At 48.6% G+C, this 113,066-nt stretch overlaps 3 protein-coding genes across 5 annotated transcripts; 2 read left to right on the top strand and 1 right to left on the bottom strand.

The window, feature by feature from the left end:
* The first annotated feature begins 8,704 nt into the window (after window positions 1–8,704).
* Window positions 8,705–85,161, top strand: Glb1 (galactosidase beta 1). Its single transcript, XM_028892981.2, has 16 exons — window positions 8,705–8,878; window positions 25,297–25,466; window positions 28,806–28,956; window positions 30,243–30,307; window positions 31,890–31,983; window positions 38,066–38,246; window positions 42,040–42,098; window positions 45,165–45,286; window positions 45,366–45,406; window positions 48,928–49,040; window positions 55,695–55,769; window positions 59,406–59,495; window positions 62,830–62,946; window positions 65,858–65,989; window positions 70,416–70,670; window positions 84,616–85,161. The coding sequence occupies exons 1-16, from the start codon at window positions 8,768–8,770 to the stop codon at window positions 84,877–84,879; spliced, it is 2,040 nt and encodes a 679-aa protein (XP_028748814.1). The 5' UTR covers window positions 8,705–8,767; the 3' UTR covers window positions 84,880–85,161.
* Window positions 8,791–13,164, top strand: Tmppe (transmembrane protein with metallophosphoesterase domain). Of its 3 annotated transcripts, none has more exons than XM_028892978.2 (2): window positions 8,791–8,878; window positions 11,536–13,164. In XM_028892978.2, exon 2 carries the CDS (start codon window positions 11,647–11,649, stop codon window positions 12,988–12,990), a length of 1,344 nt encoding a protein of 447 aa, XP_028748811.1. In that variant the 5' UTR covers window positions 8,791–8,878; window positions 11,536–11,646; the 3' UTR covers window positions 12,991–13,164. The 3 variants fall into 3 exon arrangements, with proteins under 3 accessions (XP_028748811.1, XP_028748813.1, XP_028748812.1); XM_028892980.2 differs by lacking the exon at window positions 8,791–8,878 and adding an exon at window positions 9,081–9,164; XM_028892979.2 differs by lacking the exon at window positions 8,791–8,878 and adding an exon at window positions 9,583–9,670.
* Window positions 85,162–100,044: 14,883 nt separating the features above from the next.
* Window positions 100,045–104,946, bottom strand: Ccr4 (C-C motif chemokine receptor 4). Its single transcript, XM_028892945.2, is given in 4 exon segments — window positions 100,045–101,119; window positions 101,122–101,367; window positions 101,370–102,052; window positions 104,825–104,946. Coding segments are annotated over 3 exon segments (1,068 nt in total). The 5' UTR covers window positions 101,992–102,052; window positions 104,825–104,946; the 3' UTR covers window positions 100,045–100,919.
* Between the last annotated feature and the right edge of the window lie 8,120 nt (window positions 104,947–113,066).

The raw sequence follows: 113,066 nt of genomic DNA on the forward strand, positions 1-113,066 counted from the left end.
CTAAGGGTAGAATCCTGAGGCCCACTCTTTGTTCAAGCAAGTATGAAGTGCACTTGGGATCTAGTAGCTGAAAGGATTCTTGGGCAATTGCTTTTTCTCAGTTTTTGGGCCAAATTGATAATCATTTCCCAGCTGATCAATTGTTGCAATTCACCCAAATGCATTCCTTTATATTTCCTAAGATTGTGATGAAAGATCCTGTAAGAGATGCTTTGCTGGTTTTTGCTGATGGTTCCTCCAACAGGAGAGCTGCTTCTGTTATCAATGGTAAAGGTTACATAGTACCAACAACTCCAGCTCCAGCTCAGATAGTAGAATTGAGAGCTGTGACTATGGTTTTCCAGCTTCTTGTAAATAGTGCATTTAATTTTTATACATATGGATGGTCATTATATTTATAGAGCTCTTTAAGTTATAGAAACTGTTCCCTGCATTGGGACTAGTAATGGTCAGGTTAAGATGCTGATTCAGCAAATTCAAGATGCCATTCATCAAAGAAAGTTACCGTGCTTTGTGGGTCATATTAGAGCTCTTTCCAATCTTCCTGGCCTTTAGCTAACAGTAATGGATCAGCTGATAAATTAACACGGACGATCACCTTATCCCAGGTAGAATTACCTCAACAGTCACATGCCCTTCATCATCAGAATACCAGGAGTTTAAAAACCAATTTGGCCTTACCAAGGAAGTTGCTCATCAGATCATTAAACAATATTTGCCTGTGCCTTACTTTGGAGTAAATCCTCCAGGCTTTCTTCCTAATCATTTATGGCAAATAGATGTTACTCATATTGTGAAATTTGGTAAATTAAAATATGTGCACGTGACAATAGATACTTATTTGTAACTCAAATGATAGATGATCTTTTAATAAAACCCAGAGCCTGATATTGGGATAAAAGCTGAAAGATTAGAGAAGCAGAGCAAACCACAACCACCACCTCTTACCTCTCCAACTCCTCAGCTTGAAAGAGCCTCTAGCTGAGAGGGATGCTTCTGCTGAAAAGTCTTTAGTTCCCGTCTCCTCATGCCTTATATACCTTTCTCCACCGAGCCATCACTTCTTGGGATTAAAATCATGTGTGCTTCTCAGTACTAGGATTAAAGGTGTGTGCCACCACTGACTGACCTCTATGTTTAATCTAGTGGCTTGTTCTGTTCTCTGATCTTCAGGCACTTTTTATTAGGGTACACAGTATATCGCCACACTTATTCAGGATTTTTGATGGTCAGTGCACAATCTGGAGAAGCCACTAACCATGTAATTGCTCATTGCCTGAAATGTTTCTCCTACATGGGGATACCAAAGTTATTAAAACTGATAATGGATCTAGATATCTTAGTAAAGCATTTCAGCAAATTTGTTCCCAGTGGAAACTTGAGCATAAAACAGCCATTCCTTATAATACTCCAGGAAAAGGCATCATTGAGTGAGCCCATGGCAGTCTCAAGATGCAGCTTCAAAAAATTAAGAGGGGAGAGTTATACCCTCAATCACCACATAATACATTGATCATGCCCTCTTCATTTTGAATTTTTTGAATGTGGATGCCTGTGAGCAATCTGCCACAGATAGACTTTGGCATGACGGCACTTGAGCAACTTTTGCTCATATGAAATTAAAAGATCCTTGCTCTGGATTATGGAAGGGTCCCAACATTGTTTCATATGGGGTCGAGGGCATGTTTATGTTTTTTCACAGGAAGAAAATGAAGCTTGATGGCTGCCTGAGTGCTTGGTGAAGTATGTGGATCAGAGGAATGCTGTCCCTGATGACACTGTGGCTGCTGACACCCCCAGAGGAACTGGAGTGAGATTTGCTGAACCTGTGTTCCCGATCCTCTGATGTTACATCCTGCAGTTTGGGATAGACCTGCTGCACAAATGTCCCAGACCTGTGGAGTTCCATTATTCTGAATCCGACCGAGGAATGCCTATCTGTTTGTGACTGGCTGCTTGGCCATTTAGCCACACCACATCTTGGGACACAGAGGTCACCTTTGCCAGTATAGTGTTCATCTGCTGATTGCCTAGAAGGCCTGGAGAACAGCTGCCTCAGAGTTTTCCCTCTGTGGGAAAGAGGCTCATTGGAGCAATCAAACACTATTATAGAGGCAGTGTGCTAGACTGGTTGAGAAATCAAATTGGAGGTACTGAAGAGGCCTCCCAGACTGATGAAGAGGAACTGAAACAAAAGTTTTGCTGCTATTTGGTACTCTGGACTGGACAGCTCAAATGTGTCTTTGGAAGTTGGTGGCAGCGATGCATTGGACTTTAGGAGAGGGAAGAGAAAAGGTTCAGAATTATGAGGTTACTCAGATCTCACCCACCACAAAAACATTTTCTTGTCCCTTGATTTGGATTAAAGTCTTTGAGAATTGTAATCTAACCAATTGTTTGTCCATTGCTAAATTCATATTAGAATTATGTTAACCTGTTAATGTTAAGATATTGTTGTGAAAATGAGGCATAAGCTGAATGCTTTATTTGAAGTTGTACAATTATTAAAGATAAGAGCTCATTTGAAATGTCAGTCTAAATTTAACTGGATGTGTGTAACCTCTTCTGTTTACAATGAAAGTATTACTGGAAGGAAAAAGGTTAGAGCTCATCTGAGAAGAATTTGGTATGATGCTAAAGGAGTCCTTAGATTTGATGTGGTTGTATCAGGAGTTTACTGTTTTAAAAAAGGCAAAGTTGGATTTTGATGCAGCTAAAATTGCTGTGAACATCCTGGACCATTTAAAAAGGCCATTCTATCTTGATCATCCTCTACTCCTTTAATAGGAGGTATAGCAGCCATAAGGAGCATGTGTATTGCTATGATTATTCCAGCTACTAGCAAGCTCTTAGTGGAAAGCTGATTCAGACAGAGTTGCATAGAGTTAAGCTCTGCACCCTCCTTTGCCAGAGGCTGGTAGTCAGAGATGGGTAAATCCTTCTTACCACCTGTCAACCTAAGACAGGCACCTTGGTGGCAAGTGTGTTTAAAGATGGGTAAGACTGGATGGTTGAAGAAGGTGACCTAAGACAGGCACAGTCATCTGAAGGGTCCAAGAAAAGGGGAATATGTGGGGGCCCACAGAGACCCCAGCTTGTGGTTTGTTTTCGTCTTGACTCAAAGTCAGAGAGTCTGAGCTTATTTCCCCCTGCAAGGTTGCATAATAGGATGTTTTGACCAAAGGCATGGTTATCAGGTATCTTATACTTCAAGGCCTATTTACAGGATGCTTTGCCATAAGACATGGTCCCAGATGTCTTGAGTACTAAGGAGATGTTTACACTCAACTGTACTTTGTACCTTGAACTGTGATGTCCTTGAAAGGGGGAGGTCTTTTTGCCCCCCTTGCCTTGGGTATATAAAGGCTGTGAGTAATAAACGCAGGTGTCTGTGGTATTGACCCAGAGCCCTCCTGAAGCTATCCTGTGTCTCTGTCTTTTTCTTCATCTACATCTATATCTCATAGCTGTCATTTCCCAATTCCGCACTCCTCCCTTTAGAACCGTTCACAGGTTGAACGGGACACAACAGCCACTCCTGTCTCCTCTCTATCCAGGGGCAGTCCTTTGTCATCTGGGACAAATATCCCTGCTGCTTCTCCCTGTTCCCTTCCCCTTCTTCCTCTGCCGCTATCTCCTGTCTTTGTCCCTTATCCCTGCCCTCTGTTCCTCTGGGGCAAATAAATCTCCTTTGTGCTAAGAACTTGGTCTGTGAATTTGGTCTTGGAGATCCTGAGCTGATATTTTTCCTTTCAGTGGGGCCAGAAAGATGGCTCACTAGGTAAAGTCACCCTGACAATGTGAGTTTGATCCCTGTGACCTACATGGTAGAAGAGAACTCACTACTGCAAGCTGTCCTCTGACCTCCACATGTTCATTTTGGCATGTATGCACTCCCCACATACACACATGAATGCATAAATATAATACTGTGGGGGTTTTTTGAGAAAAGGGGACTGGAGAGAGCTCAATGTGGGGGACCAGCCCCCACATTTTTTTTTTTTTACCCCAGGGACTCTTGAGGAATGAGGAATAAGAAACTTAGTTAGAAACAAAGAGGGGCCGGGCGGTGGTGGCGCACGCCTTTAATCCCAGCACTCGGGAGGCAGAGCCAGGCGGATCTCTGTGAGTTCGAGGCCAGCCTGGGCTACCAAGTGAGTTCCAGGAAAGGCACAAAGCTACACAGAGAAACCCTGTCTCGAAAAACAAAAAAAAAAAAAAAAAAGAAACAAAGAGGGGAGAGAAACAGAGAGAAAACACAGGATAGACTAGAGTGGACCTGGATCCTTATCCACCAGTCCAGAACGTCATTCCAAAGGACTATTTATAGCAATGCCAAGGGGTGGAGCAAAAGACCTCCCCCTTGCTAGTTACAGTCAAGTGTAGACCCTTAAAACACCTGGTACCCAGGCCCATGGTCCAGTCAGCCTCTTATGCAGTCCTGCTGGGTACAGCCACTAGGAAACCTAGTGGGTTATAACACCTCAGCATTTGAAAGCTCTGGCTACCCGTTGCCACTGTTGCACACCAGAACAGGATGACAAATCCTTATTGCCCAAACACTATACCCTCTAGTTGCAGGGCACAGAGACTGGGGCAGAGCTGGAGGCCTCCTTCCTGATGGCTGGCATACGTAGTACTGCTGTGGGATGTTCTGTATGTCCTGTGGGAGCCCGTTCTTGGGTTCCTTGTGGCTTTACCCAGCAGGTCCACATAGAGGATGATTAGGACCATGGACCTGAGTGCAGGTGTCTGAGATGGTCTGCACTTGGCTGTGCTGGGGGATGGTCTGTATGTCAAGCTGCTCTGATTGGTCAATAAATAAAACACTGATTGGCCCGTGGCTAGCAGGAAGTATAGGCGGGACTAACAGAGAGGAGAAATAAAAGAACAGGAAGGCAGAAGGAATCACTGCCAGCCGCCACCCTGAGAAGCAGAATGAAAAGATGCTGATAAGCCACGAGCTTCGTGGCAAGGCATAGATTTGTGGAAATGGATTAATTTAAGCTATAAGAACAGTTAGCAAGAAGCCTGCCACGGCCATACAGTTTGTAAGCAATATAAGTCTCTGTGTTTACTTGGTTGGGTCTGAGCGGCTATGGGACTGGCGGGTGACAAAGATTTGTCCTGACTGTGGGCAAGGCAGGAAAACTCTAGCTACCAGAAGGAATGATGCAGACTGCCCAGAAAGAATTGCTGCTGTCAGTCCTGCTCAGCTCTGGACCCCACTTAGCACATTACCAACACGTGAGCAAGGTATTTATTCTACTTGCAGTAGTGTCCTGACAGTTATAGGTACAACCAACTACTTTCTGGCTGAATTTGAGACTCCACCCACTCCAGAGGTGAAAACTCAAGTTTGGTACTATATGTACCAAACCCTGTGGCTGGCTAGATGTAGGCACCAGGGGGAGGCTAAGGTTTTTTTTTTTTTTTTTTGTAAGTAGATGCATGTTTGTGTTTACATCCGTATAGGACTTTTCAGCTGAGGTCCAGGAAATCTCTTTTCTGGTATGGGTGGAGGTAACCGTGGAGAGGTGACCACAGAGATTGATAACCAGTCAAGCTGGTGGGAATAAGCAGGCAGCTGTTGTTTTGGTATAATGTCCCAGTGCTTAGAAAAGAATCCTATCTACATCACTCCTTCAAAGACTGAACATGGCTGAAGAGGCGGTAGAAAGAATTTAAGAGCCGGAGGAAGGGGTGGAGGGTTGTAGTGTCACTGTTTCCTTCTCAAATGATGTGACTGTCGTCAGGAAGCAGAAGTTGCAGAGGGGACCCAACAATACTTGGGTCTTGCAGCCATGGAACAAAATAAGGAAAGCAATGACAGCCAGCTGTAATGTGGTAGTCATGGGTCTGGAGACAGGGTCACCAGACCCTCACCTGGGATTCCTGCCACCATTCCTCCCTGCACCCATCTGCTGATGACCTTGGGGAACGCTGGGTGTACAAGAAGAGGAAGGTTGAGGGGTCAAGACCTCGTGACACATGCCTCAACCATGTGTGGGTGACATGTTTCTCTAATGCAACTGCTTTTGAGTCACCCAGGCTCCTGTAATTAACCCCAGTAAAATCAACGATCTACCACGCTGGACTTACTTGGATGGAACCATTTCTTTCCACAGGTCATCAGGCTTTCACAGCCTTAACCTGCTGCACCATCCCCCGAACCCAAGAAAAGTTTATTCTTGCACATTAAAATTTGAAGGAAGAAGCTGGGTGGTGGCAGAGGCACATGCCTTTAATCCCAGCACTCTGGAGGCAGAGCCAGGCAGACCTCTGAGTTCGAGACCAGCCTGGTCTACAGGGTGAGTTCTAGGACAGCCAGGGCTACACAGAGAAACCCTGTTGTGAAAGAAAAAAGAAATGAAGACTTTCAATCTATCTGGGCCCTAATAGAGCATACAATTATGAGCATGCAGCCAGTGTGCAAGTGAGGCGCTTAGAGACATCAGCTCTAGGGATGTCTGTTTAAAGTGACAGGTAACCCAAACTAGCCTCTTATTTGTGGCAATCCTCCTGCCTCAGTCCCTGGAGCGTTATGAGCCACCCCAGTACCCCCAGTATAGAACTAACTGTAATGGTCAAACTGGAGGTCCAGGTGAGAAAATGGCATGAGGACTTTAAAGTCTCATATGTCACTTACATAATTTAATGACACATTTATTTATCAAAATAGAATGTGAAAGTGGACACGGTGGTACACACCTTTAATCTTAGCATTTGGGAGGCAGAAGCAGGCAGATCTCTGTAATTCAAGACTATGGTGATATTTTGTATATGCTTTAACAAATAAAGCTTGTCTGAAGATCAGAGAGCAGAGCTAGCCACAGCGTTAGCCATAGAGGCCAGGCAGTGGTGGCATACACCTTTAATCCCAGCACTCAGGAGGCAGAGGCAGATGGATCTCTGTGAGTTCAGGCCACCCTGGACTACACAAGATTAATCCAGTCTAAAAGAGAAACAGAGCCAGGCGGTGATGGCTCACACTTTAATCCCAGCACTAGAAAGGTTGAGACAGGAAGTGATATGGCTGGGCAGAGAAAGGAATATAAGGCCAGAGGAGACAGGAGATCAGGAGATGGGGGGGGGGGGGCTCTTTAGGCTGAGGGATCAGGGTCATTCAGTCTAAGTATTCATGGAGACAGGATCTTCCCCTTTTGGCTGAGGAGCTGGTGAGGTGAGAAATGGCTATGGCTTGTTTCCTCTCATCTTTCAGCATTTACCCCATATCCAACTCCAGGTTTTTATTATAAGACCAATTAGTATTCGTACAACACAAGACCAATCTGTTCTACATAGAGAGTTCCGGGGCAGCCAGAGCTACATAGTGAGACCCTGTCTTATAAAGCCAAAACAACAACAAAACTGTTGTAAGTTTGAGTACAGTCTGTACTACTTGAGATCCTGTTTTTTAAAGCTTAAATTAGGGGCTGGAGAGATGGCTCAGAGATTAAGAGCACTGGCTGCTCTTCCAGAGGACCTGGATTCAATTCCCAGCAGCCACATGGCAGCTCACAACTGTCTGTAACTACAGTTCCTAACACTCTTACACAGGCATACATATGCAGGCAAAACACCAATCCACTTAAAAAGTAAATGAATAAATATTCTAAAAAAGGGTTGTGGTGGCACATGGCTCTAATTCCAGAACTCGGGAGGCAGAGGCAGGTGGATCTCTGTGAGTTTGAGGCCAGCCTGGGCTACAGAGTGAGTTCCAGGATAGCCAGGGTTGTTTCACAGAGAAACCCTGTCTCACTCCCCCTGCAAAAGAACAGTTTTGTTTATTTATTCTTATATGACATGTATATAGTGTATATTTGTGTGTATATGTAGAGGTCAGAGGATAGTGAGAAGCTGTCTCAGAAAAATAGATAAATAAATAAGAAAAAACAAATAAAGAAATGAACAAAATAGGGACTTAGGGGTATGGTCCAATAGTAGAATACTTGCTTGGTATTAATGAGGACCTGTGCACTGCAAAAATAAATAAAATAGATAAATAAAAATGAAACAATGCCTGAAATAAATGAATATTGTTATAAACGGCAACCCATTAAAGCTGGAAAACCTTGAGTATGTCTATTTAAATCAGCCTCACTTAAACCAGAGGTGGTGGCACATGACTGTAATTCCAGCACTCACGAGGCAGTAGACCAGAAGTTAACAGTGGGAAGTGCCGCTGTTCTTTCTCACCACTAAAATTCGAGGCAGCCTGGGGCTGGCAGTTCAAAATAACTTCCCCATAGCCGAGTCACACTTAGAATCCCTCAATAACCTAGCGCAGCGCTTCTCCAACTTTAGCATGCACTGAAACTCAGAGCTGGGTCCTGTCCTAGAGTCTGTGTTTCGAGGACCCGTTTCCCAAATTTGAGTGGCCTGGCCTGTGGACCACACCTTGTCAGACCACGTGCTAGGGAGGGTTTACGGGGCTAGGCTTCCACTGCTGGGGGCAGTGGGGACTGGCTGTTTCCCGGCTCCGTTCTTTCTTGGTAGCCGAGACAGCCTGAGGGCCCCGGTGGATGACCAGCCCCTGCGCTCAATCAAGGCTGATTTAGGGGAACCGCCATTCGGAGGGACGCGCAGATGCGGGCAATGATTAAACAACAGCTGCTCCGGAGTCACGTGGCCGGGAGAGGCTGGGTCTGCGCTCGGAGCCCAGAGCCGCGGGGTGGGGCGGGGCGGGCGGGAGGCGGGTCCTGCTGGGGCGGGTCCTGGCTGAGGGTCCTCAGGCCCGGAGCCGGAGCGGCTGGCCAGAGTGCCCATGGCCGAGTGGAGCGATTCCACCCGATCGCCGTCATGGCTCCGGGTCCCGCTGTGCACGCTGCTCCTGCTACTGGCGCCGCTCCTGCTGGGCGCTGCGCAAGGCGTCCATGTAAGTCTTCGATGCCACCGCGCGGGGACGCTCCGGTGCTGGGAAGCGGCCAGAGGCCCAGGGAAGCCGCGGCTCTGCAAAGCGGGAATCCGGGGGACCCTCAGTCACCCCTCGGAGCAGGCGGGCCGCCGAGGCGCAGGCAGTGGCCAGGCCTCCCTTAGGGGGCGGGCCGGCCGGCGGGGCGCGCGTCCTTCCTGGTTGCTGGCGCGCGTGGGTTCCGCTGCGGCGGTGCCTTGCGCGCGGACTTGCTTCCCCGTTTGTGCAACGCGATTGGGGGTTAGCTGAGGTGCGCCCGCATCTTTCCAGCTTCGGGTTCTGGGGAGAGGGGCTCCAGGCTGCGCGGGGTTGCGGGAGGGCTCCTCGGGCCGTGGCGTGGAGCACGATCCTTGCGGAGTTCGGGCTTCACGGAGCGCTCCGGAAGGAGAAAAATGGGGTCAGGAGAGGTTCCTGCAGTGGGATCACAGGAATATTTGTATTAGGGGACATCGCCCTTCTCAAACATCTTGTCAGCTTCTTGCTAGCCACCTGCTGGCTGCTTTTAGTTTGGGGTGTTCATTGCCTTTCTGGAAGCCTTTCCTCTTTTAAAGTTGAGGGTGGGAAGAGGCAAACTGCCCCAGGCGAGATCTCTGGGGGCAGGGCGGGGGGAAAGAGGGGCTGAGGCGCGTTGGACACGGCAGCTGGGGAGGTTCTCACCGAACCTGTGAAGGGGACAGTGCGTGGTGGAACACAGCTGCTGCTACTTTGCATTTTGAACGAATCAGCTTGGGGCCGTCCAGATGGACTGAGTCGGGGGTAAGTTAACGTACAAGTTAGTAGACTTTAAGCCTTACAACTTGCCAGAATTACGCTCTTGGAAATGGCACACGTTTATCTAAAACCAGAGTTGAAACTTCTAAGTTTTGAAAAAGAGTTGCTGAGAATGCTTTCATTTAAGGAAAGGGTTATTGCAAATTGAGTGCCTGCTGCTCCGTCTGAGCTTGCCATCCTTGAGAACCAATGGGCAGAGGCTCATGGGAACAGGTAGGGTAGAGGGCAGAAAGGAACCCATAATTCCTTCAGTATCAGTATGGACAGGAAGAGGTAAGAGTTTACGGAGGTCATCGGCCTGGTGTAATTCGTTAGGTAAGAAGTGGGAGAGGCCCTGGGAGAGGCCTCTGCAGAGGTTGCTGTCTCATGGAGAATCGAGGTACCATCTTGAGCCCTTAGACTCGCGTCAAAGAGAGATACCAATCGAATATAGCTTTCCATTGTTTTTTTGTTTGCATCTGCAACATTAACTCTCAAACTTTAGTCCTAGATAAAAAGTTAAAATGCGTGCTTTCTTTTTTTTTTTTGTTTTTTCAAGACAGGGTTTCTCTGTATAGCCCTGACTGTCCTGGAACTCACTCTGTAGACCAGGCTGGCCTCAAACTCAGAGATCTGCCTGGCTCCACCTCCCAGAGTGCTGGAATTAAAGAGGGCAACACCAGCAGCCAGCCATAATAAACTGGGCTGGAGAGATGGCCCAACGGTTAAGAGCACTGGCTGCTCTTCCAAAGGACCCATTCCTAGCACCCACATGGCAGCTCACAACTGTAATTCTAGTTCCAGGGGATTTGACACCTCCACACCAATGCATATAAAATAAAGTTTAAAAAAAGAGAAGAAAAAGAAAAAAAAAGTCATAAACCAATTGCACAAAATACATTGTATGAAAAAGAAATGTCTCAGAATTTTCAGACAGTTGTAGTTACGTTAAGTCTGTTCTTTTGTTTTTAATGACAAGGTCTCATGAAGCCCAAGGTGACCTCTAACTTGGTATGTAGTCAAACATAGCCTTGAACTTCTGACTCTCCTGCCTTTCCCTCTCAGGTGCCTGTTTATGTAGTGCGGAGGGTGGAACCCAGGCCTTTATTCAAGCTAAGCACTCTACCAACTCAGCTATGCCCCAGGCCCAGAAGTCAGCTTTTTATGTTGACTTTTGCAGTCTGCAGTGAACTCACGTGTTGGTGGTCTTTGAAAAACTCTATTGTGCACTCACAGAAAGAGTGAGAATGGAAAGGCAGTGATGTTTAATACTGTTACGAAAAGAGTTTTGACTTAGGGAGAGATTTTCCCTAGACTTCATGCTGAGAGCTGATAATTTAGAGTGTTTTTCCTATTATTTAAAAAAGGAACAATTCATACCTATTGAGGGGAACCTTTAAACATATGAAACACTGTTAGGACGATGAGCACTGAGGCTTGAGATGTGGCCTGCCTGGTAGAGTGCCTGCCTAGCATGCATGAAGCCTGGGATTCCATCCTCAGAACCACATAAACCAACCACCCATGGCAGAGCACACCTATAATCCCAGCACTTGTTAGGTGGAGGCAGGAAGATTGGCAATTCAAGATATACTTAGCTATGCTGTGAATTCAAGGCCAACTTGGCCTATGTGAGACCTGTCATAAAAAAGAAAAAAAAGAAGGAAAGAACAAAATAAAACTATCCATCACGCATCACGCCGTGATTGCGGTGTCTTTTAATAATAAAGCATAGCAACCAACTCATATTTTAGTGGCTTGGATTTGAGGCAGGTTGGAGCTGTGTAAGTGGTCTGTGGGCTTTTATTGGATGGGGACGAGGATGCTTTAATAATCTATCCCACAAAGCTGATGCCAGTTCCTGGTTGCAGGCGGAGCTCATCTGGAAGTCTCTCACTGGCCACTGTCCTTTCTAAAGAAGTCACTTGCCTTCCCGAGTCCGCCTGCCCTGGGCTGCTGGGGACTCTCTGGGAGCTGAGAGAATGGTACTCTTCAGGCAGCTGTCCCTGGGTTCCAAGGCTGCCCTGGCTGCAGCCACTGTCTTCGTGTCCATGATCCTCTCCCGCTCCTTTCTGGCTGAGACTCTCGAGCTCCGGGCCTGGCGCTGGCTGTTCCGCCTGCAGCTGGCCCTGTTTGTCAACTCCCTCATGCTCATTGGTTCCTTGTACATCTGGCGGAGCACGGTGAGCAGCCTCAGCCAATCCCCTGCCGTGGAATCCACCTGTTTCCAGCTTTGGAAGCTGGTTGTCGTGGCATTTCTGGCCCTGGCACATTCCAGTTTCTTCACCATGCTCTTCCTGGTGGCCGAGGAACCCTATGTGTTTTCCTTAGCAGCCTACTCCTGCCTGGGTGCTTACATTATTATGGTTTTCTTCCTTTGTATCTTGAACGCCATGGAGCAGGCCTACCAGTTCTTAGCCTGGCGCACCGGTAGGGTGGTGGGCAGCCTTGACAAGACAAGGCACCTGGTGCTCAGGCCTGCCCTGGCGGTGGCAGTGACAGCCGTACTCAGTACCATTGGCCTTCTGAATGCTGCCCAGCCCCCAGTGGTGAAAACCGTGGAGGTGCCCATCCATCAGCTACCCGCCTCTATGAATAACCTCAAGATTGTGCTCCTTTCGGACATTCACTTGGGGCCCACGGTGGGCAGAACCAAGATGGAGATGTTTGTGAGGATGGTGAACAGGCTAGAGCCCGACATCACCGTGATCGTGGGTGACCTCTCCGATTCGGAGGCCTCCACCCTGCGGACGGCAGTTGCTCCTTTGGGCCAGCTCCGTGCCCGTCTGGGCACCTACTTCGTCACGGGGAATCACGAATACTACACGTCGGATGTCAGCAACTGGTTCGCACTGCTAGAATCCTTGCATGTCCGACCTCTGCATAACGAGAACGTGAAGATTTCTGCCCCCAGGGACCAGGACGGTGGTGGGGCTGATAAAGAGTGGGTCTGCCTGGCGGGCGTGGATGACATAGAAGCGGACATCCTTCACTACGCCGGCCACGGCATGGACCTTGACAAAGCTCTGGAGGGCTGCAGCCCAGACAGCGCCACCATCTTGCTGGCTCACCAGCCTCTGGCTGCCAAGAGAGCCCTCCAGGCTCGGCCAGATATAAACTTAATTCTTTCTGGGCACACTCACGCCGGGCAGATCTTCCCCTGGAATGTCGCAGCCTATCTCCTGAACCCTTTCTTTGCTGGACTCTACCAAGTAGGCCAGGCTACATTTGTGTATGTCAGTCCAGGCACAGCCTACTATGGGATACCCATGAGGTTGGGGAGCAGGGCGGAAATCACAGAACTCATCCTGTGGCGGGCTCCCTAAGCCTGCCTCAGTGGTCCTGCCCTGTCTTGTCCTTACCCAACACCTTTGTCCATCTCCTGCTCCAGTCTAGCCCTGCCAGAACCCTTCGGCCACAGCCTGCTGGGAACAGCGACTTGCAAGGGAACCACCCGGCTGCCTGACAAGTTCAGGCTGATTAAACTCTTCAGATAATCAGTTGCTTTTTGGTAGTACACCTGTGGGTCCACTCGGCCACATCCATGCGAACACACGTTTGTTTTCCAGCCTGCTGTAGAGAAGAGGTCCTTTTGTAGAGGGAAGAGTGGTTGGAAAGGACACCTTAGTTCAAACTCAGGGAGAGGCAGGAACACTTGTCTCCTGTGGGGTTAACCCTGGGTAGGACTTGGGTGGGTTCTGAAATGTCTTGATCTGGAGACAGTTGGTCTGGGCATGGACCAGTTGAGAGGTCAGTTGAGATGGGCGCCATCCCTCTGCTTGCTGGAGGACTGTATCCCTTTCCCCCTTGGTTCAGTCAAGGTCACCTTTATTGAGGACATCAGTAGAACCCATGAGAGCATGGGGCCCTTCCTGTCTTGACCTTGAGAGGTGCTGATTGCTGGGCTTGGTGGCTGGAGAAGAAATCATGGGAATCGTGGTAGGTGACGGCTCTAGTCTCTTCCTATCTTGGCGGCTCTGAATCCTGGTTCTGTGTCGTCTTTGGATGTTTTCTGTGTTCAGGGGTGAGGGAAGGACTCTGATGTGAAGAGGTGGGTCTCAAGGCTGAGTGTGGTGCAGGGACAGAGCACTTGCCTAGAAGGTGCCCGACTCTGAGTTCCAACCCAGCATCACAAAACAAAACTGTAAGGTGGAGAGAGAGAGTGTGGTGTGTGTGTGTGTGTGTGTGTGTGTGTGTGTGTGTGTGTGTACGTACGTACATACATGTGAAGGGATGCCACGTCCTTCTGAAAGGTCATTCTATGGCCTGATGGTTAAGTAGCTTTACTGGTCATGGTGAGTGTGGGATTCTTAGTACAGATAAACATTAAACAAGGCCTTAGAAACCCATGCTCCCTTCAAAGTGGCTTTGCTTGTTTGAGGCCGGCTTCAGTTCACTCATAGCCAGATGGAGTGAGGCCTCTAAGAGTTGCTAATGGCAGGAGGCCATCTGTCACCGTTGGATGACTCAGGAGGTTAGAGCCCCCTCCCCATCACCCCAGGTTTGCGTCTGAGCTTTTGGTGAGAGGCTGAGGTTTCTTGTCTACCCATAGGAAAGCTGAAGTTGATATGACTGTGATCTACCTCTGCCCCTGCCCGTTCCCCCAGGCCCTGGCTCTGGAATGACAGGACTGGTTTACCTGCCTGGGGGGTGGGGGTGGGGCGGCAGGAGACGATGGACACGGATGGACTCTAATCCATCTACCTTGGCCGCAGGCAACAGAAGCATAGGGCCATCCCTAGGGCTTCTAGACCCACAAGAAAAACAAAGGGGGGCTGGAGAGATGGCTCAAGGGTTAAGAGCACTGTCTGCTCTTAAAGAGGACCCGAGTTCAATTCCCAGCAACCACATGATGGTTCACAACCATCTGTAGTGAGATCTGGTGTCCTCTTCTGGAGTGCAGGCAGAACACTGTATACATAATAAATAAATCTTAAAAAAGGAAAGAAAGAAAGAAAAACAAAAGGAGCTATCTCGTGCAATGTCTGCAGATTGTTGGTCTAGCCTTTGCCAGGGGTGAGAGAGACTTTGCCCTTTTTATATCAGAAAGCTTCTCTTAGGAAAAGGCCTCATTGAGATGTGTTGAGGAACATCTGAGTAGCTTAGACTCAGGGCCTGGCGTTCTCTGGAGGGAGGCACAGGTGCCCTCTGCCTGGAGAGGGGCTTCCTGCTGCTTATGAGGGGGGCTGATGTCTGGCAGTGACTTGTCCTCCTTAGATCCCTGGCTTCCATCAGCCCCAAAATGGGTGTAATTCCTGTATCTACCTCAAGGCTGCTTTGGCTGGGAAAATGTGGCGACTGTACCCATAGTCGGCACTTAGTGTTATGTTCATACCATGCTAATCAGAGACCTGCTAAGGAATGTGCCTGGAGAGTCTCTGGAGCAGCCAGGCCTGGGGACTGTCAGTGAGTGGCATGATGCCCTCCAGCAGAGCCCAGATGTCCATGTGATACCTGCTGAGAGCCTCCTTCCTGTCGTGTGCCCGAGTTTCCTATGCGTACTCTGCTTTGTAGATGGGGGTTCTTCATCTTCTTGTCCTTCTGGTGTGATGGAGTCTGGGGGATGCAGGAAGCTACTCACACACTCTTGTTTCCCAGTAGATAAGGTATTGGCAGAGGGCCATCCAGTTTAAAAACAAATGCACACCTGTCATCCCCAGCACTCAGCGGGTGGAGACAGGACATTGGGAGTTCAGAGCTACTGGTGAGTTAGTGAGTTTGAGGCCATCCTGGGCTACATGAGACCCTAAGAGAGAGAGAGAGAGAGAGAGAGAGAGAGAGAGAGAGAGAGAGAGAGAGAGAGAGAGAGAGAGAGAGAGAGAGAGAGAGAGAGAGAGAGAGAGAGAGAGCGCTTTGTCTTGAAACTTACTTTGTTCAGGATTTCAGTGAACTGGGAGAGACTTTGTAGAAACCACGATTTATTGATGGGATCTGGGAGAGACACTACTCAGCCCCTAGCTCTCCCATACCCTCCTGGGCACCTCTCCCACCTGCCACCCTCCAGACGAAGGTCACTTTCTCCAGTGTTCCCCATTTCTGGTTTCTCAACCCCTTTCAGGGTCCTGACTGGCCTTCCTGTTCTGCTTTGCTTTGGGTCTCCCCAGACCAAGCTGACATCTTTTCACTCCTGATGCCACGGGGAGCCCTTGGACTCCGGATCCCTGCCTCTCTGGTTATGTTTACTGGTTCCTTGACCTCTGGATCTGTCTCTTCAGGGCCCTGGGCTTGATGAAGTTGGCTTTGGCGTCCTGGGTCTCTCGTGTTTGATACTGTATCTTGTCATCCATGTGCATGGCATTCATCCTATTTTATTTGTTTTTATTTTTGAGACGGGGTCTTGCTGTGTGTACCAGTTGGCCTTCAGCTTACAGTCATCCTCCTGCCTCTGCCTCCCAAGAGCTGGATGCCAGGCGTGTGTCACCACACCTGGCTCCTTCATCCTCTCTGACCTCTGTTTTACCAAATGCTTTCCTATTAACGGGTGTGGGTTGGGTTACAACTCAGTGGTAGAGAACTTGCCTTGCAAGTGTGAGGCCCTAGGCTCAGTCTCAGGACCATGACAGAAAGGAAAAATAGTGATCAGAGCCAGGGAGGTGGCTCAGCAGCTGACAGCCAGCCCCAGGCCAGGGAGGTGGCTCTGGATGACATCCCCACCAAACCTGACTCCAGTTCTGTTCCTGGAACCCATGGTGGAAGGAGAGAACCCACTCCACAGAGCTGTCCTCCCACCTCCCCCTGTATGCGGCACCAAGTGTGTGCCCACACTCACACACAGATCATATAGCACACACGCAGCCATACAAACAGAATAATCTCTGAAGAGACGAGGCTGCCTGCTTTTCTGAAGATCGTGTATAGAAGGGAAACAGCTGTTCTGTTCTCGGCTGTCTCCTACTTTGGTCTTAGTAGAGCATTCGGATAACGCCTCCGGGTTATCCAGCCCGTTGGCATGGAGGTGTTCGTGGATTCCCTTCTCCTCCTTCCCTCCCTGACTGGGTCTCACTAAGGAGCCAGCTGCTCTGGAAGTCATGTTCTTCCTGCCTCAGCCCCCGACTCGGGATTGCAGACATGTGCCTCCACGTCCATTCCCTCACAGTCACCTTTATTTCTGTGGTACCGGTTGTAGTGTCCGCTCCTTCCTTTCTGAATTCAGTCGTTGGAGTGTAGCTGAGGGTCAGTCGATCGTGCTGTTGCCAAATATCTATTTTGCTTATTCTTTGTGCTGTTTTTTTTTCTGGCTCCTGTTTCATTGATCTCTGTTCTTTTGTTTTGGTTTTGTTGTTGTGATTGTTGTTTTTTGTTTGTGTGTTTTGGAGACAGGGTCTCAATATGTAGCCCTGGCTGGCCTGAAACTCACTGCATAGACCAGGCTAGCCTGGAACTCAGGGAGAGCCTTCTGCCTCTGCCTCCCGAGTGCCGGGATCAAAGGTGTGCGTGCCCAGTTCCTTCTCTAATTTCTTAAGGAACTGTCTTTTTACAGTTTTCTTTGGTTTGAATCCAAGTCTGATAAAGTTCCGTATATCCTGCATGCTGTGTCTAAGTGTGTGACATTCCCCGTACACATGCATGCACAAAGAAGTAAGTGAAAATAATTGAGGACATCTTTAGTTAATGTGTATTTTAAAATTAACTTGTGTGTGTGTGTGTGTGTGTGTGTGTGTGTGTGTGTGTGTGTAGTGCTAATAGAGAGGTCAGAGGTCAGCTTGCAGGAGCTAGTTCTCTCCCACCATGTGGGTCTCTGGGATCGAACTCACATTGTACAGCTTGGTGCCAAGTGCCTTTACTCAGCAATTTTTTTTTTTTAGATTTATTTTTATGTTTAATCATGTGTAGTTCTTTGTGTCTTACATGTGGGTGTGTGCACATGCGTGCAGGTGCCTCAGGAAGCCAAAGGCCTGGAGCTAGAGTTAGAGATGGTTGTGAGTTGCTTGACTTGGGTCTTCTGAACCACTGAGCCGTCTCTCCAGCTTCCTAGTTTTATTTTATTTTGGGTTTTTCGAGACAGGGTTTCTCTGTGTAGCCCTGGCTGTCCTGGAACTCACTTTGTAGACCAGGCTGGCTCGAACTCACAGAGATCCACCTGCCTCTGCCTCCCCAGTGCTGGGATTAAAGACGTGCACCACCACCGCCTGGCTTATTTTTTTTTTTTTTTTTTAAAAACTGTACATTTGTCTTTATTTTTCCCTGAGATAAAGGGACAGAATCAAGCTGATTACTGGTCAGGAGTGCAGGAGGCTGAGGATCCAGACCCAAAGTGCTCACTGCTCTCTGTGTTCTCTGCTCGCCTGTGCCTGTCCCATGGCAGTGCCCTCTTTTTAGCCAGACCTTTGAAATGTGAAGAAGAAAAAAAAATTTTAACACAAGACATCTATGAATAAACAAAATTAATAAGCAGAGGTGTGGGGCAGAGCAAGTATCCGTAAACCTGTCCCTGGGGTATTACTGTCACCGTGGACCTCAGCTGTCCAGGCTGTACTGGCCACAGCAGCCTCTGGATTTCTGGTCATCAGGAATCGCCCTTGGCTTTCTCTGTGACATGTGACCGTAGGGACTGTCGAGGCCTTGGCTGTGCAGAGCCCTCCCCTCCTCCTCCCCCTCTTTCCAGAGCCCTGGGTTGCTAGTGGACAGCTGGGGTTTTCCACCCTGGAGCTGGGGGGAGCTGACAGGGCTTGTGGGGACCCATTGGATAGGAATTCCCTAGCTTTCTCCAAAAGTTCATAATGACCCTTAGCCTGTGACGTCACCACGCTGCTTTTACTCTTTGTTCAAGTCCAGGAATGTGCATAAGGGATGCAGATATATTTATTTTTAGCACTGAGGACTAGAACTCTTGGGGGAGATGTTCAAGTTACCCATTGACGCCTTTACTGTTACAGTTAATGTTTTATTTTTTTTTATTTTTTTTTTTTTTTTTTTTTTTTTTTTTTTTTTTTTGGACGGTTTTCTGTGTGCTTTTTTTTGGAATCACTTGTACCAGCTGCTCGACTCACAGAGATCGCCTGTCTGCTCCAGTGCTATTAAGCGTGCGCCACCCGCAACGTTTTATTTTTTAAAGATGCTTAGAGCTGAAAAAAAAAATCACACTGGTCAGCATTAGACTCTTGAGAAGTACTTGGTCGAAGGGTATTTTGTGCGTACTGCCTTTTTTTTTTTAACCTCCAATATTATGCGCAGTATGTGTATAGTGGGGTGGGGACCGGAGGGGCCCTGAACATCCAGTACGGTTGCTTGGAATTAATGTTTTCTGTTCCTATGGCTACATACTTTGTAAACACTGACGCCACTACCCTGCAGTGTGAAATAAAAATGTATCGATTATGATGCCATTTCAGTGTCCATTCATTCAGAAGGAGTTGAACTGTACACTGGGCAAGTCTGAAGGGTTTGTTAATCACCAGAAGCTAGCTTCCTGTCTTTCCTTTTCCTCTTTTGCTTCTTCCTCCTCTCCTGCTCCTCCCTCCCCTTCCTCCCTCCTTGTCCCCTCTCCCCTTCTGCCTCCTCTTTTTAAAAGAATTTTATTATTTATTTATTTGCGTGTGCTGTGCGTGTGCCTGTGTGAGTTCATGTGCACCTTGTGTGCAGGAGGCTGGAAGAAGGCGTCGGCTCCTCTAGAGCCGGAGTTCCAGTTGTGAGCTGTGTGATGTGGGTGCTGGGGACTGAACTGGGGCCTCTGGGTGAGCGGAAGTGCTCTCTTTACCCCAGAACCACCTCCCCAGCCTCCTGCCATTTTCTGGTAACCTCGTGGGTGTCAGGAAGTCCAGAGGGAGCTGGCTGCCAGGGGCATTGCTTTGGAACCACAAGTGGGTTTTCTTTTCCTTGTCAGGGAAGGTTAGAAATGACTGTCTGGAGGCTGGCCAGTGGTGGTGCGTGCCTCTAATCCCAGCACAAAAAGACAAAGAAAAGAAACGACTGTCTGTCCTTTGGGTTCCCCACCTCTGCTATGGCCTTACTGCTCCTCTGAGACCCTTCTTGGACCCCTTCCCCGGGTCTGAGTAACATGATGTTGTTCATGTATTGGAAATTACTACAGTTTTTGTATGTGTATGCATGTATGTGCGTGTGCACGTGCTACACACGTGGAGCTCACAGGACAACTTTGAGGAGTTCTTTGCACCCTGTGAGTCCTGGGAATCAAACTCAGGTTGTCAGGCATGGTGGCCAGGTGTCCGCCCTCTGTGCCATCTCCCTGGTGCTGTCCTGGCTAACGGTTGAAGGAGATGCAGTCCATCCTGGTGGGGGAGGCATGGTGAGGTATGGTAAGGCTGTGTAAGCAATCAGGAAGTAGGGTTGACCTACAAAACCTCAAGACATGCCCTCAGTGGCCGGCTTTCTCCAGCAAGGGTCTAAATGTTCCACAACCTTCTAAAACAGGATCGTTGTCTGGAGGCCAGATGTTTGGACTCTGTGCCCACGGGTGACATTTTACATTCAAATCGCAACAGGTGTCCTAACAGTCATGCTCGCAGGTGACACAGAGCTGGGCAGTGACTGTAGCCTGTGGCAGGAGAGGGTGAACAATACTTCCTGTCCGCTCCCACAGGCTGCTTTTCTGCCTCTTGAGGGACAGGGTTTGAAAAGATCCCCACAGGGGCAGCATGCCAAGTGCTGGAGGCATGGTCTCTGTTCTGCCATACCCCACACCTGGGATACCCGCTCTCGGAGCCATGCTTAGGTATAAATAGTCCACTGCTGTCCCCGCGATGCTTCTGCTGTTAGCTGGGCCCCACAGGTGGGTCAGGTGGAATTCCATGGTCGAGCACTATGTAGTTGTTCCAGGTTTATTGTAAGGAAGATTAAAAGTTCTAGACCTTTCACTGGATCCATAAAAGCCCTTGTACATGGTGAGGGCTCGCTGGATGTTGATAGGGAAAACCATTCCAGTTTGGTCCCAGTTTGTATTCCAGCAAGAGAAATAACAGTAGAATGCTCTCTCTACTCCTGGGATCCACTGGGAGTGAGTGACAAGAGAGAATGATGGTGTGTCACAGTTCCTAGTATAAATGTTGGCTTAAACTGCGCTGACAGTATCCTAAGGCCTGGACACACCTCTTTCCTGAGGACACAGGTAGGTACCCTAAGTCCCATTGTTGAGGGCTTGGGAATACTGCTTGTGCTGGCGGTCACACTGTAGGGTCCTTCCTTCAGGGGATCCATTCACCTCTCCCTTTAACCACTGTCCCAGGAAACTGACTCAAAGCTGAGAACTGGAAACAGGCTTCTCAGTTTTCTAGTGGAAGACATTAGCCATTGCGTATCTGTCTCACCATACGGGGATGCTGTGATTTCCAAGACACTGCCTATCTCACCACACGGGGATATGGTGGTTTTCAAGACACTGCCCGGGATCACTACTGGAAATTGTGTCCCTCGGCTTTTGATGTCTACAGGGTCCCCTGGTAATGCTGGGATCCTGTCATCCCCAGCGATAGAGGGGCAGTGTCATAGCCGTACCTTTGGTCACCACTCCTAAGGACACTGTCATGGAGAGGCTAAGGCTACCAAGCCCTCCTCACTGATGCCCTCACTGAAGGTCCATCTCTGGGCCTGCTGAGGCCTATGGTTTATATAGTCGGACAGTAGGCTCTCTCAGGTCCGTCTTTACCTTGCCCCTCCCCCCCAGCCATCGCTTCCTCAGGGTCATAGGCACTCCTGGCATCGTCCCTTCCTGCAGACTGCTGTCACGTTTGTGTCCAAGAAACCATTCCATGAGTTTAGGGATCAGAGCCAGCACCAAGGTGACACTTATGGGTCATGGCAGACACCCCACTCCAGGGTCCTCTCCCAGGACACTGTGTGCTCTGCCCCTCTAGATTCATTCCACTGTTCCACCATGGTTAGACCCTCCACCATGCTCTCCTGGTAGGAGATGAGGGTCTCTGCAGTCAACATCACAGAAGCGTGTACCACTCAAAGACTGCCCCGAACTCGTCAGTCTCTCTTCAGAGCTTCCAAACCTGCTAGTCAAGCCAGCCAGCCTTGCCATCTGTCCAGCTCCCGATAAACCAAACGAGCTAAGGCACGTGCCGACTCCCGCGTGAGGAGATTCTTCAGCGGGTAGAGCACTTGCTGTGCAAGCCTGATGATCTGGGTTCAGTCCCACAACGTGCAGGAAAGAGGAGGGAGGGAACTGACTCCACAGTTGTCTGATCGCCTTGTGCGTGCTGTGGCACGTACACACACACACACACACACACACACACACACACACACAGTCACATGCCAAATCCTGCCCCCCTTTACCTCTTCTGTCTAGCATAGGTGAGGAGCACAGCGTTCATTTTGGGGTATCCTTGCTCACCCACTAAACACTAGCTGTAAGGTCTGGTTGCTAGTCGACACCTCCCCCAACTCCAGATGCTGACCCACAACCCATGTTTGGGTGTTTATTACAGCTCCCATGGCTCTGACAGAAGAAACCTAAGGGTTTATTTTTGCTCACGGTGTGAGTGTGCAGTCCACCATGATGGGGAAGGCATGATGGCAGAAGTGTGAAGCGGCTGGGCACATTGTGTCCACAGTGGAAAGCAAGAAATGAATTTTGGTACTCAGCTCAATTTCTCTTTTTTTCTTCAGCCAGGAACCCCAGTCCATGGCGTAGTGCCTCCCACAATCTGAGTGGGTCTCCCAAACCCAGTTAAAACTTCCTGGAAACTCTCTCACAGACATGCTGCGAAGAGACACCATGACTAAGGCAACTCATAAAAGCAAGCATTTAATTGGGGGCTTGCTTAGAGTTCCAGAGGGTTAAAGTTCATGACCATGGCAGGAGCGTGGCAACAGGTAGACAGATCTGGTGCCAGAGCAGTAGCTGAGAGCTGACATCTGATCCACAAACAGAGATAACTGGGAAGGCTCGGCTTTAGACGCCTCAAAGACCACTCATAGTGACACATCTCCTTCAACAAGGCCACACCTTTTCCTAGGGACACACCTCCTCTAAACAAGACCACACCTCACAATCCTTTCTAAACAATTCTACCCGGAGGGTGGTGGTGGTGTACAGCTTTGATCCCAGCACTTGGGAGGCAGAGGCAGTTGGATCTCAGTGCATTAGAGGCCAGCCTGGTCTACAGAGTGAGTTCCAGGACAGCCAGGGCTTACACAGAGAAACCTTGTCTAGAGAAACCAAAAAAGAAAAGAAAAGAAACAATTCTACCATTTGGGGACCAAGCACTCAAATATATGAGGCCATGAGGACCATTCTTATCCAAAATACCACACTTACCCTGGAGGTTCCTCTTGGTGATTCTAAATTCCATTAAGCTGACAGTCAGGGTTACCCTTCTCATGAGGCGATTCCTGGTACCACTTGTCTTAATCTGGGTTCCTCTGAAAACTGAACCTGAAACAAGGGTTTGGGGGCAGGTAGCTTGAGAATCCAGACAAGAGCACAGGAATGAGGGGCAGGAGAAGAAGGGAAGCCCTGTGAATATTTTCTAGCCCAAATTATGGAGGTCAGCCAACCCACCTGCTGCTTAGGACCACGCTTCTATAAGTCCTCAGTTAACTCTGCAGTCCTGGGTCCATCCACCTTTTTCTTCAGCCTCATGGAGCTTGTGACTAGGTCCTATACACCAGGGATGAGCTTTTCCAGAACAAGTGCCTCCTGCTCCATTTCAACCTCAGTAGCGGTAAAGCACTCGGGCTGCGTCTAGCTCCGTCTCATACTATGGTTCAACATGAAGTGCGCAGTCCCAGCGAGAAAGTGGTCCTAAGCGGTCATTGGTGGGGACATTTAGAGTCCAGCGATCCAACTGACAAACAATGGAGCCCTGGACTCCCTAGGCAGCTACCAGGCCACAGGTGATCCAGGACTCGACGTTCTCACGTTTGCTTCCAGATGTTTCCACGTGGCTTCCAAAGCTGCCATAGGCTATGATGCTAGTGAATCCTGGCATTTTGTTTTTTGAAAGCTGAAAGGTGCTTGTGGCAGCTTCTCAGTACTCGGGGATAGTAGGCTGCTGGTTTCTGGTGGCCCTGGCTGCAGGCAGGGGTGGGGGGATTGCGGGGATGGGGGAGGGGGTCCGTTCCGGTTGCCTCTCGCTACTGTCTTTGTCCACCAGGGTGCAGTGTTCCACTTTGCCTAACAGCTCCTGAAGTGAACCCCAAACTGGTTTCCTTGAAACGTTGACTCCTTATTTGACATCACAGCCAGTGAAGGTGTATGTGTGACTCCACACGGTGTAACAGGCATTTCAGAGGGAATGCAGTGGATACTGTGGGCAGTGCCCTGTTTTCTGTTCTTGTGAAAAGGCACTGATTGACTCCACCCACCTCCACCACCACCCCCCATTCACTTCAACTCATCAACTGGATTGGGCCCTACAGCTTTAAAAATCTTGATTTAAAGTTCCTGTCCTCTGCTACCCTGGTAGTTATGGCTAAGATGTAGAGTTGGAGCGGACACTTGCCCAGGCCACTCAGAGACTCAGAGCGGCAGCTAGGAGGGGCCTTCATGGATCTGTTGCTTTGATTGAGACAGGGTCTCGTGTAGCCCAGGCTGGCCTCAAATTCTGGATGTAGCACCTGGAGATGTTGGTGTGTGTGTATGTGTATGTGTGTGTGTGTGTGTGTGTGTGTGTGTGTGTGTGTTTTAAGATTTATTTATTTATTATGTAAACAGTGTTCTGCCTGCGTGCCAGATCTCATTACAGATGGTTGTGAGCCATCCTGTGATTGCTGGGAATTGAACTCGGGACCTCTGGAAGAGCAGCCAGTGCTCTTTAACCACTGAGCCATCTCTCCAGCCCTGCCCTGTGCTTTATTCTTAGACTTTTCTGAATGGGTCTTGGTGATCCCAGCGATTTGGCTGTTTAGCTGATGTGTGTAGCATGAATCTTAAAGAGTCTTATTAATAAAAACAAACCCAGAGCCAGGTATTGGGGTGAACGCTGGAAGATCAGAGAAGCAGACAAGCCACAGCCACCTCGCCTTGCCAATTCCTCAGCTGATCCTGTTTCCTCAGGTTGGAAGCCTCTGAGTCCTTATCTAAATGGATCTCAGCTGAATGTGCTGCTAAAAGCCTAAAAGCTTAACCAACCAGGCTAAAAGCTTAACCAGCCTAGTTCCTGGTTTTCACACCTTATATACCTTTCTGCTTTCTGCCATCACTTCTGGGATTAAAGGCGTGAGTCACCATGCCTGGTTGTTTCCAGTGTAGCTTTGAACTCACAGAGATCCGGTGGATCTCTGCCTCCCAAGTGATAGGATTAAAGGCGTGTGTGCCACCATTTTCTGGCCTCTATGTCTGTCTAGTGGCTGTTCTGTCCTCTGACCCCAGATAAGTTTATTAGGATGCACAATATATTGGGGGACACAATGTCACCACAGATGTGTGCCCTTGTCTCCATGCCTCACCAACAGCACAGTGGATATATAGTCTCAGTTCCTAAGCATCTATGGGCTCCAGATTTTGGGAGCAGAGCCAAAGTAGTAGATGGCTTCCTCAATGACTCTGTTAGCCAAGTCACCCTGTGTGCTGGGCTGAGCGGTAACTTGTTTGATACTCCAGAGCCTGATGAAGTCTACTGATATATTATGTGACTTACACAGAAAATCACCAGCCCCTACCCACAGCTCCACTTCTGAAGTAAAGGTCCACATTGTCACAGGGTCCCTTCCTCTCCCTCCAGAATGTCTCCCGGAGGACATTTGAGCTGGACTACAGCCAGGACCGCTTCCTCAAGGATGGGCTGCCATTCCGATACATCTCAGGAAGCATTCACTATTTCCGGATACCCCGCTTCTACTGGGAGGACCGGCTGCTGAAGATGAAGATGGCTGGGCTGAATGCCATCCAGATGTAAGGAAGGGCACCTGGCTGAGACCCCCTCCCCATACTCACACCTAGCTTTATTGCTCCAATATCAGCTATTCCATTCCTCAGAAGTAGGAGAGAGCCCTGTGTGGATTTCTGAGGGGCTTGTCACAGGCTTGACTGGCCTTTCTTCAGGTAATGAACCACTTCTCACTTGAACTTTGGCATCAGAAATCATAAAATAGAAATCAACTTGAAAAGGCAACAGTGGGGGCCAGTGAACGACTCAGTTTGCTGCTGCCAGACTTGACAGCTGGGTTCGATCCTGGGGACCTACATGGTGGAAGAGAAGAACACACGAACACACACACACACACACACACACACACACACACACACACACACACACATACCAATAAAAGAAGGCAGGATATAGTGAACTCTTGGAACGTACAGGTTACTTTGGACAGAGTGGTTCTACCTGTCGGAGATAGACATCATGTTCCTGTTTATAGCTCATAAAACTTAAATTTCTGCCAAACGTGAGGGAGTTTGGAGGGAGCTGTAGCTGCTGGGGGGTGGGGGGGAGGAGCCTTATGTAGCTGCTTTGGTAGGGGGAGCCTTGTGCTTAGGTCTTTGGAATCCAGCTTGCCTTACTGGGTCAACTTTGAGCCTGGGCAGTGGGTTCCCACCCACGGGCAAGTCCGCATCCCCTCTGACACTGTGAGCTGACTAACTGGGAGGGAAGCTGAGGCAGCTGACCACTCTGGTTTTTCTAGAGCTGATGTGGATTACTGATAGTGTCTTAAAAGATGAAGGATGAGAAAGCCTTAATTTCGTTAGTAGCTAGCTAGGGGGAGTCCCACTTATTATTCTGTTTCTGTGGCCCCTGGCAGAGTGGTAGATACACTGAGTTCTGTAGCCGAGTTTCAATGCGGTCTTATTAAATAAAAGCACACAGCCAAATGTAGGGGTGAAATTCTAAAACCGTGGGGCTACAGGGATGCAAGTGGACTCACCAACAACGGTTGTGTGCTGAGAATGAATGGCTCACCTGCAAATGTGTGTCTCCACCAGAATTGGGGGAGCTGGTTAAGTTTGGTTCATTTCATTTCCTGGCCCGGTATACCTGACAAAAATCCTTTGTCTTCTTGAAGTGATTGGAGAGTTTCCTGTGGTTCGGTTTCCAGTGCTGAGAGCCGAATTCAGGCTTTGCACATGCTGAGCACTTTACCGCTGGGCTACATAGGTCTCCAGACGGGGTGGTTTTCTTGTGTTGTTTTATTTGCTTGGTATGGATGTTTTGGATGCATATATAGCTGTTACGTGTGCATGCAGTGCCCACAGAGGCCAGAAGAGGGCGTCAGATCCCCTGGAACTGTAGTTACAGATGGTTGTGGGAGGCCATGTGGGTGGGAACCAAGCCCAGATCCTCTGAAAGAGCAGGGAATGCTCTTAACCATTGAGCCATCTCACCACCCCCCCCACACACACACACTCCCTCTTTTAAAGATAGGATCTCTCTATGTAGCTCAGGATAATCTAGAACTCAAAATCTGCCTCAACTTCCTGAGTACTAAGATTACAACAGGTAAGTACTAACCCACCAAGCCTGACGCTTTTTTTTTTTTTCCACTTTATTTGCATTGGTGCATTATCTGCATGTATGTCTATGTGAGGGTGTCAGATCTTGGAGTTACAGACAATTGTGAGCTGCCATGTGTTGCTGGGAATTGAACCCAGGTCCTTTGGAAGAGCAGTCAGTGCTCTTAACCACTGAGCCATCTCTCCAGCCCCAACCTGACTTATTTTTACTTTTATTAAAGTGTTTTTGTTTGTTTTGAGACAGGGTCTCTATGTAGTCCTGACTGTCCTGCAACTTTCTATGATGGCTGGCCTTGAACTCACAGATATCCACCTGCCTGTGCCTCCTGGATCCTTGGGATTTAAAGGACAGTGCTGTTTCTTTGTTTTTCAAGTAGAGTCTCATGTAGCCCAGGATACTCTCAAATTTACTGTGTACCTCAGGCTGGCCTTTAACCCCTTATTCTTTTGCCTCCGCTTCCCAAATCCACTGTGCTCCACTCAACATTTATTTATACATATATATATGAGACAGGGTTTCTCCGTGTAGTGTGTATATATGTGTGTGTGTGTGTGTGTGTGTGTGTGTGTGTATGTATGTGTATGTATGTATATGTATATATGTGTATATGTATGTATACATATATATATACATATACATTTTTTTTTCCGAGACAGGGTTTCTCTGTGTAGGTTTTGGAGCCTTTCCTGGAGAACTCACACTGTAGACCAGGCTGGCTTCGAACTCACAGAGATTTGCCTGCCTCTGCCTCCTGAGTGCTGGGATTAAAGGCGTATGCCACTATCACCCGGCCTTAACCTTTATGTTTTAAATAAATATATCTCATATTACTTTAGCATAATAATTAGGGTTCATGTATTTTTTTTTCTTGTTGAATTTTCCAGTGTGCTGGAAGATCTTTCTGTGATAGTTTTCTACAGATTGTTCTAGAGGGCTGGGTTGGGGCTCCATGTTAGAGCGTGTGCCTGGCATGCTTGAGGGTTGTGTTCAATCCTGGGGGTGATAAACTAACTAGCCAGGTATAAAGTGAATTTAAGGGAGAATCTGATGAAGAGAGGTGTACAGAGCTGGCCAAGAAAGCCACCTGAAATAAATCTGTCTGGGCAGGTAAAGGTGGTAAATATCATTCATGTCCCTCGGAGCAGTTGTCTCTGTGAAGATCATCATTTGTAACCCTACCAGATCACCAACCAACAAAAATCTACAAATTAATCTCTATTTTCACGATCTTCTCTGATCACCAGTCAGTAAGCAAAAGAGAATTGAAGAGTCAGGAGTGGTCCTGGACCATCTCCAGCGCTGGGCAGAGGGCATGCACCTGCCTCCTTCGAGTCTAGTTATTTGTCTCCCATCCAAGGACTAACCTGGCTTGGCTCTGCTTAGCTCCAAGATTAGTGTGTTATTGCCACACACTGGGTATTAGTTCTCAACAACACTCCCACTCCTCTTTTAAAAGGTTTTTCTTTATTACACCTTACTTTGTGTGTGTGTGTGTGTGTGTGTGTGTGTGTGTGTATACCTGTGCAAGTGTGTGCTGCAGCATGCATATGGAAGACAGGATAAAGTGTAGAAGCTGACACTCTCCTTACATCATGCAGGTTCCAGGATTGAACTCCTGGGGTCAGGCTTGGCGGCAACACCTTTACCCATGAGCCTTTGCACTGGCCGGTGTTCCACCCTTGGCCTGTGTTTTCAAGTGGTCTTAGAGCCTGAGTTCCCTTCTCTTCCCTCCCGCTCACTACCGTCTGTGAGGATTTTGGCTGTGTGTGTCTTCATAGGTACGTGCCCTGGAACTTTCATGAACCCCAGCCAGGACAGTATGAGTTTTCTGGGGACCATGATGTGGAGTATTTCATTCACCTGGCTCACGAGCTGGGGCTCCTGGTGATCCTGAGGCCTGGGCCCTACATCTGTGCAGAGTGGGACATGGTGAGTGTGTTAACACAGGCCTCTGGTGCCTGGTGGGTGTGAGTTGGGGCAGGAGTGGTGGACAGCGATGGGTGTGGTGTCTGGGCAAAGCAGCTTAAAGCGATCTACGACTCAAAGTCTAGAGCATGTGGTGCTGTGCCTCCATGGGTGTCTGTTCCTTTATCGAGGAGCCGGGCAGAGAGGAGCAGGCTTGAGCCAGAGCACCGGGGCTTCCTCTTGGCCATTCACATACGCACAAAGCCACACAGCAATCCAAACCACAGCAAGAATACTAAAGTAGAAGGAAAGAAAGGGGGCGGGGGGGGGGGAGAAAAAGAGGCTGGAGAGATGGCTGTAGATGTAACCAATCGTCTTATTAAAATAAGAAACACAGAGCCAATGTAAAAGAGAAAGCCGAGAGGTCAGAGCTCAGAGATAAAATCTTACCTCCTGCAGTGCTCCTAACTTCCCCGAGAGAGAGCTTCTTCCTGTTTGTCTGTCTTTAAATAGTCTTTCTGTTCTGCCTTCTCATTGGTTGTAAACCCAACCACATGACTGCCTTGTCACTGCCTGTAAGTACCGCCCTCCAGGTCTTAAAGGCGTATGTCTCCAATACTGGCTGTATCCCTGAACACACAGAAATCTACCTAGCTCTTCTAACCACCACGCTCTTGCTATGGCTCTAATAGCTCTGACCCAGGGCAACTTCATTTATTAACATAAAATTAAAATCACATTTCAGTACAAATAAAATATCACCATAGATGGCTCAGCAGGTAAGAGCACTATCTACTCTTCCAGAGGACCTGGGTTCGATTCCCAGCACCCACATGGTGACTCACAACCATCTTTGATTCTCATTCCAAGGGATACAACGCCCTCTTCTGGCTTCTGAGGGCACTGCATGCACATGGTGCACAGACACACAGGCAGAACACCCATACACATAAAAAGTGAATAAATAAATACATTTTTAAAGAGGGAGAGAAGGGGGAATTTTGCTGCGATGTGGTGGTCATGCCTGTAACAAGCCCTTAAGAGGTGAAGGCTGGAAGATCAAAACTCTCGATGCCAGCCTGTGCCATATAGGGGTTCCAGCTTGAGGCTTAGCTACATAGCGAGATTATCTCAGAACTAAAGGGGGGTGGGTGTTGATTCTCAGAACAAGACCAATAGAGTGATATTAATTTTCCTGTCTTCCAGAAGCCGAGGTCATTTTCCCGTCTCTTTCCCTCCTTGCTGACAAGACTCTCTCATCTGTTTTCATGAAGTGGACAGGGTAACAGCTGCTGTTTTCTGTCTTGTAGGGAGGCTTGCCCGCTTGGCTACTAGAGAAAGAATCTATTGTTCTTCGATCTTCTGACCCAGGTGAGTTACTGACGCCCTTAAAGGATTCTAGCAGATTGGGCGGTTTATATCATTTAAAGATAGGGCTCCTATGTGTAAATACTGGTCAGTAGGGTATCCGTCACCCCTCACCGGATGGTGAGCATTCAGGAGACGCTGCCTCTCGTGGGCTTGAACGGATCTCTCTGATAAGTGGGTCACTCTGCATTCACAACCTGGTTAGCCAAGTTTTCTCTTCCTACACACTGAGTCGGTGACACAGTCGGCTAGTCAGAAGGGCAGGCCTGGTTCTGCAGTGACGTCACTCGGTTTCCTGGAGCCGCGTGTCCTCTGTGTCTTGGCATTTTTGGAATGATTTGTAAATGACAGCTTTTTGTCTTATCTTTTTAAACCACGAGAGATTGTTTCAGCTGTAAAACCCTAAACAGTCATTCAGTTGCATCTGTGTGTGTGTGTGTGTGTGTGTGTTTCCCTCATACCATATGAGCTTATCTTTCCTACTCTGGCCATATTATTCTTGTTCTGACATGTGTTGTCTCCTGAGTCCTCATGACACCTTTATGAAGCATGTGCTTTTGTCTGTCTCTTGAGTTTGTAAATATATGGTTTATTAGATGTTAATTTTGTCTGGATGTAGAGGCACACACAAGTGTAATCCTAACACTTGGAAAGTGGAGGTAGGAGAATCAGGATTTCAAGGTCATCCTCAGCTACATATCAGGTTTTATTTAGTCTAGCCTGAGCTATATGGGACTTTGTCTCAAAAAAAAAAAAAAAAAAAAAAAAAACCTTTAACTTATTTATTTGTTTTGTTTTGTTTTTGAGACAGGGTTTCTCTGTGTAGCCCTGGATGTTCTGGAACTCACTCTGTAGACCAGGCTGGCCTTGAACTCGGAGGTCCTCCTGCCTCTACCTCCCAAGTGCTGGGAACATATATCACCATGCCTTTTTTTAAAAAATGTATATGGGTGCATATATGTTTATGCCCTGTCAGAAGAGGGTGTTGGATGCTCTGGAACTGGAGTTAAAGACAGGCAATATGTGGGTGCTGGGGGTTCAACCTTACACTCTCTATAGTTGTGGATGATCCTGAAGTTCTCATCCTCCTGCCTCCCAAGTGTTGGGATTAGAGGTGTGTGCTTCCATTCCTGGTATACGCAGTGCTGGGGATCGGAAGCCAGGGCCTGGTGCATGCTAGGCAGGTACTCCACCAACTGAGAGAACTTGCTCTTCAGCACCTCTCTGTGCCTCTCGTACCTTGCCTGGTAGGCCTGGCTTCTGACTTTGAGCCCTACAGTGCAGGGTAAGTTGCCAGGTGAACTTGGATAACAGTACTCCTAGCTTGTAGGACCATGTCCAGCTGACTACGGCTGCCTCATTTTCCAAGAGAGCTGCTGAAGGCACGGGATGCACTGGTATCTCCGGGCTTTAAAAGTCAGCCAAGATAGCTTAGCTGACTTAATCCACGAAGCCATCTCTGAGACTTGCACTCATGCACACTCACACAGAAGCATGCACACACACACACACACACACACACACACACACACACGAATAAACTAGTTGACAAAGGTGTGTAACAGTGGCCATACCATCTTGTTTTGTAGATTACTTGTAGCTGTGGATAAATGGCTGACAGTCCTTCTGCCCAAGATGAAGCCTCTGCTCTACCAGAACGGAGGGCCGATTATAACCGTGCAGGTACCTGGGGCTGAGCCTGGACAGGGGAGAAGGGGGAAGGGGGAGCAGCTGTCCGTCAACATTATGTAATGATGCCAGTGATAGCAGGATGTGGTGCTAAAAACGACACTTTAATTGAGATTGAACTTGGGGCAAGTGTTGACCTGTTTCTTCTCTTCGTCTCTTCCTCTCTCGTCTCTTTCTCTCTCTGTCTCTCTCTGTCTCTCTCTCTCTCTCTCTCTCTCTCTCTGTGTGTGTGTGTGTGTGTGTGTGTGTGTGTGTGTGTGTGTGTGTGTGTCTCAGACAGGGTCTTGTCTATCTCAGACTGATTTCAAACTGTGTACCTGAAGATGAACTTGAACTTCTGGTCCTTATGCCTCACCTCTAAGTGCTAACAATACAGGCATGCACCACCACACCATTTTATGTGCTGCTGGGGATCAAACCCAAGACCTTGAGCAGGCAAGCATTCTACCAGCTGAGCTACATCCACAGCCCAGGATCTGCCTTCCAGTATCAAGTACATTTTACGTACTTAAGCCACCACCAAAATAAAAAAATTCCACGACAGAATTAGAACTAGCAAAACAATCAACTTTTAAGTTTTTTATTTGATTGTTTTATTTTAAATTTTTAGATTATCATTTTCCTGTTACATGTATGAATGTTTTTCCTGCAGTATGTATGCATACTACCTGTGCACCCAATGCCTGTGGAGGTCAGAAGTTGGTGTACCATGAATCTTAAAGAGTCTTACTAATAAAATCAAACCTGAGCCAGGTATTGGGGTGAACTGGAAGATTAGAGAACCAGAACAAACCACAGCTAACCTCACCTGGCCAACTTCTCAGCTGGTCTTGTTTCCTCAGACTGGAAGCTTCTGTGTTCTCATCCCAATAGCTCTCAGCTGAACTGCTGCTCAAAGCCTAAAAGCTTAACCAGCCAAATGCTTAACCAGCCAAATGCTTCTAGTTCCTGGTCTTCATGCCTTATAACCTTTCTGCTTTCTACCATCACTCCCTGGGAGTAAAGGCATGTGTCACCATGCCTGGCTGTTTCTAATGTGGCCTTGAACTCACAGAGATCCCAGATGGATTTCTGCCTCTGGAGTGCTCGGATTAAAGGTGTGAGTACCACCATTTTCTGGCCTTTGTATCTAGTGGCTATTCTGTCTCTGACACCAGATAAGTTTATTAGGGTACACAATATTTTAGGGAACACAATACCACCACAAGTTGGCACTGATTGTAGGCAGGGTTTTCCTGTCCTGAGCGCCTGCTTCCAAATAATCCACAGCTGCTTCCCAAATAACTGACTTGGAGACTTAATATAAATTATAAATGCTCAGCTGATAGCTCAGGCTTGTTACTAGCCGACTCTTACACATAAATTAACCCATATTTCTTATCTATGCTTTGCCACGTGGCTTGATACCTTTTCTCAGTACGGCATGCCCATCTTGCTCTCTCTGCGCCTGCCAGCGACTCCTCTGACTCCAGTGACTGCCCTTCTTCCTCCCAGCATCCTCCTAGTCTGGTTTTCCTGCCTAACCTCCTCCTGCCCAGCTATAGGCCAGTGAGCTCTTTATTAGTCAATGCGAGTAATACATATTCATAGTGTACAGGATTATTCCACAAAACTGGATCCCCTGGAACTGGTGATGAATGGTTGTCAGTTGCCATTGTGGGTGCTGGGAACTGAACCTCGGTCCTCTGCAAGAGCAACAAGTGATCTGAACTACTGAGACATCTCTCTTTCATCAATTTTTTAAAACTTTATGTGTATGTGTGTGTACTTATATGAGTTTATGTAAACCACATGCCTTTGGGAATCTGCAGAGTCTAGAAGAATGTGTCAGATCCCCTGGAACAAGTTATAGATGGTTGTGAGCTGCAACACATGGGTGCTGGGAATCAAACCAAGGTCCTCTGGAAAGGGCAGCCAAACAAAGTGTTCTTTGTTTAGGTGGGAGCTCCACCTCAACCCCTGGATGCACCCTGGCATCCCTATACCCAAAGAGTCTGGAATGTTCTGGTAGAAGATCTACCTCAACTCCACTCCCCCATCTCTTTCCCTAAACCCACCCCTTCAAAGTCCACCAAGCACAGCTCCTCCCCCAGAGAGGCTCAAGACCATTCATTCTCACAGGGTATATAAGCTGCATCCCGGAAAACAGACACATGGTTTTCCGGTCTCATCCCCGTCTCCTCTCTGGGAGGCCAGAGAATCACCCAGGAATGCTTTACCCATTAAACCAAGGCTTTTTCTAATTCAGTCTGATTTGGATTGCTGCGTCGGCAGAGGCCTATCGGGGTGCAAAAACCTTTCACTCTTGACTACTGAGCCATCTCTCTCTCTGACTCCTCATGCTACTTTTTTTTTTTTCCCCTTCTCAAATATGGTTTCTCTACATAGCCCTGTCTGTCCTGGCATTCACCATATAGATAGACCTGGCTGGCCTCAAGCTCACAGAGGTCTTCTGCCTCTGCCTCCCAAGTGCTGTGATCAAAGGCATTTGCCACCACCATACCTGGCTCATGTTACTACTTTGTTAATGCCCATGAGTATCTGCTCTGTCCTGAGTGTCCTGCCAATGCTGTTCAGTTCTTCCAGACATCTCCTTTTAAATGTAGAAGTTCAAAAAGAAAGCTGGAGGGATGTTCAGCAGTCAGGAGCACTGGCTGCTCTTCAGAGGACCTGGTTTGAGTCTCAGCACCCACACGGTGTCTGATAGCCATCTGTAACTTCAGTTGCAGGGGATCTAATGCCCTCTTGTGACTTCTGTAGGCACTGCACACACATGGTACACATACATGCATGCAGGCAAAGCACCATACACATAAAATAATAATAAAAAAAAGATCCAAAAAGTGAAGTGACTTGGCCAAGGTTGCCTAGCTGCCAGAATTGCCACAGCACACTTTGTCTGCTGACCCCACAGTGCCTGTTGCAGTCTCTTTCCACCTGCTCCAGGCCCCACAAAGACGCATGGCTGTGGGTGCTACAGCTCCACCTGTTCATCCTCACAAGCAAAAACACGTGTGTCTGTCACTCAGCGCTCAGGAGCCAGAAGCAAAGTTTGTCACATGCCGGGTGTCTTCTGGAAGACATTCCGTCCCTTTCCTCTTCCTTTGTGCAGTTTATGTGATGTGACCGTTTCCTGTGTGGCCTCTTCACGTCGTTCACATGTCCAAGGCCTCTTTCACATCTGCAGTTCTCTGCACATACTTGGGTGTTTCCCTGCTTGTCTTTTAGGTGTTTTGTTTTGTTTGAGGCATAAGTTACCCTGTGTAGCCCAGACTGGCCTCAGACCCAATGATCCTCCTGCCTCAACCTCCTTGGCACTAGGATTATGAGTGTGGTTCCCTATGCCTGGTCCCACCAGCCTCTAACTCACAGTAGCTGAGACTGATCTTGAACTCCTGATGCCCCTGTCTGCCTCCAAATGTTGAGGTTTCAGGTGCACACCTGGCCTGGTTTCTGCGAGGTTGGGAATCCACACCAGGGCTCTTGTACCTACAAAAGCACTCTACCAACTGAACTACATCCAAGTCCCATTCCATTTACTTTTTTTTTTTTTTTTTTTTTTTTTTCAAGACAGGGTTTCTTTGTAGCTTTGGAGCCTTTCCTGGAGCTCACTCTGTAGACCAGGCTGGCCTTGAACTCAGAGATCCGCCTGCCTCTGCCTCCCGGGTGCTGGGATTAAAGGCGTGTACCACCACCGCCCGGCTACTTTTTGTTTTGTTTTGTTTTGTTTTTCAAGGTAGGGTTTCTCTCAGTAGCCCTGGGTGGCCTGGAACTAATTTTGTAGACCAGGCTGGTCTCAAATTTACAGAGATCTGCCTGCCTCTGCCTCCCAAGTGCTGGGATTAAATGCACCACCACCACCTGGCTCCCATTTACTTTTTAAAGATAGGCTCTCACTGGGGCTTGAGAGATGGCTCAGCAGTTAAGAGCACTGATTGCTCTTCCCAAATGGACCTGGGTTCAATTCCCAGCACCCACATGGCAGCTTACAACTGTCTGTAATTGCATTTCCAGGGATCAGCATTCTCATACATACATGCAGGCAAAGCACCAATGCACATAAAATAAAAATAAATAAAGTTTAAACAAAACAAAAGATAGGCTCTCACTGGTCCCAGAGCTTGCAGAGTGACTAGGCTGGCCACCCAGTGAGCCCTGGAGTCTACCTGTCTCCTCATTGCAGCACTGTGGCTACAGACAGGTGCCACTGTGGTTCAGGGAATCCCAACTTGGGTCTTCATGCATTTAATCTTAACCAAGAGGATGAGGCTCATTCAGGTCCTCACTAAGGCATGTCCCCATCCCCTGTTACTGTGCTGTGACAAAGGGTTTTGTATGTTGACTGCGCTAGCCTTGGACCTAACAGTGGCCCCCCTGCCTCTGCCCCTCGGGCCGGCTGGGGTCTCAGGCTCGCACCGCTCCACCCAGCTGTGACGGTTGTTTTGTCTCCTCCAAGTCAAGAGATAGTGAAGGCTTCACCCAGAACGTGACATTGGGGCTTCCCAGGGGAGCCCAGGGAGGTTGAGGGGGGCACTGCAGGAAAGGAGAGGCTGTGTCTGTAACCAGGGTGAAATGGGCCATGCCGAAGCCTCCGTCCTCTGCCCAAGGACATGCAGGCTTTTCCACCTTCGGCCTTCCAGATTCAGGACACCGAATTGGCCCCATGTAATTGTTTATTTTCAGGAGAGGTAAGCCCGGCCGGGGCCACCTAGCATGGGTTTCACATGGAGTGTTAATCTTAGTTTTTACCTAAAATGAGTGAAGCCAAAATCAGGTGTGCTGGTTCATGCCTATAATCCCAGGACCCAGAAGGCTGATAAAGGAGGACTGCTGTGCGTTCAAGGCCAGCCTGGGCTACATAGTGAGTCCTGCACTGAGCCACTGTGTGAAACACTGTCTCAAAACAATAACAAATGAATTTGGCAGTACTCATTTGCTTTTGGGGGGGGTCACTTTCTGGACTGAGGGCTCCCAGGTTCCTTGTGTCTTTTCCAGAAACCTAAGAACCACACAGTGACAGACAGCAGAGTGACCTCAAGGTCAACACAGAATCAGAGCCATCGCACGGAGCCGTTGCTGCGAGAGAGCTTTGGCTCCTGAAGTTAGAACAGTGGTTCTCCACCCGGGGGTCACAAGGGTCACATATCAGATATCCTGCCTATCAGATATTTACATCACAATTCCTAACAGTAAAATTACAGTTATGAAGTAGCAATGAAAATAATTTTTTGGTTGGGGGTCACCACCACATGAACTGTATTAAAGGGTCCCAGCATCAGGAAGGTTGAGAACCGCTGAATTAGAGTAAAACTCGCTAGTGTCTGGGGCCTCGGTCTCAGCTGGGGTTACTGTTGCTGTGATGAAACACCATGACCAAAAAACGTGGGGAGGAAAGGTTTGTTCAGTTTATGCTTTCACATCACTGTTCATCACTGGAGGAAGTCAGGGCAGGAACTCAAACAGGGCAGGAACCTGGAGGTGTGTGTGTGGTGTGTGTGTGTGTGTGTGTGTCCGCGGGCGCCACTGCACACATGTGGAGGTCAGAGGGCAAGGTCCAGGATTGGCTTCACTGTATACTCCAGGTTAGTTGGTTCAGGAGCCTCTGAGTGAGTCCCTTGTCTCTGCCCACCCCCATGCTATCCCCCTACCCCCATCCTGCCAGATTATTGATGCTCGCCATCCACCATGTCCAGCTTTTCCCATGCGTTCTGGTATTGACCTTGGGTTGTTCGGCTTGTCAAGCTAGCTCCTTTACCCACCAAGCCGTCTTCCCACCTGTTTTGATTGACAGGCTTGGGATATGGATGTCTTTTCCCACAATGCACCTGGTATGTACAATGCATATGTACATCCAATTAGACATAGGTATAAGATTGCAAATAGGGGATTCTTCCTAAAAAGCTCACACAGAGGACAGTGCACATGCACTCCAAACCAGTTCAGCCTGGATCTGCCCCTGCCTCCCTTCCCGGATATGGGGTATGTTTTGGGTGTATGATGTGAACTTGAGTTTCCAGGGATTGCTAAGGCTGCATTGGCATCTGGTGATTTCTCAGTCTTCTTTCTAAATACCCAGGTTGAGAATGAATATGGCTCCTACTTCACCTGTGATTATGACTACCTGCGTTTCCTGGCACACCGCTTCCGTTACCATCTGGGTAATGACGTCCTTCTCTTTACCACCGATGGGGCGAATGAAAAATACCTGCAATGTGGGACCCTGCAGGGCCTGTATGCCACTGTGGATTTTGGAGCAGGTTAGTATTTGTGGCAACTAGGAAATGCTGCTTAAAGTTGGTTTTCACTCACTGACTGTCGGCACAGCTGTTGCTTAAGCGGCTTGAGCAGATAGAATGAGGGGTCTCAGCATTTCCTTTACCATGTGAGCTAGTCGGCTGTGCGTTACTGTGGCAAGATGCCTGAAGCCATCAACTTATAAAGAGGGGAAGTTCAATCCACAGTCTGTTTGTCCTGTAACAAGAGAGAGTCCTTCGGGGAGCATATGATAAAGGAGACCATTCACCTCAGGACCTGAAATCTCAAGAACCAGAGAAGACACTGCCACAGTCTTTCAGGAACATGTCCCCAGTGACCTAAAACCTAAGCCCTCCTCTTGACAGGGTCTCTCATAGCTAGGCTGGCTTCTCACTCATGGTCTAGCCAAGGATAGCCTTGAGCTTCTGACCCCCTTCCTTCCATCTCCCAGGAGCTGGGGTTCTAGATGTGTGCTACCACTGCCCTCAGCCTTTTCCTACTGTTCATCCACCTCTGTACAAGATTCAAGTGATGGGCCAGCAGGATGGCTCAGTGGTTAAGGGTGATTGCTGTCAAGTGGGATGACCTGAGATTGATTCCTGGGACCCACATGGTGGAAGGAGAGACCTAACACCTACAGGTTATCCTCTGACCACCAAGCATTCCATGGCATGTATGCACTCATGCATGTATACACGGACACACACACAAAGCAACTAAATAAAAATGTGATAAAGAACAGATTCAAATGGAGATTAGAGGTTTTAAAACAGGGCTGGAGAGACTGTGTAGTCGGACTTTTTTTTCCTGCCAGCCAGTTCCCAGAAAACCACAAAGAATTATTAATTATAAAGGCTCAGCCAATTGCTCAGGCTTGTTACTAGCTAACTCTTACATTTTAAATTAACCCATATTTCTTTATCTAACAGCTTTCTGGACTACTTGTAGCAGGCTGGCTCGAATCACAGAGATCCGCTTCTGTCTTGGATTAAAGCGTGCACAAGCTTATTTTTATCTACACTCTGCACGTACTCTTTTCATCAAGTTATTCTCAAGATTCTGAGACTCCTCCCCTTCTTCCTTATGCTCTCTTTTTGGCTGCAAATCCCGCCTAACCTCTATCTGTCCAGCTGTTGGCCAGTCAGCTTCTTTATTAACCCAGTCACAGTGACACATATTCATACAGTGTAAAGGAATATTCCACAAGACGGTACAGCAGTTAAGAGTTCTTGTTGCTCTTTCAAAGAACCAGGGTTTGATTCTCAGCACCACATGACATCATACATCAAACAGACAAAACACTTTTTATAATAGAAACTTTAAAACAGGCTGGAGGTATGTCTCAGTAAATAAGAGCGTTGGCTGCTCTTCTAGAGGACCTAGGCTTGATTTCCAGCACCTACATGAAGGTTCACAATCATCTATGACTCCAGTTCGGGGGTGATACAGTGCCTTCTTCTGAACTCCATGGGCACCTACATGCAAGTACACAAACACATAAATAAAAATATTTTTTTAAAATGTGAGTTCAAGGCTAGTCTTGACTATGTAGCAAGTTCAAGGCCAGTCTAAGCTATATGAGACCCTGACTTTAAAAAAACAAAACAACAACAACAACAAAAAAAAACCTTTTCAGGGCATAGTGTGCATAACTGTAGTTCTGGTATTCTGGACATGGGGCAGGAGGCAGGAGGATTGCTTTAACTTAGAGGCCAGCCTGGACTACAATACACAATATAATAAGTTCTAGGCTAGAAAGACCACATATTAAGACCCTGTTTTAAAAAGATTCACACAACGCCGGGTGATGGTGGCGCAAGCCTTTAATCCCAGCACTCGGGAGGCAGAGGCAGGCAGATCTCTGTGAGTTCGAGGCCAGCCTGGTCTCCAAAGTGAGTTCCAGGACAGGCGCAAAGCTATACAGAGAAACCCTGTCTCGAAAAACCAAAAAAAAAAAAAAAAAAAAGATTCACACACAAGGGGACTGGCTCAGAGGTTAAGAGTATTTGCTGTTCTTGCAGAGGACCTGAGTTCAGTTCCCAGCACCTACAGGCTCGCAACCATAGTCCCAGGGGATCCAACACCCTCTTATAGCCTTGGCGGGCACTGCATGCATGTGGTACTCAGGCACACACTCAAGCACACACATGTACACATAAAATAATAAATAAGTGGCTGGAGAGATGGTTCAGTGGTTAAGAGCCCCTACTGGTCTTCCAGAGACTCGGGTTCAATTCCCAGCACCCACATGGCAGCTAACAACTGTCTATAACTCCAAACTCTGACATCCTCACACTTAGGTACATGCAGGCAAAATGCCAACTCACATAAAATATAAATATAAATAAATAAATAAATTCTTTTTATAAAGAAGATACACACATAAAATGAGAAGCAGAGAAGGGAGGGGGAGGAAAGGAGTGGGGAGGACAGGGAAGTGGAGGGGAGGGCAGGAAATAAGTAGTTTGAATGGCTGAGGCATACAGATAGTCTTCATTCACCACAGAATAACACAGAGTGGCCTCTTCTCCTTGAACCTGCTAATTAGCTGGTAGATACCTGTGGCTCTCTTGTGTGGACAGAGCTGTGGAGTCACAAGGACGGTGTCTAGAGCAGGCCCACCCTGGAAGGGAGCAGCTGGGTCAGTGGCTGGCAAAAGGCAGGCATGCGTAGGGAAAGGGGGTGCAGTTTTAAAGGCAGACCTGTGGGCCTGTGTTCCGGCAAAGCCATGGAGGCCTGCTGAGGGAGACGGCTGTGGTGTGTGGTCCCCACACACCCTCACATGGGTGGCCTGGGCTCTTCTAGAGCCAGTTTACAGAGATTCCATGGCTCTTTCGGCCTTGAACCTCCTGTGGATTAGGAGAATGCCTATGATGTTCATGTCTGGAAATTACAAAGGAACAGAAGAGGCGTGGGGAAGGCAGGGGACTGTCTCACTCAGTTTACCTTGACCTCTGGTATGCTTGCTGCACCCCCTCCCCAGTGCTGGGGTCACACAGGCACGCATCACTCCCCCAGTTCATGTGCACTGGAGCCCGAGCCCAGCCTTGTGCTCCACTCCAGCCCAGTTTGGATTATTACAACAAATGAATAAGTCAGGTGTAATGGTACACTCCTGTTCTCTCTCTCCAAAGACTGAAGCAAGGAGATCATTTTGAGTTGGAGATCAGTCTGTGTTGCATGGTGAATTCCATGCCAGACTGAGCTTCACAGTGAGACCTTGTCTCAGGAAAAATTAAAAGAAATAAACAAAAAATTACTGTATTGTTCACAGTTCTGGGCACTGCAAGGCCCAAGATCAGGGCTCCCAGGGGTGCTGTGCTGAGTGAGGCTCTCCTTCTGCTTCACATATCAGCTTGTTGAATCCTTACATGGTAGAAAGGGGTGAGGGGTCCCCTCAATTATAAAACATTAAATGTCATTCATTCATAATGGAAAGGGGAGGGACTGGCTAAGTCACTTCCTGGAAACTCCACATCTATAAGACAAACATTTTTCATGTGTTTATTTTTATTGAGGGGATGTTCAAGAGCTATGGAGCATGTGTAGAGGTTGGGATAGCTGTGGGACTCATTTCTCTCTTTGTATTGTGTGGGTCCTGGGGATTGAACTCGGGTCATCAGCCTTGGTGGCAAGCACCTTTTTCCTTTGAGCCCTCTTGCTGGCCCTCCACTTCCTATACATTTTATATGGGATTAGAGTCCAACTTGTGAATTCTATACCAGTGACCATAGCAGGCTGGCTCAACTTCTTATGCCTATGACTGACTTTTCTTCTCCCTCTTGAAATTTCCAGTCAAGAATGTCACAGAAGCTTTCCTAATCCAGAGGAAGTTTGAACCCAAAGGACCTTTGGTAAGAACTGGGTGTGTGGTATAGACTGTGGGCTTGTGCCAACTCATCACAACTGCTCCCAGAGGAGGTGACAGGCTGCAGAAGAGAACATGTGCATCTTGGGTGTTATTTTTTATTTATGGCTCTGGGATGAGCAGCTGATGGGTCTTGGGGGTAGGGGATATAGCCCTTCTGGACTCCTGAGTGATAACTGGGGCAGATAGACTGAGTCTGGGGTAGTTCCGGGCTCAGAACTCAGTGTGTAACTGAGGCTGACTGTGAACTCCTGAGCCTCCTGCTTCCTCCTTCCAGACACTGGGAATAATCGTGCACTGCCTTGCCCAGCTTTACGTGGTGAATCAGACCCAGGGCTTCCTGCATACAAAGGATGGCGTTCTACGAACATCCACAGGGAACACGCCAGTGGCTCTGATTTGAGGGGCCTAGGAGTGCCTGGGCCAGGATCTGGTTCACATGTGTATTTTTTTAAGATTTATTTTATGTCTGTGTAGAATCCCCCTGGAGCTGCCTGATGTGGGGTCCCGGGAACTGAACTCCAGTTCTCTGGAGGAACCACGGTTGCTCTTATCCTCCAAGCCGTCTCTAGCTGAGAGACTTGTGTCTTAACTCTCTGAGCTTCTCCACCTCACTTGAGGATCCGGTCGAAATGCAGAATTCGTTCTGCTGGGCCTGGGTGGACCCGATGGTCTGAAGAAGCACCAAGGATGTAGTTTTGCTGAGCAGTTCTGGGGCTGCTGGGAGTTGTGAGGCGGTGGATGGGCCGTCATCAGCCCCAGACTCTCCGCTCTAACCTCCTGGCTGTTGCAGCAGCTGGTGTTGGCTGTACACCGAGCACAACAAGCTTTGTTTGCAGAAGAGCTCTGCTGGAGCTCTTCGGGTGGAGCTATTTCCTGGAACCTCTCCAGGTTTCCTTTTTCATTTCTGATGTTTGAGCTGATGTTAAGTTGCTTGTGGACAGATCGTCCTCATGTTAGCTGGTGAGTCTCAAGATCAGTATTCAGACAAAAAGAGTGAATTGTGTGTGAAGACTGAATTTGGAGCTGGTTTTTTGTTTTTAATTAAGGTGTTATGGGGAGCCCACCAGAGATGACCGCTCAGACACAGCTTATAGCCAGTTGAAAGTCTTTGGGGCTACGCTCAAGCACTGAGGACCTTGGTGTGACTCCTACCATTTGAACCCTCTTATCTAGCTCAAGAGCAGCAGGGAGGGAGATTTGCTCAAGCATGAAGTTTAGCAGAAACTATGATAAGCTGTTAGTTGCAGGGGGATATTTGCTCAAGCAAGCAGTTTAACAGAAGCTGAGATAAGCAGTTATCTTAGGGGCTCTCTGTACAAGCAGGCAGTTTAACAGAAGCCAAGATAAGTTAGCTGGGGCATCTTGGCCTCAGGGCCTAGAGCAGAGCTGGATAATTTTCCACTGGATTGTCTGTCAAGGAGCTCAAGTTCTAGGTAATCCTGAAATGAACTCAGCAAAAATACAAGATGGAGGAACCTCTACACTGTCTTGCCCTGTCACACAGGGATTGAATGCAGGGCTTACACATGTAAGCAATTTCTCTACTGACAAGATAGATCCCCAGCCCTTGGGTTTTTGTGTTTTCATTTCCAATAGTCTTGCTAGGTGGTCTGCAGTTGGTTTCAGATTGATTAACTATGTAACCCAGGCTGATTTTGAACTCATAATCCTCCTGCCTCAGCTCACCAAGTGCTTGGGTTATGTTTATGCACCACCATGCCTGACTGTATTAATTATTTATGAAAATATCGTGTTGGACTAAATGTTTTGGCGTTGGGAGAAGGGGACATGGAACGTTGGGGCAGCTAACAAAACTGATGTAAGTAAAAAAAGGATCAGTTGTCCCCGGCCTGGAGAGATGCTCAGTAGTTAAGAGCACTGACTGTTTTTCCAGTGGACCTGAGTTCAATTCCCAGCACCCACAGGATGACTCAGTTGATTTTTTATTTTATAATTTATTTTTATTTTATGTTCATTGGTGTTTTGGCTGCATATATATCTGTGTGAAGGTGTCAGAAGCCCTGGAAATGGAGTTACAGACAGGTATGAGCTGCCATGTGGGTGCTGGGAATTAAACCCACATCCTCTGAAAAAGCACAGTGCCCTTAACTACTGAGCCATCTCTCCAGCCCCAGCTTTGTTGATTTTTAAGGTAGTGGTGGCACACACCTTTCATTCCAGCAATCCCAGTGCCCAGGGAGGCAAAGGCAGGTGGATTGCTATTGAGTTCAAGGTCAACCTGGTCTACAGAGTAAGTTCCAGGGAAGCTGAGGCTATCCAGAGAAACCCTGTCTCAAAAAAAGAAAAGAAAAGAAAAGACAAAAGAAAGAAAGAGAGAAAGAAAAGAAAAAGAATCAGCTGGGCGGTGGTAGCGCATGCCTTTAATCCCAGGATTTAGGAGGAAGAGCCAGGTGGATCTCTGTGAGTTCAAGGCCAGCCTTGTCTACAGAGTGAGATCCAGGACAGGCACCAAAACTACACAGAGAAACCCTGTCTCAAAGAAAAAAGAATCAGTTGTCCCAAAATATTCATGGGGGATTGGATATTGGACGTAAGATTCTGAACCCTCGGATACTGGAATCAGTGGCTGCTCAGATCCCTTCCATAAAATGGTGCAGTTCTTGTAGGCTTATATTGTATATCCTATCCTAGGCTTAAATCCTTTCAAGGTTGCTTAAACCTGATGTAGCACAGATGCTGTGTGGATATTTTACTTTATTATTTAGGTAATAATGAATGCTAGGGATGGAACCTAGGGCTTCATTCATGCTGGACAAGCATTCTCCCGATGCAGCTGCATTCCCAGATGTTTCTGACTGGCAGTGGGTTGGCTCTATAATGCAGAGCTTGTATTGAGCAAGATGAGATGTCCCAGTTGGCTGACACTCATGGACAGGGTGTTGACCCCTCCCCAGCTCTAGGTTAAGCATGCACATCAATCTCCCTTACCACCTGTTCCTTGGAGAAGTGGACAGGACATTACAGGAACACCTCAGCATTATTTGAAGGTCAAAGCATCTCTTAAGTGCCGCCCCCTTTCCCTCTTCAGATCAATTCTGAGTTCTATACTGGCTGGCTAGACCACTGGGGTGAACCCCATTCCACAGTGAAGACTGAACTAGTGGCTGCCTCCCTCTATGACCTGCTTGCCCGTGGGGCCAGTGTGAACTTGTGAGTATCCAGTGCTGGGAGAGGGAGTCCTTTAGCTGTGCTCACAGTGAAGTCCATGTATTCTCTTGTTTCTCTGTAGGTACATGTTTATAGGTGGGACCAATTTTGCCTATTGGAATGGTAAGATTCACTTAACATCCATTAGTAAAAGCTTGTTCTGTTTCTGATGCGTGATTTGGGAGATGGTACCTGTGGCCAGTTTCCATTTTCTGTTTCCGTTTGTCTTCTAAATTTTCTAACACATAAGAATTATTTTAGTGTGTAAAAAAAAAAAAAACCTTAGGGGACATAATTTGATTGTTAAAGGTCTTATTTTCAGCCAGGTGTCTCTGGCAGTCTAGTATGGCTGTGTGTGTTTGTTTACATGTTCTGCTTTGGGGGGTGTGTGTGTGTTTATATGTTGTGCAGGTGCATGTGTACATGTGTATCTGTGGATACCCATGTATGTGGAGGCCAGGAACAACCTCAGGTGTCCGTCCTCAGGCCCCAGCTATCTTTTTTTTTTTTTTTTTTTTTATAAAAAGGTCTCTCATTGATCTGGAACTTACCAAGTATAGTCTACCAGCCCTTGAGCCAAGGGATCCTCTTGTCTCCATGGCTCTGCCTCCCCTGATATTTCTCTCTCATTTTTCTGTCATTTTCTTGCTTCAAATCCCCACACACATGTGCCTTAAGCACGCACCGCTCCCCTGTGGTGCTAATAACTTGCCATGTAAGACAGGGTCTTGATTGAGTTCGAGCCCACATTAAGAAAAGCTGGGCAAGCCAGGAGTGGTAGTACGCCCCTTTAATCCCAGCACTCCGGAGGCAGAGCATGTTGAAACCAGCCTAGCCGATAGAACAAGTCTCAGGACAGCTAGAGCTATACAGAGAAAACCTTTTCTCCAAAACAAAATGAAAGGAAAAGAAAAACCAGGCATGGTGAGGTGAACTTCTATAATCTTAGTGCCAGGGAGGGGAGGCAGGCAGACTCCTGGGCTTGCTAGCCAGCCAGTGTAACTGAATTGGGAGCTCCAGGCCGATGGGATACCCTGCCTCCCAAACCAGATTAAGGGCCAGGGAGATGGTGCAGTGGCTACTGCCAGGCCTAATAACCTGAGTTTGATCCTCAGGACCTACGTGGTGGAAGGGGAAAAAAAGGGAAGAAAAGTGACCCCGGAAACTGACCTCCACATAAATGCCATGGTACATATACAAACAAAATTAATTTTAACTTAGTTTTTTCACCCATTTAAGACAAGATGGGTAGCTTCTAGCTTATATATGCATATGTCCACCTGTGCATGCCCACACATGTATGCCCACCTGCACATACAATGCACCTGTGTGCACATGCATGCACTCTCACACACATAAAGAACTAGGAAAAAGTCTCCAGTTGACCCATTAGTCCCCTGTTCATTTCACTCAGGCTGTTGCATTTGTGTCTGGAAGTTACACTTGTTGCATTCAACTGCACACTACACACTACACACTGATCTCCCCGCCCCCATGCCAGGCTCAGGCTGAGGACTCGAGGGTCAGCGTGGCCTGGTCTGCATGTAAGGTGTATAAAGCTTAGTGCAGGTGGAATCAAATAAGAACCCCCCCTCGGAAGAGGAGCCACACAGAAGGTGAACTCCCTAGCTGAGGATGTGGTTTATAATCTCTGGGTCTCATGGGGAGGGATGTCTCTGAACCCGTGCTGCCCCTGGGGCAGGCAGACCTGATGGAGAGCTGTCTCTGAGAAGCAGGAAGTAGAGGAAATCAATCCACCAATCTGTTGACCGAGTGGTCCAGGTCTTCCAAAGTGAGATTCTGTGCGGAGAATTAGTGAGAAAGCGAAGGCTAACCTGACCCCCTCCGACAGTGGGTCCTCAGGCCCATCATTTGTGAACTTATCACTAAGGATTAGCAAACTGTCATATTTTGTGCCTCATTTACTTACAAATTAAGCTCTTGAAAAGAGCCATCGCGAAATCACTTCGTTCGGACACGCCTGCGTGCCAGAGTGCCATCTGGGCTAGCAGACACGGGCCTTGCTGGTTCACGGCCGGCTGCAGCGGCGTTGCCTGTTAGAAACACAGTCTCAAGGGCTGCAGACATCCCTTGCATGGTAGAGTGCCAGCCCAGCCTGCAGGGGGCTTTGGTGATTCACACCTGTGATCCCAGCCTTTGAGAGGTAAGGGTCATCCTTGGCTACATAGTAGTTTGAAGCTAACCTGGACCTTGTCTAAAAAAAAAAAAAAAAAAAAAGAACAGGGCAGACAGCCTCTGCCCCACCCCCACAGGAACCAGGCTCTCATTTGCGGGGCTCAAACACTGTTTCTGCAGACTCGCCATGTGTCTTTTATGCATGGGTACATTTTCAGAGGACTGGCCAGGATGACAGGGAGCCTAGACCTGTGAGCATCATCTTTGACAATCTTGGGAGTTTCTAGTCTAGACTCTGTGCCTTGGACAATAATATTTCTGGTCATTGTGTGTCCCCAGCCCCAGCTCTCCTCATTGGCCTTCGTCACAGGTTGAGCTCCAGGGAAGTTGTATTGATTATATTTTCTATCGCTGTGACGAGACACCCACGGCAAACTTGAGGAACTGGGCAGGGGCTTCAGGTGACCACATCACACCCCAAGTCAGGAAGCAGTGAGAGATGAGTTCTGGCGCTCCGCTGGCTTGGGCCTTAGTGTAGGACGCCAGCCTATAGAATGGGAGCAGCTTCCATATTTAGGGTGGATCCCCTCACCTCAGTTAACCGAGTCTGGAAACTCCCTCACAGACACCGCAGGGGTTTGTCTTCTAAGTCCCCTAGAGTCAGTAATATCAGCCCTCACGGGAGCAGGGCCCAAGACAGCCAGACAAGCCGATCCCTGGGTGTGTTCTCAGGAGCAACACCTGTCCCACAGAGAAATGACTGGGTGTAGAAGGTGGGGGGGGGGGGGGGGGGGGGGGGGGTGATGTAACTCTGTGAGTGGCTTCAGCCTGTCCTGAGGAACTCTGGAGCAAGGAAGGTGGTTTGTATGTCCCCAGCCTGATTGGTTGGTAGATAAGGTCTTTCCCTGGAGGGATGTGAAGTGAGGAAAAGCAGGTCAGAGAAACAGCTGCTCTTCCAGAGGACCTGGGTTTGATTCCCAGAATCCACATGGTTTCTCACGTCTGTCATCTCCACCACCTGTCACTCCAGTCCCAGGACATCTGACACCCCCTTCTGGCCTCTTTGGATCAAGCATGGCATATATGCTGGAAAAACACATATACACATAAAATTACAATGAGAAAAGAGATGACCTTGAACTTATGATCTTCCTGCCCTACCTCCCAAATGCCACCACATCTGGTGTGCTGTGCTGGGGAAGCGCTTGACCAGCTGTGTCCCAGCTCTGATGATTTGGGTGTTTATGTCTCTGTTTGTTTATTGTTTGTTTTTTGGTTTTTGTGACAGGGTTTCCCAGTGTAGCCCTGGCTGTCCTGGAACTTGTTCTGTAGACCAGGCTGGCCTTGAATTCAGAGATCTGCCTGCCTCTGCCTCCCAAGTGCTAGGATTAAAGGTTTGCGCCACCACCACCTGGCTCCTTTAATGTGTCTTCAATTTTCCTCACCCTAACCTCAGACCCTAAGCAAAACCTTCATTAGTGACCAGTGACATATTTCTTGTCCTCTAGGTGCCAACACACCGTATGCAGCTCAGCCCACCAGCTATGACTACGATGCCCCACTGAGCGAGGCTGGGGACCTCACTGAGAAGTACTTTGCTCTTCGAAATGTCATCCAGAAGGTGGGTCCTTTGAACCCGTGGCAAGCTGGACTGGTGGGGAGCCTGCCATGAACTCCTTATGGCTCTGGAGCTGACTTCCTGCCTGGAACCTCATTGGCAGAGTGGATGAAGGGAGGCATGGGTTTGGGGTGCAGCCGCACCCGATGAAGACTTCATGAGTTTATCAGGGATGCTGTAGGCTCTGTGCCTTTCATGCGTAAGAGTGGGGTTAGAGTACCTAGTCATGCTGTGGGGAGAGCAAAGGACATGGGTGCGCCATCCTCGATGGTCTCTGACATAGTATACCCAGCAAGTAGAAGCCAGAAGCTCGAGCATGTCGGGAGGGTAAGTGACAGACGACCTCAGTGTGCAGGGCTGCTGTGCACTGTGCTGAGAGATGCTGCTCTATCTGGGACAAGTGACTGCTGTTTCCTCTAGCTGGCCCTGGAACCTGCTGGCCCTGCCAGCAGCCAGCCTTTGAAGCAGTTCAGGTTCTCAGGTGGGGTTTCCTGTCTCTGCGGTGAGTTAAAAAAAAACCCACAGTTTTTCTGCTCAGTCACCTGAGTTTTGAAGTTTAAAAAAACATAGGTTTTCTGTCTATAAGTGGTAGGAATTAAGTATCGTGTAATTTCAATTTTAAGCATGTATTAAGATTTGTGTTAGGAAATACTTTCTTTTGTTTTTTGGAGGGATTTTTTTTTGTTTGTGTTTTGAGACAGGGTCTCTCTATATAGATGAGGTTGGTACTTTGAGCTCACAGAGATCCGCCTGCCTCTGCCTCTGCCTCTTGAGAGCTGGGATTAAAGGTGGGCACCACCATAGCTGGCATGTTATGGAAAAAGCATGCAATAAACCAGGTGTAGTACACACCTGTAATCTGGAGGTGGAGGAAGAGGATCAGGAGTTAAATCATTCTCAGTTGTATAGTTCAAGGCCAACCTAGGCTACATAAGACCCTGCCGCTGCCCCACCCACCCCGCCAAAAAAAGAGAGTGGGGGGGAGAGAGGGAGAGGGAGAGAGAGAAAGAGAGAAAGGGAAAAATATATTCTCACCTAAAATTTTTTACCTTTTAAAAGTTTTTATTTTTTTAAGGTGTGTGTGTGTGTGTGTGTGTGTATGTGTATGTGTGTGGTATGTGTGGGGGGGGTACCTGAGGATGCCAGAAAAGGGCACTGAACCCCTGGAGCTGGAGTTACAGTTAGTTGTAAGCTCCCCGGAGTGGGTGTTTGTACTGTGAACTGCACTAAAAGAGCAGCAGCAAGCACCTTAACCACTGGAACATGAGCCCGCTGCACCGTAACTCTCCCTGCGTACCGACTGGTTCTGTTTGTATGTGTGCATGCCTATGTTTGTACCTATGTGTCTTCCTTGCTCGTTCCTCATCTTGTTCTTGAGGCAGGGTCTCTCACTGACCCTGGAGTTCACTGGTTGAGTTGGGCTGGCTGGCTGGTGAGCAAGCCCTAGGAATCCTCCCATGGCCACCCCCATCTCTGGGATCACAGGCTTTTTGTGGGGCTGGGGGTTGAACTCAACCGCTCCTGCTGTGTGGCAAGTGCTTCAGTTGGCATCAGAGCCGCCTCTGCAGCCACGCAGAGATCAAGTTCAGCTGATTGTGTGTGTGTGTGTAATTTCTTCATGTTCTCCCTTTTCTTCTCCTTATTACTTTCTCTTTGCCTTGTTTGAGGATGTTTTTGTGTTCTTGTTTCCCCTTCTTCTGGTTGGGAAGGTTTTTGGTGTATTTTTGTTTTCTTACCCATTCAAGTGTGTTATCTGTGCCCCTAGAAGAACCGGGTTCCCAAGGCTACTGTATATGCAAAGTGAATAGAACGCAGCGACCAACGCCCAGTGGGAGCCTCCCTGGTGCCCCGTCCTCACCCTCAGCACCCACCCACCTGCTCTAAGCTGACCACTGCCCTAACTTCCGTTGCCACTTATTAACTGTACTTGTTTTGACCTTGATATAAGCGGATTCATACAACATGCACACCTCCATGTCTGCTATCAGGTAGCTCCACGCTCAGTTACGGTTTAGAGTGGCAAAGAAGTCGGTTGATAGAGCACTCGGCTGGCCTGCAAGGAGCCCTGTATTTGATTCCTAGCACTGTGTAAAGGGTGTGGTGGTGACACCTGTGATCCCAACATTCGGGAGCTGGAAGCAGGAGGATCCAGAGATTCAAAGTCATCCTTGGCTACACAGTAAATCTGAGGCCATCCTGGACTACAGGAGACCCTACCTGAAAAAATAATTTTAAAATATAATAAGGAGCTGGGCGGTGGTGGCACACACCTTTAATCCTAGCACTCGGAGGCAGAGCCAGGCTGATCTCTGTGAATTCAAGGCCAGCCTGGTCTATAGAGCGAGATCTAGGACAGGCACCAAAACTACACAGGGAAACCCTGTCTTAAAAAAAAAAAAAAAAAAAAAAAAAAAAAAAAAAGCTGGGTGGGCAGTGGCGCACACCTTTAATCCCAGCACTCAGGAGGCAGAGCCAGGCGGATCTCTGTGAGTTCAAGGCCAGCCTGTTCTACAGAGTGAGTTCCAGGAAAGGCGCAAAACTACACAGAGAAACCCTGTCTCGAGAAACAAACAAACAAACAAACAAAACAACAAAGAAGGAAGAAAGAAAAGAAAAAACACAATAAGGAGCTGGTGAGGTGGCCCAGGGGGCACAGGCACTTCTGTGGACCTGAGTTCGGTACCCAGTCCCCACAGGACCTCAGCTGGGCATGATGGCACATGTGTGAAATCCCACCTGGGAGGTGGAGGCAGGAGGATCGGAGTTTCAGGTCATCCTCAGCTACCTTGAGAATTTGCCGCTTGGAATCGTGTTTTAACGAATTACTTAACTAGTGCCATAGCGGCTTCGGCTAATGATTTTATCCTCGTCTCGTTCCTTCGCAGACGGTTAAACAGGTGTGTGTCATGTACTGACTTGTGCTAGCTGGTTTTAGCTTCTTGGTACATACAGGCCTCCTGCAGAAGGTAAAATCTGAACCAAGACTCCCAGGCAGAGGGAGAGAGCAGCGTGTTGGTGGCCAGGGCTGGAACATTGTCAGAACCCGGGCAGTGAGAGGAAAGCACCCTGCTTCTAGAGTGCATTGGAAGGAGCCAAGCCAGTGAAGTGTGGGATGGAGCCAGGGTCAAGTACAGGACTGTTGCCTGCATCTCCTAGGCCAGACTGAGGCTGCTGTCCTCAGAGGAGGAGGAGGAGTGGGAGAGTTGAACGTAACTGCCGCAGGGCTATGCAGGCTGCAGGAACTGACCAGGAGGAGGGCGCAAGTTAGGGACTGGTGGTGATTGTGGCGTGTGCGTACACACCATCCGTCAGACTCAGACTGCAGTGTGAGAGTGGAAAGCCGCACGTGCTGTGGCTCACACCAATCACCTCAGCCCTTGGGAAACTGAGGTAGGAGGATTGCCGTGAGTTCGAGACCAGTCTCAGCTAGCCACAGTGTGAAATCCTGTCTCAAGGAGGGAAGGGACGGGGAGGAAAGGGTGAGAGGGAGAAGAAGAAGTGAGAGTGTAGCCGCTAGTGTTTTCCTGCGGCAAGTGTGAGAGGAAGGTAAGAGGCAGATGCCTCAGGCCGGGCGGGGAGCTGGCTTGTGAGTAAAGAGCTTCCCACCAAGGCTGAGGACCCGAGTTCAAGTCCCAGGATCCACAGAGAGAAAACTGACCCCTGAAGGTTGTCCACTGATCTCCACATGCAAGCTGTGGCAGTGCGCGTGCGCGCGCGCGCACACACACACACACACACACACACACACACACTAAAATTTTAGATATAAAAACCCAACAACATGCCAGGTAGTGGTGGCCAGCACGTGAGAGACAGAGGCAGGTGGATCTTTGAGTTTGAGGCCAGCCTGGTCTACAAAGCAAGTTCCAGGACAGCCAGGGGAACACAGAGAAACCGTCTCTTAAAAAATAAATAAATAAATAAATAAATAAATAAATAAATAAATAAACAAACAAACAAACCCTATAATAACCAGACAAAGCAAGTTCCAGGACAGCCAGGGGAACACAGAGAAACCGTCTCTTAAAAAATAAATAAATAAATAAATAAATAAATAAATAAATAAATAAATAAACAAACAAACAAACAAACCCTATAATAACCAGAATCAAATGTCTCTCACTGGAGTTGTCACTTCTGTGTTGGAGATCACGTGTGTGGGGTGTGTGTGTGTGTACACACTCTATGGTACTTGTGTGAAGACCAGAGACATCTCCGTGACAGTCACCAGCAGAGGGTGTCTGCAGTCCACACAGTGGCTGAGATTGCGTATGGAGTATGAGGGGGAGCAGATAGAGGACTGTGCAAAAGACCCACACAGGAGATCACGTGGATCTAACTGTCAGGCCAAGCAGGACAGACCTGGGAGGGGAACCATCTTCGCAGTGAATGTGACAGCCAGCAAGGCAGCCCGGGCAGGTGAAGGCACTGGCCGGCAAACCTGACAGCCTGATTCACCTCCAAGGCCCCACGTGGTAGGAGAGAATTGACTCCCACAGTGGTCCGCTGACCTCCAGGACTGCACACCCACATAATAATTTTTTTAATGTAATAAATAATTTAAAAAAAAAACCGAATGTGGTAGATTCCAGTTTAACATGTGGCCCTCTCATCCCTCCTTTCTTCTGCTTTCTCACCTCCTCACCTCTTTTTCTCTTGTTTCTTCTTTCCTTTGCGATATTTCAGGTCTAGAGGGCAGATGGCCTGCTTTATATTACCATTATCATCATCATCATCATCATCATCATCATCATCATCATCACCATCACCATCACCAGGACTAGAGGATAGAAATGCCTTATTTTTTTTTTCATTCATTCACTCCTTGATTGATTGATTGGTTTTTTCAAGACAGGGTTTCCCTGTGTAGTACTAGCTGTTCTAGAGTTCGCTCTGTAGACCAGGCTGGTCTCGAACTCAGAGATCAGTGTGCCTCTACCCACCCACCAAGTGCTGGAATTAGAGGCCTGGCTCTGGAATGACTTCTTTTAAAAGGCACAGTGGAGCCTTCTGTTTGTCCCCCGGTACTAGTGGTCACACCCAGGGCTTTGCACATGCTAGGCCAGCGGTCTACCACCAAGTAACGCCGCTGACCCTTAGCGGTCTTTCTCATGGGATTTGTAGGTATGTAGGTAACAGATTTGTTAAAGTATCTGGAATATTTGCTGCCATGAGAAAGGGAAATATCTAATGACAAGTGCCCCATGTAGACTCTGCCTGGCTCCTCTCTTCTCCAAAGACATAGGGAGGAGGGAAAGTCTCTCCCTGTGAACCAAGGTTAAGGGTACCCAAATGGAGAGAGACATAGCTCCCTTGGACTCTGGAGAGAATGGCTTCCCAGCAGGCTGCATAAGCCTGTACTCACTGATAAAGGTCACGTGTGACTCTTCAAGGCATCAAGGCTTGACAAACTTATGACATTTGCATTTTTGTAAGGTACTGTCTTTGGTGTGGGTAAAGCCGAACCAGACATGGTTAACACTTTGACCATAAATCTATAGTTCCTCCCTCGCCTATCCTGGTTAGGCAGTGGTGGCTCTATTTTTATGAGCTCTTGAATTAATTGGTAACTTGTTTTAATAATTCTATAATGTGTGTGTGTGTGTGTGTGTGTGTGTGTGTGTGTGTGTGTGTGCGCACTCCTGTGAGCTTGTCTGTGTGTACATGTGTAAAGGACAAAGGCCAACTTCCGGTATCTTTCCCTGTCTCTCTCTGGTCTATTGTTTGACAAAAGGTCCCTCACTGGACTCTGAGCTTGCTGTATCAGCTAGACTGACTGCCTAGCAAGCCTGGGGATCCCCCCTACCTCGGTATCCCCTGGTGCTGGGTTACAGATGTGTGCACCTGGCTTTCCTGTGAGTCCTGAGGATCTGAACCCAGGTCCTCATACTTCCATGGTGGGCAGGGCATGCCACCTACTCAGCCACCTCCCCAGCCCAGCCATTGGCCTCTGCCTCGCCTCTGAGCAGAGTCGCTCATGCCGATTTCTGGCTGTGTGATAATATGGGAATCTTTAACACATGACTTAGTATGAGGTTCACACAGCCTCTGTGGGTGTTCCTCACACTGGACAAGGACTGTTTATAGCTACAGCTACCAAGCGTCGCCACACAAGATGCTAAATAGAATCTGTTGGAGGGTGAGTGAAAATAGGAGACTGGAGCATGACAAGCCAGTTTCTGTGGACCCTGCTTGATTCCCTGGGTGGGAAAGAGTCGCTCTCTGCTGAGTTTGCCCTCTAAATGCTCTGACAGGCCGTATTGATGGCCAGTCTGAAAGCCATGTTTGAGCACAGATGATGATGATAATGGAGAAATAAAGGATAAGAGATACAGCATTTGTGTGTATTTGCTTATTTTCTGAAACATTAATTACCTGGGTAGGAGGTTATGATCTTGCTAAGTAATAAACTAGTATTACAATTAAACAGAGATGAGATGTGGTGGTACATGATTTTAATCCCAGCACTCAGGAGGCAGCAGCAGCAGAATCTCTTGAGTTCAAGGTCAACCTGGTCTACAGAGTGAGTTTCAAAACAGACAGGGCTACCCAGAGAAATCCTGTCTTGAAAAAAAAAAAAAAGAAAAAATAATTTTACAGATATGTGTTTAAAGGGTTAACAGTTTTTTCTCTTCTCTTCCCCAACCCCCTTTATAGTTTAAAGAAGTACCAAAAGGTCCTATCCCTCCGTCTACACCCAAGTTCGCATATGGAAAAGTTGCTCTGAGAAAGGTAAGATGGCACAGGGTCGGGAGTGTGGCTCAGTGGGTAGAGCACTTGCCTGGCATGCGTGGAGCCCAGGCACACACGTTTCACCCCAGCATTCAAGAGTAGAGACAGGAGGATCAGGAGTTCAAGATCATCCTTGGCTACATAGTGAGTTAGAGGCTGGCCTGGACTACATCAAGATCCTGTCTCAAAAGAAAAAAATGTCAAGTCTTCACTGAGAATCAGATGGGGAGACACAGTGAGTGACAGTGTCTCAGGCCGGGAGGGGGGGGGTTGCCACTTTTCTCTGAATCTGTTTTCTGAGAGCTGGTGGTGACTGATGTTCTCAGGGAACGAGGTGGAAGCTAAGAAGATAGGGATGTAAACTGACAGCATGCAAAGACACACCACCCAGAGGGAGAGCTGTTCTTGGGCACTCGGGTCATTTTGGTCCAAGTCTTGGCTTTCAAAGGCAGTGCCGTGGGCTGCTGTGGGCACGTCATCCTGCTTTGTTACTCTGTCCAGTGAGGCTTTCTCCCATCGTCTACCTCTTTGATTTTTTCCTTTATTACATTTATTTTTGGGTTTGGGAGACATGCATACCCTGATGCTCAAATGGAGGCCAGTGGAGAACATGAAGGAGTCCGTTAGCCATTTCTGCTGTGGGGCTCTACTGACTCGAACCCGGGTCATCAGACACTGTGACGAGAGCCCGTACCTGCTGAACCAGCTTGCCAGCCCCATCCACCCCTTTTTAATGAGTTCCTCCAAGCCCCAGGATTTTTGATATCTCTGCCCTTAAGTTAGATCCAAAAATTGTATCCTAGTGGCTTATTGGATACTGGAACATCAGAGGAAAATATAGAAATTAATCATTAATAAGAAGTGAGGTCATTTTATTCTGGGAAAACAGGAGAGAGTTACTTAATGGTTGGGAGGAGGGATGTACCAAAATTGGTTTGTTTTGACTCTCTGGGTCTTCAGGTTTTCCCCTCGACCCATCCCTTACTCCTACATGTATTCGTTAACAAGAAAAAGAAGAAAACATGAACAGTCACTTATTTCTTAAGAATCTTGAAATTCTAAAATAGCAACGTATGTTTTTATCTTTAAGCCAAACGCCAAACACCACAGTGTAGTTTTTCCATTCGAAGCCCTCTGGCTTCTGGTTGGCTGGTGGTGCTTCTGTAATAGTTTCCATCACCTAGTGTGGAATCCTGTGCCACATTCTACAAAGAATGTTGTCTCTGATAGGAATCTCTTCTTAGATTAATCATGCCTGAATCACGCTTGGACAGGGAAGCTTATTCTTCTCTGTAGCTACCTAAGACAAAATAGTTGCTTGGTTTTAAAACAGTAAAAAGTTCTTTTATGTGATATAAAAATAACCTCAAATGTTTAAAACAACAGCAATAATAAGCTGGAAAACATTTTTTAAAAAATACAGCTTAGTGCCATGAAGGAAATCAGCACACTGGGCATGATAGCTCATGCCTGTAATCCTAGCACTTTGGAGGCTAAGGCAGGAGGATTGCTGTTATGTTCAAGACCAGCCTGTGCTATATAGTTGAGCTTGAGGCTAGCCTGGGCTATAGAGAAAGATTCTGTTTCCAAACAAAAAGATGAGGGGGAGCAGATGTGTTGGCACATGCTTGGGAGTGGGAGGTAGGAGGGTCAGATGTTCAGGGTCGGTCATCATTTTGGCTACATAGAGAGTTCCAGCCTGGGCTACAGGAGACACTCACTGTCTAAAAAACTCAAAATACATAATGGGAGGGAGGGAGGGAAGAGAAGTCAGCATACAACTGTATTCAATTTATACAAAACATAGTATATGGGATTAAAGTTTTTCATTTATTTAAGATGTGTGTGTGTGTGTTTGCACATGCACAGGAGAGAGAGAGAGCGCATTTGTTCGCCCTCATACACACTTGTGGAGGTCTGAGGGCAACTTTCAGGAGGCTTAGAACACATGCCACATAAGCTTGGAAGACAGTGAAGCGACTGTGAACAAAGCACGTGACATGGTCGTGGCAGATCTAATCTTAGAGTTATTTGCCTCCAGCTACTATCTTTGCCTCAGAGCTCTTCCTCCCTTGAAAACCTGTTGTAATGCTTTGCAGAGGCGGCAGCCTCAGAATCTTGGCTGTCATTCATTTGGAAGCCTTTCTTAGATAGATAGCTCTGAGCTGTATTTCTGAATGGGTGCACTTCAAGCTTTTTTTTTTTTTAATTATTTTATGTGAAATTATGTGAAGGTATCAGATCCCCTAGAACTGGAGTTACAGACAGTTGTGAGCTGTCATGTGGGAGCTGGGAATTGAACCCCCAAGTCCTCTGGAAGAGCAGCCAGTGCTCCTAACTGCTGAGCCTCCAGCCCTGAAACTCTTTTTTGGTTTTTCAAGACAGGGTTTCTCTGTGTAGCTTTGCGCCTTTCCTGGAACTCACTTTGGAGACCAGGCTGGCCTCGAACTCACAGAGATTCACCTGGCTCTACCTCCTGAGTGCTGGGATTAAAGGCGTGCGCCACCACCGCCCAGCTCCGAAACTCTTTCTAAGACTGCCATCATTTACATTTTCATCAAGAGTTAGGAGCAGGGGCCTGAAGAGATGGCTCAGCAGCTAAGAACACTGACTGCCTTTTTTTTTTTTTTTAAAGTTTAGTTTTGCTTTGTTGAGATAGGTTTTGTCTATGCCGTCTTGGATGTCCTGGGTCTCAATATCTAAATCAGGCTGACCTCAAAGTCACATTTGCCTGCCTCCCAAGTTCTGGAATTAAAAGTGTGTGCCACCATGCCCAGATCTGACTACTGTTCCAGAGGAGCCAGGTTCCATTCCCAACACCTACATGGCAGCTCACAGCCATCTGTGACTCCAGTTCCAGGATCCAACGCCCTCTTCTGGCCTCCTCGGGCACTGCACACACACAGTGCACAGACACACATGCAGGCAAAACACACACACCACACACCACACACACACACACACACACACACACACACACACAGGAAAACAGGAAAGAGCTGGGAGCAGTTAGGGCACTAGTGAGGCAGAGGCTGGTGGATCTCTGTGAGTTCGAGGCCAGCCTGATCTACATAACAAGTTCCAGAACAGCTAGGGCTACATAGTGAGAGCCTGTCTCTAAATAAATAAATAAATAATGTTAAGAGCGGGGCCTGGGGCTGCAGCTCAGTGGTAGAAATCTTGCTTGTCCACCTTGTGGGAAACCCTGGCCTCAGTCCCCGGCACTGCAGAAGATACAAATAGTAAGAAATAAAGCCTATGCATTAGCTCAGTTAGTGGAGGGCCTGCTTGGCTTTCGGAAAGCCCTGAGTTTGAACCCCAGCATTCTGAAATAAGATGAGTGTGTAGCACGTTTACATAACCCCAGCATTTGGAGGTTCAAGGTCATCCTTGGTCACATAGCAAATTTGAGCCCTGCCTGGGACACATGAGACTGTCTCAGAAAGAAGGGGGTCGGGGAGAGGGAAAGAATGAGGAAGAGGAGGAGAGTGAAATCGAAGGTGATTGTGAAGCAAGTGTAGAGGCTTAGGTCAGTGTCTTTGGTAATTCAGAGTAAGGGGACCCCCAGCGCCCTCAACCCTACCCCACCCTGCTCACCGGGGACACCACGCTGATTCTGTTTTTGCTTCTCTTCAGTTCAAGACGGTGACTGAAGCTCTGGACATCCTGTGTCCCAATGGACCTGTGAAAAGCCGTTATCCCTTGAAGTTCATCCAAGTGAAACAGGTAGGTCCCCACAGGCAGGGAACACGTTGTCTGTCTTCTCCTGGCAACACGGGTGTTTCCTCATCACTTCCTGGGCATCAATATTTTAATACTGAGAAATGGCAGTTTAGAGCTGAGGACAGGGCTTCTTTGTAAGGTGCTTGCCTGGCATGAGCAAGGCCCTGGGTTCGATCCCCAGCACCGCATAAACCGGGTATAGTGGCATGGTGGAGGTAGGAGGATCCAAAGTTCTAGGTCTTTCTCAGCTACATAGTATTCAAGGCCAGCCTGGGCTACATGTGACCCTGTCTCAAAAAAAAAAAAATCAATTTAATTTTTCCTTCTTAGAAGTTCCTTTTCCTGCTTTGGAAAGAAGACCATGTGTGCTCTTGCTTATATGTGCTCCATTTCCTGGCACTCCCTTGTCTCCAGAAGTGTCTCTCAACTTTTTATTTTATTTTAGTCCACTTTTCATCTGATTCTTCAGTTAGCAGTAGTTTCCCTACTTAGTGTGTATGTAGTGGACTGCTTTTTCCCCTTAAGCATCTGTCTGTCTGTCTGTCTGTGGTGACCGATTCCTCAGAGGCTGTGGACAGCACCAACCTGGGCTTCCAGGAGGGGAGGAAAGCTAAGTGTTCTCTGCAGACTTGGCTCGGGCCGCCCTTGCAGGCACCCTGTGAGCGAGGGGCCTCGCTTTTGCAGCCTGTGCGCACCAGTTAAACTGGAAAGAAGCATTGTGTGGGCTCGCCCTAGACTGGAAACATGGAGGCTCAGGCCCCGGCCCTGTTCCAGAGCAGTACACTGCCGGCCAGGGTCTGAAAGCACAGCTGAGACCAGTGGCCGCCACAGGACTGCAGAGTGGCCGCCGCGGGGACTGCAGAGTGGCCGCCGCGGGGACTGCAGAGTGGCCGCCGCGGGGACTGCAGAGTGGCCGCCGCGGGGACTGCAGAGTGGCCGCCGCGGGGACTGCAGAGTGGCCGCCGCGGGGACTGCAGAGTGGCCGCCGCGGGGACTGCAGAGAGGCCGCCGCGGGACTGCAGAGTGGCCGCCACAGGACTGCAGAGTGGCCGCCACAGGACTGCAGAGTGGCCGCACCGCGGGACTACAGAGTGGCCGCGCCGCGGGACTGCAGAGAGGCTGCAGAGTGGCCGCCGCGGGGACTGCAGAGTGACCGCCACGGGGACTGCAGAGTGGCCGCCGCGGGACTGCAGAGTGGCCGCGTCACGGGGACTGCAGAGTGGCCCCTGTACAACGTACTAAAAAGACTCAGCTCTCCTGGACCCAACTGCGAGACAGTTAGTTGTTGAAGCAAAACGAGTATAAAAATAGCAACTGGAAGCACATGCCAAGCTAAGATTAGATGTGCTGTATAGTGTCTCCACCTCCAGGCTCCAAGAGGGTGACTGTCACCGAAAGCCAGGAAGGAAGACTCCGGTGACCTGACACTTCAGAAATAGGGTTGAGATCCCAACCAAGTGGCTCAAATATGACAAGGGGCCATGGCATCCCGATGACATCACCCCTGTACCACACGCGCCCCCCCCCAAGACATGTCTCCTCTTCTGTGTTCATATAAAAGGCTTTTTAGCCGGGCGTTGGTGGCGCACGCCTTTAATCCCAGCACTCGGGAGGCAGAGCCAGGCGGATCTCTGTGAGTTCGAGGCCAGCCTGGGCTACCAAGTGAGCTCCAGGAAAGGCGCAAAGCTACACAGAGAAACCCTGTCTCGAAAAACCAAAAAAAAAAAAAAAAAAAGGCTTTTTAATGACTCCACGAAGGGAGGAATGGTCTAGGATCAGTCTGAACTCTTAAAAAACTATTGATATCAGTCCAGCGGAGGTGGCCACATAGGTAACTGAACATGAGGGAGGCAGAGGAGGCAAAAGGATAGTGAAAGGATGAACCGGCCCTGGTGGGTCCGCGGACGAGCCACGGCAGAAGAACCCAACATTAGTTTTCAGAGCTTTAATGGAGGGAGGGGTGGGGGAGGCAGGCCTGACGGAAAGGAAACACGGGAAGAAAGGCGCAGAGAGAGAGGCTGGAGGTCCATGTGCGGCTTTTTGAGGCGGAGATTGCGTGACCACGCGGCCATATGCCCCCGATGACGTAAAACGTTAGGTCCAAGCTGCGCGTGTACAGAATCCTAACGGCGAGCTGGAGCCCTCCATAGTAAGGTCCAGCTGTTGGAATTCGTGGCCACTGGCCACCCCCACCCCAAGGTACATGACCACGAGTGCCCTGGCAAAACGATTAGTCTTCCCATGGCCTTAAGTCCTACTAATCCGTGCATAGCGTGATCACGCAATCTATGCAAATGCATGGCCGCAGCTAAGCCCAGATGAATCCATAAGCGGGTCACAGACTCTTTCCTCCTTCTCCTCCTTCCTCTCTCCGCATGTCTGTCTTTTTTTTTTTTTTTTTTTTTTTTTTTTTTTTTTTTTTTTTTTTTTTTTGGTATTTCAAGACAGGGTTTCTCTGTATAGCTTTGGTGCCTGTCCTGGATCTTGCTCTGTAGACCAGGCTGACCTCGAACTCACAGAGATCTGCCTGACTCTGCCTCCCAAGTGCTGGGGTTAAGGGCGTGCTCCACCACTGCCCAGCTCACACATGTCACTCAAAGAGGCCTGAGCACACCCTCTCCTGTCTGTCCTCCTCCCCCTCCCCTTCTCCTAATAAACTCTCATAGTGGGTTTTGTTGTGCCTCACACCGTAAACAGTGCCACTTAATGAATAACACAGCATCACCGCATAAAACCAACACCAGCCTGGCCTCCATAGTGAGGTCCAGCCTGGCCTGGATCTGGAGTTACAGATTGTTGTGAACCAGGGCCTCTGCAAGAGCAGCCAGTGCTCTTAATTGCTGAGCCGTCTCTCCAGACCACATTTATTTATTTACTTACTCTGTTGGCGTGTATGTGTATGTGGGCCACAGCACATACATGAAGGTCAGAGGGCAGCTTGTGGGAATGAGTTCTCTCCTTCCACCATGTGGGTCGCGGGGATTGAACTCAGTCCCTCAGGCTTTGTGGCAGGCACCGTTTACCCACTGAGCCATCTCACAGCTCTTGACTGGTTTTTGAGTTAATCCTAGTGACCTCTGACATATAGGGCGTGACTTCCCTAGGTCACTCTTGGCAATGGCTTGACTTTTGTATCCCTGTGTGGCAGAGAAGAGAGTCCCTGGCTATTCAAATAGTTCCACCAAGATCAAAAAAGTCAGCTTGAATGTGGCTGTGGGTGGGGGAAGCTTTTCATTCCCTACGGTTTTCAGAAAGTCGCTCTCATCCAGATCAAGGGCAACCGAGTTCTTAGTAGCTGAACTTGAGAATGAAGCATATTTCTTACATCCTTTTCTAGTATTTTGGGTATGTGCTGTACCGAACAACACTTCCTCGGGACTGCAATGACTCGGTGCCCATTTTCTCTTCATCCATCGATGGTGTCCATGATCGGGCTTATGTCTCTGTGGACGGGGTAAGCATTATCTTTGAACTATACCTCTAAGCCTTGACGTGGGGTGGGGTGGGGGGAGGCATCTACACTTACTACCGTGGCATTTGAAGCTCGGGTCTCACCTCCAGTGTCAGCCGGTGTCCCCTGGCAGTGACCTTGCTTGCTGATGTGGCTCACATGCTGCAGACTCGGGCCTGTTTTCTAACACTCACACTCTAGGAAAAGCGGGGTCTCCTGAGCCCAAGGTCATCTCTTCCCTGACTGAACTCAGCATGTCACCCAGGCTGCTTTTTAGGGACAACATCCATGTCAGCTTGGTACCTGTCACCATACAAAGTGTGTTCAACAGGGTGTCTCCCCCTAAATGAGGCATTAGAGTTTAATGGGTTGTTCGTGACAGTTCTAACTAAAATGCACCAAGGACTTGATTTCACAGCAGAATGCAGATACATTTTTAAACACCCTTTCCAACATCTAGTGGGATAGCCCATGCCTGCAATCCCAGCTGTCAGAAGGTTGAAGCAGGAGAACTGCAAAAAACAAGGCCAGCCTACCCCCACAGGATAAAACCCAGGGTCTAAAAATCATAAACCAGAACAAAGATAAGAGAGCCAGAGCCAGAGCCAGAGCCAGAGAGACATCTTAGCAGGTGCAGACACTTGCTGCTGAGCCTGAGGACAGGAGTTGAGTCCCCCAGGACTGACGTAGTGTAGAGCAGAGACTCCTGCAAGCTGTCCTGATGTCTGCCTGTGTGCCTCAGCACTTGGGGGTGCACACACAATAAATGAATAAATGTGATAATAAAAAAGCTATCTATAGCATCAACCCTCGCTGAAAGGTATGGGAAAAGCTCATGGGAAGATTTTCCTCAGCAAGGGATTTTTTTTCAGGAAAGTATTATAGTTTGGAAGGGTTTTGGGTTTGGGTTTTTCAAACAGGGTCTTGTGCAGCCCAGGCTGGCCTCAGATTTCCTTTGTGTCCAAGATCAGCCTTGAACTCCTGATCTCCCTTCCTTTTCCTCCCAAGTGCTGGTCATCACAGGTGTGCACATGCAGAGTGGTTTAAAGTAAAACATTTCCATTCTCGCCTGGGACCATAGCTTGCCTTGCAAGCATGTGAGGACCTGAGTTCAGCCATATATGCAGGCAAAACACTCAGACACATAAATAAAGGAAGAAGAAGATGAAGAAGAAAACCAGGAGTAGTGGCATGTAGCTGTGACCTCAGTTCCAGGGAGGTAGGGACAGGAGGGTCCCGTGGGAGCCTGGCCAGCCAGCCTAGTCTCCTTGGCAAGTTCCAGGTGAGCAGGAGACCTTATCTCAAAAAGGAAGTGGACTGTTTCTGAGGAATGACACCTAACGTTGTCCCTCTGTCCTCTACACACGTATACACGTGTGCTTTCATGTGAACACACACAAATGGGGGTGGTTAATAATCAACAGATTAATTTCAGCAGGGACAAGCCCCTGAGATGTGACACTGTGCTTGTCATGTCTTGGCCTTCATTAAGAGTTGTGTTTTACCAGAGAATATTAGATATTTGAATTAGAAAATTAGAATAAGAAATCAAAGGCCTTCTCTGCATCTAATGAGATGCAGAAATCAAATGATTTCTATTTTTTAGTTTATTTATGTGATGATAACATTTATAGACTCACATATGTTAAACCATCCCTGCATCCCTGTAATAAAACTGGCTTGGTCATGATGAAAGATCTTTTGAAATGATCTTGAGCCGGACGATGGTGGCGCACGCCTTTAATCCCAGCACTCGGGAGGCAGAGGCAGGCGGATCTCTGTGAGTTCGAGGCCAGCCTGGGCTACCAAGTGAGTTCCAGGAAAAGGTGCAAAGCTACACAGAGAAACCCTGTCTCGAAAAACCAAAAAAAAAAAAAAAAAAAAAAAGAGTTGTGTTTTAGTGACTTATGGTCAGTGTAACCAGTCTAAAAAATAACCTCTTAAATTAGGGGTGGGGTTGGGAATTTAGCTCAGTGAGAGAGCACTTACCCTGGGTTCAGTCCGCAGCTCCAGAAAATTAATTAACTAATATGGATTCAAATAAGAAGTGAGGGATGTGTTGTTGAGAAAATACCTGTTGTTTTCCCTTGTTCTGTTGCATAATCACTGTGGTGAACGCATCCTACCAAGTGGGGGGCCGGCTCCACCTAACTCTGATTTTATCTGTGACCTGATGTTGTCTGCTCTCTCCGTGTGTTTAAAGGCTGTTTCTTTACACCTTCCTTGGGCTGTGTGGTCATGCAGTAATTCCTTCTCACAAGAACACGCCCCTGGGATGTCTTGTGTGTTTTATCCCTTTAAAAATAGAAGTGTAAGAGCTAAGCTTGGCATGTGAGGTGTGGGGGCAGGAGAACCAGAAGTTAGTTCCAGGGAGGCTGAGTTCAGTCCCTGGGACCCATGTGATGGAAGGAGAGAACTGCCTTCAAGTTGTCCTCTGACCTCCACACACAGCATGGTAGACGTGTGTCTACACACCTGTGCGTGTGCATACACACACACCCCACAGATAAATGTAAAATATGTATATATATACATACATACAAAGCAAAAGGAGGCCTGAGCCAAGCATGGTAATTCACACCTGTAAGGCATTTGTGAGGTTGAGTCAGGAAGGTCTCAAGTTCAAGGCCAGCCTGGGGTGTGTCATAAGACCTTGTTCCCATTAGAAAGGAATCTCACTTACCATAGCACATTTCCAGGCAGGGGAGTGTACCCTGAGCTGTGTGTAGCCAACCTCCCCTTTGGGAAGACAGTGAGTGTGGGAACTTGGCCTACTGGCCAGGGGCTCGGCCTGAATGGATCTGGACTCTCCCTGTAAATCTGATGACACTTGAGGACAGGAAAAGTGTCAGATTAGCTGTGCACACTGCTCTGTTTCTCTGATCTCCATTCAGGCTTTGGCTTTAACCCTCAGGTCCCCCAAGGAGTCCTTGAGCGAAACCGTGTGCTGGTCCTGAACATACAGGGGAAAGCTGGAGCCGTTCTGGACATTCTGGTGGAGAACATGGGGCGTGTGAACTATGGCAAACACATCAATGATTTCAAGGTAGGGCACTCATGTGAGGGATAGACCTATGCCTGAGTGGTTGGAAGGAGTTTTGTTTGTTCGTGCATTCAATACTCACACACACATCTTTGTTCCCCTCTTCCATGAATGCTTTTCCTCTTCTTTTTTTTTTTTTTTTTTTTTGGTTTCTCTGTGTAGCTTTGGCTGTCCTGGAATTCACTCTGTAGACCAGGCTGGCCTCCAGCTCAGAAATCTGCCTTCCTCCCGAGTGCTGGGATTAAAAGCGTGCACCATCATGCCTGTTGACTTTGAATTTTTGATCCTCCTGCCTCCACCTCCCAAGTGCTGGGATCACAGCTGTGTGCCACCATCTTGTTAATGAAATTCTGGGGATTGAATCCAGGGCCTCCTGCACGTCAGGCAAGCACTCTACCAGATGAGCTACATTTCCCAGCCCTTAACACTTTGAGAGAGAGAGAAGTGTATGTGTGTGTGTGTGTGTGTGTGTGTGTGTGTGTGTGTGTGTTCGTGTTCTGAATGATCACCGCACACCCCTGTCACACATCACGGCAGCTCTCTTTCAGAGCCCACACACTTTGCTGAACCTGAGGAGTGAAGTGCTCTGATTGCTTTTGTAGCCTAGAAGACAGATTTCTTTGAAGGGCTCTTTTCCTGTGCAGACCACGAGAGCCCTGAGCTTTGCGAGCACAACACTACCCCTGTGCTTGAGCTCAGTAATCTTGTGGAGAGAAAACGGAAGCTGCTCCACCATGCTCTTCCTCTGCTTTGAAAACCCACCCAGCTCCTCAGAGGTGCTCCGGACTCGGCCGAGCCAGCCTAGTGTTTGGGGGGCCCAGGTGTGCAGGCTTGGACTGGTGTGCAGGCTTGGACTGGTGTGCAGGCTTGGACTGGTGTGCAGGCTTGGACTGGTGTGCAGGCAAACCCGTGCTCTGCAAAGTCCCTTCGCTGCTGCTCTGCCATTGGCCGGCTGGTTCTTCTCTGTCCAGGCACAGTGTGGTGTTCTAACCAATCTTCCTAGATCATTAAGAAACTTGTTGTTTAACTTGGGGTTTTGTTTTGTTTAACTAACTCGTTTAGGGAAAAGTCTTTAAGCCCAGGCTGGGCTGGAACTCATTGTGTAGGCGAGGATGACCTCGACCTCCTGAGCCTCCTGCCTCTACCTTCCAAGTGCTGGGTTTATGTGGGGCTGGGAAGTAAACTCAGGACAATCGAGTCCTCTACCAACCAATCCCCAGCCCAGGAAACTTTTTTTTTTTTTTTGGGGGGGGGGGAGGGGGGGAGCCAAGGATGGTCTGGAACTCACGGCAGTCCAGATTCTGAGATTACAGGTTCGGCTCAAGAATCATTTGTTACAGTTCTGTAGTGTCCCCAAGGTGCTTTCGGGAGCACAAAAATGGGTACGGGCTGCTCCTTCCTGGAGAGAAGGCTCCAGGCACTGCCAAGCTTCAGACAGGATAGGGATATAGGCTCCTTCCTGACCCTGTTTTTATTTATTTATTTTTTGACGTGTATGCCTGTGTGTGCTCACATGCAAGTATATGTGTGTTTATGTATGAATGGGCATAGATGTTTGTGCGAGCACACACGCACGTGTGTGCCGTTAGTATAAGGAGCCAGGATTGACCCTGGACTTCCTCCTCAATCGACCTCCACCCTGTATTGAGGCAGGGCCTCTCAATGAGCCCAGAGCTCACATATTTGCCTGATCTAGCTGGCCAGCTTGCCCTGGGGATTCTCGGTCTCCTCCTCCTGTGTGCTGGGGTGACAGGCCGGCTGTCATTCCCAGCCAGCGTTTGTGTGGTGCTGGGACCCGAGCTCCAGGGCTCACTCTCACACAGCGAACGGCCCTTCACCCACGGAGCCACCTCCCCAGGCCCCTCAGGACCCTCTCGTGGGCAGGGGAGGAGCCATCGCGACACACTGCTCACACTTGCCTCCGTGTCGATGTCTCTTACCATCCTCACGTTCAGGCTGTAATCCCCGACCTTCCGCCTGACTCAGAGTGATTAGGACCCCGCTGTGTGGTCTCTGGTCGCAGCACACAGCACCACAGTCAGCTGTTTGCTGACTGAATCTCTAAACTGACAGCCAAGGCTGAATATCATATGGAACCCTTCAAAGATTCTGCTAGAGTGAAAAAGCTCCTCTTGTAAAAAGTGGAGAATGGGGGCTGGAGAGATGGCTCATAGGTTAAGAGCACTGACTGCTCTTCCAGAGGTCCTGAGTTCAATTCCCAGCAACCACATGGTGGCTCACAACCATCTGTAATGAGATCTGGTGCCCTCTTCTGGCCTGCAGTCATACATGCCGTATACATAATAAATAAATAAATCTTAAAAAAAAAAAAAGTGGAGAATGGGTAGTGGTGGTGCACACCTTTAATCCCAGCACTCGGGAGGCAGAGGCAGGTGGATCTCAGTGAGTTCGAGGCCAGCCTGGTCTACAAAGCGAGTTCCAGGGCAGCCAGGACACAGAAAAATCCTGTCTCGGGGTGGGGAGAATGGAGAATGGGTAAGAAATGGCAGACAGACAGACAGAAACACACACACACACACACACACACACACACACACACACACACACTCCTGCCTAACTCCCTCAACCCCAGCACTTATGAGGAGGCCAGCCTGGGCTACATAACAAGAACCTGTCTCAACACACAAATAATAAAAAAAAAAAAAGCCCACGAAATTAGATGAGTTGCCAGGTGTATGTCTCCAATCCCAATGCTTGAGAGGGAGGAAGCAGGAGGATTGGAGGATTTAGGAGCTCAAGGCTAGCCTAAGCTACGTAGTGGGTTCCAAGATAGCCTGGAACACATGGGCCCTTGTCTCAGTAACACTGAAAAAAGTTAGCTAGCTACATTGTGATTGTAAGTTTCCATGTGATGGTTGTAGCCAGGGATACCTCAGCCCCTGGCCCATTGGGGAAAATAGGATAACTTCCAACCAGTTCTGCATTCATCATCTCTTACATCCTCTCCTCAGTCCCACAGAACTCCACACATAGGGTCCTTCCAGCTGGGCAGGTGCTCTGCTGCTCAGGATCAAGGTTAGTTCTCCGGTTGGTGTGAGGGCAGAGGCCGACCCCTGCCAACTGCACCCGGGTGAATGTCCCTAGGTTTCCCTCCATACTCAGTCTCCTTTTCCTTGGCTTGGTCTTCTTTTTTCTTTTCCTTTCTTTCTTTCTTTTTTTTTTTTCTTCCATTCTAGCAAATTCTGAAGGCAGGGGGATTCAGACTCAAGGGCTCCCTCAGAGGCACCCACTTCCTGTAGAGGCAGAGGCCGGGGTGACTGTGGTGATTTGTGGTGAGGCCGAGTATAGGGATGGTACCTCTTTCCGGTTGTTCCCAGAGTTGTTAGGGCGGGAGCCTGAGCTGCTGCTGCCTGGAAACCAGGCGCTGGACACTGAGAAGCAGACAGATTCATTCCGTGTGGCTGTCTGGAAAGAGGAATACAGAGGTGACATCCGCACTCCCACGCCACCCCAACCCCAGTCCATCCTTGGAATCCTAATATGGGAGTTAGGTTTAAATAGAAGACTAGAAGGCAAGGGATGCTCTAAACCGTTCTGCTAAAGATGGCCCTGCCCGTCACTGACCCATCTCCAGCAGGGCGCTCTGATAGTAGTCAGCCCCTGGTGACCTCTCTTCCTTCACCCAACAGAGTGGGTGATTCCAATTCCTAGGGTCCCATTGTCCCACTTGTGTGACAGCCAAAGGGAGGAGGTACAGTGTCTCTTTAGGACGTCTGCGCTCTGGGCTGCAGGTGGCTCAGGGGCCTCTCACAGCTGCCCGTAACTCCAGCTCCAGGGCATGCGATGCCAGAAGGTGCTCTCTTTTGGCCTCCTTGGGTACACACACGCATGTACAAGCACACACACACACACACACACACACACACACACACACACAGAGCCCAAACACAGGCCACAAGTAGAAATAAACCTTTTTAGAGCTGGGCGGTAGTGGCACACACCTTTAATCCCAGCATTCCCCTTCAGAGGCAGGCGGATCTCTGAGTTCGAGGCCTGTCTGGTCTACAGAGCGGGTTCCAAGACAGCCAGGGCTACACAGAGAAACCCTGTCTCGAAAAACTTTTTAAAAAGGCTATCTTCGCCGGACGGTGGTGGCGCACGCCTTTAATCCCAGCACTCGGAGCAGAGGCAGCGATCTGTGTGAGTTCAAGGCTAGCCTGGGCTACCAAGTGAGTCCCAGGAAAGGCGCAAAGCTACACAGAGAAACCCTGTCTCGAAAAACAAAAAAAAAAAAAAAAGGCTATCTTCATTCCTGCCAGGACAGTAGGTTGTGACTGAGCCTCCAGCCTGACCAGGGTCACCTGGCTGTACACACAGCTGAGCCTCATTTTCTACTCCTCCCAGGGAGTCAGTGACAGCCACGAGTCCCTTCCTTCCCGCCCATGGTTCTGTGTTTTCCCCTTTACAGGGTTTGGTTTCTAACATGACCCTCAACTCCACTGTCCTCACCAACTGGACAATCTTCCCACTGGACACTGAGGCCGCAGTACGCAGCCATCTTGGGGGCTGGGAGGCCCATGATGATGGCCGCCATGATGGACACGTGACTTTCAGCTCTTCAAACTTCACACTCCCCACGTTTTATGTGGGCAGCTTCTCCATTCCCTCCGGCATCCCAGACCTACCACAGGACACCTTCATTCAGTTTCCTGGATGGACCAAGGTATGTGTCTTCTTGGAAAGAGTTTGAATCAAGCCTCAAGCACTTGGTTCTTAGTGTCTGAGAAGGAATCGGAAGACCTGTTAGTAGGATGCTGTGTGCCATTGGGAGGCTTTTCTGCTGGGTCACACTCAAGGATCAGGACTATGGCAGATCGAAAGGAACCAGTGTCCAGCGCAGAGGTCTCCTTCTCTGCCCTGTTTTTGTTTTTTTGTTTTGTTTTGTTTTTTGACTGACAATTTGTTTCAGTGAACGGCAGCTCACTTGCTTCCTCCAGGAAGAACTAAGGCCTATTTATTTATTTGTTTGTTTGTTTGAATTTCATTTATTTATGATGTGCATTTGCGTGTGTTGTTCATATGCACCTGCCAAGGCACACATGTGGAGGGCAGATCACAACCCGTGGAGGCAGCTTTCTCCTTCCACCATGTGGGTCCTGGGGATTGAACTCAGGTCATTAGACTTGTTCGCAAGCGCCCTCAGCCATGGAGTCAGCCATGGAGTCATCACACCGTCCCCAGGGCCTCTTTAGATGCTGCTTAGGAAGGGAACAGTTTTTTTTGTCTACATAGATTCTCAAATACCCTAGGTTAGCCTTGGATTTGCTATGTAACCAAGAATGTCCTTGAACTTTTGATGGTCCTGTCTCTACCTCAGGTACACACCATTATACCTGGCTTTAAAATGTTTGCTTTTCAGCCAGGCAGTTATGGCGCACAACTTTAGTCCCAGCACTTGGGAGGGCAGAGGCAGGTAGATCTCTGAGTTCAAGGTCAGCCTGGTCTACAAAGTGAGTTCCAGGACAACCAGGGCTATGCAGAGAAACCCCGTGAAAAAAAGCCACCAAAAAAAAAAAAAAAAAAACCAAAAAAAAAAAAAAAAAAAAAAAGATGAGGCTGGAGAGCTGGCTCAGCATCTAAGAGTGTGCGCTGCCCTTGCAGAGGACCAAAGTTCGGTTCCCAGCACCCACATGGTGCCTCTTCACTGTCTGTAACTCCAGCTCCAGGGGACCCAATGCCCTCTTCTGTCCTCCATGGGTGCAGCTTGCACAGACACATATGATACAATAAGTCACAATACAATAATTGTGAAAATTGGGCTGGAGAGATGGCTCAGAGGTTAAGGCACGGACTGTTCTTTCAGAGGTCCTGAGTTCAATTCCCAGCAACCACATGGTGGCTCACAACCATCTGTAATGAGATCTGGCGCCCTCTTCTGCATACATAATAAATAAATCTTAAAAAAAAAAATAATTGTGAAAATGATATAAAGAAATTGGCTATTGCACAAAAAAAGTAATCAAACTGGTGATAAATACATTAAAATATCTTAGTGATGCCAGGAAGTGGTATATGCCTTTAGTTCCAGTACTCAGGGAGGCAGAGGCAGGTGGATCTCTGAGTTTAAGGCCAGCCTGGTCTACAGAGAGAATTTCAGGACAGCCAGGGCTACACAGAGAAATCCTGTCTTAGAAGACAAAAAGAGAAAAGAAAAAAATTCTTAGTGCTGAGGGGCGGGGGTAGGGAAAGATTCTTAGTGACAGACTAATTAATGATTGGAAAAATGCAGATTAAAACGTATAATAAAAAGCCAAGTGTGGTGATACATACTGGTACAGGCAGTCCTTGAGGGGTTGGAGGCAGGAGAATCGGAAATTCAGAGTTATCCTCTGGTGCAACATAGTGTTGGAGATGAGATAACTACAAACTTGGGAGACTGGAGAAAACAAGGCAGTGATTAATAACAATTAAATGACAATAAAATAATAACAATTAACAATTTAAAAACAATTGTGCAGAAAGAGACTCGGGCACAGAGAAAGGTGAATGACTGGGGCCGACTGGCTCATGACAGTGGTTTATGAAGTCCAGGACCCTGAGAAATTCCTGCCCTCTCTTCCCTTGGGCCAGGACGTCTTCCCCGCCTGTTGGTTTAGCACACCAAGCCTTCTCTAATGAATGCTTTGGGGCTCAGGACACCCCCTTCTTGGACCTTGGGCTCAGGGTTCTGAGATAGCCAGTGCTGACTGCCAGCTGTGGGGACGGGGCGGGAGCCTCCTGCTGTTTGTCACCTCACACTAAAAATGGACCGTAGCAATGTATTTCTTACAGTTATCAAGTTCAAGGCCAGTCTGAGTTGAGTTGCACGAGGAACTCTCAAAACAAAACGAGAGCCACTGGTCCATTTGAGTTGCCCACTCCTCCCGCCCCTCCCCTCCCCCTCCCCTCCCACCCCCTGGGAGTGAGCCACCATTGTCCTCTTCGCTGATTCATCCTGTACCAAGTGTAGTCAGGCTTCTGCTGGGTGTTGGTCCTCACCACCATCTCCTCAGTCTAAGCTCTGCCTGCCCAGTAAGCTTGGCCCTTCTCTAGCCCGTCCCTGGGAACTCAGCCTGTCCCTGGGGACCCCTCCGTTCTGACTGCCACCAGGTGGGACTCCTGTGACTCCCTGCCCAGTGCTCTTTAGAAGGAAGGCTCACTTCTTCCTTCTCCCTGGACACCAAACCCCTGTTCTCGCACTTTCTCTGCCTGCGGCTCATCAGCCTTTTCCTCCCTTTTTGCAGCAAAGATGCAATATCTGGGGCTCTAGGACCCCAGAACAGGACATGCAGCCCTGGCTCTTCCCTCACAGCTGGCAGGGACTCTGCCTCCCAAGCCACCTTTGGCTTTTCCCCTCCAAGTAGAACCTACAGCAAGGAATGAAAGCAAAGGGCACTTTGACAAGGTGTGCAGGCTGCTGAGCCGGGAGGCGGCTGAGCCCTGCAGGTTTTGTGCTTAGCACTTTGACAACACTCTCTCAGCTGTCATGCCGCAGAATGTTCTCTTGTTACTTGAGTTTTAGCACAAAATACCCAGCTTTGACAGCCCAGCCCACTAGCCTTTGCTATTCACGGCTGACCAAGAGACAACAGAGGGTGGGGTATGGCTTGGTTGATAGAGGCTTGTTTTGTGTTCGTGGGCTCGGTCCTCAGCACCACATAAAACTAAGCAAAGTGGAAGGATACTAAATTCAGGGTCATTTCAGCCACATAGCAAGTTCAAGGCCAGCCTGGGCTACATGGGACCTTGGTTTGACCTCTGGTTCCACCTTGTTTTTGTTTTGTTTTGCTTGTTTGATGTTATTTCACTGTTTATTATTATGTCAACATCTGGGTGATGTGTATGTGTGGATCCAGGAGTCACCCGTACCGTCTGTGGGTGATGTGTGTGGGTGTGTGTGTGGATGCAGTAAGTACTGTGTGTTTTTTTTTTTTTTGTTTTTTTTTTTTTTTGTTGTTTTGTATTTTTTTTGTGTGTTTGTTTTGTGTGTGTGTTGTTACAAATCGTTGTGTTTTTTTTTTTATGCGTCACTTTCAGTGTTGTGTGTGTGTGTGTGTACAGAAGTAGATTGTGTGTGTGTGTGTGTGTGTATGTATGCAGGAATCACAGGTACTGTCAGCGTGTGTGTGTGTGTGTGTGTGTGTGTGTGTGTGTGTGTTCTGAGAATACAGTACTGTCAGCGTGTGTGTGTGTGTGTGTGTGGTGTGTGTGTGTGTGTGTGTCTCTGCAGGAATCACAGGTACTGTCAGTGGCGTGCGGTGGGTGTGTGTGTGTGTGTGTAGCAGGAATCAGGGATGTCAGGGGTGGGGTGGGTGTGTGTGTGGGAATCAGGGATGTCGGTGTGTGGTGTGTGGGCGGAGGAGTCACAGGACAACTTCTCAGAATCAGTTCTCTTCTTCCACTTGAGATTTTAGGGATCAAACTCAGGTCTTGGGGTTTCACAGCCCTTTTACTTGCTGAGCCAACTTTCCTGCCCCGCCTTGTTTTTTGAGGCAAGGTCTCTCTCTCCCACTGGGGACCTGGTTCAGATTCAGCTAGGCCTGCTGGCCAGTCGCCCCCTCCCCCACCCCCAGATCCCCTAGTCTCCATCCCCAGCCAGCGCTGGCATCATAAGGAACTAACACTCTATTTAGTGAATGAAATCAGTGATCAATGTGATGCGTGAGATAAAAGCATCAGTTCTGATTACTCTGGCTTTTCTTGGGTTGGATCAGGCTTTCTGGTTAAGCGAGTGTGCTCAGTGAATTCCAGTGGAAAGGGGTCAGGCGTGCCTGCTCCGTCCACACAGGTCAGCACCCTGTCTGCACCGTGTCCCAGCTGACTGTTAGACTCCCTCAAAGAGACATGTTCTCTAGGGCTTTGGTGATGGGTCAGAGTGTGTGAGTCGTGCATGACAGTTGTGTGCTGAGGCAATGACATTTATTCTGCTCATCTCCTCGGATGAACATTAAAATATTACGGCAAGCCATGCACAGTTATAATCCCTGCAAATGGGAAGCAGAGGCAGGCAGATCTCTGGAGTTCAAAGCCAGCCTGGTCTACAGAGTGAGTTCTAGGATACCCAGGGCGATTTAGAGAGACTGTATCTCAAACAACATAGCTCTGTCATGAACCAGGTGTGGTAATGCACACTTTTGACCCCAGCTCTCAGAAGCTGCATAATGAACTCCAGACCAGTCAAGGCTACATAGTGAGAATCTGTCTCAAAAGAAAAAAAAGTTGTCACGGGTAAAAATAGCTCAGTGGTAGAGCACTTGCCTAGCATGCATAAGGTCTTGGGTTCAATTCCCTGCACCATAAAAAAAGAAAAGAAAAATAAAAACATCATTCAGTCTTCTCCCATCTCTACGCTTTTATACCAGGTGTGTGAGAAAACATGACGGACAGGGCAAGAAAGGCCAGCTCTGGCCACTAAAGCTATGCTTTGAAGAGCTAAGAGTGTAAATAAAACAACTTTTCATTTGGGCAGGGGGTGGGGCAGTTTGCTGGTAATTGAACTCAGGACTCCCTGCATTTTAGGAAGGTACTCTACCAAGCCTATTTTTGTTGTTGTTTTTGGAGAAAGGGTTTCACTTTGTAGCCCTGGCTATTCTGGAACCTGCCTTCTTGCTTTGGAGACCAGGCTGGCCTCAAACTTGCAGAGATCTACCAGTCTCTGCCTCCTGAGTGCTGGGATCAAAGGTGTGTGCCACCACTGCCTAGCCCAACCCACATTTTTTTTTTTTTTTTTTTTTTTTTTTTTTTTGGTTTTTCGAGACAGGGTTTCTCTGTGTAGCTTTGCGCCTTTCCTGGATCTCGCTCTGTAGACCAGGCTGGCCTCGAACTCACAGAGATCCACCTGCCTCTGCCTCCCAAGTGCTGGGATTAAAGGCGTGCCGCCGCCGCCGCCGCCACCACCACCACCCCACCACCGCCCGGCCCAAACCTACATTTTAATTCATTTGTTTTGAGAAGGGGGCGGGCACAAGAGTGTCCCAGCATACACAAGGAGGTCAGAGGACACCTTGCAGGAGTCATTTCTCTCCCCCCACCATGTGGGTCTCAGGGATCAAACTCCAGTCACCAATTTGTGGCAAGTGCTGTCCCGCTGAGCTATCACACCAGCCTCAAATATTTCTTTTTAAAAGAAAGTAATCTTATACTCAAGATGTTTAAGGGGGAGTGGCTGGGGTGTACCACATAAACCGAGCATACTGGTACATACTTATAATCCCAGCACTTAAGAGGAAGCCTGGTGGTGGTGGTGGTGGTGGTGGTGGTGGTGGTGCACACCTTTAATCCCAGCACTTGGGAGGCAGAGGCAGGTGGATCTCTGTGAGGTCAAGGCCAGCCTTGTCTACAAATCAAGCTCCAGGACAGCCAGAGCTATACAGAGAAACCCTGTCTCAAAAAAACAAAAGCAAAAGCAAAACAAAAGTAGTAGTGTAGGCAGACTTTTCTGTCCCACCAGCCAGTTCCCAAATAACTACACAGAGACTTATTATTAATTATAAATGCTCAGCCATTAGCTTAGTCTTATTACTAACTAGCTCGTACACTTTAACCCATTTCTATTCCTTTACTTGCTGCCACATGGCTCATTGCATGTTACCACATTTTGTGCATGTCCTGCTTCCTCTGCAGCTGCCTGGCAACTCCTCAGACTCTGCCATTCTTCCCAGTGTCCTCCTAGTCTGGCTCTCCTGCCCAGCTATAAGCCAGTCAGCTCTTTATTAACCAGTGAGAGGAACACATATTCACAGTGTACAAAGATTGTTCCACAGCAAAGTGGGGGAAGATGTATTAGAAGTTCAAGATCATCCTCCAGGTACATATCAGGTTCAAGGCCAGCCCAGAATACATGAGATCCTGACTCAAAATTTTAAAAAAGGAACAAATATCATAAAAGAATGTGGGGCGGGAAAAATGAGTCAGAAGTTAAGAGCACTTACTGCTCTTGCAGAGGACCTAGGTTGGATTCCTGGCACCCACCTGATGACTCACAGCTGTCTATAACTCCAGTTCCAGGGAATTTGACACCCTTTTCTGGCCTCCCTGGGTTCCTGCATGTACATGGCATATATAAACACACACACACACACACACACACATAAATAAATCTTTTTTGTTTTTATTGACTGGATTTTACTTTTGTGAGACTGGGTCTTATTATGTATCCTTGTCTGACTAGGAACTCATAAAGAAATTTCCCGAGTCTGTGCTGGGATTAAAGGCATGTGCCACCACACCTAGCCAAATATTTTTAAATGAATTAATAAGGTTAGAGAGCTAGCTCTTTGGAAAAAGTGCTTGCTAGGCAAGCAGGAGGACATAGGTTCAAGCCCCAGCTCGTATGTAAGAAGCTGCATTGGTGGTGGTGCTTGCTTGTAAATCTTACCTGGGGAAGTGAAGAGAGGCAGGTCCTGGCCCGTTTGCTAGTCTGTCCTAACTGGCAAGCTCTGGGTACCAGTGAGCAGCCCTGTCTCAAAGAGCAAGGTGGAAAGCCACAGTGTTGACTACTGGTCTCCTCTGGGCACATATGTGTCTCAGCTGGCTATAAGCTGTGACAGCTGCGAAGGCCATTGGTGTATCACCCTACAAGCCATTTGTAGGATGCCTGGCAGGGGCCAAAGAAAGCAGCAGTAGACCAGCTCCAGCTGGAGGAAGTTGCCCAGAGCTGAGGCCGTTTGTATGTCAGCATGCATCCAAACCCTCCGTCTGTCCATCCATCAACCATTCCAAAATGGGATGTGCTTTTGAACCTTGTTCCCTTTGCCCCCTGGTTTACAGTTGTGCTAAGCCTACAAGGTCGTTCTTTAAATCTAACTTGTGGGTTCTACTCACAAATCCTGTGAACCTGGAAACTAGATAGTCAGGTTCTCCCAGAAAGCATGCTAAACTCCAGGTAGGTGTGTTTGCTATAGTTTTTAGTTTGTGTGTGTACATGTGCGTGAGTGTGTGCATGTGTGCGCGTGTGTGTGTGTGTGCGTGCGTGCGTGCGTGCGTGCGACAGAGACAGATAGACAGCAGAAACGCAGGTGGCCGGAAGAAAGCATCATGTACCTCCCATCACTCTCCACCTGTCCCTTTGAGGCAGGGTTTCTCCCTAACCTGGAAGCCAGCAAGCCCGACGGTCTTCCTCTCTCCACCCACTCCGACCTGGCGTTACAGGTGTGCACAGAGTGCCTAGCTTGTCATGTAACCGCCAGGGCCAGAACTCAGCTTCTCGGAATCGTGCCGCAAGTGCTCTCCGTCTGAACCTCCCCTTCAATCCCTCAGTCCTCCAGTCCTTACCATGATGTACTTTTGCAGTTGACACAAAAGCAACCTGCCCGTCCGTCACTCGTGGACTGACACCTCCCAAACTTTTCTTTCTTTCAGTTGAATGTTTTGGGTGTTTGTTATGGTAACAGACAGTATCACAGTATCTCCACCTCCTAAAATCCGCAGCAACCCAAAAGCTGTTTCACTTTACTGCTAAGACCTGGGCAGGTGTGATTCACACCACCTGCAGATAGCCGAGGTGGCTGTGAAGGAAGCAAAGTTAATTTCCCTGTGTATTTCAGGGGATCTGTTTACTTCTTATCTCTACGTGTGCCCCTTTTACCTTATAAAATCAAGCTCTCTCTCACCACAGTGAGTGATGAGTGAGAACCTTTTAACCTTGGGAACTGGTCTCTGTTTCCCAGTTTGAACCCCCCAAGTACCTAGACTTCTTTTAGTGTGATTTATTGGACCTTAGTTTGTCATTTTTGGTTTTGTTAGACAGGGCCTCACTATGCTGCCTGGCTGTCCTGGAACGGGCTGCGTAGACCAGGCTGGCCTACAACTCAGAGATCCATCTGTCTCTGCCTGATGGGAGTGCTGGAATTAAGGGCTTGCACCACCACGCTAAGCCTATTTCCACTTTTTAAGGAACTTCTGAAGATCTTAAAACAGTATTGAGGGCCAGGCATGGTGGTGCGCATGCCTTTGCTGAGAACTCCAGAGGCAGAGTTAGGTGAATCTCTGAGTTCTAGGCCAGCCTGGTCCTACATAGTGAGACCCTGTCTCAATCAAAAACAAAACAAACCGGTATTGAAAATTTCACTCTAGGGGCTGGAGAGATGGCTCAGAGGTTAAGATCACTGGCTGCTCTTCTAGAGGATCTGGGTTCAGTTCCCAGCACTCACATGACAGCTCACCTCTGTCTGTAACTCCAGTTCCAGGGGACCTGACACCTCACACAGACAGACATGCAGGCAAAACACCAATGCATATATGAAATAAAAATAAACATTTTTTTAAAAAGGAAGCTGCATTCTAAATTCTCCTGATAAGAGTGACCTTATCAAGGTAAGTTAACACACACACACACACACACACACACACACACACACACACACACACACACACACGTGTACAGATCTATGTGATCAACTGAGAAGTAGGTCAGGCACTTCCAAGAACTTCAGCATTGCTGTTACCTTAGTTAGAGTCAATGGCAGACGGCAGAAGTGTGTGCCGGGGTCAAGATGGTCAGAGATAGCCTTTTTCATGGACCCCAGAAGCTGGGGCTGCCATGGGGCACCCCCGAGCCACTGACTCTTCTGTTATTAGTGCTTGTCCCCAACCCCCTGAAGTCACCTCATTAACATAAACCTTTGGGTTTATCAAGAATAATTTACCAAGAATAACTTCAGCGGATTTCTTTCTTCTTCGTCTTTGGTGACAGGGTTTCACACTTAGCCTAGGCTAGCAAGAGTCCTTCTACTGGACTGTATTGAAGGAAGAGAACCGACTTTCACAGGTTTCCTCTGATGTCCATACACATGACTGTGCATGTATATTGCCACACACACACAAGTAAATAAATCTTAAAAAACCAACTCTGGCCGGGCGTTGGTGGCGCACGCCTTTAATCCCAGCACTCGGGAGGCAGAGCCAGGTGGATCTTTGTGAGTTCGAGGCCAGCCTGGGCTACCAAGTGAGTTCCAGGAAAGGCGCAAAGCTTCACAGAGAAACCCTGTCTCGAAAAACCAAAAAAAGAAAAAAAAAACAACTCTGAATTGAGAGTAGAGGACCATGAAATAACCTGTTCAGTGGAGCTCTGAGTCACCTCTTCACTGTATCTTTTTATTTGTTTTATTTTTAGATTTTTAATTTTTTATTCTATCTGTATGAGTGTTTTGCCTTCATGTATGTGCACCACACATGTGCCTGGTTCCCATGGAGGTCAGAAGAGGCGAGAATAGGATCCCCTGGAACTGAAGTTACTGATGGCTGTGAGCTGCCGTGCGGGTGCTGGGAACAACCCAGGTCCCTTGCAGCCCCTCTTCACCGTGTCTTCTCAGGAAGAATTGTCAACAAACATGACCTAATGAGTTGGCTGAGTAGATACTGCACATATATGTAATTTATACAATCGTGTGTGTGTGTGTGTGTGTGTGTGGTGTGTGTGTGTTCACGTGAGTATGTATTTTTTCCATCTTTTTTATAGCGAGTCTGTGCCAGAGCCCCCAGATGGTTGACAGACCAGTCAACAAACAAATGACATACCCAACATTGGTATTAACTACAAGAGGAGGGAGGTTAACGGGCTAGTGAGTGGCCGAGATGAAGAGGTCGTGACGCTACCCTCTGAGGAGGTCAGGAACTGTGAACTGTGAGCTGCACATGGGGAGCCAGTGCTCGGGTCTGAGGACGCTGAGGAAGATGAGCAAGTGTGGGTGTCAGTGTGTGGTGCCCGGCTGAGCGAGGACACTGGGGAGGTGGAGAGGCCGGAGCACAGTGGGAGGGTGAAAGCTGGCGTGTGCGCCCCCGGGGTTGCCTGCGTGTATGCCAGTGTGTTCGTACAGCAGAAGAGACCACGCTCTGCAGTTCACAGAGGACGTCAAGGCCTGAAAGGAGGGTGAGTCGTCTCAGACAGCGCTGTCCAGGGCTCTGTATCAGTTATTTTCTCATAGCTCTGAATACATTCCTGATAAAAGCAAATCCACGAAAAGAAGGGTGTGCTCACCTTTAACCCCAGCACTCAGGGGGCAGAGGCAAGCGATCTCTGGTCAGGCCAACTGGGCGTATATAGTGAGTCCCAGGCCAGCCAGAGCTGCCGAGTGAGACCTTGTCTCAGTAAATGGATAGCCGGAAGGATTTCATTGGCTCACAGTGAGAGAGTACAGTCCATCAGGTGGAGAAGGAGGAAGCAGCTCAAGGCAGCTGTCACACTGTGTCCGCAGGAAGCAGAGGTGACTGCTGTGCTCAGCACTTCCTCTTTTATCCAGTCGGGACCCCCCCCCCTTGGGATGGTGCTGCCCACTTCAGGGTGGCTCTCCCTCCTCAGTTAAACATGTCTAGAAACTCCCTTACAGGCACATCCAGAGATGCGTGTCCATGGCGATTCTACATCCAGCCAAGCTGATGATGCAGATGAAACATCATCGGCTCCCTGTAGGGACTGGCCATGAGGATGGAGAGAGGTGGGGGACGGGTTCTGATAAACCACTGTCTTCAGTGAGCCTGTTTATATTTAAATTTGATTCAAAGTGAAAATTGGGCCCACGACATGGCTCAGTGGGTAATCTGGCTTCCACCAAGCCGGGGAACCTCAGTTCGATCCCTAGGACCCACACATAGAAGGAAAGAACCAACTCCTACAAGTTGTCTTCTGATCACAACATGTGTCATCACACACACACACACACACACACACACACACACACACACACACACCACATGTAACAAAACGTTTTAAAGTAGACATTAGTTTATTTTAAAAGCTGAAAACCCTTCTCCTTTGCACACCTATAACACCATGAAGGCCGGACACATGCTCAGCCTGTGGCCTCGCAGCTCTGTCCTCCCATAAGAAAGATGAGTGTGTGTGACTCTAACTCGAGGTACAGGACAGACATGTAGGGAGGGGTGTGGCTCAGTTGGCCAAGTGCTTACCTAATCTGCATAAAACCCTGGATTCAGTCTCCAGCACTCCTGACTTCCTAAACCAGGTGGTCCATGCATGTAATCCTAGCACTCTGGAGGTAGGAGCGAGAGGATCAAGGTCATCCTCAACTATTTCGTGAGTTTGAGGCCATTCTGGGCTGCATGAAACTGATCATGTGTCAAAAAAAAAAAAAAAAATCAGAATAATCAGGAAACATACAAGTACTATTTTCGGTAGCAAGTGAATACATAGGCATATTCTGATTTTTTGCTTTGTTTTGTTTTGTTGAGACAGGGTTTCTCTGTGTAGTTTTGGTGCCTGTCCTGTATCTCGTTCTGTAGACCAGGCTGGCCTCGAACTCACAGCTCTGCCTCCAAGTGCTGAGATTAAAGGCATGCACCACCACCGCCCGGCCTCATAGGCATGCATATTCTGAATGTAGCTTGGTGGTAGCAATACACAGGCCCTGCTTTAATCCCTAGAACTGAAGGAAAATCAGGGAGTAGGAAATGATGTATTAGTCAGGCATGATATCACATACCTGTAATCATAATCGCAGCATGCAAGAGGCCAAAGTAGAAGGATCATGAATTTGAGATTAGCCTGGGCTACAAAAAAAAAGTCTCAAAAAATAATGGGTATATCCATACCATTGAATGGCATGTGCTATTTAAAATGACAATGCATTTGTACACTTATTTGCATCTGTATATGTGTGAGTGTATGTGGTACATGTGTGCACGTGCGTGCTCCTGCACAAGTGTGGAGGTCAGAGGAGTACAGATGTCCTGTTCTGTCTCCCTCCCCACTTACTCCCTTGAGACAGGGTCTCTCACTGAGCCTGGAGCTAGGCTGACTGCGAGCAAGTCCCAGTGAACCTCTTGTCTCTGCCCCAGCAGAACTGGGTTCCAGGCAGGGGAGACCACACCTGGCTCTTTTATGTGATAGCTGGGCATTTGAACTTGGGTCCTCATGCTTGCCCAGCAAGTGCTCTCGCCCACTGGGCCATCTTCCCAGCCTGTTTATGTACAGTTATATGTAGCTAAAAATTAGTCAAAACGAATGCATGGCAAATGAAATCAGGAGCTGGTCTCTGACTGTGAAAACAAGGTTCTGGTAGAGATGGAGCTGATAAAGTCCGGGTGAAACTGTTAGGGCTTATGCCTTTTAGGACAGAGGAAGACAACAGATCCCATGGTAAAAACAAGAGTAAAGTAGTTCTGAGAACTTCGAAACTGCCACCTTTTCTAAATGACTTAATCCAACAGACAGGCAGTTATGAGTCGCTGACCTCCTTCTGTGGGCCGTGAATGCCAAGAGCTTTGGTTTCAGGGTTGTAAGGGGCGCTCAGATCCACCCAGGAGCACAGCCCCTGCACCAGGTGCTAGGGTGACCACCAGAAATGTGCTGTTGCCCCCTAGGCTGGCCTGAAATTCACAGCAGTGCTCCTGCGGGAGCCTCCCAAGGGCTGAGATGACAGCACCCACTCACACACTCATCTTAGGTGCTTTGGGGACCGTTCTCAGGCCGTAGACTCTGTGCCGTCATTGTCCCGGGGTGTGGATCTTGAGTGGAGACTTGCCTGAGGTCAGACAGGTAGCGTGTGAGAGGAATGAGATGGAAGCCGGGGAAGAAGTTTGGGGACTGGAAAAAAGCCAAGGGAAGCTTTATTACCCTTGTAACCTCAACGCGTAGGAGGTAGAGGCAGGAAGGTTATCTGGACTGTACAGTGAGCCCAGGCCAGCCTTTGCTACTTAGGAAGACTATGCAAATATTAATTAAAATTTTGAAATGAGCAGGAGGGCTCACCACAAGTAGCAATTTTTTCCTTCTTTCTATTCTTCTTCTCCTCTCTGCCTTCTCCCTCTGCTCCTTTCCTCTTCCAGACTTTCTGTTTGTCTCTGGCATGTCTGACCTCCATCCCCAACTTTTCACCTGAATGTTCCATCTATTCGGCCACCCCTTGAACTCTGTGTTTGCCCGTGAAGCAGCTTCCCTGCTCACAGGAAGAGTCTCCACGGTTTGTAGGATTTCATCTGGTCCTCCAGGTAGACACGCTGCTCTCTCTCTGCCTCCCTCGGAGGAAAGCTATGAGAATCACGAACACAACAGTGACCTGGACGCTCTGCCCAGGAGGCCCCTGCCCCCATTCTCATCTTTCTCCTTTCTGTGCCTGAAGTTCACTATGTTGCCCAGGCTGGCTTCAAACTCAAACCGATCCTCCTGCCGTAAATCTCTCAAGTGCTGAGATTACAGCACCCGCCCCACACACCCTTGCGTTCATCTTGGGATGTTTGGAGGACAGTTCTCCGACTGTGGGCTTTATGCACATCAGATAGCGTGGCTAAGCCCTGGGTCTGTAGGGCGGAGAGAGCAGGGAGACTCATCTGCTGGAGCGTGTGGCAGCAGTGACTGGAGAGGGCTGGTGTACAGACAGACAGACAGTGCCTGGGAGCCAGCGTAGAGCACGCAATGCACTGAGGTGTGCTCCAGGACTGAAATCTGCAGCATCTGGAGTCTGGGGCTCCATGTGCATTTTTCTTATAGTGGAAATTGGCATTTGGGGCAGGCTCTGCCGTTCTTCCCACCCATTCCCCCTCACACATACACATGAGATAGCGGGATGCTGGACCAAGGGGACCTGATCCTCAGGCCATCTCTGAGGGGCATCTCTTGCCCCCTCTGTTACTAGTGTTTCCTTGGCTGATGGTTTCTCTCTCTCTCTCTTCAGGGTCAAGTGTGGATCAACGGCTTTAACCTTGGCCGATACTGGCCCAAACAGGGCCCACAGGTGACCTTGTTTGTGCCGAGGCACATCCTGACGACTTCAGCCCCAAACAACATCACGGTCCTGGAGCTGGAGCTGGCTCCGTGCAGTGACAGGACCACAGAGCTGTGTGCAGTGGAGTTTGTTGACAGGCCAGTCATCGGCAGGTCCCTGGCCAACAGGATTCCAGGTTGGTCTGATGAAGACCCATGGCTGAACCCCCTGTGATGACTGAGCCTCTAGGACCACAGCCCTGCACAGGCTGCATGGATCATCCTTTTCTTGCTACAGTGGAAGATAAGGGGGGTGTCCTTCTGGTGTCTCTGCAGCCTTACGATGCCTGACCTCCCACTCTTGCGGCCACAGGAAGGCTGAAGGGAGTAGTCATCACAGGTACACACACAGCTGGAGTGTTGTGCAGAGTTGGAACAAAACTTGAATGATGTCTCTTGGTTTGATTTGAAACAATCATGTCGTCTTTCCGTTGAATAAAATTTGTACTCAAGTGTCGATGGTGGTGGTGTTGCTATCAGGCAGGTATTAAACTCCATGGTCTGACTGAAATCTCAACTAGACTTGAGTAGGCTGGGTGAGGCCACTTCACTAGTTTGAGGTTCAAAGTGGGTAGCAGAGAAACCTGGTTTGGGCTAGCGAACGGCTGCTTTTCTGACCCTGATTTGACTGTTTCTGAATCTCTATGCTATCTACTAGGTAGGAAATCAATAGAAACCATCTAAATGAGATTAACAGTTGCTCCAAGTAGGTGGTACAGTCCCTCTACACAATTGAATAGAGTTGTGTGTGTGTGTGTGTGTGTTCATGTATGCATGCAGATGCATGTGTATGCATATGTGTGTAGGTCTGAGGTCCATGTTGGGTGTCATTGCTCAGGAATGCCTTAGTGTCTAGGCACATGTAAGATTTATAAAATAGAATACTGCTTGTGTTTGAGACCCTGCTAATGTGGGGCTGGGATGTAGCTACGTTGGCAAAACAACATGTTTACCATGCAGGAAGCACGTGGGTTCCGTCCCTAGGACTCCACAAAACCAGGCATGCTAGTACACACCTGTAGCAGCATTCAAGAAGTGAGACAGGATCCAAGTTCAAGGTTTTTCTCAGCTACATAGTGGAGTCAAAGCCTTGAGGTACAAGTAACCATGTCTATATATATATATATATATATATATATATATATATATATATATATATATATCTGAATGGTAAACATTTGGGTAGTTGGTCCCTTTTTCTAACCTATACTTTAAAATGGGGGGGGGGTGCAACCACATCCATGTACAGACAGACACTCATGCTATAGCATGCATGTGGAAGTCAGAGGACAATCTTGAGTGTTGAAGCAGGATCTTCTGTTCAACACTCACAGCGTACTGCAGACTAGCCTAGAAGCTTCGAGCCTTCTCCCGACTCCTCCCCTCCCCACACAGGAACACTAGGATCATGCTCTTGCACCCAGCCTTGACACGGGTTCCAGAGGTTCAGACTCAAGTCTTCACGCTTGTTTGGCAAGTGCTTTTACATTTCCATAGCCGCCTTTTGTCAGATGAATTACTAAACGGTCTGATCAATAAAAACCTAGAGTCAGATATTGGGGTTAAATCTGAGAGATCAGAGGAACAGGACAAGCCACCGCCAACCTTACCTCACCGTCTCTTCAGTCTCCAGAGAGACCTACTTCCTGTATACCCACACCTATATGCCTTTCTGTCCCTGCCATCTCACTTCCTCTCTCTGCCCAGCTACATCACTTCCTCTTCCTGCCCAGCTCCGTCACTTCCTGTCTGTCTGTACAGACCTCCAGACCTTTATGGTTAACTAGTGTTGGCATTCAAGGTGTGTGCCACCACACCTGGCTCTGTTCCCAGTGTGACCTTGAACTCAACAGAGATCTGGATTGATCTCTGCCTCCCGAATGCTGGGATTAAAGGTGTGTGTGTCACCACTGCCTAACTTTTGTGTTTACTGTAGTGGCTGGCTTTTTCCTCTGATCCCCAGATAAGCTTTATTAGGGTGCATAATACATTGAGGGACACAATATATCACCATAGTCTTTTGTTTTTTTTTATTTTTATTTTTTTTTGGTTTTTCGAGACAGGGTTTCTCTGTGTAGCTTTGCGCCTTTCCTGGGACTCACTTGGTAGTCCAGGCTGGCCTCGAACTCATAGAGATCCGCCTGCCTCTGCCTCCCAAGTGCTGGGATTAAAGACGTTCGCCACCACCGCCCGGCTGTTTTGTTTTTTTTTAAACAAAGTCCCATGTAGCCCAAGCTGGCCTTGAGTTCATCATGTAGCCAAGGATAACCATTTTGTTTTTGTTTTGGTTTTTTTTTGTTGTTGTTGTTGTTGTTTGTTTTTCAAGACAGGGTTTCTCTGTGTAACAACCCTGGCTGTCCTGGAACTCACTCTGTAGATCAGGCTGGCTTTGAACTCACAGAGATCCACCTGTCTCTGCCTCCAAGTGCTAGGATTAAAGGTGTGCGCCACCACCGCCCAGCTGCCAAAGATAACCTTTAACGTCTTCTGATCCTCCTGACCTCACTTGATCACAAACATGCACTGCCATGCCATTTTCAGGCTATGCTGGGCATGGAACCCAGGGCTTCATGCGTGTTGGACAGACACTACTGACTGACCCACAGCGCCAGGCCTCTTTTCCCCATTGTCCAGTGCCATTTTCTGTTTGCCAGTCTGCCCATCTCTGGTTTTTGATAATTCCAGTTTATTCTAAATGAAATTGCTTGGCACTGGTCTGAGCCTGGGGGTCCACTTTTCCCCAACCAGCCCAGTGTCCTCTGTCAAGTGACAGGAACAGCAAACTGTTTCCTGTGATCTTTATTTCTTCCTTCTGTGAAAAATCAAAGGTCATTTTCTGAGTCACAATGAGGATCTGTCTAGGCTATGGTGCAATACCACATGTGGGCTGCAGGAACATCAGGTGACTGTCCAGGGTTAGGAGGAAAGAAGCTGCTGACTCTAGGTGACAGCGTCCCAGCCCCCAAATGTCAGAGCAGCCCCTTGGCTTCCCTTGTCCCTCAGACTATCTGAAAATTTGCATTGAGAATTCTATGCCATCCCCACCAGACACTGGATTGTTTTTTTTTTTTTCAAGACAGGGTTTCTCTGTGTATTCCTGACTGCCCTGGATCTCTCTCTGTAGACCAGGCTGGCCTGGAACTCACAGAGATCCGCCTGCCTCTGCCTCCCGAGTGCTGGAATTAAAGGCGTGCACCACCACAGCCTGAGGATCTTTCCCAAGTTTGAGGAAATGTCCCACAAACTTAGGTCCTCCAGACTCCTGAACTTACAGAATGTCCCCAAAAGCTAAAAACCAGGTCACTGGACCAAGGATGTGGCTTGGCTGCTTTGCCTGGCATACATGAGGGCTGGGTTCCATCCCCATAACTGAAAGAACAGGGTATTGTCAGGCACCCATGTAATCCTAGCACTCTGAAGTGGAGGCTGCAGGAGCCAAGGTCATATCTACATAGCAAGTTCTAGGTCAAAATAAAATTAGGGATAATACTAACAGGCCAGACTTTGTAATGGAAAAAACTCATGTTAGTCTCTCCCACCCCCCTTAATAACTGGCATCAAGAAAGTGGCTCCCTCACATGCCGTGGTCTCCTCAAGTGTGGTCCCCACTTGGTGGGCTTTTTGGATTGCATCAATGCTGGAAGCATCTCAGCTATCGCCTGCCACAGAGCATGTTGGTCTAGTTTCATTCTGTTGTGTTAGCACCCTGGCAAAGACAGCTGAAGAGAGAAAAGCTTTGTTTCAACTCACAGTTCCCTTCCTTCAGGGTAGTTGAGGTGGCAGGAGCTTGAAGCTAGTCACATACCCCATCGTCAAACACAGAGAGGTGGGTGCATGAGTGCCTGCTTGCTTAAGCTTAGTTCAATTTTACCACATTGTGCTGTTGGAGACCCCTGCCCAGGGAATGGTACCACCCACCGTGGGCTGGGTCTTCCCACATCAATTAATTAGACAGTCGGTCATAGACATGCCCAAAGGCCACTACAGTCAACCCCTCCTCACCAAGGCTCGCTTCTCCCAAGTGAATCTACATTGTGTCTAGTTGACAAAGTTCAACAGCACACACATGTTCGCTGGTTCTTTCCATCATGTCCTCCGCCTAAGCAGGGAAGCCAAGCAAGGGCACCCGAGATGGTTCTCCACATGGCTCTGTTCAGTTCAGCAACATGGCGCTGCTCAGCCACTGGGCTAGGCAGAGCCTGCTAAGCAAAGGAGCCTATCCATGAGGAGCCATGATATGAACCAAGGACTGGAGGTCGGGGGAATGGCAGCATCCAGAGAGACTATGAAACCAGGACCTGGGACCGTGGTGGACACTCAGCCGGCCTCCAGGGCTCCAGTGTGTCCCTCTTCGGGGTTCTGGTTCCTAAAACCACTGTGCTCTTGTTCTCAAGCAGCAAGGGTGACTTTCTGGCTCCAGGACAGTGACTTCCTGCCCACTGGGCATGTGTCACCATTACCTGCTGCTTTGATGGTGTCTGTGAATGTATAGCAGGACACTGAAGGAAGCTGGAAGAGACACAAAGCAACTACTGTTCTCTTGTTTTTGAAACAGGGTCTCGTGCAGCCCAGGCTGGCCTCAAGTTCACTATGTAGCTGAGGATGACCTTGAACTTCTGATCCCCCTGCCCCTACCTGAATTACAAGTGTGAACCACCATGCTTGGCTTTATGCAATTCTGGGAGTCAAATCCAGGCTTTGTGTGCATGCTAGGGAAACTGTCTACCAGCAGAGCTACATGGAGCAGACAAAATGGCCAGCCCAAGAGGGGCCTTTTGTCTTTCCTTTCTTCTCTCTCTCTCTCTCTCTCTCTCTCTCTCTCTCTCTGTCTCTCTCTCTCTCTCTCTGAGACATAGCGTTGGCTGTCCTAGAACTCACAGAGATCTGCCTGCCTCTGCCTCTAACCCTAACCCGAGTGCTGGGATTAAAGGCCTGCATCACTGCACCCGGCAATAGAGGCTGTTCTGAAAAACTGTTAACAGTATTCAGTTGCAATTTTTGCATCTGTTTGTCCATTTCACTGACTGTTCAAGACTCTGATCTAGCTGGGCAGTGGTGGCACACACCTTTAATCCCAGCACTTGGGAGACAGAGCCAGGTGGAACTCTGAGTTCGAGGCCACTTGGTCTACAGAGCAAGATCCAGGACAGGCACCAAAACTACACAGAGAGACCCTGTCTCAAAAGTCCAAAAAAAAGACTCTGACCGGAATTGAGTCCTATTCATTTTGGGTCCAACCCCATCAGCAAAGGACAGGGCTTGGTCCAGACTCGGTTCACTTGGCTTCTATTTTACAGTGAGGATTCCTTGGGTCCCTTCAGATTGCCTTGGCCCCTGGTGAACTCACCAGATGGAAAGTGATAAGGACAGAGACCATGAGCACAGGCTAGGGAATGTGCCCCGCCAGCCGCACACTGGTGTGAGAAGCGCCAAGCTAGGTTTCTTTGTTTCTTATCTGTTGGTAAAATCTTTCCGTCAGGGTTCTGACGGGCGGTGCCGTCTATCCTGTGTGCTTCCTCCTTGCTCTGAATTTCACTAAGCAAAGAGACTTTGTCTCTGGAGGCTTTGTTGTGTCTACCCTGCCCCCTTTCCTGTGGACTTTGGAACTATGAAATACCCCAAGGAGTAGCAGCCGCAGGACTTAGGTCTTCCTCAGGAGCCTGTGTGATGGTACACACTTCTATTTCCAGCACTTGGGAAGTAAAGGCAGAAGGGTCAGAAGTTCAGGGTCATCCTTAGCTACATAGGAAGTTCAAGGCCACCCTGGGCTACATCTTGATATCTTGCCTCAGAAATGAATCAATAAAACTGTGTGGGGGTGTTTCACACCTGTGACCCAAGCACAGGGGAGGCTGAGGCATGAGGGTTGCAGAGGGGTCCCAGTCCCTCGGGTGACATTCAGTTCCTACATTCGACGGTACCTGGCAGAGCACATCTAGCCCATAGCAGGTCCTCAGCCAGTGCCTCTGGCAGGGTAAGCGGCTTCGTGCTCGCATGCCTGCATTCACACTGAGGGCTTAGCGGCCCCGGGATGCCGCTGCTCCTTCCGGTGTGTCTGGCACCCCAGTGCCCATCCTCTCGAAAGAGCCAGGATTTCAACTAAAAGAAAAAAAAAAAAAAATTAAGCCTTCCCAGAGAGGGCTTGCTTTCCTGCTGTGTCTTCTCACTAGACAGTCGTCTGTCTGCTTCTTCCAAATACTTCAGTTCACGAAAGACAGTGCCATCCTACACACTTCTACCATGTCATGACTCAAATGGGAGCCGCACGCCTTGAGTTCCATAACGCCTCTCCCACACTGGGCCTTCTTAACCTGTAACAGAAGCCGTGAAGCGGGAGAGGCCGCCCGCTCCGAGACTGCACAAACCCAGGAGCACTGAACAGGCGGGCGGGCGATGGAGTCTTGCTCCCTTTCCCCTGTGTAGTGTGCGTTTGTGTATCTGTTTGTTTGTGACAGGCTGGCCTCAAACTCACTGTGTAGCCAAGGATGACCTTGAACTTCTGGTTCTGCCTCTACCTCCAAATCCCAGAACTGTAGGTGTGGGCCGTCATGCTTCATTTGGGTGGAGGCATCCGTCCCCAGCCTGGCACCCCAGTCCTGAGAAGCTCCCCCACCCTCTGTATTGCTGGGCCATGCTTTCGTCTTCTTCTCCCTCTCTTACTTCCTCATTTCTAGTCCTTTTCAAACTAACCCTGTCCCGTCTGTGTTCCTGAAATGATACGCGCTTGCTTTCTAGGTCCAGGGCCTCAGGATGAGGCCTGGGGAGGCAGGGAGGAGGCTTCTCAGGTCAAAGTGGGAGAGAAAAGGGTCAGAAGGCAGCAACAGCAGAGTGCCATGGCACGTGCCTGCAGGCCTAGCGGTGGGGAGACAGACAGACAGACCGACAGACAGACCAGCCTACTCAGCAAGTTCTGGCCCAGCGAGAGACCCTGTCTCAGAGAACAGGGCAGGCCAGTGACTCAGCAAAGGCACTTGTTACCAGGCCTGACAGCCTGAGTTTGTTCTATGGGGCACACACGGTAGAAGGAGAGACTCAACTCCAGCACGTTGTCCTCTGACCTTTACATGTGTGCTGTGGTGCACTCGTGTGTGTGTGTGTGTGTGTGTGTGTGTGTGTGTGCGCGCACACACACATAATTTATTTTAAAAACTTTGGAAACTTTTAAAGTATGTGTATAGAGCTGTGTCTGGGCGTGAATATGTGTACGGGAGCGCAGGTGCCTAAGAGCCAGATGAGGACTGGAGTTACAGGCAGTTGGGAGTCCCTGTGCTTGCTGGGAACCAAACTTGGATAATCTGCATGAGCACCAAGTGCTCTTAAATCCTGAGCCACCTCCCCAGCCCCACTAAAAAAATATCTATAAAAGGGAAAGAACAGAAAGAGTTAATTTTTAAAAGAAAGTTGGCTGACCTAAGGAACACCTGAGGTTGGCCTCCGGCTTCCACACACATGGGCACATACATGCATTATCCATACTCACATATGCACTATGCACATGAACACACAGAGTCAGGGGTCAGTGAACATCACTAGGCTTCCCAGCCGTCTCACCCTCCATGGTAAGACTCTTCAGGTGGGAGGACACCGAACAGAGGCTTGGAGTCTGAGCAAGCAGGTCTCTGAGCCACCACCCTCGGCGTCAAGCTTGAAAAGGAACAGGACCCCTGAGCTCCTCTCATGCTGCAGGCTCAGAGGTAGTCAGTGTGGGCTGACTTCGTGTATGGATCAGGTCACCTTCAGGTTCAAGTGGACTGGACACAGAATGGGGAGAGGAGGGAGACTTCCCACCCCACCTAGAGCACAGCACAGCCTTGAGTAGCTCCATGACATCTTCTGAAGCCATAGAGAAGAGCAGGAGAATCTAAGCATTTCCCAGGTCTCAAGGCTGCAGAGGACCTGAGTAAGATGTGGCCCCGTGGGCTGGGGAGAGGGGCGCAGTTGGTAAAGTGCTTATCAGGCAAGCAGTCGAACCTGAGTTTCAGCCCCAGAACCCACATAAAAAGCCAGGCATGGTAGCCGCTCCTCATCCCCAGTCGTGGGGAGCCAGAGACAGGCGGGTCCCTGGGGCTCTCCAGCCAACCAGCCTGCTTGGTGAGTTCCAGGCCAACGAGAGACCTGTCTCAAAAAACAACAGCCAAGATCGTCCTAGGGCGTCCTCCGTCCGCACATGCGCACACACAGGTGTATGCCCAGAGTGGCCCTGTGGAAGGCCTGCGTTCGAGAGTAGGCCTATTCCACAACCCAGCAGGTGGGGACATCAACAAGTGACAAGTGTCAAGGTCACTCTTCCAAATCCCAGTGCCTGTAGAGGACCGTTAAGTCCCCGCCTTCAGAAGGACTGGAGGCAGAAACTAGAAACGGAAGTTTACCACCGACACCTGCACACCTCTTCTGACACCTTGGGTGTCAGGGATCGAGCCCTCCTGCTCGTTCTCGATGAGTATTTTCTTACGTCAGCCTACCCACAGAAAGCGTTTCCCACATTATTCTATTCACATGAATTCACGTTTCAATTACTGACCTTGTCGATTGCTGTACAGGTACGTTTCTTCCCTGGGCTGTGAGCTTGGGGCTGGATGCCTCTTTTGCATGCCAGATTTCCTAGTATTTGTCGATCTCTTTCCTTCTCTTCCTCCTTCTCCCTCACCCTCTCGTCCCCTGCACAGCACTTCCTCGGTGGCCCCTGAATTGGATGTTCTTATGGAGAATCTGCATCATTAATTTGTCTAAAGTTAGAGTCCCCGTAGAAACACAACTCTGGGTATATCTGAGTACGTTTTCAGGGAGGCTTGTCTGAAGACCCCTGACCCTGACTGTGGGCAGCACCATCTAATGGGCTGGGGTCCCAGCGTTCATCTGTTTCCTGATTGCAGGTGCACTAGGATCAGCTGCCTCGTGCTCCTGCTGTGGTGACTCCCCCGCCATGGAGGACTGTACCTTCACACTGCGAACGAATATAAACCCTTCCTTGTTTGCGTCAGTAATTTTGACACATCAAAACGAAAAATAACTAATACAGTGTGCTACCTAGAAAACTTGACAAGTAGGTGCACCCTCTTCGAGCGCCTAAAGAGATACCTCCTCCGTTCCTCACACAGCTACTCCTTTTACGCCTGCTGTGCCTGCCCTTGGGAAGCTGAGGCAGGAGGATCGCCTCCCGTTCAAGACCAGAGTAAGTGCAAGATCAGCCTGGGCTGTTGCATCAGTGAGAACATGTCTCAAAAATCAAAACCAGGGGCTGATGAGATGGTTCAGTAGGGAAAGGTGCTTGCTGCCAAGCCCGAGGGCCTGAGTTCAATTCCCAGTTCTCACATGGAGAGAACCAACCCCCTTAAGTTGTCCTCTGACCTCTACACATGCTCTGTGACGCATGTGTCCCACAAAAAAATAAATAAATGTAATTTTTAATTTTTTATATTAAAAAAAATCAAGAACATTAAAAAAAAAAAAACACCAAACACCTGGGCAAGGTGACACACATCTTTAATCCCAGCATTTGGGAGGCAGAGGCAGGAAGATTTCTGAGTTCAAGGACAACCTGCTCTACATAGTGACAGGACAGTGGAGCTGTCTGTCATACAGAGACACTGTCTCAAAACAAAACAAAACTGTTGGCTCACTGACTGGGAGGAGGCTCTGCTGACGTGAACACATGAAAGGTCAGGGATCCCCTGCTGTCCAGAACCAGCTACAGTGGCGATCCTGGCTCAGTATCTTCCCCTTTCTGTGTTAACTTTTCCATCTTCCTCAGATCCCCCGAGGAGCATCCTGGAAATTCATCAGTGTGCAGTAGTTACTTTGCTCTTGGTGAGGAAAGGCACAGCTTGCAGCTGGAGATATGGCTCCAGGGTGGCGTGCTGGTCTAGCATGCAGAAGACCTTAGATTTGATCCCCGGAACTGCAAAGAAATTCAGCGGGGAAGAAAGCAACTAAATGTAGGAAGAATTAATCTTGGCTCAGGAACTGAAGGTCTAGAGCCCATCTTGGCAGGAGATGGGCAGTGAGTGACTCCATAGTGGGGGTTGACTGTGGTCTCCTCTTAAGTGACACAGGATGCAGAGAGAGCCAGGACTGGGTTAAAACCCCACTCCATTGATCCTCAGACCAGACCCCACCTCCTACAGACACCTGGAAGACTTAGCCAGGCAGAGTGGCATCTGTCCTTAATCTCAGCATTCAGAAGGCAGAGGCAGGTGAATCGCTAGGATTTTCAATACCCAGAGGGCACTAGGACAGCCAGAGGTATATAGTGAAGCCCTATCAAAAACAAAACAACACCACCATGTCCACAGCTTCCCCAACAGCACCACCAGGGAACAAGGTTCAGGTCAAGTGTCTACAGGAAGCATCTCCCATTCAGACCTAAACACACTGGAATTCCTGTCTAGGGTCTGCCTCTAGAAACGCACCCTAAATCCCTCGCAGCCTGCAGCCTGGAGCCCGTGCGACTTCGTAGGTTTGGCTTGGTGTTAAGTGTGAGTTTGCGTTTATTCCCTGTTGTAAAAGGCCAGCGTCTCACAAACAGAGTTCTTCAGCAATGAGAAGGTCATGGACCTGCCCAAGCTTCTAACTTCAAGGTTCCTCATCTGATGTGGCCTGCTACTTTCTGCTTCAGGAAGCTCTGCTTCTCCTTTCTAGGTCTCAAAAATGCTTTTTTTTTTTTTTTTCTGAAATGTAAGTAATATTCACACCAAAGCATACACATTTGTTTTTGCTTTACATTTTTATTAAGTGTGTGTATGTGTGTGTGTGTGTGTGTGTGTGTGTATGTGTGTGTGTGTGAATCAGTGGGCCATGGTGCCAAGGTGGAGGTCAGAGGACAACTCTCCTTCTATTTTGTGAGTACCAGAACTTGAACACAAGTCATCAGGCTTGGCAGCTAGTGCCTTTACCCACTATGCAATCTCCTCACTCCTGTTTTTTTATTTTGTTTTGTTTGTTGGGCGGGGGGTGATATGGGTTTTCATACAGCTGAGCCTGGCCTCAAACAAATTATATAGATGAGGATGACCTTGAACTCCTGACCTTCCTGCCTCCAACTCCTAACTAATGGGTTTACAGGTGTATGCTGCCATCCTAACTCAAGCATGCCAATTTTGAGCATGTGATATAATAAGGATGCTGGTGAATGTGCATACCCAGGTCTCCCATGTGCAATGAAATACAGCAAAATTCTAGTGAGCTCCGTTAGTTTTTTTGGTACATGAAGGTGCAACTCAGGATGGAGGGTTTGTCTATAAGCATGAGGTCCTTACTTCAAAAAATAAAATAACTTTGGGCCTTATTAGTCAGGCATGGTGGATGGCACCTCTAATCTCGGCATGTGGGAGGCTGAGGTAACAGGGTCTTGAGTTCAAGGCTAACCTTATCCATTAGTGAGATGCTGTCTCAAAAAAATAAAACAGGAATCTATGGCTTTTAAATGTATTCTTCTTGATGTTATTTTACAGTTTCCCAGAGGTGAAACTACAGACTCAACTCTCACACATCTGTTCATATCAAAAGTCTCGATGAAGTCATTTTTTTAACCCAAACCCACCTACTGCTTCTGGAACAATTCGGTCAGTCTTTGAACCTGGTCACATAAAGTTTTATTAGAAACATACTTGGGGGATTTTGGAGATAAGTCCGTGACTCTGTGTACTTAAACCGAAACTGGACTTACTAGAGCAGAGGCCTTAGGCAGACAGAGGGAGCTCATCCATGAAGTAAGAAATAACCAGCAACCGCTTGGTTTATATATTTCACTACACCTGGACATGGTGGCTACTGTTGGTGGAGTTAGTTAAAGTCACGGTTATAATATTGTTTCCCTGAACCTCAATTTATTTTGTTTGTTTGTTTGTTTTCTGTCATCTCATGTAGCCCAGGCTGGCCTTGAACTCAATATGTAGGTGTCTATGACCTTGAACTCCTGATCATTGGGCCAGTGAGATGGCTCAGCTGGTAAAGGTGTGCCGCCAGCTAAAGACCTGAGTTCCATCCTTGGGACATGGTAGAAACAGAGAGCAGACTCCTGCAAATTCTCCTCTGAATTCCATATGTACGCCACACATGCGCGCACCACAACAAGGGAATCTGTGGCTATTATGTAGAACTGAATAGTATTGTAAAATAAAAAATAAAATAAAATATATATATAAAAAAATGAACATGACCACAAAAAAAAAAAAAAAAAAAAAAAAAAAAAAAAACAGGTTTTGTTTTGTCGTTTTAAACTGATTCCCCTGCCTCCGCCTCCCCAGTGCTGAGCCTCACAGGCATATGATCCCATGACCTTTTTCATGTCGAGCTGTGGCCAAACCCAAGGCTTCCCTCATGCTAGTCAAGCACCCTGCCAACTGAGCTACATGCCCAGGCCCCTGAACCTCAATTCTTGGAATCACAAAAGTGACCATATCTCCTTTTTGAAAGTCTGAAATGAGTTTCAACTTGTGAAAGTTCTTGGTGGATTCTGGTGTTCTGAAAGGGGAATTTGGAACTGTCAGAAACTTTCAAGCAGTAAACTGTTGTGGGTTGGGGACATGGCTAAGCCAGACAACCTTGAGTTTGACCCCAGGACCCACACGGAGGAGGAGAGATGTGACTCCTGTAAGTCACCCTCTGATCGTCATGTACACACTGCGGCAAGTGGATGTTGCCACACCCACTAAATAATAACAAATGTCATTTTTAAAAACAAGTCAAGTGCTGTGAATATAAAAGGGAGTCGGCTCATTCTGTGGAGGGAAGGCTGCCGAGGGAGCAGACCCTGTTGGGCACAGTGGCAGATGGCAGAGGAGTGCTGTATGGAAAGAGCCCCAGGGCCTAAGCGGGTCACCTGTGACATATGAGTGCAGGAGCCAGGACCAAGTGTGGCAGATGTTCGGGGCTGACGAAGGGCGGATGCTCCTGGTACAAGGACTTCTGGCCTGGTATCGTGTTAGGCCCTCATCTCCCTGCAAACAGCCTGAGATTCTGAAAGCAGCATGCAGGGAGCCGCATGGCAGCCTTCTTGGGAACACCTGTATGGGCATGAGTGACACCAGTCTGGGCAGAAAGGCTCACCATGATGGGGTCACCACAGCAGCCTCAGATCATCTCAGGGGAGCTCACAAGTTGCAAGGATCCTTCAGAGTTGTCCCAAAGATGGGTGGGGAGAAAATGCTTGTCTCCACTAATAATGCAGTCCCTGGATCCAAACTGTCCCCAGGAGATGACGGTTCATGAAGAGTGACCGAGAGCTGTCGGCCACCAATCTCCTAATAAGTACTAGAATAATGCTTCTGTCCTGAGCAGGGGTGGAGGGGACAGGCAGGTGTCCCATCTTTGAGGTCACTGCAGGAGGGTAGCTTGTGGGTAACTCCACACAGCTGCCTCCTTTGTGGGTGAGTGGAGATGACAAGAGACGCCCCCTGGGCAGAAGGATGGGAGCCATGGAGCACCACCCACCCTCGATCACTCTTGTGTGTGCTGGGAACGGACAGCAGACCCTGTGACAGTCCCCAAGCCTCTGTGTCACTATGCTAGAATGAGCAAAGCTTCACCAGGAAACAGGAGGCAGCCTCCGGTGAGAAATCCCACACCCTCTGTACAAGCTTGGAATATGGATGCTCGGCAGGAGTCCTCTTACTGATTTCTTTCAATCATCTAGAAATACATTTCATGGGCAGGACAGTGGTGGCGCATGCCTTTAATCCCAGCACTTGGGAGACAGAGGCAGGCAGATCTCTGAGTTCGAGGCCAACCTGGTCTACAGAGAGAGTTCTAAGGCTACGTAGACAGACCCTGGCTAGAAAAACCAAAAGGAAAAAAGAAAAACCTGGACAGAGCATGCACCCTTCTGTTATAGTTTAGATTGGTGCAGGATGTATGTGCACATTTATGGGGTACAGTATGAGTATGATAATCCAATATATGACAACAGTGTGTAATGAATCATATCTGAGGATGCAAAGGCTGAGGGTTGCATATCCTTTCCTAGAGGGAGAAAGCAATATTTCACACTATAGACACCCAAAGTTAGGGGCCACTCCCACCTCTGTCCCCTCATCCAAGGTCTCCCCGAGACCCAGCTGGGGTATTAGTTTTCCATCTCTCTCTCTCTCTCTCTCTCTCTCTCTCTCTCTCTCTCACACACACACACACACACACACACACACACACTCAATGGCACAGACAAGGAGGTCAGAGAACAACTCTTGGGAGCCATTTCTCTCCTTCCTTCTACCATGTGGGTCCCAAGGATTAAACTCAGCTCACCAGCTGAGCCACCTTGCCAGCCCCCATGTGGAGAATCTAACAGTTAGCTCACCCACTCTCCCTCTGGACTTACACCACGTGGCTGAACCTCGGGTGGGTCAGCAACTCCAACTCCCACCCACACCAGAAGATCACACACAGACATGATCAGGGATGAAGGCTCAGTGCAGCTAAAGACGCAACTTTATTTTGTTTTCTATAAAGGCAATATCAGATTTTCCTCTTAAAGCCACTCTTCAGAAAATAAACTAGCAACGCACTCTTTATAAAGGCAGCAAGTATTACAATGTACAGGCTTAATGGAAGATTTGAACTCAGTATCTCTCCGGATTGGTTCTTACTCTGGGAGGGATTTGCTCTCACACCCTTTATTGGAGTTTTACTCAATTCTGAGCAATCAAGGCTTCAGAGCTGGATGTGGGGCTCACACCTACAATTCCAGCACATGAGAGGCTGAAGCAGGAGGCCCGGGGAAAGGCCAAGGCCAACCTGGCTGCACACTGAGTCCTAGGGCAGTCTGTGCTACCAGTGAGACCGTCTCAAAAACAAAACAAGGGGCTGCAGAGATGGCTCAGGGGTTAAGAGCACTGGCTGCTCTTTCAGAGGTCCTGGGTTCAATTCCCAGATCTACATGACAGCTCACAACCATCTGTAACTCCAGTTCTAGGGGATCCAACGCCTTCTTCTGGCCTCTGCATGCACACATGTGATGCACAGATACACATGCAGGCAAACACCTATACACGTAAAGTAACTTTTAAAAATTTAAAAGGCTTGAGTAAAAACAGATATAGCAAGTTATCTTAATGATATAACATGATAAATTATTAAAATATCATAAGAATAACTGTTCTAGTCCTGGCTGTCCTGGAACTTGCTCTGCAGACCAGGCTGGCCTCGAACTCAGATCTGCCTGCCTCTGCCTCCCAAGTGCTGAATTAAAGACATGCACCACCACCGCCCAGCTCATATAGCTCATGGTTTTGGGGTTTTGTTTTTCTAGACTGGGTTTCTCTGTATAGCCCCGGCTGTCCTAGATCTAGATTCATAGACCAGGCTGGCCTCAAACTCAGAGATCCTCCTGCCTCTGCCTCCCAAGTGTTGGGATTAAAGACATTTGCCACCATGCCCAGTAACAGCTCACATAAATTTCTTTTTTAAATGAACTTAGGGTACTCACAAGAGCCTTTCAGAGCTAAACTTTGGGGTTCGCTTGGTATTGGTTTTGGTATTATCCAGGTAATCCTTGAATCCCTTGGTCTCAGCCCTGGAGTAGCTAGGATTACAAGGTTGTTTCACCCCTCTCTGCCCCGATTCATTTCTTCTACAATTTGAATAACCACTTGTTATAATTAAAACATATGTTAGCAAGCCAAGCCACAAGTGGATTTCAACAGGCATGCTCTAAATGCCTGTTTCAAGTGGAGACAGGCTTGTCCAAATACCTCATCATCTACACTGTAGCCAGGCTTCAATGAACAGCTTTCTATAAGAAAAGAATCAAGACCTAAGATCCTCATTTCTCTCAACATCTCGCTTCCTAGAATACCACTGGAAAAACACTAGGACAAGAGCATGCCAAAGTCTTCTAGAGAGTTCCACAAAGACCAGAGACTCATTCCATGGTGAAGGAGTGATTTGCTCCACCCATCAGGGCTCTGAAACTCTCTGGAGAGTCCCTGGGGAGGCTGGGAAGAGGGGAGGTGTCTTCAGTGCAATCTAGACACCCACTGAGAGTCTGCTCACAGGCTCCCCAGGTTCCTCTCTCCCGGTAGACAGACCTGGTGTGTGAATGAACTCAGTCCAGCTAAACACATTTCAGACTGCACTTCTCTATGGAAAGAGGAAGAGCCAGCTGCAGGGTGAGGAGCCATCTTTCTGTAATTTTTGTTTGTTTTCACCCTTAATGAAAACAAGGTGAGCATGTGCTGGCTGTAGGGAGCTTGTTGACACCACGTTACCCCTGTTCACGTGTTACAAAGCGTCACGGAGGTCATGATCCACAGTGGACTGCGTGTAAGAGGAGCTGGGGGTGTCAGCCAAGTAGATCTGGAGGAAGTCACAGTGTACAAGAGGACCCCAGCACGTTCTGAAGAGTTGGGCGATGTACTTCCGGAATTTCTCCCCAAGAAAGAAGTAAATGACAGGGTTGAGGCAGCAGTGAATGAAGGCCAGGTTTCTGTGGCCTGGAGGGCATAGTCTAGGTACCTCTCCAAGGTGCAGTCCTGAAGAACTTCAAGCTCCACCAGGGTCTCCAGGAAAAGCACCACGTTGTACGGCGTCCAGAAGCCAAGAAAGAGGACCACCACAGCGAAGATCATCCTAACCGCCCGGTTCTTCTTCTCATTCTTACAATGCTGCAGGGTCCTAATGATCATGGAGTAACAAAACAGCATGATCCCCAGGGGGATGACCAGCCCAGGACGTTGATCTCCAGGGAGCTGAGGACCTTCCATGTTGTTGAGTTGACTGAGTACTTGGTTTTGCAGTATGTGTGGTTGTGCTCTGTATAGCAAGTGCTGAACAAGAGGCCTGGAAGGGAGGCAAACACAGCCACTGACCATGTGACCAAGCTGGTTATGACCCCATAGGTTAGAGTCCTCGCTTTCAAGGAAAACACTGCATGCACTATGGCCAGGTATCTATCGATGCTCATGAGCATAATGAAGAAGATGCCGCTGTAAAAGCCCACCAAGTACATCCATGAAACAACCTTGCACAGACCTAGTCCAAAAACCCACTGGTCGGCGGCATAGTAAGCCCAGAATGGGAGAGAAAGTACAAAGAGCAGGTCTGAGATGGCAAGGTTCAGCAGGTACACGTCGGTCATGGACTTGAGCCGCTTGTATTTGAACAGCACCAGAACCACAACAGAATTTCCAAACAGACCCAACAGAAAGACCAAGGAATAAAGAGGAGGCAGGAACAGCTGCCCAAATGCCTTGATGCCTTCCTTGGTGCAAGGCTTGGGCATGCTCTCATAGGCATAGTAATTATTGTATGCGTTTTCATCCTGTGTGGTGTCCACTACATCCGTGGGGTTCATCCTGTCGATTCTGCAGGCTCCGGGTCCAAGCAGAAGCCAGTGGAAAGAACAAATGAGATGCCTGTAAGAATGAAATAAATTGGAAGACCGCTAAATGCAAGGAATAGCTCTGCACATGATGCTGCCCCAAACTGTTGCATCTGTCCCTGTCCAGAAGGGACGTAAGGTCAGAAAAATCATCTCAGCCTTGGGAGTCCACAGATGTGTCCACATCCCAGACCCCTCCCTCTCTGCTGGGAAGCTTACTTCTCTCCCCGATAGTGAGGACTGCATTCCTCCCTCAAGGCGATGCAGATTAAAATGGCCTCTGTGGCCAGTGGGATGTCCCAGCAGGTAAAGGCACTTGCCACTGAGCCTCACAACCTGAGTTTGACTCCTGAGAACCCATAGGTGAAGCTGTCTTCTGGCACAAGTGCCCCGCCCCCCACGCACACAATAAATGTAAAATATAAAAAAAAAAGCTGAGCATGGTGATGCTTGCATTTAATTCCAGCACTCAGGAGGCAGAGATAGAGCTCTGTAAGTTCAAGGCCAGTGTTGTCTACATCGAGAGTTCCAGGCCAACCAGGGCTCCATAGATAGACCTTGTCTCAATAAATAAACATGAGGCTGGAGAGGTGGCTTAGTGGTTAAGAATTCTGTTTGCTCTTCCAGAGGACTGAAGTTTGATTCCCAGCTCCTACATGGCGGCTCACAACCAGGGGATGTGACACCCTCTTCTGACCTCTGTGGGCACCAGGCACAAATATGGTACCCAGACATAAAAGTAGACAAAACAACCATACGCATAAAATTAAATTAAAACAAACAACCCAGGGCCGATGAAATATTTCATCGGGTTAGGGTACTTGTTACTATGCCTGTCAACCTGGTTCAGTCCCTTGGAGCCAAGGGACAGAAGGCAGGAACCAACGGCCACAGTTCTCACCTGACTTCCACACTGGTAATGTCACACACACACACACACACACACACACACACACACACACACACGATACCATTTTTGTAAGTTTAAAAAAAAAATAGCTAGGAATGATGCCACACACCTTTAATCCCAGCACTCAGGAGGCAGAGGCAGGCATAAGTTTGAGGTCATCCTGGTCTACAGAGCTAGTCCCAGGACAGCCAGGGCTACACAGAGAAACCCTTTCAAATAAATAAATAAAGCTTTAAAATGACTAAGTAAATTGGTGGATACAGAGAATAAAACACTTTTTACAGCTTTTCACACAAAATACTCACCTGAGCAAGGCAGAACTGAGTAGCTTTCTGGACCACCCCCATGCTTCCTGATCTGTGTCTCTGTGGCAGCCTGGCAGTCACTATTAAATCTTCTTGTTTAGTTCAGTAATTCACATCTACTTCACGCCTGAACACTCTAGTGTTCCTACATGTATGTGTGACGGGGTAAACATATGCGTACATACCTGTGAGCATGTGCAGTCATCTCTACCTGCACTTATGGGGCCAGAGGTGTCTTTCTCTGTCACCTTCCACCTTGTGTTTTGAGACAGTCTCATCTCTGAACCCCAAACTCTCTGTTTTGGGTAGACAGGCTGGCCAAGGAACCCCCCCAGGATGTGCCCATCTCCACCCTCAAGGCTGGAGCGACAGGCATGTGCCACCACACCTGGCTTTGGCTTGCCTGCTGGAGATCCGAACTCAGGTCCTTGTGCATAAGCCGCAAGGCGCTTTGCCCACAGGGCCATCTCCCCAGCCCCTGCCCTGGTGTTTCTCAAAAGAGATTTTGTTCATTTGTTTTTCTTGGAAAGGTGTGCAGATCACTTGGTGCATGGCAGGGTCTCCGAAGAAGTTGGTCAATGACTGACAGCTACATCTTGTCACTGTCATTTTACTAGGGAGGACTAAAGGGAAAACCAGAGGAGTGAAGACAGTCTCAGAAGCGCAAACAGGTTAGCCCAGCACAGTGGCCCATGCCTATACGCCAGCTCTTGAGAGGCCAAGGCAGGAAGACCAGGAGTTCAGGGCCAGCCTCAGGGACACAGTGAGTTTGAGGCCAGCCTACACTACATCAGACTCTCAGAAACAAGTGGGCAGAACCGACGGCTCAGCAAATGTAGACATCTGCCATCAAGCCTGATGCCCTTTAATGCCCTGGTTCCACGAGGTAAAGGAGAACAGACCTCTGAAGGTCATCCCCTGACCTCCACACAAGCACCCTGGCATGCATGTACACACACACACACACACACACACACACACACACACACACACACACACACACTACACAAGGAAATGTAAAGAAACACATCTTAAAAGAAAATTAGTAAATAGGTAAATGAAACTGCTTACAATTCTGTAATTCCTACATATGTGGAGTTCCTTGGCTTGAAAAACTTGTTAGAAGCAGCAGAAAAGTTAACAATCCTAGTGAAAGCTGAAGGTTTGGGGCAGAGCTGAGTCTGCACGGATGCCTGACCGATGAAGCCATGAAAGCAGGTAAAACGGTGTGTACTCCAAATGGGCCAGGGAGCATCAGCAAGATCAAGAAGCCTGAGTCCTGAGTGTGGGGCGGGAGGGATGGCTCAGTGACTAAGAGCACCAGCTGCTCCTGCAGAGGACCTGGGTTCAATTTCTCACATCCGAATGGTGCCTCACAGTAACTCCAATTCCAGGAGACCCCAGGCTCTCATCTGATGACTTCCACAGGCACCAGGCACACTCATGGGGCACTTACACGTATGCGGGCAAAACACTCTTACCCATACAACAAGTCTAAAGGAAAAGACAAAAAAGCCCCTGAATGTCCATGCTGCCTCAGGTCCCTGCAACCACACAGCCACAGGCCCCACACACCCCCGGCTCCACTTACCTGGCCCTTTCGAAAGCGGTCCTGAGGCCAGTCTGTGAGGCAGTGCCAGGATCCCTGAAGTAGCACAGGTGCTTTGAGGGGTATGACTTCCTGTGACATACCGGCTCTTCCCTTACCCATATGAGGCTTCTTGACAAAAGGAAGAAGAAGAAGAAAGAAAAGAAAAAAAAAAAAAAAAAAAGCCCTGAGTGACTCATTTCCCCAAACTCAAAGGTAGCGTGGCATGGTTTCTTCTGTGGGAAGAAAGAAAAATTAAGAGCTGGGGGCCGGGGTGCGTGCCTGTAATCCTGCTCTCTGGAGGTGGAGGCAGGAGAGTGAGGAGCCCAAGGTTATCCTCGGTTATATAGCACATTTAAGGCTAACCTGGGCTACATGTGACCATGGCTCAACAAAGAAGGAAAAGGAGGGAGGGAGAGAGGGAGGATAAAAAGAAAAACTTTTAAAGCTTTTTAATTTGTAAAGACGTATTTGTGGTGGGTTAGGGAGGTAGAGAATTGGCATAGTGTGATCACGGCCCTGGGTTCGATCCCCAGTACCACACAGAGTCAGCTGTTTAAAAAAATAATATTAAAAAAAACAACATTTTGGGGGTTGGAGCTTCAGCTCAGTGGTGGAGGATTGGCCTAACAAGTACAAGGCCTGGATTCAGTCCTCAGCTCTGGGAGGGCTGAGGATGGACAAAAAACAAAACATTAAGTTTTTCTCTTGACTGATCACATCATAGAAAGGTTTTCTTTTTTTTTTTTTTTTCCTGGTTTTTCCAGACAAGAGTAGTCCTGGTTGTCCTAGAACTCGCTCACTCTGATAACCATACTGGCCTCGAACTCACAGAGATCCTCCTGCCTCTGCCTCCTGAGTGCTGGGATTAAAAGCGTGCACCACTACCACCCAATGTTCCTTACATTTCTGGTGAATGGCCTGTTGGTTAGTCCCCTCTTGCAAACACACAAGGCAGGCAGGTTGCACTTGGAAAGCAGAGACAGGTGGACCTCCGTGAATTCAACGCCAGCTTCCATCTACATAGCAAGTGCCAGTGTTGTTCAAATCTTAAATATATATATATATTTAATATAATAAAAAAAAACCAGAGCCAGATATCAGGGTAAAAGCTGAAAGATCAGAGAAGCAGAACAGCCAGCCACTAGTTCTTTTTGTTTTGTTTTTCAAGACGGGGTTTCTTTGTGTAGCTTTGGCGCCTTTCCTGGAACTCACTCTGTAGGCCAAGCTGGCCTCGAACTCACAGAAATCCACCTGCCTCTGCCTCCCAAGTGCTGGGATTCAAGTTGCCACCACCCAACTCAGCCACTACTTCTTACCTCTATGAACTCCTCAGCCTAAATAGAGTGAGTTCCTGTTTCCTCACGCCTTATATAACTTTCTCTGCCCAGACATCACTTCCTGGGATTAAAGGTGTGTGTGTGTGTGTGTGTGTGTGTGTGTGTGTGTGTGTGCTTCCCAAACAAAGGCATGAGATCTCAAGTGCTGAGATTAAAGGTGTGTGCCACCACTGCCTGCTCTGTGTATAATCTAGTGGCTGGCTCTGTCCTCTGATCCTCAGGCAAGTTTACTAGGGCACACAATATATCACCACATTCCAGGACAGCCAGGTCTACATAGAGAGACCATGTTTCAAAAAATTATAAATAGGACTGGAGAGATAGCTTAGAGGTTAAGATCACCTCTGCTCTTCCAGAGGACCTGAGTTCAATTCCCAGCACCCATATGGTGGCTCACAACCATCTGTAACGAGATCTGGCACCCTCTTCTGTATATGTAATCAATAAATAAATCTTTAAAAAATTATAAATATATCTTTTTTAATGCTAGACAGGCACTCAACTATGTGAGACTCTCCAAATGACTTGGCTTCCATTCCCAGATACTGTCCAGATCTGCCAAGGCCAGAGTAAGAAGAGGGAAGAGACTCAAGAAAAGAGGCACTCACATGTAGAGCAGGACAAAGTTGGTCTCACAGTGTCTGTCTGACCCGGAAGGTGACTTTGTAGGCCTCTTTAATTCAATAAGGAGGCTGGCTGTCCTGGATAAGGGGGTCAAATTGTAGTGGTAACTCCAATTCCAGAGGCTCTGATGCCCCCTCCTGGCCTCTGTGAGCATGAACATGGAGGCAAAATATCCATCCATGTGAAAAAATAGAAATGGAAATGGCTGAGCCTGCCATGTCCCCCTTAGCCATTGCTGTATCCCAGCAACTCTTTCAGTGAACCGTGAGTTGGTCTTGAGATCAAGGGCAGCTTTCAGCCTTCGAGATAGCACAGTTATTACCCCAGAGATAAGCAGCTGTCAGGCTGGCCAGCAACATCACAGTCCGAAGAACTAGCCAGGCTTTCCTTCAGGAGGGATTTCAAGCTAGACACCAAGGGCTGGAGAGATGCTCTTCCAGAGGACCTGGGATCACTTCTCAGTCCCCAAGTGTCTGTAACTTCAGTTCTAGGGGATCTGGCACGCTTTGGATCCTGTGACCACCGTACACACACGGTACACTTACATACATGCTGGCAAAACCCTCATACATGTAAAATGAATATAAATAAATACTCTTTTCAGGGGCAGGAGTCCTGGAGTTTGAGACCTATTCCACGAAACCCGACTGACCAACATGGAGCTGCAGCGACCCCTAGTGGACCGAGTCTGATTCCAACACCAAAGACTTGAAAACACTTCAGGCGACCACGCTGCTCGCCTATCTGAAACAGCAAGCCCACCCCTCCCGCCCCCTGGTGGACCCCCCTGGGACTGCGGCAGAACCGACCGCAGTGGCTTAGCCCAGGGGCTAGGCAGCCAGAAACAGCCAGACAGACGCCTGGGAGGACTTCCAGGTGAGGTTAGTTAGGCGCCCGCTGATGGGCAAACTGGAGTAACTTGGACTGGAGCACAGGGGCTAACCCCAGCTGTCTAGTACCTGCTCGGAGCGGGAACGAGGCTGCTCACAGTGGCTCCGGGCAGGAGAACCCGCCTAAGGAAGAGACTTCAGATCTGAATTTTGCTGCTGAGATCAAGCTGACTGGATCAAGTCAGGGACTCAAAACTGACTCCAAATTGGACATGGTGGCACACGCCTATCATTTGACACTTGGGAAGTAGAGACAAGGGGATCAGGAGTTCAAGGTCATCCTCAGCCATATACTCCAGGCTAGTGAGGTCCGCTCTCAAGAACAAACAAAATAGCAAGCAAAAATAAACACGTTGTAAATGAAAAGCTTAGTGAGTCAAAATCTATAATGAGAGGCTGGAGAGATGGCCCACGTGTTAGCAACATTTACTGCCTTTAAGGACCCAGGTTCAGTTCTCAGCACTCCCATGGCGGTTGTGAACCCTCTGTAACTCTAGTTCCAGGGGATCCAACGTCCTATTTTGAGAGCACCAGCCACACAGGTGGTACACAGACATACATGCATGAACAACACGTATCTGCATAAAATAAATCTATTTAAAAAAAAAAAAAAAACAGATCTCACTATGTAGCTCTAGCTGTTCTGGAACTCGATATGTAGATCAGGCTGGCCTCGAACTCACAGAGATCCTCCTGCCTCTGCCACCTAAGCGCTGGGATTAAAGGCAGGTGCCACCACTCCTGGCTTTAAAGGGGGGGGGAAAAATTAACACAATGAAAAACAGGTATCGGCTGTGGGGCTACAGACTGGGAAATAGGTCAGCATGGGCACAGGGCCCGATCTGTGAAACCGCCACCGGGATTAGCAGCGTTGAGGGGAGAGTCAACACACTCACAAATCAAATGTCTCCGTTCGCCCTGTTGGTGGACAGAAGCAACCTAGGCTGAGGACCACCGTGTCGTCTCAGCTCGGTTATAATCTTTGGCTGAAGAATGCGGAGACCGGGTGACAGATCTTCTTTGTTTGGTTTTCGTTTGTGTTTTTGAGGTCTCTTTGTGTAGCTCTGGCTGTCCTCGAACTCACACATCTACCTACCTCCGCCTCCCGAGGACTGGAATCGGAACGGAGGTGGCTGCTGCGAACACAGGAAAGCTGGCTTCTCCTTCCCTTTACTCCGGGCCCACGCTCATTCCCGGCGTGCTTCCAGGGACACGCGCATCGTTTAACCACGTGGGCTTCTAGATCCCATCACCTAGAACTCAGCACTTCCCCGCCCCGCACCCCACCCCCGGGGAAGGTGTCTGGGAGTCTCCGGGACCATGTTTTGATAGCTGGGGGCCGTTACCGAACGTCCGGGACGAGGACTCGGAAAGCCATCTTCTTCGTTCGTCTGCCTGGCCCAGGCTTCCGCACCAGCTCCGCTCAGCGCACGCCTTGGCTCTCCTGTGGCTCGGACACACATGGTTGGCCCTTCAGCCCCAAACTGGCTGTCACACAGAAACGAAATTGGCCAGCAGATGGCAGCACTGCCCAGTTTACATTGACCGTCATTTAGGAAGTGGGCTTCATTATTAAAGAGCCGGAAATGGAGCTGGGTGTGGTGGCACGCTTTTCATTCCAGCACTCGTGAGACAGAAGCAGGCAAGTCTCTGTGGACTCAAATCCAGCCTGGTCTACCTTAGCAAAACCCTATCTCAAGAACACGCTTTTTAAAAATAATGGGTGTATGTCTGTGTGGTAGCATGCATGCACTAGCCATGGTACACGTGTAGAGGCCAGACGACTTCTGCGAGTTCCTCCCCTCATCATGTGGATCCGGAAATCAAACTTAGGTTGTCTGGCTTGGCGGCAGGCACCTTACCTGCAAAGCATCTTGCCTGCCCTCTCTACTTTTCTTCACAGAAATGGTGCTGGGGCAGAGCTGAATGGCAAAGCACGGGCCTAGCAGGTTCCAATCCCTGGGCTCTGTGCGCACCAGAGGACAAACAGCGGTCCGTGTTTATGATCCCCACTCCCCTGCCTCTGTTGTCTTTATCTCCTCCACTCCATGGGTTCCTGGCTTTAGCGATGACTCAGCAGTGAAGAGCCCTGGCTGTTCTTCCAGAGGACCTGAGGTGGGCTAGCTCACTTCAGCTCCGGGAGGGGGCGGAGTGGGGGGATCCAATCCCCTCTCTGGCCTCCATGGGACCCACAGAAATGTGCGGGCGGGCGCGCGCGTGCACACACACACACACACACACACCTAAAATATTTTTTTTAATATGATGACTTTTTCAAAGATGATTCCTGCCGGGCGGTGGTGGCGCACGCCTTTAATTCCAGCACTCGGGAGGCAGAGCCAGGCGGATCTCTGTGAGTTCGAGGCCAGCCTGGGCTACCAAGTGAGCTCCAGGAAAGGTGCTGGGGTTAAAGGCGTGCGCCACCACTGCCCTGCCCCAGTGGCCATCTTTAGGGAAGGTTGCCGATTGGACTGCATGAACTCTTCTCACAGCAAGCCAGGGCAGGGTTTAGTGCCATGGGCAAAGTCTTGTGGTTTACTCAGAAGATAAGAAATTTAAACCCCAAATACAGACAGGTTTAGATGTAGTGGGAGGAAGGCTCCAGGACCTGAAACCTGGGTTTCTGCATCAAGCCCACAGAGTGAGTAACACATGCAGGGTGAGAAACACTCTCCCTTGATTCTGCAGAACTGGATCAAGAAGTGAGGAACACAGCTGGGATCAGGCCTTGTCTGACCTAAGTCAAGCCACTGACCTACAAATTAGAACCAGAATCTTCCGACTGATCTTCAGCTCCACCTGGTCCCTACCAAAGATCTGGTCTCAGGATCTCTCCTGGAACTCTCTGCACCTGTCCACAGTCTCCCCTCTGCCTTCCCATCCATCACACTGGGTTCCAGCATCTGACACAGACCTCCCTGCTCTGTAATTATTCCATACCTCGAAGCCCACAGGCTAAGCAAAGTTTCAACTCCAAATCCTTGAATTCAGAACCCTACGGGCTCCTGGTGCCCAGTGAAGAACCCCGCCCCCTCGGCCACACAATGAACTCAGTTCACTCTAGAATCTTCTCTCAACGCACAACCTCAGCAAAGGGCTTTAGAATCAGTCCTAGGCTTGGATCCTCTGTGTTCTGGGCTAAGCTATGACAGTTATCCTGGAGGATTGATGTGAAGACAAAAGTAAGGGGGGAAAGTTGTGGGAAAGTCTCACAAGTGCTGTGTGGGGCCACTGAGATCAAAGAGCTGGCCACGTGCAAGCCGCACGATCTGGGCTTGACCCACAGAACCCATGGGGGAAAGAATACAGATTTAAGTTGTCCTCTGCCCTCCACACATGGGTGTACACACACACACAGAGAGAGAGAGAGAGAGAGAGAGAGAGAGAGAGAGAGAGAGAGAGAGAGAGAGAGAGAGAGAGAGAGAGAGAGGAACAATAAAACTGCACTGAAAAGATAATTGACTCCTTTCTTGAAAGTAATGGGATAGCACACCTCAAGAGGTGGTTTCTCGTCGCCAGGCAGTGGTGGCACAGGCCTTTAATCCCAGAACTCAGGTGGATCTCTGTGAGTTCAAGGCCAGTCTGGGTCATAGAGTGAGTTCCAGGACAGGCACCAAAGCTACACAGAGAAACCCCGTCAGGCAAAAAAAAGAGGTGGTCTTCTCTTGGGCACTTCTGCTTCATCTCTAGGGCTGGGCTAACACACTAGTACAGCACTTGTCAAGCATGGGTGAGGCCCCAGGTTAACCTACTGGGCTAACACACTAGTCAGCATGGGTGAGGCCCCAGGTTAACCTACTGGGCTAACACACTAGTCAGCATGGGTGAGGCCCCAGGTTAACCTACTGGGCTAACACACTAGTCAGCATGGGTGAGGCCCAGGGTTAACCTGCTACACTGAAGATAGGGGCAGAAAAACCTGATTTTAATTTATTCTGAGTTCTGCTTGATACCTCCTTGGCCAGCAGCTTTGACTGCTTGTGTCAGGGACACCTGTTGGGCTAGAAGGTTCCAGCAAGCTTCTTGTGCTACTCTGCACCTGGCTGGCTTGCTTTACTGGCACTCTTGACTTTATAAAGTTGCACTGCATTCCAAAAACCCAACCCTGAATGAATAAAAAGAGCCCTTGCTGGCTAAAAAAAAAAAACAAAAAAAAAAAAAAAAAAAAAAAAAAAAACCTGATTTATCCATTTGTTTTGAGTCAGGGTCTCACTGTGTAGCACAGGCTTCCCGTCTTCCCAATGTCAGGACTCAAGGTGCACCACTAACACTCCTGGCCCCCATTTCTTTTTTTCTTCAATATGCAGAGACTTCTTTTGTTCAGGGTTTTTTTTTTGTTTTGTTTTGTTTTGTTTTTTTGAGACAGGGTTTCTCTGCATAGCTTTGCGCCTTTCCTGGAGCTCACTTGGTAGCCCAGGATGGCCTCGAACTCACAGAGATCCGCCTGGCTCTGCCTCCCGAGTGCTGGGATTAAAGGCGTGCGACACCACCGCCCGGCTGTTCAGGGGTTTTTATTGTGACACTTTCATCCATTACATCTCTCTTTGCAGCCCCACATCCGAGGCCTGATGGCTGCGCATTCTTAGGAAGTGTTGCAGTCTCCAAATCAAAACTTTCCTAAAGCAGGGAGGTAAACACCAAAGTAGCTTCAGAAACTCCCCCAAAACTGACCGGATTCACCAGGCTCCTCCCTGCCAGAGTAAGCAGAGCCCAGTTCAGAGAGCTGAGGGGCCAAGACAGAAGAGTCCCAGGAAAACCCTGAGAGCGGAAAGCAGCAGCCTGAAGACACCGACACCAGCCAGGCTGTCTGGAAGAGAGAGAATCAACTGCGGCACCTGGAAAGGACACTCTCTGCTAAGCTGCCTGCAGGCTGTACCAGGTTTCTCCTCCGTCTTGTGGGCTCTCACCCACAGGCCCTCGTGGGATGCAGCTGTCACAGTCATTTCTGTTCCTGTAAGGAACCCCTCACCCATATTCCTGTAAGAAATGCAATAAAACTCATTGCTTCACTAAGTTGGACTTTGGTGGTATCTGGACTTTGGTCTGTCGTGGGTTCCCTATCTGGAAAGTTGGTCACCTAAGAGGAAGTAACCGAAACCTTAGCATGCCTTGACCTGCCCTACACAAGGAGGGAGCGAACACACTCATGTTTGGGATGATCTCATTCCCTTCTCATCCCTTTCCCGTTGGTCCTTAAAGGCTGTGGGCCCAAACTGAACCAAACCAAAGAGTAATATCCCAGTCCAGGCCCTACAAGCCCTACCTAGTTCTTACCATGCTCACTTCCACCAACTATGGGTGCAGAGCCAATGACTCTTCCCTTCATCTTGCTTTATGCAGAAAGGTCTTCTAATACAAAACTACAATCTGTAGGCTAACACCAGCTAATTT

Source organism: Peromyscus leucopus, chromosome 7, assembly GCF_004664715.2.
Source record: "Peromyscus leucopus breed LL Stock chromosome 7, UCI_PerLeu_2.1, whole genome shotgun sequence".
Classification (NCBI taxonomy): Eukaryota; Metazoa; Chordata; class Mammalia; order Rodentia; family Cricetidae; genus Peromyscus; species Peromyscus leucopus.

Excerpts from the sequence above, each read along its gene's own strand:
- Glb1 (XM_028892981.2), top strand. The coding sequence starts at position 8,768 with ATGGCCGAGTGGAGCGATTCCACCCGATCGCCGTCATGGCTCCGGGTC. Across the intron at positions 42,099-45,164 it reads TTGAACCCAAAGGACCTTTG|ATCAATTCTGAGTTCTATAC; the intron begins GTAAGAACTGGG and ends TTCCCTCTTCAG. Across the intron at positions 65,990-70,415 it reads AACACATCAATGATTTCAAG|GGTTTGGTTTCTAACATGAC; the intron begins GTAGGGCACTCA and ends TCCCCTTTACAG.
- Tmppe (XM_028892978.2), top strand. The coding sequence starts at position 11,647 with ATGGTACTCTTCAGGCAGCTGTCCCTGGGTTCCAAGGCTGCCCTGGCT.